The sequence below is a fragment of the Amborella trichopoda genome, chromosome 11 (genome assembly GCF_054954075.1).
Source record: "Amborella trichopoda isolate Santa Cruz 75 chromosome 11, AtrichopodaSantaCruz75HAP2 v2.0, whole genome shotgun sequence".
In the NCBI taxonomy this organism is placed as follows: domain Eukaryota; kingdom Viridiplantae; phylum Streptophyta; class Magnoliopsida; order Amborellales; family Amborellaceae; genus Amborella; species Amborella trichopoda.
Window position 1 is genome coordinate 44,649,707 of NC_142346.1, and position 142,833 is coordinate 44,792,539.

At 35.5% G+C, this 142,833-nt stretch overlaps 6 protein-coding genes, 1 long non-coding RNA gene and 3 other non-coding genes across 27 annotated transcripts; 6 read left to right on the forward strand and 4 right to left on the reverse strand.

Annotated features, from left to right (window-relative positions):
- Nucleotides 1-3,690: 3,690 nt before the first annotated feature.
- MLH1 (MUTL-homolog 1) lies at nucleotides 3,691-38,809 on the forward strand. Of its 4 annotated transcripts, none has more exons than XR_016043640.1 (16): nucleotides 3,691-3,965; nucleotides 9,487-9,659; nucleotides 9,760-9,832; nucleotides 10,035-10,169; nucleotides 10,278-10,488; nucleotides 14,041-14,189; nucleotides 14,394-14,492; nucleotides 21,592-21,658; nucleotides 21,763-21,898; nucleotides 24,759-24,853; nucleotides 24,959-25,067; nucleotides 28,583-28,739; nucleotides 32,805-32,987; nucleotides 35,036-35,210; nucleotides 38,012-38,157; nucleotides 38,626-38,809. XR_016043640.1 is itself a non-coding variant. In XM_088850852.1 (16 exons), the coding sequence occupies exons 7-16, from the start codon at nucleotides 14,430-14,432 to the stop codon at nucleotides 38,668-38,670; spliced, it is 1,155 nt and encodes a 384-aa protein (XP_088706978.1). In that variant the 5' UTR covers nucleotides 3,691-3,965; nucleotides 9,487-9,659; nucleotides 9,760-9,832; nucleotides 10,035-10,169; nucleotides 10,278-10,488; nucleotides 14,041-14,255; nucleotides 14,394-14,429; the 3' UTR covers nucleotides 38,671-38,809. The 4 variants fall into 4 exon arrangements, 3 of the variants coding, with proteins under 3 accessions (XP_088706978.1, XP_011628642.2, XP_088706977.1); XM_088850852.1 differs by having other exon boundaries at nucleotides 14,041-14,255; nucleotides 32,826-32,987; XM_011630340.3 differs by having other exon boundaries at nucleotides 32,826-32,987.
- A 9,359-nt stretch (nucleotides 38,810-48,168) lies between these two features.
- Nucleotides 48,169-72,938, forward strand: LOC18448392 (uncharacterized). 3 transcript variants are annotated; one of them, XR_016043641.1, is made up of 14 exons: nucleotides 48,169-48,401; nucleotides 49,373-49,531; nucleotides 56,314-56,486; nucleotides 66,909-67,333; nucleotides 67,629-67,719; nucleotides 67,826-67,903; nucleotides 68,057-68,494; nucleotides 68,589-68,672; nucleotides 69,025-69,356; nucleotides 70,761-71,242; nucleotides 71,423-71,526; nucleotides 71,626-71,787; nucleotides 71,929-72,017; nucleotides 72,537-72,938. XR_016043641.1 is itself a non-coding variant. In XM_011630290.3 (14 exons), exons 2-14 carry the CDS (start codon nucleotides 49,419-49,421, stop codon nucleotides 72,685-72,687), a joined length of 2,730 nt encoding a protein of 909 aa, XP_011628592.1. In that variant the 5' UTR covers nucleotides 48,169-48,401; nucleotides 49,373-49,418; the 3' UTR covers nucleotides 72,688-72,938. The 3 variants fall into 3 exon arrangements, 2 of the variants coding, with proteins under 2 accessions (XP_011628592.1, XP_088706979.1); XM_011630290.3 differs by having other exon boundaries at nucleotides 71,415-71,526; XM_088850853.1 differs by lacking the exon at nucleotides 56,314-56,486 and having other exon boundaries at nucleotides 48,195-48,401; nucleotides 71,415-71,526.
- Nucleotides 72,939-76,517: 3,579 nt separating this feature from the next.
- Nucleotides 76,518-76,589, forward strand: TRNAP-CGG (transfer RNA proline (anticodon CGG)). The gene has a single exon. It is a non-coding gene; the product is annotated as a tRNA-Pro (tRNA).
- Nucleotides 76,590-79,487: 2,898 nt separating this feature from the next.
- Nucleotides 79,488-82,965, forward strand: LOC18448395 (clavaminate synthase-like protein At3g21360). Its single transcript, XM_011630341.3, has 3 exons — nucleotides 79,488-80,032; nucleotides 80,147-80,400; nucleotides 82,507-82,965. The coding sequence occupies exons 1-3, from the start codon at nucleotides 80,000-80,002 to the stop codon at nucleotides 82,841-82,843; spliced, it is 624 nt and encodes a 207-aa protein (XP_011628643.1). The 5' UTR covers nucleotides 79,488-79,999; the 3' UTR covers nucleotides 82,844-82,965.
- LOC148779944 (uncharacterized) lies at nucleotides 79,535-81,331 on the reverse strand. Of its 2 annotated transcripts, none has more exons than XR_016043643.1 (2): nucleotides 81,043-81,331; nucleotides 79,535-79,994 (listed from the first exon to the last, which is right to left on the reverse strand). It is a non-coding gene; the product is annotated as an uncharacterized LOC148779944 (long non-coding RNA). The 2 variants fall into 2 exon arrangements; XR_016043642.1 differs by having other exon boundaries at nucleotides 80,993-81,170.
- A 2,723-nt stretch (nucleotides 82,966-85,688) lies between the features above and the next one.
- On the reverse strand, nucleotides 85,689-85,760 carry TRNAP-AGG (transfer RNA proline (anticodon AGG)). Its single transcript has one exon. It is a non-coding gene; the product is annotated as a tRNA-Pro (tRNA).
- Nucleotides 85,761-88,323: 2,563 nt separating this feature from the next.
- Nucleotides 88,324-94,868, forward strand: LOC18448397 (proline-rich family protein). Of its 4 annotated transcripts, none has more exons than XM_088850856.1 (4): nucleotides 88,324-88,603; nucleotides 92,838-93,230; nucleotides 93,767-93,901; nucleotides 94,302-94,868. In XM_088850856.1, exons 3-4 carry the CDS (start codon nucleotides 93,782-93,784, stop codon nucleotides 94,665-94,667), a joined length of 486 nt encoding a protein of 161 aa, XP_088706982.1. In that variant the 5' UTR covers nucleotides 88,324-88,603; nucleotides 92,838-93,230; nucleotides 93,767-93,781; the 3' UTR covers nucleotides 94,668-94,868. The 4 variants fall into 4 exon arrangements, with proteins under 4 accessions (XP_088706982.1, XP_006858521.1, XP_088706981.1 ...); XM_088850857.1 differs by lacking the exon at nucleotides 88,324-88,603 and adding an exon at nucleotides 89,426-89,488; XM_006858459.4 differs by lacking the exon at nucleotides 92,838-93,230.
- A 12,477-nt stretch (nucleotides 94,869-107,345) lies between these two features.
- On the reverse strand, nucleotides 107,346-120,326 carry SR45 (arginine/serine-rich 45). Of its 6 annotated transcripts, none has more exons than XM_011630292.3 (12): nucleotides 119,864-120,326; nucleotides 118,875-118,940; nucleotides 113,162-113,250; nucleotides 112,641-112,687; nucleotides 112,463-112,543; nucleotides 112,212-112,377; nucleotides 110,745-110,994; nucleotides 109,944-110,012; nucleotides 109,197-109,313; nucleotides 107,919-107,988; nucleotides 107,757-107,794; nucleotides 107,346-107,662 (listed from the first exon to the last, which is right to left on the reverse strand). In XM_011630292.3, the coding sequence occupies exons 1-12, from the start codon at nucleotides 120,058-120,060 to the stop codon at nucleotides 107,596-107,598; spliced, it is 1,257 nt and encodes a 418-aa protein (XP_011628594.1). In that variant the 5' UTR covers nucleotides 120,061-120,326; the 3' UTR covers nucleotides 107,346-107,595. The 6 variants fall into 6 exon arrangements, with proteins under 6 accessions (XP_011628594.1, XP_011628593.1, XP_088706988.1 ...); XM_011630291.3 differs by having other exon boundaries at nucleotides 107,919-107,991; XM_088850862.1 differs by lacking the exon at nucleotides 119,864-120,326 and adding an exon at nucleotides 119,176-119,314.
- Nucleotides 120,327-125,353: 5,027 nt separating this feature from the next.
- RPC14 (RNApolymerase 14 kDa subunit) lies at nucleotides 125,354-134,766 on the forward strand. 4 transcript variants are annotated; one of them, XM_006858462.4, is made up of 4 exons: nucleotides 125,354-125,735; nucleotides 131,819-131,936; nucleotides 133,993-134,069; nucleotides 134,341-134,766. In XM_006858462.4, the coding sequence occupies exons 2-4, from the start codon at nucleotides 131,836-131,838 to the stop codon at nucleotides 134,535-134,537; spliced, it is 375 nt and encodes a 124-aa protein (XP_006858524.2). In that variant the 5' UTR covers nucleotides 125,354-125,735; nucleotides 131,819-131,835; the 3' UTR covers nucleotides 134,538-134,766. The 4 variants fall into 4 exon arrangements, with proteins under 4 accessions (XP_006858524.2, XP_011628596.1, XP_020531802.1 ...); XM_011630294.3 differs by having other exon boundaries at nucleotides 131,823-131,936; XM_020676143.2 differs by having other exon boundaries at nucleotides 125,505-125,735; nucleotides 131,823-132,138.
- Nucleotides 134,767-137,970: 3,204 nt separating this feature from the next.
- Nucleotides 137,971-138,052, reverse strand: TRNAS-CGA (transfer RNA serine (anticodon CGA)). The gene has a single exon. It is a non-coding gene; the product is annotated as a tRNA-Ser (tRNA).
- Nucleotides 138,053-142,833: the final 4,781 nt, after the last annotated feature.

Here is a 142,833-nt window from a genome sequence, read left to right on the forward strand (position 1 = left end):
ACCACCATTCGATGGCGCGGGATCAACGGTCTAGCTTCAATCTCGAATCGGGAAAGCAAATTTCGGTCAAGCGACACCAATGGAACATGAACCCCTTTGATCACAAACTCAAACCCTAGGTGAATTCTTTTAGCAACCTAGTATGAGAGAGATAGATTACCTTTTTTGTAAACCCCAAAACTCTTAGCCATAAACATATTTGAGAGATAGAAGAGAGAATAACTCCATAACCGAAACCTTTAGGTTCTTTTACAAAGTGGGAGAGAGAAAGATCAAATATGAGAGAGAAACTTTATTAATAGAGAAAAATAGAAAGATAATGTGTAGAGATTTTTGGTAGAGACAATCTCTTTTTATAGATTTTGAATAAGATTAGGGTTTCTTAGGGTTTTCTTTGGCTTACATCTTATTGTGAGATTGAACATAGACTGTCAATCATGGGTGACTTGTAGAGTGAGAGATCTGAGCCATCTATTCTTTAGATGAGCCACCAACATTATAGAAGGTGCATGAACCATTATTCTCTTTTTCTAAACCATTTTTCCATAAATAGAAATTAAATAAATTAAATCGAATCAAAATATTGTGCATATCATAAAATAGCACATGTCTACTCAATCTTTTCACAAAATATTTCAAAGATATATTAAGTTAATATCTTCCAACCATATGGCCACATGCCATATCACCAAAAAATAGGAAAGAGAATAAGGGTGGGGCGTGCCACCCAAGGGAGGCACTCATAGACCCCACTTTCTAAAAATATGGTGGGCCCATATGCACAATGGGCCCCCATGATATTTTTATATCTTTAAAATTGATAAAAAGATTTTAGAATATTATTTGAATATTTAAACAATTCTAAAATCAATATCTTTAATTTTATAAATCAAAAAATTATAAATAAAATTTTCAGGGGTTCATAAAAAATCAAATAATAATCTTAAAATAATTTTCATCATAAAAAACATAATTAAATTAATTTGATGGGAAAATGATCCATATGGTTTAGGAATCAACAATCATGGGGCACTCCACCTTCAACTGTGGACTACATACTACACTTGCTTTATCACACCGACCTAGTGTTTCCTATGACCCACAGACCAAATAGGGGCTCATGAACGGGTCACCAAAGTCCGTTTCAATGAGCCAAGGGATCGCAATCCCAGTTTGTGGATTTCAAGTCCTCCCCTAGAGACAAGTCAAGATCACCAATACATTATGCGACCACAGTTCTATGCGCATAGGGGTATCTCTCGCACATGCATACGCTTCACCCTAAAAGGTGGATTTCTGGCTTTCCCGAATGATCTATCGATATGCATGACGTGTGATGGTACATGAATGAGGTTTTGGCCCCTGTCTCTATAGAATATCATCACACACAAGGGTCACACAGTCGCTCGGCTCACTCATCCGGGTATATTCTCCGACCTCATAAAGGGCTAACCCATTAGAATTCTTATCGGTTTGTTCTTTATGTCCAAGTAACATGGGTTTTTCTAGCACAGTCCCATATTTGCAAACGTCATTTGCTTAGTATGGCTCACGAGGGACCACATTCCTACTGAGTTCATGTTCCACTTTATCATTTCATTTTACAAGCACTCATGAGGCCTTTAAAGGCCACATGAACCCAACATTAGTTATACAGATAAGGTTGACATTGTTGTTCAGTCATTAGCATTGGCAACGCTCTCTCTCTCTCTCTCTCTAGCCATCCACTCTTGCCTCAATGGCAGTCTTAGACCCATGATGTTTATCATGGTTAACCCACATGTGTGATGGCCATAGAGGGTCTTGGTGTTGGGTTTTAGTCATCACGGTTCTACAAGAACAATGATGCTAGGTTACCATCATAGTTCTGTCTCGTGATGGCTTTGCTAGTATTTAATTCCACCAACCATCATGATACTATTACAGCTATGGTGTACTATTTCATAATTGAGATTATAAAAAGGCCATGATAGTTTAAGCATCATGGTTCTGAACCGTGATGATTTCTAAACCATACAATCCCTCCCCGCCCCTTTCCTCCTTCCTGCCCTTTTCTCCTTCCCAAACCTTCCCATCCTTCACTCTATCTCTACCTTCCCATCCCATCCCTCACTCTATCTCTCTCTCCAACAGCAGTAACCCCACCTCTCTCTACCGTAGCCTTTTTTTTCTCTCTCTAATCTATCATCTATTGCTATCATCTCCTTTCATCTCTTAATCTCTTTACAGGTTTTCTGAGATTTATTTTCCAACTCCTAATTGTGAAATATACACACCAACACTATTTTACAGGTATGTTCTCAAAACTTGAAGCTCTTATATATATTCCTATTCATGTACAATGACAACATTTTGCAAGAAATATTGTGTATTTCTTTTAATAGTAGTTGATGGGGCAATTGGATTGTTTTGGTATAAAATATTGCACAAATAAGTGTTAGCTCTGTATTAGTATTATGGTATCTGTATTGGAATTTTAATGTCCCTCATAATGCTTCCTCATTATAATGTATAGATTTCCACAAACATTTATACCTGCATTGTTATCAACTAATAAGTTATTGATCTCAAATATTTTCATTTCACATATGCTTCCATTGGGGAAATTGGATATCTCAAAATCGATTGGGTTTGTACACACCAATAATGGTCGATGACAAAGTGAAAATCAATTTATACTTCGATAGTTCTGTCAAGAGAAGTTTTAATCATGGACGGGGTGTTTTTATGATGGTGGGTACCTAAAGGTTACATTTGTAAAAGTGGATATTTTAACATTAAGTATTCACCAATTTTTTTCCATGAGAGCATAAAGCAGAGTAAATACAAACAAGAAAAATTTATCAGCAAAACAAAGAGGGTAGTGCTTGTGCTCTCAATTCTGAACTTTGACTTAGGGCAGTCTATATACTAGCGTAATTTTTTGGCTAGAGTTTATATGCAAGCATGCATATAAACTCCTTTCAAAATAAGGACACAATTTCTATGCGGCTAGCCCGCATATTATAAAAATACAGGCTTGACAATAAATAAATTTTTTAGATATAATTTGAGCCAAATTTTTAGAGAATATATAATATTTAACATGGAGATCATGAATATGGAATTTATTTTTTAAAAAAACTAAAAAAATAATATATTAAAAAAATATTTAAACCGTTTGTTACACTTATTTTTAAATATATCACCTATTTCCATCCATCTTTAAAATAGATGCTTTAACTTCTGGACACCATATTGGGATTATATGCCGTGGGATCAATGTCTTTTGCACAAGAAGTGCACAAACACTTTGTTCCATTCGATTCAAAATCGAATGGCTGAGTATTACATTATGGACAAACAGTGCGAGGAAACTTTTGTTGGGATGCACGGATCGTTCCCGCGCATCTGTCTTCCGGCTCATCTCCCTCTCAATCTTTCTCTCTCTCTGTCTTCCCTCTCATCTCTCTCTCAATCTTTCTCTCTCTTCCCCGTATCTCTCTCTCTCTGTCTTCCCGCTCATCTCACTCTCTCAATCTTTCTCTCTCTTCCCGCGCATCTCTCTCTCTAAAAAATTTCGCACTCGTCTTTACTTTTGCAAATATCTCATCACTATGCATTTTCGAGTTTGAGCTTCGCTCTCTGTACCTCTGAAAACAACCGAGCGTCCAAGTGTTGTCTCTCTCTCTCGAACAATGGAAATGGAAGCCGGAGAAACCCTAACAATGGGAATGGAAGCGGAGGACCTTTCTCTCTCATCAGAGAAGCCCCCTGCAATGGCAATGGAACCCCCAAAAATCCATCGCCTCGAGCCCTCTGTTGTGAATAGAATAGCGGCCGGTGAAGTAATCCAGAGGCCTACTTCTTCTGTAAAAGAGCTTGTGGAGAATAGTCTCGATGCTGGTTCCACTTCGATCAGTGTCGTAGTAAAGGATGGAGGCCTCAAGCTTATCCAGGTCTCCGATAACGGCCATGGAATTAGAGTAAGCCCTAAATACCTGAAACTGTGCTGAGATTTTCGAGTCTTGTGGTTTAAATATCACGGAGAATTGGATATATTAGTGGAAAACTGTGTGATTCTGCATGGAATTAGAGTAAACCCTAAATCACTGAAACCGTGCTGAGATTTTTGTGTGTGGTTTAAATATAACGGAGAAATGGATATCTTACCGGAAAACTGTGGGATTCTGTTGTGATTCTATTGATAATGTGTAGAAAATAACAAAAATGCAATTGAATGGCAAGTATTTTGTAAATTTGGCATTGGTCGTTGTCTTCTTCTTTTAACTTTTACCATGCAAATACAAATACTGCTGAAAATGTAACCTTGTAGTGTCCGTGTTTGTGGAGTCTTACAGGCAAATTGAGAAAATTGCCATGGCTTTGTTGATAAAACGAGGAAACTTATAATAACTGATCGAAATTGTAAATGCTTGATAATTTTGGTCAGGAGGTATTTGGCTTGTAAGTTTTGACATTTATTATGCACTGTAAAGATTGCTGACAATTAACGAAACAGTGTTGCTATTTGGGAAGCTTGCTTGGAACTGCAAGAATCTGTTTTGTTTCTCATGATACTCTACCGTTAAGTTTATTGAAATTTAGCAAAACATGTAAATGTTGTTGTAAAGTGGCATCTGGTTTTAGTGATTTACTATTAATCTGAAAATTTAACTAAGAAGGTTACTTTTTGTGATTTTGCTGGAAAACTGTGAGATTTGATATGGTTCTGATCATAATTGTCAGAAGCTCAGCCTCAGAGAAACTGTAAATATTTGTGAAATCTTGCAATGTAGTATTTCAACACTTAATCGTTCTTTAATACAGGCTAAAAATATAGGCTTTGCTGAATTATAACTGTAGGCAATAAGATTTGTGGAGTTCTTGGGAAGACATGTGAAATTTGGTGGTTTTGATGGTTAAAGTTGAGGTTTCTGCAGCAAGAAAATACTTTAAATATTTGTGAATAGGAAATTATCAAAAATATACTTTTTAGGTTATTGGAAAAAAACCCAAATTTTTTGTAAAACCTCATTCATACTCATTTTCATTACTGTTTGCAATTTTGTGACAAAAATACCATTCATGGCAATATTAGGTCTATGATGTACCAAATGAACTGAAACCATCACGGTAGTGCTTGGGCCGTGCTAGATTATCACGGTTGTGCCAGTACCATGATGCTTGCACTTAAGAATCGCGGTTGAGTTAGAACCGTGAAGCATGACAAGCATCATGGTTGTGCTAGTACCGTTGTGCTCTCTATGTGAACCACGGTTCTCTTAGAACTGTTAAGATCTTGATGATATGAAAATGCCCCCACATAAGAGGCATCACAGTTGAGCTAGAACTGTGGTGCCTTAAATGGTTCACTTAGAACCATGAAGATCCCCTAAGAGGAATCACAGTTATTGTTAGTATCGTGATGCTTTCTAAGTTGTCCATCTTCACTTAAGAATCATGGTTCACTCAGAACCATGAAGGGTATTTTAGTCACAAAATCCCAAACATTGAAGAAAAGGGGTATGAGTGAGGTTTTGAAAGATCAGGGTTTTTTTTTTCTAAAAACCCAAGAAAAAGGGATATGTTGGATGATTTCCCTTGTGAATAAAGCAATTACTTTTTCTAATGATTACCATAAAGAAGAAATAGCAATTGGGTTTTTGTATGGTATCCTTGGGGATTAGGTTTAGAATAGACCTAAAAAATTCTTAATCACTCATTATTTGCTGGAAATTTGAATAAATTTTGGAAGGATTGTCCCAAGAGCATTAACTTTTGCACGATTTCCTGGAAAACATTGTGAATTTATCATGAAATTCTTTGATAATTTCCCTTGTGAATAAAGCAATTACTTTTTCTAATGATTTCCATAAAGGAGAAATAGCAATTGGGTTTTTGTATGGTATCCTTGGGGCTTGGGCTTAGAATAGACCTAAAAAATTCTTAATCATCTCATTATTTGCTGAAAATTCGAATAAATTTTGGAAGGATTGTCCCAAGTGCATTAACTTTTACCCGATTTCCTGGAAAACATTGTGAATTTATCCTGAAATTGTTCAATCTCATTGAGAAAAATTATGAGGATTGGGGAAATTGAGCTTTCTCATAATTGGCTCAGCGTTTGAATAAAAATCTTCATTCATGCTTGGTTCACCCTCCTCCTATTTAATTTGAAAAAAGGATTTATATTTTTTTGGAATATTTCCACAAAAGGATTTATCTATGTGGAATTTTCTGGGATAGTATATGTCAGTGTTTTAAAAAGCGCTAGGCGGCACCCATGCGGCCATGGGGGTCCAGGCTGCCTAGCGCCTAGGCGGCCGCCTAGGCGAGCTCCCAGAACCTGGGCGGCTTAGTTGAAAAAAAAATAAAATTGATGACTGATAATGATTAATTCATAAGAATTTTGATAATCCATAAGATCATAATCCATAAGAATTTTGATAATTCATAAGACCATAATCCTAGTTAAAAAAAGAAAAAAGTCGAGAAGAGAATTTTGATAATCCATAAGACCATAATCCATATTTTCATACAATGCTAAAACAGTAAAACCATACAAGCATACACAGATAGTTTGATACACTGTAGACTGTGCACACAAAAATTAGACAGTAGAGTTAGAAACTAGAGACTGGAAAGTAGAAACAAAAAATAAGCAAAAACAATATACAGAAATTCAGAAAATATACAGTCTAGGATACAATTGTCAACATTCAACACAACAGTCAACAGTCAACACCAAGAGTCTTCAGTCATTATCATGAGAAGGAATAGGGTAGGCCCATCATATGTATCAGATTCGAGGCCATCATCATCAGAGTCATCTCTCTCTTCAATATAACGTTTGTCCTCCTTTGTTTTTTTCTGAATCTGCCTCTCCCTCCTCTTCTTCTACCTCCATCTTGCTAGTATGTGCAGATGAGGCCCTAGGAGTCTTGGCCGCTCTACACTTTTCTATCATTTTGTGCTTCTCTAAACTCAAATATTGTATAATTTCCTCTCTGGTAGTCTCAGAAACATTTTTGCACTGGGCAACATCCCCCTTAATACTGATAAGGTGTTTTTTAAGCCGGTAAATGCTCCCATTAGTATCTTTTCCACAATAATTACATTTAATATGATTTTTGTCATTCGGATTCGGGTTATAACCATACTTCCAACCCGGATCACCACTTATAGAAGAACCTGAAAAAGATATTTCCATAGAATAAGGCTCATTTTCATCATTTTCTGGTTCTTTTAAATTCAGAAGTTGTCTAATCTCATCCCGAATAACTTCAGGAACCTTTTTACACGAAGCAACATTTCCTTTAATACCAGCAAGGCGTTTCTTGAATCAATAAATACCCCCATTGGTATCTTTTTCACCAAAATTACACCTTATATAATTTTTATCGTTTGGTTTTGTGTTATAACCCTACTTCCAACCCGGATCACTTATTTTAGAAGTAGTAGAAATAGATCTATTCAAATGACAAGGATTTTGTTCTTGTTTTTGTTTTACAGAACTCATATATTGCTTAATCTACTCTTTGATAGCTTCAGGAACATTTTTACTAGGGGCAACATCCCTCTTAATACCGGCAAAATGTTTTTTAAACTGGTTTATGCCTCCTTTTGTATCTTTTTCACTTTTTTCATTTGGATTCGGGTTATATCCATATTTTCAACACGGATCTCCACTTCGACTAGATCCTGAAGAGGACATTTAAAAAAAAAACACAAAATCTAAAAAATAAAGTTTTACACTTACTTTGATTGGTCAAACTTTCTGGTATTCAAATAATAAAAAAAACCCTCTAATAGGATTATAAAACTCCAAAACTAATTCAAATCTACCTGGGTGGTACTTGGATCCGTTTTCCATAACTTTGAGAAACACTTCGATTCAATGAAAGTCACAAAATTTAGATTTCTTGAGGTTTATTTTTCTCTAAAATGGGTTATTGTGGGTTTAGGTTTCAAATGAACCTAAAACCCATCCTTAAAACCCTTTTATGTTTAAAAAAAATCAATACAACGACAAAAAAAAAATTTCCGCCCCTAGGTGGCTGTCCAAGGACTGCCGTCCAGTTTGGCCGTCTAGTCCTTCTGAACCGCCTAGGCCTGGGCGATGTGCCTAGGCCTTCTGGACCGCCTAGGCCTGGGCGATGTGCCTAGGCCTTCTGGACCGCCTAGGCGTTGGGCGGTTCACTTTTTTGAACAATGGTATATGTGCGATTCTGATGAGATATGGACCCAAAGGCTATGAAGATTGAAACAATTTTGTGTCGCTCGCAGGCTTGCAAGCTTCCTAATGATGAACTGTAGCACTAAAGATATTCCTGAAAAGTCATTCTGAAGGAATAATGATTTGCAAAAGTTTCTGGAAAATAGTGGGATAGCAAAATCTCTTGATTATAATGGAGTTTATGAGTAAATATAAGGAATTTGTGCATGACTTGTTCCAAATGACCATTTTTGTGCTGCAATTTCACTTCAACCAGATTTTGAAAGACCCCTTTGTGCTGGAAATGCGCTCTAACATGCCAGAAATTGCTGAAACTATTCCATTATTTTTTGCATTTTTGGTTTTCCTTGAAGCATCATTATCATCATCATCCCAACTATTTGGGGTCGGCTACATGAATCTTGTTCCTCCATTTTGCTATATCAAGGGTCATGTCTTTAGTAAGACCATAAGTCACCATATCTCTTCTCACTACTTCCATCTTTTTCTCTTTTAGAGTCTTCGACTCTAAACCAATTCGCCTGTTATAACCGGTGTTGTATTAGGTCTACGCTCCATATGACCAGCCCACCTAAGTCTACGTTTCTTTATCTTATTGCCTATTGGAGCCACCTCTAAGTTCCTTTGTATGTATTCATTTTGAATCCTACCTTTCTGTTCTTTCCTTGAAGTATAAGTTTGTAAAATATTAGAAACCAAGTTCGCCAGTTCTTTAGTGGTGAGGAACATATAAAAGTAGGAGGTCTCCATAGAGTTTGCTAGAAGTAGGCAGGTACACTTTTCTATAATTACCTTGAAACATGGCAAAGAAGATATATCTTTTTAGGGATCTAAAGGATCACAATTCACTGGTTATGATGCTGAGGATTACATCCAGTTACTGGATCCCTTTCTAACCAAAGGTTTGGGATCTTTAGGAGGCGGTGTCATTGTAGTTTTTGTGTGACATCTTTATTTTTGAGTGCCCCTTCCAGTTATTCACTTTTTTAGTTTTCAGGAAGCTTTGTTACCACCCATAATGATTAAAAAGTTGATATGTCTGCTCACTGTTTCCCTTACTTGGTTGGTGTTGTGTTTTTTCATTTATATGATTTTCGTTTTCCCTTTTTCAAGGTACATGTGTCTTGTAATTTAACCTTTTAATTATTATGTTTATCTTTCTTTCCTTGATATAACTTCCTCTAAACATCATAATTGTAACTTTTGTAACTCTCACCAAACGGCAATGAAATTTGGCTTTTCTTATATACTCTATGTTACTATTACAGTTTGAAGATCTGCCAATACTTTGTGAACGGCATACCACATCAAAACTATCGGCTTATGAAGATCTCCAAAGTATAAAATCTATGGGTTTCAGAGGAGAGGCATTGGCCAGCATGACCTTTGTTGGCCATGTTACTGTAACCACAATTACTGAAGGCCAGATGCATGGGTACAGGTGCAATTTCTTTCTTTCATGAATATGTGTCTGTTGGTTAGATGATAGTGTTTGTGATCCTCGTTGGGATTGATATTTTCTTAATTCGTCTTTTATTCAGGGTATCATATCGAGATGGAGTGATGGAACATGAACCTCGGCCATGTGCAGCAGTGAAAGGAACACAGATAATGGTAGTGATGAATTCCACTATGTTTTTGGATAGTCTTTTACGATACACATGAATTTTGTTTCTACTGCTCTGCCTCGTACCAGTAAATATTTCTTATATTCAATCCATTTGTGGCCCTTCCACTGTATTTCTTGGATGGTGTTTACATGGACTGTATCTTTTTTCTTTCATTCCAATGCAGCTCACAATTTTCTCATTTCCAGGTTGAAAACTTATTCTATAATATGACTGCTCGAAGGAAAACTCTGCAGAGTTCTAATGATGATTATACAAAGATAGTAGATTTGATTAGTCGTTTTGCAATTCATAATGTGGATGTGAGCTTCTCTTGCAGAAAGGTTGGCCTCAATCACTGATGCTACAGTTATATCTTGTTTTAGGATTTTGTATTTCCCATTAGTCAAAAAATAAGCATGAATGACTCTCAGTTCTTGTAATTGAGACAGCATGGTATGAACAGAGCAGATGTTCATACTTCAGGCTCATGTTCAAGGCTAGATGCCATCAGATCAGTCTATGGACTTGCAGTTGCTCGTGATCTAATGGAAATCACTGCTTCTGATGATGATCCTTCTAGGTCTATATTTAATATGAATGGCTTTATCTCCAATGCCAACTACATTGCAAAGAAGACAACCATGGTTCTATACATAAATGGTATGTTGTGTCTTGATAGTCTTGCTATTATTGTTAACACGAAAGGTCATTATCTTTTGCTTTCGTCATTTTTTTGTGCTAGGGAAAGTAAACCATAATGGACTACGACATACAGTAATCCAAAGGGAGTGCACTATCCATTACTGATGGCGGACAAGGAGTATGAATTGTATTGGGGTCCACTACGACATTCACCCTTGTGCATTTAATCTCCACCATTTGTCATCTAGAATGTTGGTGGATGACCCTATGGAGTACCATCAACATGGTGTGCTAGCCCTTTGTGTTATGGTCAATATGGGTTGCAGAATGGAATTAATTAAGCTTTGTTGTGAATCGTAATGCCAATACATGATATAATTTCTACTGTCCCAACTTTAGTAGTCTTGTATTTGATTAAGCTAAAATATTATGAGCTCTAGTGGCAGCATATTGTTAACTGTTCATTCACTCCTCCAGTGAAAACCCTATGTAGGAGTATTGTGAGACCCCAAACTTTAGGGATGTTATATAAGTAAAAAAGAAAATTTGCAAGCACTCCATGTGTGCTTGGAAAAACACACGTCCTATGATTAAATAGAGAACATCCAATATTGAACAGTCAAATCTAAGCATTTAGGAACTAAAAACTCCCCTTTTTTAATACTCATTGAGTGATTCTATGGTGGATATCAATATTTTAGATAAAAAAGCGTAGGACTTTTGCCCGAGGGAGTAAGTGCGTGGTGTGCTCCCATGGAGGTACACTCTTGCTGGAGTACACTATATGTACTCTTTAACTAATATGAATATAATAGTGTTGATTGGATTTAACCTCCTGAAGTTTGATTTGTTTGCATTTATTCTAGTTTTTATTTTCAAGCATTATCCTTTTTATTCTACATGAGAACCTGGATCTGTATTGATGTAATTTCATGTCATTTTTAGCTATGCTCTCATTTAATGGGCTTAATTAACTCAGGATTGATAATGTATGGACCAATGATGCTAAATGGTTACAAATTTGTCTTGTTCATTGCATACTTGGGACACATCTTGGTTGAATGCATGACATTGTCTTCATCTCTTGATGATGCTATCTCCTTCTATTCATAACATATACTCCACCCTAATCTGGTGCTGTTATAGAGAGAATACGCCAAAGTGGTCTTCTCTTCATGGACCTTCTCTCATTACTGTTTGTATAAACAACCTTTGTGCAAAACTGCAACCCTACTGAACCAACATAGAAAGCTTCAAATAGGATAGACTGATCACATTACTAATGAGACACTTCTGAGGCTAGCGAAGCAAAAGAAATGAGAATAGTCGTACTGTATCCTTGAAAAGTAGTTCTAATACAAATAGAATTAAGGTATAACTGAAGTAGTAAAATATAATATGTGTTTTTAGACCGGGAGCTGTGTATGGAATTAGTGCTGGTTGGCTAGGTGAGTGTGATTGGTCGATAACAAATAGCCTGAAAAAATTCTAAAAAATCCTAGGAAAATTAAGAAAAATGTAAAATTTGAGAAAAATAAAAAAAGAACAGAAAAATTGTACGTACATACTAGGAAAATTTAGGAAGCTTATAGATACTGAGGGTTTAAACTACGAGAGTTTCAGGAACACATTCAATCGTCCAAATTGGAGTATATAACACTAATGATATTCATAGGAGCAATCCAAGTTACACAGATACATGCAGGACCCCATCTACTGTCAATATGAATGACTAGAAGGTTCATATGCATCTTGGTCACAGTCATGCAGACTATCTCGATAATAATTCTGGAAGGACTCCAATGCTCAGAACCCCAAGGCTTGTCTAACCCTTGTGCTTCTGCTCACCTTGCCGCTTGTGCTCCCTCTGTCACCATCTTATGGTTTAGTGGTCTTATCATCATCATCTCCTCGTCCATCTTCCCAATACTTCTCATCTTGTGCAGCTCCTCTAACTTGTGCCTCTTCACTTTGACCTTTGTATTGGATGGGCCTTGACTCTACTACCAACCTCTCATTGAGAAGTGGTGCCTCCACTTCCACCAACAACTCCTCAGCTGGATCTTCTACATTGATTTGAACTCTGTGGATTTAGCTTTCTTCCAAGTCTGAAAAATTTGTTTGATTTCTCGCAAAATCTGGGTAAAGAATTGTGATAGAGGGCTCAAATGCAGCCCTGGGGTTGTATTTCGGGGCTTAATACCCCTTGTTGGCTAAGAAATGCTAAGTTGTTGTTTGTCTAACCAAAAGGAAAGAAGAATCAACCGAACCCAACGACTCTTTGTTGACTCAGCTATGACCGTGGGCTCGCCCGAGTCTGGCCAGGAAGCAGCCGGGTTCTTACAGGGACCCACTCGTTTCTGAACTAGAGGGCTAGTCCCCTAGTTCGGAACCATCTCAACCTAGCAAGCTGCCAAGGTCCTAGCGATTGGGTTGAGTGGGAACCTGAATCTCTTAGTACAATAATGCCCTCTGCCTTAACATGGTCAGGTTTTTAGTCATGTAGTGTCGGGTGGAGCATGGCATTTCTCCACAATTTGGAGGTTGTGATGCAGGGGATACAAGTTCCTAGGAAGATGGTAGGACTGCATCATCATGTAGCTGGATGCCTTATTTGTGTGTCTTGCTTGCCAAAGGGAGGTTTAGTTCTTCTATCAGATAGTCGACCATAATAATCTATAGTGAGGTAACTTATAGAGTGAATCCCCAAAAGTGAGTTGTGTATCAGCTTCAATGGCCGTTTCTCTTTAAATTAATTTGTTTATGATACATTGACCCTACTTGCCTTATTTCTGTTACATACAATGATTTGGGTTCTTTTCACTTCATGATCATTCTAGGGTTTTCAATTGCTTCTAACTGTCTGTAGGTTTATCTTCCTTAGATTGCGGAACTTTTTTTTATTAATTATCATTGTTTGTTGCTTGGTTGCATTTTTACATGCTGATATAAACATGGGTAATCATTTTTTTCCACGTTTTTACAAACCAGAATAGTCTCAGTTATCTTATATCTACAATATTTGTACTTTTATATTTTGAATTTATGATGTTTCTTCTGACAAGGAACATCTTTGTTAAAATTTCATCTGGTGAACCCATCTTTCATTTCTTGTTAATATTTGCAAGTCTGGTTGCTCACTTGATGCAATAATATAATATGGTTGAGTATGCATAGAAAAAAGGGTGCTCAATTGTTTATTTATGGAACTTCTATTGGAATTGTCGTGCTACATGGAGTATTACTTATTGCTCATGGATTCTCATATTTAAGAAACAAAATTAATGCACTGGGTTTGAAAAGTGTTTTTGCAAATTTTTTATTCTTGAATATTAGCATTTGACATTGTGTATTTTCTGCAAATTTTGTTATTCTTGTGATTGAAAAATCTTACTTCATTTTCTTTCTTGTTTTTGCTCTCTATTAAGCATCACTACTATCATTTGTCATATTATGTATTTTCTACTTATCACTGCTGCTAGGGGCAAGGATATATTGTGATGTTTTGATTCATACTCAGTGTTTATTTCGCTTTTCATTTGTTGCCTCTAATTGTTCTTTTCACCACAGATAGATTAGTTGAATGCACAGCTTTAAAGCGAGCTATTGAAATCATCTATGCTGCAACCTTGCCCAAAGCATCAAAACCGTTCATCTATATGTCAATCATATTGCCATCTGAGCACGTGGATGTGAATGTACATCCTACCAAACGGGAGGTATGATGGTTGCCGGCAAAATGGATATAATCTAAGAACATTCAATTCCTTGAGTAGGACTGTAAGGTTAGAAAGCACTATTAGGACGTTCTTTTCCGTTCGTAAATATGAAGTTTTTATTCGTAATCATTTTCTGAGGATCTCTGTAGTTCCCTACCCTAAAGAAAATATCAAGCTTGAACCTCATGAATATTGTGTATGTAGGTGAGCCTTTTGAATCAAGAAAATATCGTTGAAAGCATGCAAGGGGCAATCGAATCAAAGCTGATGAGCTCTAACACAACAAGGATGTTTCAAACACAGGTATGTTTTATAGAAAGTAGAAAGTTGGCTTGATCTATTTGTAGATTAAATATTCTACAACATACATATTTTTAGTTGGTCTTTTCTGTGTTCTGCAAGTCTTGTTGTAGGTCCATGCTCTGTTGTTCTTTTATTTTCATAGATCAAGCAAGCACTTTCTCACCTCTAGTGGTTGAATCTGTTGATCTTCACCATTGTAACTTTTTTTTGCGTTTTTGTCTATAGTTCTTTAGAGGGCTTCTGAATTGTCGTAACAGATGAGGCATCTCTCTGAGCTTTATGAAGTTGTCAATGTCATTGCAATTCTTTGAAACCATTAAACCATTTGTGTTTCTCAGCTCTCCATGTGAATGGAGCCCATTGAGGTGCTTTTCCGGACAACAAATGCCATGATGTCAAAACTTATTCCAGCTAGCATGGACTTCTTTTCCCTTTATGCCTTTCTTGAAAAGCACCATTGTGTATCAAGGAGGCATTTGAATTCTTAAATTTTATTTCATGATGAAAGATAATATAGATTTTAAAGGCATAACCTCATGATGAGGCAAAACCCTCACGGCTCAGAAGGTCATATAGCTATGTCATTTAGACCCATATGCAGCTTCCTAGATACGTAACAGTTCACCTAGTTTACAAATTAAGAAATGCTCTCTATGGACTCAAAAGATGCTCCTGGGGCTGGGCCTGACGGATTTCATGCCACTTCTAAGCAATGTATTGATGACCCATTTGCTCATCATCAGGTTGATCATACATAATTTTGTATTCAACCAACTTTATTATGACTAATGACTTCTTAATCATATCACATATTTCGGATACTTCCCATTGGGAATGGAATTAAGAAAAGCTTAATGGCAAAAAAATGACTTGCAGGAAACAAAATTTTCACCACAATATTTTCTTGGTCCTATGAGTCTGAGCTTAAGGGGCACTGACAAGAAGAAATTTGGGTGCCTGGTGATGTTTGATGAGGCATTTTCTTTGATTTGGCCAGTGTTCAAAATGGAGTTCATTATCTGTCTATTTCCTTTTACTATAAACCCAGAGAGCATGACGTAGCTGAATGACTTCTTTATTTCTATAGTTACTTCTTCTCTTTCTGGCATCTGAAGATGAGTAGGTTGTTTACCATTCTTGTAGGTTGTATACCATTCTAGTATTTGTGTATTGTCGAGTTGCATCCTCAATACTCATATTTGTGAATGGATCTAAATTTGTATAATGGCATCTTAGCTTACGTCCTCTTTTTATTTAATGGAGTAGCTAAGAAACACAGTTTTGTAGGAGGACTGTAAACGGATTATGGGCTGGGCACATGCTACCAGAAAGATTCTTATAGTCATATTTTTGTTGATCTTCCATTCAAGGTCTCATATGGAGATGTTCTATTTAAAAATGGTATCATTGATTAGACGAATGGCGACAATCAACAGATAGGCAAAACTCTCTGGTGATAATCAGTGGTCATTGACGTGGAAACTTCTTAATCATGTCTAGCTTTTCTTTTAGCTACACTGTTTTGTTGGTGCTGTATAAGCACATACATTCTGCAGCACAATTCGTCACTCATTTAATTTAGAGGCAAATTAAATGCTCAGATGATGGTGTAGGTGAAGGGTACTGCTGTCCATTTAATACAAGCTCTCTCTCTCTCTCTGCACAAATTCACACACATATATAGGTATTAACGTATATGCACACATGCTCAAGCACGCACTTTGTAACCAATTATGCTCCCAAGCATAAGGTCATAAAAATAACAAGAATCGGAAAGGAAGATGGCACGACAAGGGTTCACCCCCTCAAACTCGATTTTTTAATGGATTGTGGATCCAAAAAGCAAAAAAAAACTCAAAAGCACCTGAAATTAATCTCCACCACATCAAAATGAATTAGGGCTATCAAAAAGATCCAACTATGATCAATCTACTATCCATTGAAATTGACAATCCATATCAAATTTTGAGTTAACAGTAAAGATGGCACAATTTTTAGGAAATTGATCTTGGAGGCTAAGAGAATGATTTGGAGCTTTTTGGGTCCTAACCCGTTAAATAGCATGGCTATATGAGGTGCATCCTGATGGTTCTGGGTGAGGCCATACCTAACCATTTTCCAGAACATTATTAATAGATTTCGTGAATTAAATTATAGATGAGTGCTCTTTATTCAGTTCTCCCCCATGAGAAACAGTTTATATGCAAGCATTGAGAAGGACATTTCGTATTTTATCATCTGTAGTAGAATGGCCATTAGTCAAATGGATATGTGTTACCAGATGTTGGTACAGAGTTAGAGGGGACTGCAGTGACTTAGTCCTGCAGTTAGGAGGTCTAGAAGCCCCTAAAAGTGACTTAGTCCTTTTCTACTTGGAAGCAATCAAGGCCAAGCCAATCAAAGAAGAGAAGAGGATAAAAAGTAAAAATAAGTTATTAGAGAGTAGTAAGAGAGGGCAAGAGGAGAAAAAAGGAAGAGGAGAGAGGGAGGGAAAGTGGCGTGAGGAAGAGATAGAGAGAGAAGAGAGACAGTGGCATGATGGTCTAGAATGACCATCACACACCTTTTATATTAATAAAGTATACCAAATTACAATATTGCCCATGAAGAATGAAATCAGACATTTAAGTCCTAAACAATAATAAAAAACATTTATGCCCTTATCATCATCATTGCCGTTTCCCAATTAATTGGGGTCGGCTACATGAATTCTAGTATGCCATTCTGCTCTATTTAAGGCCATACCCTCTATGAGGCTATAAGTCCTCATATCTTTTCGGACTACTTCCAACCATGTCCTTTTGGGCCTCCCCTTTGCCCTTTTCAATCATTCCACTTTAACTAACTCGCACCTCGTAACAGGTGTTGTACTGGGTCAACATCAGGCATTTATACCCTCATATATAATTATAATTAATTTTTTCCAACACTCCCCTTCAAATTGGTTCATAGATATGAATCATGCCTAGGTTGCTTGTGATATCTTGTTCTCTATCCTGTCCAACAGCTTTAGGGAAAAAATCTGCAAGTTGATCTTTAGACTTCATATGAGGAGTATGAATGATCTTGTCAACAACTTTCTCTAATGAAGTGACAAGCTACTACAATGTGTTTGGTTTTTTCATAAAATATAGGATTCCCAGAGATATGAATGACAATTTCATTGTCACAGTACAAAGTCATGAGAAGCTTAACTTTAAACCCCCAAATGAGAGAGAACATTTTTAACCCGCATTACTTCACCTAGACGATGAGTCATATGTTCAGATTCAACACTTGATCTTGCCACCACATTTTGTTTCTTGCTTTTCCAAGAGACCAGATTTCCTAAAATAAAGGTACAATAGCTAGTTGGATCGCCTATTAATTGGCATCCAGCCCAATGAGCATCAGTGTAAATAACAACATTACAATGCGCTTGATTGGAGAAAAGTGTCCCCCTCTCCGGAGCAGGCTTGAGTATCTCAGTCGATACATTGTATCAAGATGTGGGTTACGTGGTATATGCATAAATTGGCTGACCACACTGACTGCATAAGAGATGTCTGGTTGTGTGATCGTGACGTATATGAGCTTGCCCACTATTCATTGATACTGGTTGGGATTTTCAAGTAACACTCCGCTTTCTCTATGAAGTTTTAGATTGACTTACGTAGGAGTATCAGCTGGTCTAGCTCCTAACATTGCAGTTTGCTGTAACAAGTCTAGGACATATTTTCTTTGGGAGATGCCTATCCCTTTCTTTGATCTTGCCAAGTCAATGCCTAAAAAATACTTGTGGCCCTAAATCTTTGATAGCGAACACCTTGCTTAGATATGATTTAAGATCCTCAATCTCCTTCACATTGTTCTCTATCACAACAATATTATCGACATACATTATAAGGGTTGTAATCCCAACACTATTCTTCTTTACAAAGAGCTTTTGTTCTGTCTAACTTCTTCTAAATTTCAGCAACACATTACTGAATTTTTCAAACCATGCTCTAAGTGACTGTTTAAATCTACAAGTCTCCTTTAATTTTCACACCTTTTTTGTCTCCCCTTGATCTAAAATAATCAATAAACTTGGAGCTTTGGCCATATAGATTTCTTATTGGATGTCTCCTTGCAAGAAAGCATTCTTTACATCTAGCTGGTGGAGAGGCCAAGATTTATTAGCAAGTAGAGAAAGAGTGATTCTCACAGTGTTCAACTTGGCCATTGGAGCAAACATTTCTTGGTAGTTTATGCCAGGAGTTTGAGTGAAACCCTTTGCAACCAGTCTAGCCTTATACCTTTCAATTGCCATCGGCCTTGTACTTCACAGTGTATATGCACCAACATCCTATGACCTTCTTCCCTTTAGGATGGTTGGTGATGTCATATGCATATTTGCTCAAGCGCTCGCATCTCATCACTCATATCAGCTTTCGATTGAGGTTGTGAAATGGCCTTTGCAACATAGGAAGGTGTTTGAATAGAAGAAGACATGGATTTATAGGATATAAAGTTCCCTATAGGATGTTGAGCACAATAATGCTTACCCTTGCGTACGACAATGGGTTAGTCCACATTAGGACTCTCAGAGAATTCCTGATTCTGGGTTAGCATTCGGGGTATAATCGTGGTGACCTTTGGGTTGTACCATCTTCTTTCTCCTGATATATGTCTTCAACTCCTTCTCATGGTGTACAACATTCTTTTTAGATACACTATTCTCTTCAAATAAAAGTGGTGTGGGAATAGGAAAGGGAACCACATATGTGCTCTCTTCACTAAAATGTATCTTGTTCTTTCCTCTCCCTAAAGAGAGCATTCTGACCAGTAGATGAGAAGTACATAACATATTCAAAGAAAGTAACATTTATGGAGGCATAACTGACCTTGTTAATAACATCATAACACTTGAATCCTTTTTATGATATGGATATCCAAGGAAAACATATTTGACAGCTTTGGCATCAAGGTTGTCCCTCTGTGGACCAAGTATATGGACAAAACATATTCAACCAAGTGGTAAAGTCTTACCACTCAGAGCATTTTGCCTAAGTGATTCATATTCTCCATTAACTCCTCTCGGAAGATAAAAAATATTTCTTTGCTTTTTTGCACAAGATGAGCACTATATAGGCTGATATAGGCTCAGTTTTCCGAAAAAACACGAAGACAAGCATAATAACTTCCACTGACAAGTCCCTTTGTTTGAAACTATTGATTTGTTACTCCAGCTTATATATCTTTGCAAAATTTTTCTTTTGGGAATAAGCCTTAGAAACTACATCAGATATTTCCTTAAAGGCATTGTAAGTCATAAAAGTTCGACTCAAATTAGGTTGTATGGAAGACAATGACCAATTCATAATTACCATATCATCGACTTCCCCGGTCTGCATATTTAGGATCCCTGAGATCTGGTTTTTCTACTTGACCTTCAATCTATCCCAACTTTTTTCTTCTATTAAGAAATAATCTAACTCACCTGGCCCACTCCAAATAATTTGTGCCATCAAATTTAATTTTGGTAATTTGGAATCCAGATTGCTCCATATTTAATGTTTGCTAAGACATCTTCTACTGTGGTTGATATTTGGTTACTTCCTCAGAACTAATCAGTTTTCTATCAAACACATGATCTACATCAAGAAATCACCAAAAGAAATCTCCTTCATCAACCCAATTATAGCTGGAAAAAACTAGGGTTTTGGGACACGATGATTTCATCTAACCATACAAATGCCATCAGCCATAAATCATATCTCCACACACCCTTTGTTTGATGCTTTTGTTTTTTCTTCGATGCTTTGATACCAAGTTAGAAGTAAACAAGGGCAAATCAATCAAAAAAGAGAAGAAGAGAAAAGTAAAATGAAGTTATCAGAGAGTAGTAAGAGAGGGAAAGAGCTGAAAGAAGGAAAAGGAGAGAGAGAGAGAGAGAGAGAGAGAGAGTGTCGTGATGATCTAGAATGAGCATCACGCACCTCCTTTTATATTAATAAAGTATATCGAATTTCAATAATGCCCATGAAGAATGAAATAGGGCATATACATCCTAAACAACAATAAAAGATATTTATACCCTCATATATACCAATAATTATTTATTTCCAACGTTTCATAGTTGATATTAAAGACGGTTCTCAGCCAATGAAATATGACCTCATTTAGAGCGTAAGCTGCTTGATCTATTTCTAATGCCATCGTGTTCTTCCTCTTACACTTTTATGATTTGCATATCCTTCAACATGTGAAATATACTTCATTTGTAGTTTTCATTATGTATATTATCTCAAGAAGTGTAATTTCTTGTTTGGAAGAGAGCTTATTGTGACATTTTGAAGCATGGAGAGGCCAAATTTTTTTTTTTGAATAAATGGAGAGGCAAAATTTTACTAAGGGAATAATATCAGGAAAGCATGCATCTAAGAATGGAAATGTAAGAAAAATGGGAATGACAATTATGTAATGCCTTCAAAGATTTTTTAACTTTGGAAACATGTCTACGGTGAAAATGAACCTTGCAATGACCAGTTGTGTTACCCAAGATTTCTATGGGAGCATTGGACAAATTTACAAGTTTATGCAAGACCTTAGAAAATCCTTTAATGTGATTGCAAACCTAGGTGGAAACTCTCGCTTCAATAGAGATGTAGAAATATATAACGCAAATAGCATTACCTCTTTCCTTTTGGCTGGAAGTAAGTCTGATATTTTATTTATTTCTTATTTTGTGCCAATCAACTTGATATTTGTGGCATGGATACGTTGTTAATTCTTGTTTTGAGATATGTTCCTTGAATTTCCAAGTTCAGCCTCCTTTGGCACCCATGTAGAGGTTGTGGAGAAGGTACCTTGTGGTGTTAAATTGTTTCACATTCTCTTAAGTTTTCCAATGAGGAACATATGCACAATGATAAAATATGCAACGAAAAGAATAAGAAGTCACAAAGAAAGCCCATGATATACTTACAGTTTCTGTTGTGTCCTAAAGGTACAAAAGACGAGAAAGACCTTCTATATGGATTGGCATATTGTTAAGCCTTCTGGTTGATAGATATATTGCCTTTTATAATTAGTCTCATGCCTCCAATCTGATATGTCACATCCCTGTGCATGACAGACTGTATGCCCCAGTGCATCTGGTGCCCTTGTTGCACACAAAGATGCGCAATTGAGTCAATCATCTGGTACAAATTTCTTTACTTAATATTTGTTCTCCACTTTGAAAGATTTTTGAGGTCAGTATATCACTGCCTGGTTCTAATATTATTTCATTGTTTCACTGCTGCAGGGTCAAAAACTCAGAAAGTTCCTGTCCATAAAATGGTGAGGACTGATTCTCTTGATCCAGTTGGAAGACTACATACGTACTTGCAAGTTAAGCCTCTTGGATCGCAAGAAAATAAAACTGACTTGGCCTCTGTAAGGTGGGTTACTGTGGTGCTGGTTGGCTTTTTCCCTGAATGGTAATTTTAGTTTTCTGGGAAATTGCAACGGATATTATTGTGCCCTTTCTCTGTTTGGAAGAACCCCCATTACATTTTACAAGAACCTCTATAATGTTGTCTTTTCTAGCGTGGACCATTTTATAATTGTTATTATTGAGTATATGTTATCATACCATCTCATATACTGCGATATGAAGAATAATTTTTTTCCGCTTTTAATAAGCAAAGAATGGCAGAGCAATTATACTTAATGTGTCACACACATTTGCTTAAGTTATATTTGCTTCGATAGATCACATGCCACTAGCTGAACATTAGTAGTTGTGCATAGTGACTCAAAAATAATTATTTTATGGATATATCTGTATGTTGAACATTGTTTGACCTGTGATTCACATTAATGCTTTTGGAAGTTCTTAAAATATTTATTTTGGGTTTATTATTTCGGTTCATTTTCAGAAAATAGATTCATCAGAATTTTTTCCTTGTAGCTGACATGATCTCGATTTGAACCTTGTGGTATTTGTACTTGTTATTTGAAATATTTTTCCTTGTTATTTGAGCTATGGTGATAAGTTCAGTGACTTCTGGATGGAATTTAGTATTTCTGAGAGAGCATTTGAATTGTATCCTTTGCTATGGTCCTGCTGAGAGAAGGAACTTGAGTGGTTCCACTGGAATAAGGTTTGTAGACCTTTGGTCTTTAGGGGTCTTTAGTACTCTTAGAGATACAAATTGTTTGATGCTTTCTGCATGGCTTTGGCAATTGAGTGACAGTGAAGAAGGTTTATAGATTGGAAAAATGAATGAGCATGTAATCACAAGAGGGTAGTTAGAAATTAGAAGAGAACTGGGAATTGCTGGGAGGCCTCCATGGGTTTTAGGGGATCTAGGAAATGGCAAAAAATGGAGATTCTGGAAAGTTAAATGCTGTGTGATCACATATTGAGCTGCTCTTTATTATTGTTGTTGCTGTTGTTTAAGAGGGACATTCATGCGTGCAAATTCAACAAGTTTAGTAGTTATGGAATATTACTGGGGAATGATATGTCAAAGGGGTGGGTGGGAAAGATAGAATTGTTACAGATTATGAGTTCTCTTGTATGTTTGCAGTCAGATTTACAGCATCTAGTTGTTCTACTTATAACCATAACAAGAAACGTGGCCCTCCCAAGTTGATTGCTTCTCATTGTCATGCTTTTCTAAATAATATTCTAAAAGGTGATCATCTGCAGCATCATGGTTTTCAGATCCCAAACTATTTTGGATGTAGTTGGAAGAGATGATAGATCGTCTTCTTTGATTGTGTAGGAAGTGCTCAAATTTCTTTAGTACCAGCTATGAAAAATTGTGTCCTTTTCTTTATCTTGAGATTAAAATACATGATTTGGGATTCATCCTTTTCGAAGCGACTCCATAATTCCTTCCATTCTTTCAGAGGGTTGCTGACTTGCTTCTCTATCATTCGTGGGAGCATTCCTATGATACAAATCTTTTAAGTATTGTACTTTCAATGTATGTTCGAGGTTACTCGCTTCTGCTCATGTGATGGATATGATTCATTTGAGAACACAAAAGAATGGTGTTTACACTAGCATATTATCTCTCAACTTCACATAGAAATCAGCATATGCTGAGTTCACTCTTTTAAGTAGGTAAACAAGGAGTTGGTTGGCTTATAAATTCTTTAGTTGCTATTTCATCCCTCAATTGTTTTGCATGGTTAGATGCCTTTTCAGGAGCTTTTTACCGAATGCCCCTATCACTGTGCTTTTTAAGTGGCTTTCGAGTAAGACTTTAAAAGCCAAAAAATGTGGGGTTCCATTGTCATGCTTGACAATCCCACACACAATCCCACACCAGGCTTCTCTTATAAGGTTCTCTATACAATACACAGGTGAGCTATCCACCATCCCCTCTCAAGCTGAATGTTGGAGTTGTGAACAGTTGTATGTCATGGTGAACATTTATGTGGTTCCATGGTTCATCCCTGCCTTTGTCTTCAGAAGGAGCAGTGGATGGCCTTCCAACGTATTGTATAGCCTGCATATCATGATCATGATATCGGATATACTTTCCCTGTGTGTTATATCCTCAAATATGAATGGCCAGGTGCATAGAATTAGCCATTAGTGGAAAGTTAGGTATTAAACATCATGTGTTAATATGCTGAGGTCAATGGAACTCCCAATGCTCCAGAAGTCTTTGGTTTCATTCCATTTTCTTACTTTATTTTGCTTATCTCTGTCTTCTAGGTTACTGTCATAAACAAACTAATACCCCTTCTGAAACAGTAGACACAAGACAACCAATCGTCTCGGTTGGTGGGGTGCGTGGATGATGAAACTAGATACCACAAGTGCTCTACTCCTACTGATTTGTGGGATTATGTGATAGATGACAAAAAATTTTAAAGTATTGCGATAACAACTGTAACAAAGTGACAGAAAAAAAAAAAAAAGTTTACAAAAGCTGCTCATAGCAACAACTGCTGTAACAATAGTAATGATGACGATGATGACAGTGATGATGATGATGATAACAATAATGATGATGACGATGATGCTGATGATACTAATAATAATAATAATAATAGGTGATTGTGTTCCTCTTCTCATTTCAAGGCTACCTTTAGAATTATGTTACTTAGCCATTCTTGTTTCAATGTTCTATTCAGGCTTACCTAGCTTCTGCTTATTTTAGGTTGGTATGGTTATTGAGAATGCTAATTTACTTTTTACATTTGCTTTCCTCAATTTGTAATCATGGGATATAAAGATTATTTATACTTCTCTGACAAATGTTTACCTGTTAATAACCTTTGGACCTTCATCTGCAGATCTGCTATCCGTCAACGACGTAATCCAAAGGAAAGTTCAGATTTGACAAGTATCCAGGAGCTGCTTGAAGAGATTGATGCTAACACTCATGCAGGTATTTTAGAGGTCCTATTTATGTCATTTTAGTGGTATGGTCATTTTTTGTTAAAGTGTGCAAACTACTTTACAATTTCTTGTTTATCGAGGTGGTCTTTTGTAGGTCTCCTTGAAATTGTAAAACAATGTACATATATTGGAATGGCTGACAATGTCTTGGCTTTGCTTCAACACAATACACGTCTTTACCTTGTGAATGTCGTGAAGCTGAGGTATGATCACTGTTTATATCTATTTGTTACATTTTTTGCATTTGTTACTATAAATTATAATGAACCATTATAGTTGATCATCTTTTGTGTGATTGATTGGTTTGTGCTCTAATGTTTTCTCACAGCGATAAGAGTTATGGATGTGACTAGATGATAATGTGTAGCTTTAGCTTTTACTTTTACAAATTTATGGTACATGCTCCTATAGACCTCTAAGCATATGAATAAGCCAATCTGAACAAAAATTTTGACTACACAAACTGAAGGAAATGCCTGCACAGAAATTCTGGTGGACAAAAATTTTAAGTCGTCCTCAGCTCCTCTCTAATTAAAGCTACTGGCACCTACTCAAGCTAGTTGGTCGGCTCTATCCATAGATCCCCTCCTAAATATGTTCAAAGCAAACTTTGATGGTTTCTGTCTTCTCTCTCTGAAATTTCTTTAAATATTTCATCAAGTCTCTGAGGATAGCTTTCCCCTGCTAAGACCAAGAAATTGTTTGTGCAGAGCCTCATTTTTTCATCCTGCTAAGACTATTTAACAATGCTTTTGCAATTTTTTCAGATGCACCTATGTTACTAATAGGTCCTAAGAAGGAAAGGAGCTCTTCATGACTAGCATTTCTGAATAGACCATATATATACCTGCTGGGCCATTGTTGCCCCTAGACATCCCATTGAACTTGAGTTTATGGTTCCAATGAGGGGTTGGTGCCAACTGTTCAAGTGCTGGTCTCTCTTACTCCAAGCAACAGGTTCCACTGGTGGTATAATTCGGTATTTGGGTGGTTCCAGATCTCTCTTTTTTCTGCAGCCTACAAAGTCGTGAGAACCATAGTTGCTTTTTTCTGCAGCCTACAAAGTCGTGAGAACCATAGTTGCTTTGAGCAGGAGTAGGGGCGGGGCGGGGCGGGGTGGGGTGGGGCGGGGCCGGGCGGGGGAGGGGGAGGGGGAGGGGGAGGGGGAGGGGCCGGGGCCGGGGCCGGGGGCGATTGATTGACAAATGCAAGAAGCTCCCTTGGTCGAGAAAGCATTCCATACAAATTTTTAATTAATAAATTATTTTTTAAAATAGAAATTTTATGAAAAGCTAAAACATTCAATTATCCGACAAATAATAATAAAAATGGGCACAAAAAAGTAAAAAGTAGTTATTTGTTAATTATAATTTTGTAGTTTATGTAAAATACAAAAAAAAAGAAAATTATGATGAGGCATGTAGGGATAACTGACAACAATACAAGGGAGCTATCTTTTTTGTTAATAAAAATCACCTTCATTTATAATTTCACACGTTACAACATCCAAAAGAATAGTAAGCTGCTTTTTTTGCTGTTTTACACTTAACAACATCAAAAAGCTTGAGAAATAGAGAGTATGGTAGCTAGCAATGAAGATCCAAATGAATCATCTTCATGGCCTCTTTTTGCCCTTTGAGTGGCTAGGAGCGATCCCTAGAAGGTGGGATCTCGATACCATGGAGATTGTTATCCAGAAATGTTGGAGCAGGATCGACACCTAAGTTGATAGATCCTAGTAACTATGGTGAGAACTCTTATTTGTTGCCAATGGTCAAATCTTTTAGTGAAAAGCCCTTGAAAGTTTGTGTGTTCTGTCCCAACCATATTGACCACAGAACTTCCAAAATGCATAATCTCCAAATTAGCGTACCAGAATTGGGGATGGCTGATGAAAGTCATTACCAAAATTCGTCGTCTGCTGCTGCTGGTGTGACCAGGAAAACCTGAAGAGGTTGATAAAAGTATCTCAGATCAACCAACTAAACTTACAGTGGAGGAGGAGATAGGAGGTTGCAAAATATGCACATGTTTTGCAATGGAATATCCCTGTTATAAATGTGATTTACAGTGAGCTTTGTCAATTATGGAAAGCCATCCAAGCTTGGTTTTTTGGAATTGGGGGAGTTACCATACTAATCTGGCTTAGCTGTATCAGAATAGTGTGGATTCGGTCAGTGACTGCTTGGTCCTGCAAATTATCTTGTTTGAACGTCTTTGTGGGATGTAGGTCTTTTCTGAGTCTCCTAAGTATTATTAGGTCTTGAATCTTCTCTATGAGGTGCTTCTAAAAGTTGGTTTCCACATTGACCTGCAATAATGGGCCTCATGCCCATTTTAGAAACGGACAATCAAGTAACATTCATGCATTTCTTTCTGTAACAGTCATGCATTTTTTGCTGTAACATTCATATTGGTTCAAGGGAAATTTCTGCTCTCAGGCCATGGGCTGGCGGGGTGAGCACCTCAATTGAGGCGTGAGGCACCCATCTAGGCCCTGGCCACCTTGGGGAGCTCCTCATCCTAGGCAGGGCACCTAAGCCCTTTCCCCCCTTGAGAAAAAGGCTAAATGTTGGTCCTATTGCATTTTCAAAATTTGCTGCCCCTCACATGACAATCTGCATCACTTGAATTCATGTTTATTGCCAAAAAAAAACAAAATCCTAACCATATGCACATGTAACCATGCCCAAAAGCAAAACTAGTTATTTAGCATCATGGTTGTGACTATGTTTTAATATGCTTGTAGCTAACTATTGTCACAAACATATGCTTTAGATATATTGACTGGGTAAAACGGAATCCGATTATGAAATTCACTATTAAAAATTTTAACCTCAAATCGCCACTAGAGGTCCTGAATTGCTGGAGTCCTTTTAACTTTGTTGTTTGAACTTGAAGTTATTACATTTGGATAATACTTAAATGTTCTAAGACAATTTAAGAAATGGGTTTGTTCTCTTCTTATGATATAGGTATGCCCATTATAAACCCCTAATCAAAACGAGGATGAATTTTCTAGCTGTTGAAAAATGAGAGGCTTTAAAGAAAATAATAATGAAATAAAACATTTGGATAACGAAGTTGCTGCACACTTAGGAGAAATGAGCTTTTGGAAGCTACAATTGCTACATTCGTAGATAGACATAGATGTGCAACAATTCTTTGTGAGAGGAGCATTGGTTTGCAACATGAAACTCTATATTAAATCTCCTATTTACAGAACATAACTATAGTGAGACACTAGATCACAAAATACATTATGTGTGTTTGATTCCTCAGCAGGTTTTTCCTTATAGTTAGTACTTCTACCATGGGTAGTTGTTCCAGGCTCCATGTTTTCTTGTGAATTTTTTTTTTCCTTTTTATTTCAGGATTTAATCTGTTGCTTTAGTTGTTTCCATCCATTTCATTAAAATTGAAAGTATTTGTGTTTAAGAGTATTAACAGTTCGTGTTATTAGTTATATGCTCATTTCTTCTTCTGGTTAACTGATCTTGATTTAAGTACTGAACTGTCCTGTTTGTGTGATGCAACAAGCATTGGCGACTTTCTAACATTCTTTAATGCATATTTGCAGCTTTATTACTCTTGTTGTTTCCATTGCTGTGACTAAGCTCATTGGTCCCATGGCCTCAGCTATGTTTTGGGGACCTTGGTCTTGTGCCTTGTATTAATGATCCCCTTACATTTTTCTTAAATTTTTTTTTTATTGCAGCAAAGAACTCATGTATCAGCATGCTCTACGACGGTTTTCTCATTTCAATGCCATACAACTTAGCAATCCTGCCCCTCTATATGAATTACTTATGATGGCACTTGAAGAAGATGAACTGGCATGTGAGGGTGATGGCCCCAAAGAGGAAATTGCACGAGTAAATTTACCTTCAAAAACTGGATTTGTTTCTTAATTTAAAATGTTGCTTTCGTTTCCTTTATTAGTACGTGTTTTTTTGTTCTTAGTTCCTATTTATGGTTGTTATTGTTTTGGCATTAAGTTGAATATGTGTTGAACCTTTTCATTATCCTATGCCAATAGATGCGCACATGTATTGTAGGGTTGGACCTGAATTATTTGCAATTACATCTACTATTTTTTTTGATAAATGCAATTACATCTACTTGTATTGCAAAATGAGTTTCATATGAATTGTTGTCCCCTAGGCTGTTTATTCTCTTCATTTTGTTTTATTCGTAGACAAGCATTATCTTAACTTGGTCATTGTGGGTTCTCCAAAGATTTCTATCGGCCTAGTTAAAAATAAGCTCTGAACAGCCAAATCTTATGGTTTTCCTGTCTTTTTGTTGGAATATGATCCATGTCCAATAGAATGAAGGACAATGTTTTCACAAGATATCCATCTGCCTAGTTAAAAATAAGTTTCTGTTGCACAACTCTTATGGCCTTCTTCTCTTTGTGTTGGAATTGATCCCTTTCCAATAGAATGAATGACTGTTCTTTCCTTTCTATTTCTTTTTCTGTGACATTTTCTTTGTAGACGTGGGGACGACACCATCTTATTCCTAATGGAAACGTGCATGATTTCTTTGGTAAGGTTCTGATGTTATGCTTTGTCCATAACGACTTATTTGGTGGACATCCAAACCGCATACTTTGTCAATCACACCCATTCCTCACATGCTCTATTTGCTCCTAATTGAAGACCAAAGCTCAAAAAAATAAAAAAATAAAAAAGAGAAGAAAATAAATCTTGATCCCACCACTTATTGAAACCAAATCCTTGAAAATTGTTTATTTGCATTAAAAATTTTGTATTTGTGGGGCATGCTTCAAGCTTTTGATGGTCACAAGATGATTTTTTTTTCTTTTTTTTTTCTTTGAAAGCATGATCATATGCTATTCCTTCCTCATCCTCTATTCTTATTTGGTCGTAAGCCTATGTTGTTGGCCGTTAAAATTCTAAAGCAAATGCGATCTTACATGTTAGTTGACAGGGTTTGCACCCCAAACGTAATGGAACTTTCCCTTAAGTGTCATCTCTGTTCCATATTAAGTTCATATTTAATTTGGTTTCCTTCATTGCTAAAGTATTGTACAATAATCATCAAGTTCCGGGTGATTCAAAATTTTAATTTTATTTTTTATTTCATGGATGGTTGTATATATTTTTATTTCATGGATGGTTATATATTTTATTTTTTTTATTTGGGTTAATTTTGGTTAACCTCCAACACTTAGTTTCTATTTTTTATTTTTTATTTTTACTATTCACTAGTTACTATTCATGGGTATTGTTCATGGGTTACTATCCACATAGATATTTATGAAATTTGTTATATTTTTAGGGGTATTTTAGAGTATTAAATTGTTTACTTGGATCTTAAATTAATTTTAGGATTTCATAGGCTTATAAAAGGTGAGACATCACATTATGAGATGCTTATGTTTGGTATGAATTTTTTATTTTATGAAGGAAGAAAATTCTTCTTCTCTTGACTTGATTTACAACCATGCTTTTTCTCCATTATTGCTATTTTTTCTTGTTTGAGGTTTGGAGAAAAGGTGGATTTAATTTCTCACTTTTCCTTCCTTCATCAAGTGTTATCAAAGCTCGGTTCAAAGACAGTTTGCGATGGCTGGTCATGGAGGTCTTAGCCTTAGGGATTCCAATTTGATTCAATTGTGCAAGGAAATCATAAACTTGATGGAGAGGGTTACATAATTGTTTAACAAGAGAGACCGACAACATCATGCCCTGAACAAAGAGGAATCTACAGGGATAGATCCAAATAGTGAGTGTCTTTATGGAGATTGGCGCGAATCAATGTCTAAGTTTGAGTAGGAATGGACTAATGACGTGTCAACTTACATTGATGGGTTTGATGCGCGATGGCATTGACCAGGGCATAATTTTGAAGGAGAACTAAGGTCCAATCTTCAATTGGATTCAATATTCTTTGAATCAGTAGATGATCCAATCTTTGATATTGCTCTTATCTTTGATAGTGATTGAAGGAGAAGAGCAAGGTTCCAATCTTCAATTGGATTTAATATTCTTTGCATCAGTAGATTGTCCTATCTTTGATAGTGCTCCTATCTTGGATAGTGATTCTATTCTTTTAGAAAGAACTAGGTGATCCTATCTTTGATGGTGATCTTATTTTTAATGAACCATTTGATGAAAGTGTAGAACTTAGAGTTCCTATCTATGACGAAGAACAAGTTGTAGACGACGGTGATTGTCGTCACAATGATGGTAACGACAGCAATAGTGGTGGTGGTGAAGAGGTAAAAAAGAGGAGGCAATTGAAGGTAACGACTGTAAAGAGCTCTTTTCTCTCACCAATGGTGGGGCTGACTGTTCTTGTTTCCATTTAAAGGATTCATCCCACAAAGGCAAGCTACTATAGCCAGGTGCACCAAATCCTCAACAACTTGTTTGAGGATATTTTGACCAGGCCTATAACATGTTGGTCCCAGGATCATGCTCCAATATCAATGTGGAATATTCAGATTGAGAGAGACCTTGTGCTTGGAGGAGGATTCACATTAATGCAATTTCAAAACTTGAGGGCTAGTTCTCTCCAACTAGGGGAAAATGATGGAGAACATGAGCTGCGTGTTTATTTTTTTTATTAGGTTTAATTATTTAGGAATTATAGTGTGAGGCCTCCAACACTTCATTTCTATCTTTTTATTTCCTTTTTTTTTTTTTACTATTTGCTAGTTACTTTCATGTTTCCTGTTCACATATACTATTCTAGGGTAATGTTCATGGGTTATTGTTCACATGGGTATTTCTGAAGTTTTTTTAATATTGTTAGGCATATTTTAGACGCTTAAATTGTTTACTTGGATCTTAAGTTAATCTTAGGGTTTCATAGGCTTATAAAAGGTTGAACCTCACAGTATGGGATGCTGATGTTATTTTAATGAATTTTATTTTATGAAAGAAGAAAGTTCTTCTCTTAGCTTCTTTTACAATCATGCTTTTTATCCATTATTGTTGATTTTTACTTGTCTGAAGTTCGGGAAAAAATGTGGATTTATTCCCACCTTTCCTCCATGCATCATAGATCAAGCCAAATTGGAGTTGATTTGAGTAATATTTGCCATAAATATTGCTTATTGGCAAGCTAACTTTGGGTTAGGTCCCATCGAGTCGTTGATGAGGAGCCATTGCACAAATGATCACCTAGGTTGAAAACTAGTAAGGAATCTATTTTGCACATCGAAATATATGAATTCAGATTGATGTCTTTTTTCAGTAAAAGGTCAAAAGTATTTGTGTGTTGATAACTGCTGAAGAGAAACTTGTCAGTATACTTATAAAGATCCCTCTAGAAAGTGGAACAACTGCATGACTGACCAGCACTCGATGCTCTAAAGGAGAATTTTAGATTGAGGTGAAGTCCTGGAGATGTATATATAACTGGGGGTGTCTTAGATATACGAGGGAGGAATTGAGGATAATTTTCTTGGGTTCCAATATTTCTTCCCGAAGTACAGAAAGGGAGGGAGGGAGGGAGGGAGATTTTGGAAGGAAGGCAGGAGGGTTTTCCAGGGTGGGAGGTTTTTGGAAGGAGGAACGGAGGTTCTGAAATGATAATTGCCTTAGGTTCCAAACTTTCATTACTAGGTGCAGAAAGGGAGGGACGGAGAGAGGGAGGGAGCGGGTCTCTTAAATGATAATCGTTTAGGTTCCAATCTCTCTTTCCTAAATATAAAAAAGGTACCACCATGAAAATGGGAAAATAATTGTTTTGGGTTGTTGGGGGCCGGGGAAGCCATATTGGATTTCTTATTGCTATTCTATTATCTGCAAGTACTATGTTGATATTTTTTGTGTAACAGAAGTTCATTAGAACCTTTGGATGCATCCATTTGTTTTGAGCTTTTTATTGAAGAGAATTATTGTTGTGTGCTTCAACTTTTAATTCATTGTAAAGGCCAACTTTTAGCGTATTTGTTTCCTCAGTTGTAGCGATCTTGTGATCAGACATATGTAGAATTGCTCAAAGAAAACGCTGAGTTGCTTCAAGATTATTTCTGTATTCAAATTGATCAAGAAGGAAATCTGCAAAAGCTCCCCGTTGTACTTGACCAGCACTCACCTGATATGGATCATCTTCCACAATTTGTGTGCAGCCTGAGTAATGATGTAAGGTTCCTGTTTTTGTAGCCTAGTTAATTTTTTATGGTGAAATTCTATGCATTTGTATTCTCCACTTTCTATTTTTGTGATCTTAGTTTTATTGGTTTTTGTTATAGTGCATTTAATATTTCGCAAGCCAACGCATGTTTTAGATTTGCTTGTGTTTTGCTTGCACTTAATTTAGCCTCAAGCACATATTCTTAGTTTTGCTGCACAAAATAATATTCTGTTGACAGTGTTCTTTATTGTTTACTTTCTATAGCTTGATGATTTTTATGGTACCGTGAGAAAACACATTATATATGTAACATACTGGACTTGAGAAAAATATACAGTAAATTCTAATGACTACGGAGAAAGCATAGTTCTTGAGTCATCATTTCAGCAGATGGTGTTGGCAATAGGATAGACTCATTATCCAGACAGTTCTTACTCCTGGGTCTTGTTATCTCTACATCTCCATCTCCATCGCCATCATCATCATTTGTGCTGATTAGTGCTCAAAAGAATGATTATTGTCTATGATGTGATCTATTCATTGGTAAATAGAAAATAAATATGGAAAGTAATTGGTGATTTGGAGGCCCAACCAAAAATGTTTGGCGCTGTTTCATTTCTCCATATTTTGGGTGGTTGAATACGCAAAAATGTGTGGCGCTGTTTCATTTCTCCATATTTTGGGTGGTTGAATACACAAAAATGTGCAAATCCATCAGATCATGATCCTAAGAAAATAAATATATTTGGAGCCCTAAAGTGCTCGTTCTGGAATGCAATCTCAACATGTGATCTGGACCGTCCATTGCAATGGACCTTGGATCTGTTAGGTTTTCACTATTTAGAAGCTCCTAATCCAAATTTCTAGAATCTTGCGGTGGCTTTCTTGGTGTTTTTATGAGATGGGATACTCATGCTAACTCTACCCAATAAATATAGGTATGGGACTTGTACTAAACTAGATACCTTTTTACAAAGGAAGAAGTTTATATAAGGTGTTAACCTTGTACTGTAGAAGTAAGGTGCACTTAAAAACCCATTGACAAAGGTTGTTTCATCACTTAAAAATTCTCCAATTGATCATCTTGACCTCAATATCTATGGATATGAAAGAAAAAATGAATTTCAAATCCTAAAAATAGTGCATCTTGTAACATATTATCTAGACCATCCATTTTCAAGATTTACGAATGCTCATAGATCTGCTAGATTTGCACCACTTTCAGAGCTTTCAATTTTATTATAAGATGAAAAATAGACTTTTAGGCTATGTGATAGAGTTTTGCCATCGACAATACATCTTTTAATGAGATTTTGAGGTGCACCTTATCATGATTGTTTAAGGGTTTGAGGTTGACACCTTATACAAACCTCACCTTTTTATAAATGGGAATGTATACAATGAGATCATTTACTTTTGATACAAGGAGGTCACAATCATCATTAATCGTTAGATTGAAATCAGGTGGTTGAAGATGTGTCTTTGTTTGGGCACAGTCCAAAATAAAATTTCTTGAATATTGTGAGACTTTCATCTTTTAGATTTCACATCCTATGATTAAAAGTGATTGTGACCTCTTTGTACCAAAAATCAATTATCTTATAATATACAATCCCTTTATAGATATAGGAAAAATTATTAGTTAATTATTTGCATGTCTAAACAAGGCAGCTTACCTGTTAATGGTTCAAAAGCTATTGGTTATCCATCTGTTTCATTAATGTATAAATTTCTTCTGATGATCAATTTGCAATATTTCAATTTATTTTGATGTGATTAGTTTTCATTTTGGATTACAATTAATCAAGGTGAGAACTTAAACCTTGTCTTAAATGCATATGAACTTCTAAACAAATTTTTTGATGATTCTTGATATATATTTGGACGTTATCTTCCCGTGCTGTTCTTGTAAAATATATGTCTAAAACACCAAATTAGCATTGATCTTCTTGGGTTTTGAATGCCTCAGCCATGATGTTATGGCCTTTTTTTGTGTAGTTCAGAAAACTTCTATTCAATCCATAACCCTGGGATTTTGACGCCATCATGTTCTTAGGTTAATTGGGACACCGAAAAGGAATGCTTTCAAACTATTGCTGCTGTTCTTGGGAACTTCTATGCGATGCATTTGCCTCTGTTGCCCAACCCGTCAGGAGATGGCCTCCAATTCTATGAGCAGCAAACTCAGTCCAAGACTATTCGGGGTAAAGGAAGTGAAGTCTTAACTACAGGTTTGGTGGTTCAATTTCCATTGTGGTCTACATGACTTTTGAAATGTCTTTAGTACATTATCTTGATTTCTTTTCGACAAATTTCGAATCATTGAAACAACTTATTCAATTGTTAGAGTGGTGTTTGTTCAGTTGTTTATAATTATGCATGAAGTGTGTTTTTTTATTTTAGTTTGATGTTGTCACCACTATTGGTTTCAATGTATGTTCAAGTACGCAGCTTGGGGAACCGAACGAGGTCCATCCCGGGTCCACATCGGCGGGTCAGCCAAGCTGACTCAGCCAATTTATATTAAACCAGAAAAGGAAAAACAAAAGGAGACAAATAGCCAAACAATATGAAAAATACATAAAATAAAGAATTCAAAATAACTTTACCAGAGGCACAAATCAAAATCGAAATAAAAAAATTGAAAAGAAAATGACAGAAATGCTGAAAATTAACCAATAATTAGTTTCCGAGATTTCTCATTTTGATTAAAAAAAGCAATGTTCAGAAATTTCTAGATCAATGAACACTTTGGACAAATATGAATGAGTTTGGTGAGAAATAGGAGGTTTTTTATTTTGGATTTAAAAATCCCCAAAAATCGGAGCCTCGATTTCTGTTCTTTTGGTTTTCCATCTAACAAATTAATGTGGGATTTCGATACAGGACCTAAACACGATTAATCTAGAACAAGTTTCAAGTTCTTTTGTTAAGAATCGAGAAAAAAACTGGAAGAATGCCGGATTTGAAATTTCGGGGCGAAGAAACACTAGTTTTCTATGATGAATGCTTGTTAAAATCTCAAATGAGCCAGTTTTGGAACAAAAGTAGGGTGTTAAAAAATTTTCTTTGGAGGTTAAATATCATTGGATCGATAATTGATAATTCTTTTAGTTTTTTAGCATATACATATACAGGTTGAAAATTATCCCCATAGCCTATCGGGCCCAAGTCGACTCGGTTGGTTCCGAGTCGACTCAGTAGTGTTCTGAACCTTGGTTTCACGCATTTGTTCTTTTTTTTCCCTGATGAATGATACTAGATCCATTCAAAGGGATTTTGTTGACGGATCTGAAAACTGTTAATAGCTATACAACAAGTCATGATGCTGATTCTTCGTCATCTTTTCTTTTAACAATATAGCAAACCCCCCATGCAGGGAATTGGAAACATTAAAAAAGGATCCTGTGAACTTGATCTGACCTAGGATAATAAGCTCATGGACTTGGTCTTACTTCACCGTCGATAAATAAAATAAGACTTCTATCTCCAAGCTTAGCTCTGACATGACTTGCTCCTTGTTTAGTGTGAAGCAGTGTCAAACCAAAATACCCAACAAGCATCAGCTCTTCCTGAAAGGTTACAATTGCACACAAGTCACTAGTGCTGCCTTTGGCATCCCCCTTCTTGTAGTTAAGGTAATGACTTTGAACATGGCCAGCTCTTATAGTGTGATGGGCCTTGTATCCTGAAGCTAGCCAAAAGACTGAATGGGTTGTGGAGACATCAATTAAGTGGTTTGTTCATTGCGCTGTTCAAATAGGCTTCTTTGCTCCTTTGAGCTTCTTTTCATGAAATTCTATTAATCTGTGTTTTAGATTGAGATTGAAATAGATGTCGCAGGATGAATGCCTCGCTATGCGAGGGCTTACTATACTATTATGGTATAGGTATAGCTTCAGCTTGCTATAGCTGACTTTTGAAGTGGTATAGGCTTTGCTCAAGAGTCAATTTTTCTTTGACCCTATTTCAGCATCCTGTCAGAGGAAGCATCACTTTGAGTTCAATATAATTCAATTGACTGAGTTGAAGCACCACCTTACCAAAAACAGTTGTTTCAAAAGGCACCAGCAGTGTACCTAGTAGTATAGGTAAAGTTCGGAGTTTAAGTTGCCATTTATTCTCCGGATCCTCCTCCAAGAATGAAGTTAATCAAGCATACTCTGTCAGATGCGATATGTCACTTCCCTTGATCTACGAATTCATCCCAAGGAACTGCCGAAGCATGTGACTTTTCATTCATTGCAAAGGGAATAGTTGATCAAATCCACGTTTCTAAATGGATTGGTTTGAGAATCAATGAATTGATCCTCGTAGGATCTTATCCCTGTTAGACCGAACCCTAAAATATGAAAAGTTGAGATAAATTCCTTATGATGAAATAGATCTATGGTGAACCATCACAGTAGATTTTCATTCATTGTCCGCTCTCCGGAATATGAAATCTCACTGCACTAAAGAAAGTGTTGGATGACTGGGACTTGATACATTTGGGTCGGTCACAATGGTTAATTAGGTGTAGATATGGAAAGATAGGCTCGAACTAGAATCGATCATACAACAAATTAGCATGGTGTAAATGGCAAGGAATGGAAGAACTTTACATTCTCTGCCTCTTTCTTCTTAATGAAATGGTGGGCAACAAGTGATTACATAATCACATAACTGTCCATTCACAGCGGCGACTCGAAATATGCTGCATCTGCTCATGGCTGATATGTATGGTTGTAGTAATCTTGAGGTTTTTCCATCATGAACAACTATCATTTTCTTTACAATTTGAATGATTTTGGAGAAACTCCTCTCTCCCTCTCTCTCACTCTCTCTCTCTCTCACACACACACAAAGAAAATAGTGGAATGCAGGGATTTAGAGTGGAATCTATGGGTTGAGACAGCTTATGATGTATTCCTGCATGGATATAATATGATATTGGAAAGAACATTTTCCTTTACCAAGTCCCTGTAACCGATGCCATTGAAAAACACAAGTAGAAGAGAAAATGTCAGAACTGACCCTGCTTTATTTGTAGATGAACCTAATGAGCGGGACTTAATCAGTGAAGCTGAAACTGCATGGGCACAAAGAGAATGGGCCATTCAGCATGTTTTATTCCCATCCATGCGACTGTTTCTGAAGCCTCCAAATCGAATGGCTACTGATGGGACATTTGTACAGGTTTGTTCATTCAATAATTGGTCTTTTTTGGGACGGGGGATGTGTGTGTGTGTGAGAGAGAGAGAGAGAGAGAAACCTTAAGATCTTTCTTTAAGTAATGAGTTGAGGTTACGAGTGTTGACCACCCACTTACAAAATATCGTTGCCTTTTAAGCAGACTTGCTTATTAGTATTGATAATTTTGGCCTGTTGTGTTTATGTTTTGGACTAATGGTGAGATTTTTGTGAACATGCTTAGTTCCTGACCCCACCCACAAACAAAAAAAACCTTTAAATCACTTGTTCATATGCTCAGTACCTTGTTTCAAGTAGCCCACTTGACGGTTCAGGGCATAAGTTATGCTTGTTAGAATTCAAAATGAAAAATCATCAGCGTATTGGGGTTCATTATTATGTGTTTTGTATGTTCTATTTTTGAGTTTGTGGCATTTGTTTCTGTAGGCTTATGCCCGACATTGGCTGTTGCAGGTTGCTTCGCTTGAGAAATTGTATAAGATTTTTGAGAGATGCTGAGGACATTCACTGATCATTCCTCAAATTCAAGTCCAATTTCTTCTTGTCTTACTAAAAGAATTTTGCAGTTGTATATTAGCCTTTCGGATACTTGTAAATTTTCAGGGAAAGGAAAGATTAAAATTGAGTTTTTTGTTCATTGTGTGAAATATAGAAAAGAGAGATCTAGGTAGATTGTTCCATTCCATAATCCCAACTAGCTGAACTTGTCGAATAGAGCTTTTTGGATTCTGTGCGCCGCTCCGCTCCTCCCCTACATCTCTCTCTTTTCAAGAGCTTTTTAGTTGAGAAAACCAGATTCACAGCTTTACTCTCTCTCTCTCTCTCTCTCCTTGCTTTCCCTTTTTTTTGCACTTACTCTCTCTCTCTCTCAGATGCTGATGACTTTCAGATTTTGCTTTGGAATAACTCTCCCCTCTTTTTACTATAAAGTCATCCCTTATGCTTTACTTTTTCTCTGCCCTTCTCTCTTGAGAACTTCATATAAATACTCCAATTGACCATGAACAAAGAAGACCATCCCTTTTTATGCCGTGTAGCCTCCTCTCCCAACCCTACCCATGGCAAAAAATTTTGAGTGAAAGTTGCAAAAATCAGGCTCCAATTCCACCTTAAAAAAAATGAAATGCAGATCTTATTCATATATTTTGGGACACCGTTATTTCTCGGGTCTTCTTTGTTTGGTATTAAAACTCGGGCAAAGGTTTAGTATTTAGGGGCCACTTGCAAAGAAACAACTAGAGTTAAAAGTGCTTGTTAAAACAGACATGGATGGTGAACGTAGAGCTATGGATGAGGGCCAAAGGAAGGTGCCCCACTGACAAATGGAGAGAGAGAGAGAGAGAGAGAGAGAGAGAGAGACAGATCGCCCAATGAAGAGTGAGATTAGATAGGAGTAGGGAGAGGGAAATGGGGTTGGGTTATTGTGGTAAGGGAAGGGGATGCCTTAACATCGAGATATCTTTTAAAGTGCTGGTCCTTTCAGTCAAATCAACTACTTTTATTTCATCTCTTTGATTTGACCGAGGGCCGGTTTTCATCCCCTATCGTATACATACCGTATACAAATCACCAGGTAATCCCCTCAAACCGAAAAAAATATTGAGAGGGAAAAGACTAATGGAATTTATTTGGAATGGGTAAATATGACCTTGACTAAGTAACTTTTGTTATCAAAGTGGTGTGGTGAAAATATTTCACATGTTGAAGAATCAATGGGATAAAACAAAACATGGGCGCAACATAGAGTCTAAAATGCCATTTAAGTGAATATTTTAGTGATGCTTTAAGATGACATTTGTCCTTATTGACTTGATGTAATAAAGGTTAGGGCAGGCAATGGCTAGGTGGCCTGGTCTGGTCCTTTTAGTGTGGTCCTAAAAGATTAGGGTATGGGCTACAAAATGTGGCCAAGGGTCGGACTAGGTTTGGGCCACGACAAGACTAACCTGATTGGACTTTTTTTTTTCTTTCCTTTCAGGGCATTTATTTGGCCCAAGTGGAGGAACATGATTCATGTAATTAGTCCAAATAACTGAGATGAGACTTGGATGATGATAACAACAATGATGATTGTATTTAGGCGGCTTGGCACTTATAAGTTTAGGGCTTTGGGCCAATCCGTGCTCGGTACAGCCCTAACTCTTGCCAACTCTTGTTCATGCGAAATTATCTTTAAGTTTCAATGAAGAACACATACATTATACTGCCGCATGAGCATAGTTTACTTCTACTGCCTCAGTATGACCTATTGTGGAGGGTTTGTAAGCTCTGAAATTTTGGTAACCCCCTTAAAATCACTAGATTATTATTGTCATTTTTTTTTTTTTTTAAATTTGAGTTTTCTAACACTTAGATCTCACCTTTAGAAATTAGATTGTTTCTATTCAATCGTGAGACATTATTTTTTTCAAGTGCTTAGAGGGTACAAGTAAGAAATTTTTTTATCAAGTTTAATCTATATATTAAAGAGGGTATATCCACATATTTTGCTGTCCTAAAACTAATCCTAGGTAGGTTTTACCTACCATGGATAGCATACCCTGCCATGGGAGTAGAATATCTTTAGGGTACAATGAAATAGCAGTGCAAAATTGATATGCTCGTGGTTGAAAGGGTGTTTGTTTGTTTAAGGCTGGCCCTAAACAATTAAAGTAAGGTGCACCTTCAAATAGCACCGAATCATGTTATTTCAGTATTATAAATCTTTGTGATAGCCTGAAAAATTACTCTCATCTCTAACTATAAATTTTAAAGATTAAACAATAGTGTAGACCAAACAGATCTATGAATACTTTAAAATCTTGAAAATTGACGGTCTAAATTGTACATTACAATATCCACTATTTTCCAAATTATAAATATACTTTTTCTCATGTCCATACATCTTGAGGTTGAGATATTTTATTGAGAGATTTTTTACACCTCTAGTGAACTTTTGAAGTACGCCTTAATTTGATTATTTAGGGTCTCACCCTAATGTAAACCTCGTTGTAAATACTTACCGAGGGACAAAAAAACAGCCCTGGAGGACCATACGGCGACCCGTGGACCTCCTACTGCTCGTGACTGTACACCACACATTTGTACGTTAGTCACGTGTGCTTTAAAAAATAAAATTTGGTATAGAGGGTTATGTGGTTTGGAGCTTTGGTAGTGGCCTAGGTTTAAAAAAGAAGGCGAACGGTTGACTCGGGTAGCCCATCCGGAAAACCCTTTGGTTGGCCGATTCCAATTTGAATTGCCCTTTTTTTTAAACCCCTGTATCGACTAGTATCGACGTGTGAGCATCAAACATCCACCTTTAAGATGGACCTCTAAAAAATGTGACCCAGCTTAACCCCATAAGTAGTTGATGCAAATGAATATATATATATATATATATATATATATATATATATATATATATATATATATATATATATGGAAAAGTCTTTCTAACAGGCGAAAATAAATAGTGATTTCGTCTATTTTTATCACCGTCCAAGTTTCATCGTGTGGCCACGATTGTCTGGTAGTGTTTTATTTTTCATTTTTTTTTCTATAAATCGGAATGACCTGAAAGTTGGAGGGTATGTACATCTTACTAAGGCACATCTAATAAAAATATAAAAAAAATTATCTGTGAAAAAAATTTGATCAAAATACCCCCAAAAGGTTTTGGGGGGTATTTTGATTAATTTTTCATGTAAAATAATTTTTTTATATTTTTCGAAGATTCTTCTATTTTTTATGCATATACGCTCTAAATTTCAGGTCATTTCGATTTGTAAAAAAAAAATGAAAAATGAAACACTATTGGACAATCGTGACCACGCGATGAACTTTGGACAGTGATGGGGGTAAGCGAAATCACTGTTCATTTTCGCCTATAGGCTTTGCATGGTGTTTTCCTATATATATATATATATATATATATATAAAGTTTATATAGAGCCGAGGCTCTAAACGATCAAATTTGAGCCTACTTCAAAAATTTCATTAGAAGACGTTGTTTTGATGCTCAAATATCTTCAAATTCATCATCTCGACATCAAGATGCATAGACATAAGAAAAAAATGGATTTCAAGTTTTGAAAATAGCACATTTTGTAATGTATTTTTGGACCGTCAATTTTTCAAGTTTTCATAGATATGTCGATCTATATGAAAATTTAAACTTTATAAATAAATATGAAAATATATTTTAAGGCTATCACAATATCTCGATACTATTTGAAGGTAGGCTCTAATTTGATTGTTTAAAGCCTAGGCTCTATACAAACCGAACCCATATATATATATATATATATATATATTAGTTTTAGATTTTAATTATTTTTTTTTTGTCTCCATTTTCATGATCTCATTGTCTAGGTTTCCTATGATTCCATCGCTAAATTTTTGACCTAAAATTTATTTTTAAGATGGATTTTTTTAGGGCGGACTTACATGAATAGATGAGTCAATAAACTCATCAAATAAAACTAGACCCCAAGTAAAAAGGACTTCTTTGTGTATGCTAATGGGTATAGGAACATTATAGGGATAATTACAAATAGCCTCAAAGGCTAGATTTTTTATGCAAGTTATCCCCAGCCAAACTTTTTTTCTCGAAATACATTTTTCTAGTAAATACCCCCAAGTAAAAAAAAAGTATCATTTTTTGAAGAAAATACTATTTTTTTGTACATAAAAATTTACTTTTGGCTGGACATTCAAGTGAACTTACATGGGCTGCCGGACCGCTCTCTGACATTGTCGGATTGCACTTTGGGCATGTTGCCTGACCGCATGGGCCTATTGTCGGACTATTCTTTGACAGCGCCGAACCACCCCCACTCGCTCTTGAACCCTAATAACTGGTTTGCATGTGATCCCTCCCTCTCTAAGCCCGCCCCTCTCTCTCTTGAGCCCAAATAACTGGTTTGCTTCTCTCTCTCTTTAACCATATATTTTGGTGTAGATAAGCCTACCTCTTTAATCTCTTCAATGGTTAAAAAATTTCAACTGCAATTATCAAACCTTCTAGTTTACTGATTAAACTTCTTCCTTATACCATAAAGATTTTGAATTTGGTATCATAAATTTATTGCTTATTTGAAATTATATAGAGACATTTGAAAGACTTCTATAAAAAATATATAAAAATAAGGCTTATCACAATAAAAATATGTTAAGACTTGGGATTCCATGTAAGTGCCAAAGGATGCAAAATAAGTAGGAAATGGTGTGATAATTACTTTAGAATGGTACAAATTATTATTATTATTATTTTTTTGGAATGGTGATGATGTTATTATTAGAAATTTTTTTGGAATGGTGATGATGTTATTATTAGAAATTTTTTTGGAATGGTGATGATATTATTATTAGAAAATGTTTTTGGAATGGTGTGATGATAACTTTAATTCCGCATTTCAATGGAATTTTGTGACGAAAATAAAGAAATGATAATTTATAGGCAAGTGTTTGTAAAATGTTGGTAATGCGTTTCCCATACTTTTTCTAAACATAGCCAAACAGTAGCAATGTATTTCCCAGGTTGCATTTAAATACTATCAATTACGCCAAGAATATATTTCACAAACAATATATTTCCAGGTATCCAAACGGCCCTTAGTGTTAAGATATTCTAATTAGGGTGTGGTTTGTATAGAGCCTTGGCTCTAAAACATCAAAGTAAAGTGCGCCTTTAAATAGTGTAAAAAAAATGTTATTTCAATACTGGATATCTTTGTGATGACTTGAAACTTTATTTTCATCTGTAATTATAAAATTTAAAGCTTCAAAAAGAGTGAGGAATGAGCAAATCTATGAACACTTACAAATCTTGAAAATTGACGGTCTGAAAATGCATAACAAGATGCACTATTTCTAAAGCTTGAAATTCATTTTTCTTATGTCCATACATCTTGAGGTCGAGATGATCAAATTGAGAATTTTTGGGTTTCAAAATAACTTATTTTAGTGAATTTTTGAGGTGCACCCTAAATTGATTGATTAGAGCCTCGGCTTTATATAAACCTTTTCCTCGTGATTAATCGCTGAAAATCAACTTATGGGGAAGCAATTGGTGTGTTTTGTTTGGTATTTAAAATGGTTGCTAGCAAAATTAGTGGGCAAAAATATGTTACAAAGATGGATATGTGTGTTGGGAAATGATTACAGAAAAATGTCAACTTTAAAATTGTCTTTCAAAGTTGAGAATTTTGTTTTATTAAAAAAAGGTTGCATTTGCGAAATTTATGCTAATATCTCTTATATGGTACGCTCTTTTCTTTTCTTTTTTTTCAAAATATTGTTAATTTTATTTCTAAAAATACCCTTTATTCATAACTCCATATTCCGAACCCCACCTTGCTAAAAAAAACCGATGTCACGGGTTCAGTACTTCACTTTCCAACCAGCTTTTTAACTGAATAACTAGTTCCGAATTTCAAGATTCAGGCCGTTTATTTCACTACTCTATAATTAGAAGATTCGGATCTTAAAGGTCCAAACCGACGATTTGAAAAGAAAACAAAGTTCCCCGTTTAGAATTTGAATTTTTGAAATTAAAACAAGTAAAAAATAATGAAATAAAAATTGAGTAAAAAATATGTAAAATGAGGGATACCATACCATAAAGCAAAAAGGATATTAGTATAAATTTCCTTGAAATAATAAATTCCTAACAGCTTTTCAAATAATACATTCCTCGCATGATAATGCATTCCTAATATGGCATCACGGGCCTATTAGGTTGATAAAGACCCCATGGTTTTGGGACCTATTTTGGACCTGTGATTCTTCACGAACTTAATAGGTTTGTAATGGATCTTTACGGACTCCTTCTTGGGGTCCTTAGGACTATCGCAGACCTATTAAGTCTGTGATGGTCCATTACGGATCATCACGAACCTAGTATGTCTGTGAAAAGGGTATTTTGGTTTAAAAAGAATAAAATGTGAAAATATATATATATATATATATATGCATGTAAAATTAAAGAAATATGAGTATTTTTTAGTTATCGTAAAATTAGAAATAATTTTGATAAAAAAAGAGGTAGAATAATCGGTGGCATTATCTAATTTTTTATAAATAAGAAAAGTAACAATAAGATTATTTATTTTTTATGGGATTACTACCAACTATGGATGTGAAATTGGGTGGTCCAAATTGTCCCACTGATGGGGCTTATAGTTTAAAAGAAGTTTTTTCGAACTTTACAACTATGCTTAACTATTGAATTTCCATTCGAAGCGAGTGATTGTAATCTCTTTGTAAAGATACATAATCATATACCATACAATCCCTTGTTACAAAATTTCAATGTTGAGGTGTCTAGAATGTTAAATACATCTTCAGTTGTGTTCCTAATATTTTGACATTACCAATAAAATTCCTAATTGTACTGTTCATGTGTTTGAAAAAGTAATTTCTCGAGATTGAATTGAGACCATCCAATTTTTAGACAGTAAGGTCTATTAGAAAACTCAAATTTCAATTTTTTATTTAGAATAATCATCTAATAATTCTTAAGTGATTCCCAAAGTTTCAGATTAAAAGAATCCTTTGAAGTAGATCTTATGACCGAGGTAGTAGAAATAAACTATGCTTCCCTCAAGAGCATAATGTATATGCTAGAAAATAAATAAATAAAGTAACCCCACGGGTCCATGTTTCATGTGAAAAATAATATCAAATGCCCCAATCATAAATTGTAAAGCCAAGAGTATAATGTCCATTTACTCCCTCGGGTAAAACCCTATCTAGAATTAATTTTAAGACCTAAAATTTTGGGAGTGTAACCTCTTCAACCCATAGATTAACTTCAATAAAAATTCCTAATTGTATCCTCTATGTAATTTAAAAAAATATTATCTCGAGGTTGAATAAAGACAATTCAATTTTTAGATAGTGAGATCAAAGTGTTAGAAAACTCAAATTTCAATTTTTTTTTTAGCATAGTCATCTATTAATTCTTAAGTAGTTTCCAAAATTTCAGATTGAAAAAATCCTCCCAAGTTGATATTTCAACCAGCGTCTAGAAATAAACTATGCCCCTGATTGAGCATAGTATATATGTTCCAAAAAAAAAAAAAAGGTAAACCTAGGCGTCCATGTTTCATGGGAAAAATTATAACAAGTTTCCCTATCATAAATTGTAAAGCCGAAAGATATTCTACTCTTGTGGAAGTAGAATGTCCATTTCTTCCTAGGGTAGAACCCCATCTGACCTCTTCGACCCCTAAATTAATTTCAATAAAAAAATTGTACCCTCCATACATTTGAAAAAAATATTGCCTCAAGATTGAATATAGACCATCCAATTTTTTGATAGTGGGGTCTAAAGTGTTAGAAAACTGAATTTTTAGAATAATCATCTAATAATTCTTAAGTGATTCTCAAAATTTTAGATCAAGAGAATCCTCCTAAGTTGGTCTTCTGACCGAGGGAGTAGAAATAAACCATATGCTCCACTAAAAAAATGAAAAGATAAAAAAAAACACAATGTTCATGTTTCACGGGTAAAATAATAACAAGTGCCCCAATTATAAATTGTAAAGCCAAAAGAGGTGGGAGTATGGGCCATATCTCCACTGTCCAGAACTACCGGAAAAAAAAAAAAAGGCAAGGGTAGCATACGTCTATTTACCCCTCAGTTAAAACACCCCATCTTGAAGTAATTTTAGGATCCTAAATTTTGGGGTGTAACCTCTTCAACATATAGATTAATCCAGATAAAAATTCTTAATTTCTGAAAAAAATATTCTCAAATTGACTAAGGACCATTTAATTTTTAGATTGCAAGATCCAAGTGTTATAAAACTCAAATTTTAAATTTCTTTTAGAATAATCATTTAGCAATTCTTAAGTGATTTCCAAAATTTCTAATCGGAAAAATCCTCGCAAGTTGGTCTCTTGACTGGGGTTTATAAATAAACTATGCTCCTGATTGAGCATAGTACATGTGTACCGAAAAAAAAAAAGAAGGAAAAATTATAGACCCAGGTGTCCACGTTTCACGGGAAAAACCATGACAAGTTTCCCTATCATAAATTGTTAAGCCAAAAGATATGCTACTCCCAGGTGAGTAGAATGACTATTTATTACCTGGGGTATGATTTCATTTAAAATTAATTTTAGGACCTTAAATATTAGGGATGTATCCTCTTCAACCCATAGATTAACTTTAATAAAGAAAAAATTCCTAAGTATATCCTTTATGCACATTAAAAATAATGTCTTGAAATTGAATAGAGACCGTTCAATTTTTAGGTTGTGAGATTTAAGTATTAGAAAACTCATCTTTTATTTTTTTTAGAATAATCGTCTAGCAATTCTTAAGTGGTTTACAAAATTTAGGATTGAAGAAATCTCCCAAGTAAGCATTCTAAAGGAGTAAATTAAAACTATGCGCCCAAGATAGCATAGTATATGCCTTCAAAAAGAAAAAGAAAACAAAAGAGGGAGTAAATTTTCCATGAAAAATAATAAGTGCCTCTATCATAAATTGTAGGAAAAATTATAGATACCTTGCCCTCTTTAATACTTTTGATACCTCACTATTAACCATGACATTATTTTTTTATATTTATTTTAAATAAAAAAAATTAATTTTTTAAAACCATAATACCCTTTTATTTTAACCTATATTTCCAAACTATGATGTCCAACATGTGTTGTGCCTTGTGTCGATTTGGTGTAAAAATGTGTCGGACACCCAATATGTATCTGTCCTAGCCAAAATATGTGACAAACTGGCACAAGTTGAACATAAAGCCGGTCCGACATAAAAATGTGTTAGTCCAGATTTATACTAGTTATGTTACACATTTTGTAGCCGACGAGCTTAGAGAGAGGAAGTGGGAAACCCGAAAAAAAAAAAAACAATAATAGTAATAATAATAAATAAAAAAGAGCGTATATTGGTTAAAAAAAAAAAAAAAGAAGAAGTGAATTTTTGTAGTTGGGGGTTGTTGGAAAAACAGAGTAAAGCGAATATTGTGGTACAAAAGGTATATTTTACGGAGGGGGAGGGGAGCACAAATTTGAAGCGGAGGGCAATCTCGTTATTCATAGGAGTATTAGGAGTCATTTCGTCCATTTTGTTCTGTTACCGACCGAACAACCGGGAAAGCTTCTGAAGGACATTGCAAACGCAGGGAGCCAAGAGAACCAAGTACCAAGAAAAGTTCTCTGTTTTCTCTCTCTAAATTCACATAGGCGGGCTTCTCATTTCCTGCCTTGTTTCAAATTTCCAGGTATTATTCTCCACTTTCTCTCTCTTCAAATCTTCTTCTGAGACTCAGAATCAGTAGAGCTTTAATTTGAATATCCTATTGGATGAAATGGTTGTATATTCACGGAGACTTGGGTTATTTGCAATTGGGTCTTTCATACATTTTTGTTTCAGTTTTTGCAGATTTTAGTGGCGGTATGTGTGTTGTTTCCAAGCGTATTGGGCTTTTATTACTGTACTTATTTGTTGAATTGAATAGAGGCGGGAACTCCCTAGCTGTTTGTCTCTCTCTCGCTCTTAATCTCTTTAACTCCCCCCCTCTCTCTCTCTCTCTTCTTATTTCTTTCTCTTTATTCGGTTGAGTATGGGTTAAGTGGTAGGTTTTGTGAATTTTTTTTGTTCATATTGCTAAAAAATTTTAATGCCTTCCTGTAATATGACCTCTATTGTCTGAGACTTTTTCGTGTTGAGTTCCGTGGTTGATTGGAACTGCAATTCTCTGTCTCTCTCTCTGTCTCTCTCTCTCTCTTTCTCTCTCTGTTCACACACACACATAGACACGCTCAGACACCGCATGCACACAAGCATGAACAGACACACACATTTCACTACCTTCCCTTTCTCTCTCTGCCCTAATATTTTTTTTTCTTTTCTTCTTTGGACAATTAGCCTTAATGGGCAGGACAAATATTAGCCCACACTCCTGTACTCTGTGTCCTTATCTTTTTCCTTTCTTCCGTATTTGGTCCCTTGCTTCAATACTTTGCTTTTGCTGCTTTTTGCTAGGGTTGTAAGAGGCTTCATGTTTCTTTACCAAATTCTCCCTGTCTTATTTCCTCTATTGGAGTTGTGGTTGGCGTTTTGTATTGAACTTCAAATTCTCATAGAACACAACTGATGTCAATGGATGAACCTTGGATTTTTGTATCATTTTTTCCTGATATTTGTGCATGTTATGATTTCTTATTAGAGCTAGGTCTCTTTGAAATGTAGGTTATTTTGGCTTGAATTGTGTGGTTGAGGCGATTCAATAGTTTCCATGCCTCTGTTTAAGAGAAAGCCGTTCTCCTTGATGGAGCCACCTCAAGATTTGGAGCCCCATGAGCTTGTATTTCAAATTCGTTTCACCAAGGAACTATTCAGATTTTACGAGTATCCTTTTGTCTCTTGGAATGTTTTTTAAGAGGCTATCCTTTTGAATTCATTCGATAGTGTGAAAGGGGACTACTTGATATCATAATTACGGCTTGAGTGCTCGTGCAATATGTGTGGTACATGCACATGCCACATATACGTACAAACACACACTGACAAACGTACATGCTCATGTACACATGCACAATATCGGACACTCACATTTGCGTACACATATTTATGATGAACTTATACTACTGCTACTATTTGTACATACATATATGTTTATGCATATATATTAACATGTGTATTTATTTTCATATGCATTAAATTTTGTAGGTATGTTTGCATGCGGACACCTAAATTGAGCATGCAAATATGCATAACTATATATGCATGTGTATGCATGCGAGTATGTTGATATACACATGCAAGTTCATAGGAATGAGTGTGTGTGTGTGTGCAAGCGCGCATGCGTGTGTGTGTTTGCACGTGTGTGCGTGTGTCCGTGACTGGCCCTAGGTGTGACATTGTCTGAAGTCTGGATATTTCATTGGACTTGCATTAAGTTTTTGCATAATCATCAAAGATTTGGCATGCATGCCCAAAATTTCACGTGTCTAGAATTTTGACGAGCATGTGTAGATTATTTTACTTTTAGCTTTGCTCATTAAACATTGATTTGGTATTTATATGCAGTTATGCACATACATAAATTTAAATTATTGACATGGAGGCTTGTTAACATAACTGTAATGTACAAAATTATCATATTTGACGTGGCACTTTTGAGGTGTCCTGTAGGACAATGACATGCGGTTTGTGTCCTTGTAACATGGCCTAAGTAATCTTTACAGGTGTAGATTTTGCTTTTCAATGAATTCAGCATTGAGCTACACTAATCTTCGGTGTCTTTCTTATTTCAGTACACCAAAGAATTATGGTAGCAGTACAGGGGCTTGTTATGAAATGAAGATCTGTTATATCCATTCTTGTTGTAATTATGATGATTTGTTCTTTTTCTTTGAGTATGATCCATGGGTGAGTGTGATTATAGGGTTTAATGGAAGACTTATCCTACGATGGCCCGTCCTAATATTGCTAAATGGTTCAATTATGTTTTGGGGGCACGGTAGTTGATCAGTGCCCACCCCCTATATTTATGTTAAGATATATTTAGAAAAATTCATAGACAAAAAATGAAACTAGGAAAAAAACATAATTATGGTATGGGTATGGGAAGAGAAGTACTTTGTAGGTTGCCCCAGCAGTTAGTTGAGAAATGTTCATCCACATACCTTGGTTGTGGATGTATCACTAGGCCATAATGGTAGCATTTTTTTCTTTGGGGGTTGCATTGCTCTTTGTTAACAAACTTTCGGATTTTACGATAAATCTTTTCATAGGCGGCCTAAGGTAGTAAGCAATTAATTTGATGAACTTCAAGGGGATTTTGGAAGGCAAGTCCTAGGGGGGAATAGGTTTCATTTTCTATGGGATTAGTAGGTTGTTGACCCTCGGAAAGAATTTTCGTTGGTGGTAGAAGTTGATTAAATTGAATTGTTTGGCCTTCAAAAGGTTTATGCTCTATTGCAAGTTTGTAACTAACAAGGACTTGTATGAGTCCATGTTTTTTTTTCTGTCATACAAATTCTTTTTTCTTCTCCTTTTAAAGAAAAAGGACTTAAATGACAAACATGTTTTAGGGTGTCCATATGTAAGTCTATAAAATGGTGTTGCTGAGATGAGGATGAATGTTTATATCTAAGATGAGGATGTTGAGATGGATGACTTACATGCGAGAAAAGATAGAATTCCAAATGAATACATCTGAGGGAACTTAGGGGTAGCTACAATAGGCGATAAGATGAAAAACAAGTAGGCTTAGGTGGTTTGGCCATGAGCAGCATCCACTAAAAACAATAGCAGTTAGGATAGGTGATATAGTTCAAGTGAGAGGCTCTAAAAGGACAAGGGGAGTGTTAAAAAATACTTGAATGAAAGTAGTGAGAAGAGATATAGTGACTTGTGGTCTAATTAAGGATATGGGCCCTTGTTAGAGCAAAATGGTCGGACAAGATTCATGTAGCCGACCCCATATAGTTGGCATAAGGCTTGGATGATGATGATGACAATGACAAAGATATGTTTATTTAAATTTTTATTTGTTTTATCATTGTTTAGCAACTATTCAAATTTGATGTATAAAAATTGTAAGTACTCAAAGGTATCTTAGCATTCTAGGATTTGTCTTATTTAATGCCATTTTCTTGGGTCGCCATGTTAGAGTTTGATAACTGTGTGCTTGTCCTTTTATGGTGCCTTGCTTCCACTTCTTAGCTCCATTTCGTGCCCACATGCTACCTTAATTCAACTATAGGCTTGTGTGGGTTGTGTTGAGAGACACTAGAAAATAATGTGGGAATTGGAGTGTCCTATTGTTTTATGCTTTTTGAAAATCTGTGCATCATAAGCTGTGATAACATGCAGATTGGCTTTCCAACTTGTCGGTTTTGGAGGGAGTAATTATTTCTAGGATATTTGCCTTTTATCATTCATTTGTGAGGTTAACATTATCATCTTTAGTTTTTTGCATAAAGAGATGGAAGAGGAAGAATGAAATAAAAGGTGTCCAAGAACTAAGTAGTCAATGAAATTTGAAGAATTTATTTTCAAAAATTTATAAATGATGACCATTATAGGAGTACAATGTCAGAAGGAACCTTGGACAAAAATGAGGTTGGTAGATACATTCGTAGGATTAAGATATGTAAAGTGAAATAAGCTTTAAGAAGATAAAGATAGGACAGACTTTATGAGCAAATGGTATCCCAATGGAGGTTTAGAAGTGCCTGGGAGAGGCATATCCTGGTTGATCAAGTCGTTCAATAAGATTTGGAGAACAAAGAAAATGCCAGACGAATGAAAAAAACAAAATTGTGGTACCTACTTATAAGAACAAAAGAGATATACAAAATTGTGCGAACTATAGAGAGATCAAACTTATGAGCCACACTAGGAAGCTTTGAGAGAGTGATTGAGTAATGGCTGCAACATGAAACAAGTGTATCGGAAAATCAGTTTGGTTTTGTACTAGGGAGGTCAACCATTGAGGCTATTTTCCTACATAGTCAATTGATTGAGAAGTTTAGGAGGAGAAAAGACCTCCACATGGTCCTTACTGATTTAGAAAAGCATATGATAGGGTTTGTAGATAATTAATTTTGTAGATGCTGGTAAAAAAGGGAGTCTCTAGAGGATAAATTGACATAGTTAGAGACATGTATAAGGGAAACTAAGTAGTATGAGGACAACTAGTGGAGAGACAAGTGAGTTTTTAGTGACAGTAGACATAGATCAAGGGTCAACGTTGAGCCTTTATCTCTTTGTTTTGGTTATGAACGAGTCAACTAGGCATCTACAGGGTGAGGTACCATAGTGTACGTTATTTACGAATCATAACTTTTATTGATGAGACTGGAGATGGTGACAAGGCAAAGTTAGAACTTTAGAAGAATTCTCTGGAATTTAAAGGTTTTAAAAATAGTCAAACTAAGACAAATTATATGGAATGCAAATTCAGTGATAATAGCAATAGAAACGAGGAATTAGTTAACATTGATGGTCAAGAAGTACTTAAGATATATTATTATCGATAGCTTGGGTTGATGATCCATGAGAATGGAGAGATTGAGGAAGATGTCACACATAGATTTAGAGCTGGGTGGACGAAGTGGAGACGTTCTTCTGGAGTTTTATGTAATTGTCTCATACCAATGAAACTACGAGGGAAGTTCTATAGGATGACTGTAAGACTAACCATGCTTTATGGGACGGATTGTTGGGCGGTCAAGAAACAAAATATTCATAGAATGAGTATAACTGAGATGATGATGCTGAGATGGATGAGTGGCAAGACAAGAAAAAATAAAACTTGAAATGAATATAACTTAGGGGTGGCTCCAATAAGTGATAAAATTAGGGAAAGTAAACTTAGGTGGTTTGGCCATGTGCAACATTGATTTAAAACAACAGCCATTAGGAGGGATGCTTTATTCAGCTGGAAGGATCTGAAAGGGTAAAGGGAAGGAACAAAATGACATGGATGGAAGTAGTGAGAAGAGATATGCTGGCTTGTGGCATGATTGCGAGTATGACCCTTGATAGTGCAGAATGATGGACCATTATTCGTGTAGCCGACCCCAAATAGTTGGAAAAAGGCTCTGATGATGATGGTGATAATGATAATGATGGCATTCTCTTTAGTTTATGAGTATGTATATTGGCTAGTGTGCTTTTTGCATGGTGAAGAGGAAGAGGTGGCGGATATAGCTAGGTCATATGCTGATTATTATTAGGCCTTAATTTCTTTTCCTTTTGCTACAAGCTTTGTCAAGGTTCGGCTGTATTGAAGGCGGGGAAATTCTATGGTCTTTCAGAATTAGGGATAATGTTATATATAACATTAACCTCAATGTTATGTAGAACTCACTGAAGTCAGTTTAATTAGCGTATATTATATGAGTTTTGGAAAATTTCATGTATGTAATTAGTATATTGTAGGAGTTGTGGCCTTATTTGCTCTAAACAACCCATGTTTTTTAATGGGTGAGGATCCTAAAAGCTCCAAAAGTCAATATTGTACTTCTACTCCTCAAGATAACATTGTGGCAAAAATGGATTTTGATCCCCAAAAATTGCTCCATCTCCATTGCCATCTCAAAATCGGATCTGAACCGTCTATTTTGATGGATGGAAAATAAATCAAATTTGGATCTCCAAATCCATTTTTTATGATAAAGAATGATTTGGTGTGCTTTACATTCTCAATGGTTGAAAGAAGAAAAAAGAGTTTGAGGTGGGGCGCTGCACAGATCTATAATGCAGCAGCTGCTACATCATAGATAGACCCTTTTGTAAAAGAATTAAGTTCATGCAACTTAATCCAGCACAAGCAGAAATCTCAAACTAAATTGCCACAAAATAGACTCATGCATATGTCATGAAACGTTTTTTTTTGGGAGAAATAGTCCTGTATCTCGTTCTTAGCCCAATTTTGTGGTAATTTGGGGGAGTTAATGTTTGGGTACGTCAACTTTTATAAAGTTTCAAAAAAAACACTCAGTCGAGTTGGTCATATTGGAGATTTGCAATATGAAATTAATCTTTTCTTCTTTCAGTGAACTTGAAAGTTGGAATGGTCGAAGTCCAGATCTGGAAGAGACATATGTAAAGAGCTTTTTATTTATTTGAAACCCGCTTCACCCCTTGTTTATGCTAGCCCTTTTTTGCTTTTAGAAATACTTTTTCATTAATGAGAGAGGTATGCATTATGTGGAGCTCAAAATAAGGTCATAAACATGGACTTATGCATGGTAGAAAGGTGGAGAGCTGAAAGGAGAGATGGTCGAAGAGGTGATCAGGTTATGGATGGAGTGGAAAAGTGAGCCTCAATGGCTATTTCTCTGTTATAAATAAACTGATCAAAAAAATTCTGTGTAATGTCCATGCACATAAGACCATGGTTTGTTACAAGACTGAAGCATGGCATTCATTGTTTTGGTGTTGTTGATAGCCTCTATTGGAGAGGCATTTAAAATAAGTTTCTAATTCATTTGAAACTGTTTCATCCCCTTGTTGGTGCTATCTATTTCAGACCCAAACTAATTTCATTTTTATTGGTCTTAAGTTGCAAACTGGTTTAATACAATAGCTGGTGTTTCTTTATATCCATGACCTGTGAGATCCCTGACCTGTGATAACCCAGCATTTCCAAAACTTCAAGGGAACAACATATTCAATGTTTTGGTCTACGCTCTTCAGTCACACGAAAGATCCTATATTTTACAACTGTGAAAGAATGAGTGTAACTGATTTTTCTTTATATCCCTGACGTGTGAGATCCCTGACCTGTGAGAACCCAGCATTTCCAAGACTTCAAGGGAACATCATATTCAATGTTTTGGTCTACACTCTTCAGTCACATGAAAGATCCTATATTTTACCACTGTGAAAGAATGAGTGTAACTTTTCTTTAACTTCTTAAGTTTGGTGCATAAATACAACCTTTTTTGAATAAAAAATTTCCATGGATAAATATTATTTTAATCAAACTGATAATCACGTATTGTACGAAGAAAAGGGCAAACATTCACACTCGCATATATAATAAATGCTATATGTTTGGCCCACCTGATCATTTTGTTGAGTCTGCAACTCAACCCAGCCAGGTGACCGAGCAAGTTCAAGTCCAAGCCTGGATTTTCAAGTTAATTGTGTTTGAAATATAGCGGACACACAATTTTTGTCTACATATTAGATACACATAGATACATGCATACATACATACATACATACATACATACATATATACATACACACATATACACATACATTCATAACTACATGCATATGTAAATATGCATGTATTTGTATTTGTGTATGTATGTACGCATAAAGATATATCTATGTATTTAGGTAGAAAATTCTCACACACATGCACATTTATGTATCCAGGGCACAGTCATATGTGCATCTTCACTGTCTATATTATGTGGGTGCATGTGAGCATGTAAGTGCTTGAATATGTGCACAAAATTCTCTCTTCCTCTCTCTATTAACTAATTACATATACATATATATGAATTCATGCATATGTTTGATTTTACAAAGTCATATACGCATATTTTAGTCATACTAATGTTTATTCACTAGGATGTACACATACTTCCTTATAGAGATGCATGAATGCACATGGATGTGTGGTTACATGCCCTGTGTTTTACCTTAATTGAGGTTAGGAACTATTTGAGGCGGATAAATCTCTATCGCCAAAGAGTTTGGACATGTAAAGTTACTGGAAAGACAAAACTTACATATGAAGAGGCTTTGATCTCGGAGCAAAATGCAACCAAGAAGGTCCAACAGTTCCACAAAGAACTTATGGAGCCAGTACTACTTATGGTCCAATTTAGTAAGAATCCATGGTTATGAATTGCATATGTGATCTGTTTGAAATATATATATATATATATAGATAATAACTGGTTTACATCTCGAAAGTTTTCTTCTACTAAAAGTTGATTTCTGTGGCTACAAGAAATTAACTTGTCCTAAGTGGCATCTGTTTTCAATTGTTATATTTAATCCATGATATTTATAGCATGGCACTAACTGAATTTTTTCGTGATACTGATAATCGTATAGAACATATCTTGGACAGCATAAATATTTAGACTAAGTTGGATGGGACTACGGGGTCTGGTGTTAGTGCAGTACACTGGGCTACTGGCTAGAAGAAGCAGCAGAACTGAAAAAGATTGAAAGTGTATTTCTTTTGGAAGTAAAAAGTTGTTAAATATACGAGTATGCACATGAGGAATCCATCCTAAATTGTATGGTACTGCTGGCATTATGTTATGTTTATAGAGAGATTCTCAATAGAATAATTCTAGGCTACATTACAAGGAAATAGAGAATAATCTGTTCCAACTCGGATTCGAATATTCTGAATAACCGACCTCGATTTTGCCACATTTAGTGCAATATGTCCATTTGAGTCCTTGCAATCTATAGCTGTCAATATTTATATATTAAATTAATTTGTGACTTTAGAATACAAAGGTTGACTTCAAAAAATAAATAGTGTGGGTCCAAATCAAATGAACACATGAACAAATATAACACGTGTGACAACACATGTCCTATAATGCCCATACGTGTGTCTAATAAAACCTTACATGTGTCTTGTTTGTCTATGTGGACTCGTATGTCCATGTAGCAAAGACACTGTGCAAATCCATAAAATGAGAATTTCTTGACACTCGTGCAGACACGAATTTCCCATGTCTATATTCATGCTGACACATGTCTAAATTCTTTGGTATGTTGTGTTCTCCAAAAACACATGACATACAAGTCGTTGTTACATTGTTTCTTGGTTATATCGTGATGAGAAAATATGTGGTGCTCTCTAGCCTGCCTAGGTAATACTCCTTTCTCACTAACCTCACCTTTTATTTTAGATTTTGTCATCTTCTAAATGTACTTCCATTGTTACTTTTCCATCGGGCAAGGAAACGGATGCTTACATGTTCTTTAAAAGCGCACCTGTATTTTTTAGCATAGGCTTGTGCTAGCATGATTAACTAGAGGCCTTCTTAGATGAGGACAATGTTCATACTCAGCTAAATAGAGGTTATGGGGACAATTTTCTGGTTCATCTGAATTGAGGATATGCAAACTTACGGGTGGGGTGTGAAATGGATTGGTCTATGGGGTATTAAACTGTAGAAGATCTGTGCATACCAATACAAATAAACGAAGCAAAAGTAGGCTTTGATTTTGATTGTAGATGTTGCCGATCCAGTTGTTACATTTGGTACGCAGCAAAAAATAAAGGTTCTGTTTCTTTTCCTTTTTTTTCTTTTTTTTCTTTTTTTTCCAATATTGGCTAGAGAGAAAGGTCATAAGGATGTTACTTTTTCAATTTTTACTGAAGTTGAAAATGGCATGTGTGTGTGGCAAAGATACCAATCATAAGTATTGGAAAACACAATTTAGAAAGTTAGAATGTAAAAATGTCTTTCTTGGTGTAGAGATGAAAATGAAATAAAAGCAAAACAGAGAATGGAGAGCTTGGCATGGTTAACGCTTAAAAATTTCTACATTTTATTTTGATCTAAGTTCGTTATATATACACTTTATTTTGATCTAGCAGTGTTGTACGTGTATCTGACAAGTTCTTATTGCATCTAAGACGTTCTTCTTTTGTTCTTGATGTTCAAATAAAAGAAAGAAGTTTCTGCAATGCTTTTTTGTGAATAAATGTCTTCATCAAAACTTCAAAGTTGATTGAGTTGTCTCTTGGCATGAGTTAACCTCTGATGAGGTGGAATCGTTCTGTTTTGGTTGTTTTTGGAGATTGGGTAAACCAATATCATAGGTTGAACCAAAGGTCCCTCATTATGGACTTACCTCAAACCATATCCTAATTCTTCTTGAAATTCTTGTTGTTTAGAATGAACCATTCCATCCTGATTGAGAACCTGTGGTCGGAGCACGAAGATTTTAGTACATGAACTGCAAAATGGTGGAACTAGCATTAGCATGTGATGCAGTCGAGATTATCGCGCTTGACTATCTGGAGCGATTGGATTGCGATCACAAGAAGACTAAATAAAAGATGATTTAATTTTTTAAATGAGTCTTTATTTTTATTTTATTTTTGAAGGGATAAGTCTTTATTTTGGTGGGACTTTCTACTTCTCGTTTTGAATGCGCCATTTTTATTAGTAGATAAGTTTTGGAGTTTTCTTTAGAGGTTTTGTCTTATGTGATAAGGACAAGGCTATCTCTTAAGGAAAGGATAGTGTTTATTAGAAGGGAAAGGAATGCGTTGAATTAATTGATAAGGTGGTGTTCTATGAGGAGATAATGCCTACCTTAATGGCAAGGGTGGGGCGTGCTTTCTATAAGAACAAAGGTTCGTGCTTTGTAAAGGACAATTGGTTTTGACATGAATAATATAAGCTTTTGCTTTAGAAAGAGTAGGGAGAGAGAGAAGGAGGCCTTGTGGGTTTTTTATTTACCTCTTATGCTTGTGGGTCGTGCTGGAATATTCGGATCTGCACGTGTTGTTCTTTCTTCTTGTGATTCCCTTCTCGTTTTTATTTCTATCTCTAAAACTCGGTTAATTTTTGCTGGTGTTGTTTGCCGGTAAATTTATATTGCATCAGGTGTTATCAGAGAGTAGTCGATTCTCGTGGATCGTAGTGTTTATCGTTAGGCATCATGGCTCGTGGACAAGGTCTATGGCCCAGCATCGGGACTCAACCCATCCAGCCAGAACGAAACCTCTGAGCTCTTCGTGAGATAGATATCAATTGTTTGAGAAGGCAAGTAGAAGAGCCGACCCTGTGCTTAGCGCAAAAACTAGCTTCGACACACTATGATGATGGTAGTGAGTCGGATTCTATTTTCGATAACTCATTCCATGCTAACGCTCTATGTCGGGAGCCTCATGGTCAGGGGAATGATGTATTTCCTTATTGTCAGGAGATTGATCTACATAAGTTTGATGAAGAACCCGTTGAAGATGAAGAATAAGTAGGCTTGGATCTTCAATCGAAATCATCATTGTTTGATGTCATAGGTTATCCCGTCTTTGATGAAGGTCCTGTTTTTTATGAAGAGCAAGAGCAAGATGAAAGTGATCTCATCTTTGATGAAGTTCCTGCGTTTGATGAACCTATATTTGATGATGAGCCAGATGAAAGTGATCTCATCTTTGATGAAAATCTTATATTTGACAAAGAGGAAGAGGAAGCACTCAAAGGAGCATCGATGAGCGTAGTTAAATCAGTTACGAAAGTTGTCAACTCCAAGATACTCGCTTAGTATGTTTTAGGGCTGAGCATAAATAATTCCTATGGATATATGATGACACATTCCTCGAGGTTTTATTGATTTCAGTGCATGTTTTGATCAGCGCAGTAACCCACAGGTCATAGGATCGTGTTTCCAAAATTTAGGTTGAAGAAGGTTGCCGCGCTAATACAAAGTTGATCTTAGCACATTTTAAAACTCGAGGTCGAGTTTTTTCCAACTAGGGGAGAATGACGCAGATCAAAATCTGGTGGCTACAAATTTTAATTCTATTTTTATTAATTTTATTTTTATAGTTTGGTTAGAATTTTTATTTTTATTTATTAGGGTTAATTATTAAAAATAGGATTTTTGGGGTTAGTTTTGATAAGCCTAATTTCTATGAGTCCATTTTTTATGGTGATCGTCTTTAGTGATTAGTGATGGAGTCCGTTGAATAAGTTTTGTTTTCAGTATGCAAAGGTTTATCTTATTGGGTTTTGTGTTGGAGTTATGTTGGTACAAAAAAAATAGGACTTTGGATTTACGTGGATACAAATTTAGACATTTGGGGAAGTTTATATCTTGTATTAGTTTGGGGTACAAGGTGCTTATCTTTAGTTTTTAAGAAATATATTTTGTTTCCTATTTTAAAGGGAGTGTTATCTTTTTGGGTTGGGTTGAAAGATAATGAATCACGTAGGTGTAAAGGCTGAAGTAGGGAGTTGTAATTATCTTTTAGGAAGTTGGATGGGAGAATATAGATAGAATCTAGAGATAGATTTATTTTGGTTAATTATCATATTTTGTGTTTAAGGAGATATTTTAGGAACCTCTAGAATGATATCCATAAATTGAAGGAGGCTCATCCCCTATCATAGGGACGTGAGATAATGGAAACTTTATAGCAAGGTAGATATCTTTTTAGTTATGGAAAGGAAAATTCCACCTTCTTTGTAACGTGGCGTGGGTAAAAGTTGGGTCATCGTATTTTGTTTGTTATCTCTTTTTAGTAGTTATCTTTACGGTTGTGAATGTAAACTTCTATAAAAGGAGCACGTGAATTGTAATTGGTAGATTTGAATTTTATGGAATAAAGAAAGTATTTCTTGTAAAGAGAAATGCCCCTTTGTGGGTGTTGTTTCTTCTCTTGTGTTTATAGGCTCGCACCGGAATACTCTTATCCACACATTTTGTTCTTTCTTCTTATGGTTTCCTTCACGATTTTTATTTCTCTCTTAAACGCGGTTATCTTTGCCAGTGTTGTTTACCGATGAATTTTATACCTCTAAAGGAAAACTCCAAAACTTATATATTAATAAAAATGGCACATTCAAAACGAGAGGTAGAAAATCCTACCAAAATAAAGACTTATCCCTTCTAAATAAAATAAAAATAAGGACTCATTTAAAAAAGAGTAATGATCCTATGAGACCCTCCCACACCCATGTGTGTAGGACCCCAAAGGATCACCCATGAAATTTGGCACAGATCTCTAGAAAGTTATCACATGGGTGTGGGACTTGACTTTTCTAGAGATCTGTGCTAAATTTGATAGTGATCTTTTGGGGTCCTACACACATGGGTGTGGGAGGGTCTCATAGGATCATTACTCTTTAAAAAATTAAATTATCTTTTGTTTGGTCTTCTTGCGATCGAGATCCGATCGCTCTAGATAGTTGAGCACGATAATCTCGACTGCATCATCCTTCCCTGGTTGGAGAGAACTCTTCCTCGAGTTAAGCTCTTCGTCACTAGAAGTATCTTCGGCATAAGGAATTAAGTGCTTGATATTGAAAACATCAGAAGTCCGCTTTTGGCTTGGTAGCTTTAACTTGTATGCATTGTCATTGATCTGTGTTAGAATTTCGCATGGCCCGATCTTTCGATTACTGAGCTTGTTATACTCCCCAGCAAAATATTTGTTCTTGGTCAAAATAGCCCACACAATCTCCAACTTCGAAGACTTGATTGTGACGATGCTTATCTGCAGCAACCTTATATTTTGCATTACTGGCTTCCATCTGCTCTTAACCTTCTCATGAATGTCTTTGATTTGGTCAGCTAAATCTTCTGCCTTGCCACAAAATTTCCCTGCATGAGGTATAGGAGTCAAATATAGCACACTGCTTAGATTATATCCATAGACAACTTCAAATGGGCTCTTCTGAGTAGTTCGATTCTGGGACCTGTTGAAAGCAAATTCAGCTTGAGGTAAAGCCAAATCCCTCTGCTTCGGCTTGTTTCTTGCCGAACTGCACAATCCCAAGCTCTTATTCTGTTTGACCATCAGTCTGTGGATGATATGCGTTGCTAAAACATAACTCAATTCCCATCAACTTCCATAGAGATCTCTAGAAATGACTCGTGAATTTTGTATCTCTGTCTGAAGTGATTGACTTTGGAATGCCATGCAATGGAACAATCTCTTTGAAATAAATTTTTGCAATATTAGAAGCATCCATAGTTATCCTGTAGTGAATAAAGTGTGTCATTTTAGAGAATCTGTCGACCACCACAAACACTGAATCCACGCCTCTCTGTGTTCTTGGTAACCCCAACACAAAATCGATACTGATATCCTCCCAAGGTGCAGATGGCACTGGTAATGGAGTATAAAGTCCTGTATTCTCCGCATTTCCTTTGGAGACTTGCCAAATGTAGCATCTATCTACAAATCTATCAATGTCATGCAACATCTTGGGCCAAAAATAATTTTGACACCAAGGCCATGGTTTTGTCACGACCTAAAGTGCCCTTCATTATGTAACTCCCTAAGGATCTTATCCTGTAGTGAGCAATCTGGTGTACATAGTCTCAAGCCTCTGAAGAGAAAACCATCATGCACAAAATAATCATCACGCTTTTCTGTTAAAACTTCAGTAAAAATTGCTCCAAATTTAGAATCATCTTGGTACAACTCCTTGAGAGTATCAAACCCCACTACATTCACCTTCATAGTGTTAAGTAGCGTGGCTCTCTTGCTGAAAGCATCAGCTACCCTGTTATGAACACCTACTTTATGCTTCAAGGTAAAAGTAAACTCCTGCAAGTAAGACACCCATTTAGCATGCCTTCTATTGAGTTTGTGCTGGCCATTGATGTATTTAAGAGCGTCGTGGTCCGAGTAAAGAATAAACTCACTCTGCTCCAAATAATGTCTCAAAGTCCTCAGTGTTTGTACAATTCCTCATGGCCATTGATGTATTTTAAATGAGTCTTTATTTTATTTTATTTTAGAAGGGATAAGTCTTTATTTTGGTAGGACTTTCTACCTCTCGTTTTGTATGCGCCATTTTTATTAATAGATAAGTTTTGGAGTTTTCCTTTAGAGGGTATGTCTTATGTGATAAGGACAAGACTATCTACTAAGGAAAGGATAGTGTTTATTAGAAGGGCAAGGAGTGCGTTGAATTAATTGATAAGGCAGTGTTCTATGAGGAGATAACGCCTACCTTAATGGCAAGGGTGGGGCGTGCTTTCTATAAGAACAAAGGTTTGTGCTTTGTAAAGGACAATTGGTTTTGACGTGAATAACAAAAGCTTTTGCTTTAGAGAGCGTAGAGAGAGAGAGAAAAGTGGCCCTTGTGGTTTGTTTTTATTTACCGCTTATGCTTGTGGGCCGTGCCGGAATACTTCGATCTCCACGTTTTGTTCTTTCTTCTAGTGATTCCCTTCTCGTTTTTATTTTTCTCTCAAAAATGCGGTTAATTTTTGCCGGTGTTGTTTGCCGGTAATTTTTTATTGCGTCAGCATGTGAGGATGGGTAGGTTTTACAAGGGAAACCAAGGACTGGACCATGCTCACCTTTAAAAAACTAAGCCTTAGAAACGAAGATATTTGGATAAAATATTAGATTTAGACTTTAGGAAAGAGGATGTAAAATTTTCTATGGACAGAAAGGTAGACATGTCTGCCTAAAAAGATAAAGAGGATTTGTAAATACGAGCAATGATCAAGTGGCTGTAGAAATCAGGACTTAATGGCTAAAAATAGGCAAAAAAATACTACTTCCGCTCACAAGGTTGCTAATTTTGGGAGAGAAAATTCAATTGGACTCAATTACGTGACAAGGACAAGAGGAAAACATTGGGGTTGCAGAGAAAATAATTAGATGTTTTAGAGAACCATTGTTTTAAAATGTGGGACGTGGACCCGATACAGTCAGCGGGTGATGTGGCGATGCAGCTCGATGTAGTCCTGGTGCGGGTGAATCATCATAGATGCGGTTATTAAATTTAAAAAAATTCTAAAAAATATCGTAATGCATAACAAAACATAGATGTGATTTGTGTTATTGTACGTATTTTAATTTATTCATTAGCTCTAATATATTAGCTGTCTGAGACTTTGAATCCCCTACTTGCCTGATAAAGAGTAATAGAGTTGTTGCTAATCTTTTATACCATTAACATCTAGCATGTAAAACAAAGCAATCTATTCCGTCTCAATTAACATGTCCAAAATTCCAAACTCACATAAACATCGAAAATTTAAATTTCAAACTCGAAAGATCCATACAACCACGGACAGTTTCTGAAGACGTAAAAAAACGAAAGATAATCAACTCTCAAGTTTCAATCTCAACTGTCAATCAGATAAGGAACTTCTGTTAAAGGTGGGTAGAACCTAGATGTGGGACTTATTGCCCATGAGTTTCTCAAGTCAAGGCTTATGAAGTGGAGATTTAGTATTGTTGCTGTTGAGGTAGAGATGGAGAGAGCCTATGGTCGTATTGATTGGAACACTTGGAATATACCATAGGACATATGGGACTGAAGAACCTATAGAGAAGGTGGATAATAAAATGTGCATTCCTAATTATTATAAATGACTAATCTAACCTGTTCTTTTGAAGTTTGTGGGGCCTTAGGAAGGATTGCTGTGTCCTCTTTCCTGTTCATATTTGTCTCAGATGCCCTCAACCATTTTTTTTTCTCAATGGGAATGTTTGGTCTGACCTTTTGGTAGTGGTTGTGCACCATTTTTTGCAAATTGCATAATACTCCACTAGGTCACAACCCTTCCATTTTACAACTTAAAAGATGAATCTTAGATACTATGAGCCCATGTCTAGATTAAGAGTTAACATCAGTAAACGTGGTAAAAAGGCCAGTGGTTGTGCCCCATGTTGTGCAAATTGCATAATACTCCACTAGGTCACAACCCTTCCATCTTACAACTTAAAAGATGAATCTTAGATACTATGAGACCGTGTCTAGATTAAGAGTTAACATCAGTAAACGTGGTATGTAACAAATATGATATGAGGGACCCAAGCTAAAGGAGCTGAGTGATAGGTTTGAGTGTAAGGTTGAAGCTTTACCCAACAAGTATCTTGGACCACCGATGTGTGTGGTATTCCTCAGAAATGATTGTGGGGATTAGTGGCTGGAAGATGTTAATGCAGATAGCACCATGGAGGAGCTAACACATATCTCTTTGAAGGTTCATCTTGTCAGCATATAGCAGCTTCCCGGTCTCTGATTTATGCCCTTACTTCAAAGCCTTAGTCGGGGTGGCAGCTAAACTTGAGACTTCAAAGTGATTTCCTATTAAGACGCAGTTGTGAGTTTCATAAGTATCATGATTGAAGGAAAATCACTTCTCAGCTTTTTCTTACGTATGTATCTCTATAGCTTGATATATTGAGAATTCCAACCTGATGTTCTCACTACCTTCCCTCCCAAAGAAAAAGTAGAAATATCTAGACTGGATTAATTGGGCTTCATATCTTCTAGGATCTTTTTGATCCATCACCTGTTGAAAGTGAAACCATAAGGAATGCAGTTCCATTCTCAGAATATGTATACCTGACAGAATCATGCTCTTGTTGCTGGGGGCGATCATTTATGGGGAGCCTAGGATTGAGGGGCACAGGCTGCAAAATCATTCGAAAAGGAAAATGTGTAAAAAATAAAAGGTCTGGCGTATTGTCTGGTTCTCTCTCTCCCTCTCACTCTCGTAATTTCTTAGACATTACCTTTTGGGCAGTTCAATTTAGCATGTGTTTATGCAAGATCGATTGGGTCTATTCTTTCATTATGCAAAAGGCTTTGAGGCTTTTCTGAAACGTCAGTTTTAACCAATCGAATAAACGAAGAAAACATCTGCATATTAGCAGCTTAACCGTAGCAATACATCAACTAGAAGTAACTGTATGTTGTATTTGGTCTATTTATATTTCCTTACCTACTTATAGGTAGGCATGGACTTCTTAGAAAAGGTGGTGAGAAAAGGTGGTGAGAGATCAGGCTGTTTATCTCATTTCCTTATCGTCTATCTAATACTCACTGTCATATAAGAATGTTGAAGATGATTATCAGGGAACTCCTCTATCGAGATTTGGGATAATATATGGTTCTTTGCTTTACAATTATTATTGGAGAACTGCGAATAGCATTTAGCAGTTTTCTACCCATTTGGTGTTTTTCATTATTTCGATATTAATTTTAGCTCTGCATGTCCTACCAAAGTACAGGTAATCTGTGGGAGATGAGGTGCCTCACTTCTTAATATATCTGAAACCTGCTTGTGGAGTAGTATTAGAATTATATAATATTGTATTCCTTCTTATTTTTGGTCTAAGAAGGGTGCAGACCTTAAACTTTCCCTTAATCCGTTCCCAAGCTCGGGTAAAGGAGGTGGATTGTGTTTGGTAGGCAGTCAACGTGAAACTTTACCAAAATTTCCATGAATCCTAAATCTTTAGGATTCTTGTGGCTGACCCCAAATAGTTGGGAAAATGCTCTGATGATGATGAGTTTTCAATTTTCATGTACATGTGCTGTAAATTCCTATGTTGGACTGTTTCATACTTGAAAATAAAATCCATTGTTATTACTGTCAATGTTCCACATTATATAATATAATGAATTGTGTGTTGAACCATAAGTTCCACTTTTACTCCTCTTAGTCTCATCTCCTTATATTGCTCTTTTTTCTGCCTTTCGCTCTTTAGCCTTTGTCGACCTTCCATGAAATACGATCTCTAACACTACATTTACCCCTTTTTTAATGTAATTTTCAGGCACACTTGGGCTCAATGACCTTGTGAAGACAATATCAAAGAGATTGCAGGAGCCACTAGTAGAAGGCCAGGAGTTGAATGGGAAAAAAGGAGAAGCTATACATCCATGCAGGATATTGAAGGTTTTTGAAAAGGCTGAGAATGGTTCAACCAGAAAATCCTATGAAGTTGGGTGGCTTGATAAAGATAACAAAGTAACTGATAGATCTGTAGAGGATGCAGAGAGTCTAATATGGAAGAAGCAGCCGGTTAGTAGAGATTTAATTAAAGCTTTTATTAGAGAGTCAACTTCTCGAAGTGCTCCATGGATGGTCCATGAAACATTGGCCATGGAATATGGAATACCAACCAAGCCCCCCGAGGAGTTAATTGGCAAACGAAGCTTGCAGAATGAGCATCAGAATTGCATTAAGAAAGAAAAAACTGTGAGCCATTGACTTTTATTCCTATTATTTGCATATATGTTCGAATGTGTGGCGTTTTCTAGAATCAAGGATAGCTCCTGCATATGCATGTCTACGGGTCTTTGTTATTGAAACTATGCAGGAACTAAATATTGTAATATTCTGGGACCGAAAATGTTACAGTTTCCAGCATTTCATTTTCTTGATGACTTTTGCTTATATTTCAAGACTTCTGCTAGATAACTCAAGTGGGAAAATGATAATTTGGTCACGATATTCCATCTAATGTATGGTTTCTCATGTTTATCATATTCAGGATGTTAGAGATGGAAGCCTTGGTAAGAAAAAGAGGTTAAAAGAGGAACCTGAGAGCTCTAAAGTCTTGCAAGAGATAAAAGCAAAAACAGGTGATTGAAATGATTGTTTCTCAAACTTGAATCGGCCTTAGTTTGCTGGAACGTTTAGGTAATATATAAGTGAAAATGAAGGCTGACATGGTATTTGACTTTGCAGCACAAAAATTTAATGTGGAGAGAGAAAGAACAGTAAAAGTAAAAAACAGCATACAAGAAGGAAAAGATGGAAAAGCAGGTAGTTTAATTTGATTGTCACCGCATATATAATTGTTGGCCTTTTTTTTTTTTTGAAAGACATCATTATTGGTAAAACTCACTCTTGAATCTTCCACTGCTCTCCACTATCTTTGTTGATGATCAGTGATCTAAAAGTCTCACTTGTTCCTAGATTTTGCGGAGGAGAAGAAACCCAGAGTGTATAAGAGAAAAAGGATAAATGAAAAGAGCGAGAGCCTTGAAGGACTGCAAAACTCAAAAAATGAAGAAACCAAACCTGGCAAGGAAGAGAAAGAAAGGATGAAAGAAGAAAATGAGAATATTGAGGGATTGCAAAAGGTGAAGAATGAAAAGAAGAAACCCAAAGTGGAAAAGAAAAAAGGGAAAAAAGATGATGGTGATAATCCTGAAGGATCGCAGAAGATAAAGAACGAAGAGAAAAAACTAAAAGGGGAAAATAAAAAACGGATAAAAGAAGAAAGCGAGAATGCTGAAGGCTTCCAGATTTCAATGAAGAAGGATGAAAAGAAACCCAAAGTGAAGAAGAACAGGATAAGAAAAGAAAATCAGATTCCAGAAGGATCCAAGGAGAAAAAGAAATTAAAAACTGGTGATTTGAACATTCAAATGATTATCTTTGTATTGATAAATGTTGTTCATTTTTACACATTTGACTTAGGCATACATGGTCTTTGAATCTGCAGAAGAAAAGAAAACAAATGTAGAAGTAAAGATGAGCGAAGAGAATGAGTACTCTAATGGATTGCCAAAGCAAGCGAAATTCATAGGTAGGTTCAAGTGATTGTACCATTTCTTTATCATGAAATGATAGTAGTGTTGCTAGTAATTGTTGGTCATTATCTTGCTTGAATTAATCCCAAAATTTCTTGGGGCATTTTTTTCATTTATTATTTCAAATATTTGATTTTGGTGAGAAAATATAGTTGACTTGTGGTCTGACTGAGGTTATGGCCCTCGATAGAATATAATGGAGGAACAAGATAAATGTAGCTGGCCCTAAATAGTTGAGATAAGGCTCGGATAATGATGATGATGGGTTCAAATATTTGATTCCAATGCCTTCTCCATTCTCTCTCGCTCTTATGTTTTTCTTCTCATACGTGGTCCTTACATTTGCAGAACGTAAAGCCATTAAATACCCTATTGAGGACCTCTTAGTGCAACCTGATGAAGATGGTCCAGTTTTTATTGATCAACCCACTCCAACAAGGGATTTTGCGGTGCCTATGCATTGTGTAGGAGACCTTCTAACGGTTTGGGACTTCTGTTCATCATTTAACAGAAGTCTGCGTTTGTGGCCTTTCACTCTTGAAGACTTTGAAAATGCGATCATGCATCAGGAAAGCAATCCCAGCATTATCGTAGAAGCTCACTCTTCAATTCTTCATTTACTTATTGAAGAGAAAAGAGAGTACTACTCTATGGTACAGAAAAGAAGGCGGAAAGCAAAGGTAAATTCTGGATTTCTCTTTAGGAAAAGCATATGAAATACAATGGAATCCATAGTCCATTGGAGTCATCACCATCCAATGAAATGAGGAGTGTTGATAGGGAGAATAGGACCTACCTGTAATGGCCATGACCTCATTGGTGTGTCCCATTCTCTGTCTATGACCATCCAGTTTATTGGGCAGTGATTATACCAAATGACTGTTGATTTTATTTTCATAGTCTATTTTGAGATGGTTTTCTTCCCAATCTAACTCCCACTTCCCATTCCCAACATCTGAATTGTCCTATATTTTTAAAATTTTCTAATTATTGAACAAAAGGCGTGTAATGAACAAATATACCTACCAATAAAATAAAAAAAATGGTTATCGATCATTGCTGGATGAGGGTAATTCCGTATTCAATTTAGTTCGGGATCTATCTGGAATATTCTTAGAATAACTTTGACTTTTTTCTTATTTTGTTAAACTGAGACTTCGAAGTAGTTTAAATATGAAATATTGTATCTTTCAAGAAAAAAGATATGGGCACATTTATTCCACCTTTTGAGACAAAGATTCCAAATAAACTGAACAATATAGTTTTAGAAATATTCTAGTATTTTCAGACAACTTCGAAATTGATGCTTTCTTCTTCAATGAAAAGGAAAAAGGCATTCTTATTAGATGTGTAATTTAATCTCTAGAACGGTAAATCGTTTCCTGAATAACTTATGATTTGAAAGGAAGCTAAACACTACTAACTGTTTAGAGACAAGAAACATTATGGCATTAAAGAATAAATAAACGAAACAAATGAAAAGATAACTTGATCGTATTATGTTGGGACAGGATTCAACAGGTAGAATCTAAAAAACTTGTCGGTTTAGGACGAAATAAGAAAGGAAAAGCTTATCTAAGGGTGAGGCCCTAAACAATCAAGTTGAGGCGCACCTCAAAAATTCTCCAGAAGAGGTTATTTCGATGCCCAAAAGTCCTCAAATTGATCATCTCAACCTCAAGAAGTATGAATGTGAAAAAAAATGGATTTCAAGTCTTGGAAAAAATATATTTTGTAATGTATTGTCCGGAGCGTCAATTTTCAAGATCATCAAGTGTTCATAGATCTGCTTTATTAGCAGATGTACATTATTTTTTAAGCTTTAAATTTTATAATTAGAGATGAATATAAATTTTCAGACCATCACAAAGATTTCCAGCACTGAGATAACATCTTTCGACACTATTTCAAGTTGCATCTTTCTTTGATTGTTTTGGCCCTCTGCCTTTTACAAACCACACTCAATAAGAAATCCTTTGTTAATTAATATTTCTTGCTCAATTACTAATTGTTGCCTTCTTTGGGTGTGTGGTTGTATACAGAGGCTTATTTACTCTTTCCTTCTGTTTGATTTTGCTACTTAGATGACATCTATGAACTGGAGTGAATACTTATACGACTTTTTAGAGATGGAAAATGGACCAAAGTTTACTCAGCAGGCAGAGACTATAAAAAGGGGGCACTATTGTGCTCTGAGTGTTCATGATAAGTTGCAAATTCTTCATGAATTGGTCGACCATGCTCTTACAACTGATGCCATTAGAAGCCAGTTGGATAAATACATTGAGCAACAGCAGAGCCTTGCAGCTTCTCAAAGAGAGGAGTTCAAAAAGAGGAGGGAAGTGATTCAGGAACTACAAAAACAGCTAAAGGCAGGATCTGAGACGAAGGAAGGACTGAGAAATGATGATTGTAATGGAAAGATAGACAAATTGAACAAACAAAATGGAGAGAGAGAAATACCAAATGGTTTTGAGCTTAAACATGCTAATGGGCACATTAGAAATGGTTTAGAAGGAAATGAAAGGGGTATTTCAGCAAGCAACGATCAAGATTTGCAAGGCGGGTATGCATTTGGGCAATGTCCTTTTTGATATTCCATTAAGATGGTTCAGTTCTGAGTTGTTATGTACGGGCTTTCTTTTAAGTTTATATTGGCTGAGTGATGAATTTTTCTCTTGGAACTTGGAGACTTTAGAATTAATCTGTGCCACTTTTGGTTTCTTGTCCTTGGGTAGACCTGCAGATGATGAGAAAAGAGATTCAACCCAGATGGAAGAGCAGCAGGTGCAAAATAAAGAGAAGGTCAAGGCCAAGAAAAAAGAAGAGCAGAAACTTATAGAACAAACAGTAAGTTGAAGCTTATTTACCTCTTTCTTTATCTCCCTTCCTCCCTCCTCTCTCTCTCTCACACACACTTGCGCACACTCATTGTTTATGAATTGACAGAAGGCACACTTTGAGAGGGAGAAAGAGAAGCGATTTATACGAACCAATCCTTTAGGAAAGGACAGAAACTACAATAGGTACTGGTTTTTCCGACGTGAAGGAAAAATTTTCGTCGAAAGTTCAGATTTCAACCAATGGGGCTACTACACTTCCAAAGAAGAGGTGATACATGTTTTCCTTGTCCTTCAACACATGTACAGCTTACTTCATTGCTCCACCTCTCTCTCTCCCTCTCACTCTTTCCCTGTCTGTCTCTTTCTGACACTACTCACTGACTCATCAATCCTTTTTTATATCGACCAGCTTGACAGATTGATGGGATCACTTAATCCCAAGGGGGAGAGGGAGAGGGCTCTTCAAAGGCAGCTGCAGAAACGTTATTGGAGAATATGGTTGTTCTTTCTTCATTATTATTCTTATGGTTCCTAAGCAGTCACTTATCCCATCCTCGGCTAATTAATGCTCTGGAGGTTTTCAGAATTTAATTTATTTATTTATTTAGGAAAAGGAAATCTTTAAAGAAGAATTATAAAAAGGAATAGTTAATGGAGGATCTCACCTAAGGAATTTAAACTGAAAAATGGAAAGAGAAATTTACTTCTCCCAATTTATATGCTTATTACCTTTCATATTCTATAACTCGACTTATTGTTACAGATATTTAAGTTTTACGTTTCTTGTAAGTGTGTGTTTTTGTTGAGCATAGCTTTCTCTCACAAAGTAACTATTGAAGAATAAAAAATATAGAAGAAAAACCTTGTCACATAAAGGAAAAAACAATTTTGAGAATAAATTCTCAATCTTTCATTGAAGAAAGGAGGCTTAGGTCACTTCTATTGAAGTATATTGGGGTGTCTGCATTGCTTCCTTTACTATGAATTTCTTATGTATCTCTCTTCCATGCTTTATAGTGCTGCATTGGCAAAGAGATCAAGGGAAATTGCTTATAGGATTGCTCGAGAGGAGGCCACATTGCGCCGTTCTATACGTGTACGAACCCAACCAAAGGATCGCCAAGGATTGTCTTTCCTCCGGTATGTAAACAAATGGAGGGATGATTAATTGGAGGAGACTGGATTTTTGAGCTCTCTTCCTTTTTGTCCACCTACTTCTCTTGTTTCATTTATTGATGCATAAACACATTACATGCAATTTTGGTTTAGACCTACCCTCAAACTGATCGAGGTGCTCCTTTGTATAGAGAAATGAACCCTCTAACCTTCCTTTCTTCATCTGTTGCCTGCAAAAGTGGGAAAAAATGTACGAATTTTGGAGTGTAAAGAGGTGATAATGTACATCACTTTTTGTAGCTCTACTCTTATCTTTAGAAGCCTATGTATTAACTTTTCCATTTCTATTCACTCCTCGACAATCCAGTTGTATCAACTTTCCCATCTCTTTTCTCTCAAAGCATGCAACTTGGCTGAAGTGAAACAAGGTTTGGATGCATTTTAAGAGATTACAGAAGTAGGTGTCTTTACGGTTATATAACAGTAACATCTGATCTGTTATAACAGATAAAGGAAATGAATTAGAAAAGGAAAAATCATGTGGCGGGCATTATTTAGAATAACAGATATAACCAGGTTATGACATAAAACATAAAAAATAAAACAAAAGGTCATGACAGATATAGTGAGCTTTATATACTAATAATCAAATAAATATTTAATGTATTTTTTATAAAAAAAAGTATAGAAAGCGACTATTTGTTTTTAGGAAAAGTATACAATGAGACTATTTATTTTTGGTACAAGGTGGTTACAATTAATCTTGATTATTGGGTGACTGCATTTATAACATTGACCAAAATCAAAGTTCAATAAAAAAATTTTCGAACTTTGTAACATGCTCAAACTATTAGATTTCACATCTGACGGTTGCAAATAATTGTGACCTTTTTGTACTAAAGATAAATGGTCTCAATGTATACAATCCCTTATTTTTAATACAAGGATTTCATCCATTAGATTTAAAATTAGGTAATTGTGAGTGTATTATTTGACCAACCTCAAACATCAAAGAGATTTTCTTGAACTTCATAACAAATCCCAAGTTAACCAATTTGATATCCAATGGTCTTATAGTATATAATCCCTTTTTATAAATAGCAGTATGGTATATATAACAGAATTGGTGCACACAAATAACCACAAGATGATTTTTCTCCAAAAATTGGAAGAATGAACACCGTTCTTTTAATAATGAACATCATTCTTTTAATGTTCTATGGCGTAGGCATTGTTACTAGTCTAATGTCATATGTTGTATTTTACTGACAGACTGAAATGCCTTCCACTAGACGTACATCACTTTTTAGATTGCTGATGCTCTATGAGCATATTGATAATTTCCTGAAATGACAAAAAATCCTTTATTTTTTGCCAAAAGTGTTTGTGTTTCATAGATAAAAACCCTATCTGGGAGTTTAGGACCCTAAAATTTGGGATGTAAACTCTTCAACCCAGTGACCGACCTCAAACAGAAAATTAAACAAAAAAACTTATACAGTCTATATGTGCCTGTAAAAAAATAATTTTCAGTTGAAAAGAGACTGCCCAATCTTTTGAAGTTTAGATATGAATGTTTAGAAATTCAGAGTCCCCCTTTTTTCAAATACTTATGCTTGTATACTTAATCTCTAAACTTTACATTAGAAAATACACTTTAAGCGGATTTTTTACCTTATAAAGTGTATAGCATGTCCCCAGTAAGCATGTCCTTCCTCAAATGACTCGTCTTTCACCATTTTTTATCTTATTTATATAAGGATGCGATTTATATGAGCTGTTAACCTTAAACAATCAAAGTAAGATGCAATTTTAAACCTGGTCAGAAGATGCATTGTTTGGTTTTGGAGATTCTTACAATGGCCTGGAACTATGTTTTCAATTTATTCTCAGTCCTAATTATGAAATTTAAAGTTCTAAAATAGATGCATATAAAGCATATCTATAAAACTTGAAATTCTTAAAACTAGATGGTCCAGATAATACGTTACACGATGATTATTTTTGGGATTTGAAATTGTTTTCGTTTTCTTTTTGTATCCATACTTCTTGCAGTCAAGATGATCAATATGAGGGTTATGTAGCACTGAAATAACTTCTTTTTTTGTTGTATTTTCAGCTACGCTTTACGTTCATTTCTTATGCGCTGCTTAATTTATGTAATCATTAGTCTAAGCTAATTTAAATTAATTATTCAATCTACTGGTATGTGGGGCATTTGGTCTAGTGGTATGATTCTTGATTTGGGTGCAAGACGTCTCGAGCTCGATTCTCGAAATGGCCCCCCTTGTTTTTACTTTTCATGGTTTTAAAGACCATTTTTTATGAATCACATCACATGCCTCTTGCTTTTATTTTCCATGAAAACCAAACTTCAATATTGTTGATGGTTTTATGATTTTAAAGACCATTTTTTATGAATGTCACATGCCTCTTGCTTTTACTTTCCATGAAAACCAAGCTTCAGTATTATTAGTTGATGGCCCCCACCCCCCTCTCTTATCTCTCTCTCATGTATGCTTGTGGGATGTGCTATTTAAATTCAGTTTAATAATACCAGCATGACTCATTTCACATGCCATGCCACATTTATGTACTCAATGTTATTCAAATTGGCCATCACCTCCAAAACTTCATATAGCAAATTCTTGGCTACATTTTTACTTAAATAATATCATTTCCCCAAAATTTGACTAGGGGTGGCAATCGGGTCAGGTCAACCCAACAACCCGGTGGGTCGACCCAATCCGAGTCTGTGTCCAAGACCCTAGACTCGAGTTTGGATCTGTGTTGGGTCCCGTCCGGGTCGACCCGACCTGAACATATATATATATATGTGTGTGTGAAAAAAAAATTTGAATATTTTTTCAAAATATTTTTGTTAGGTTCTACACCTAGAACTGAGTTGGATTAGGTCTGGGTCCATGTTTTGAACCTAATAGGTTAGGTCCAAATCCAAAACCTTGGACGCGAGTTAGGGTTAGGTCCAGGTCAACCCCGACCTGACCAGACCAATTGCCACCCTAATTTCACATCATCATCATCATATTTTAGAATTGGATTTGACTAAAAAGGAATTCATTTCAGTTAAAATGTAGCTAAGCTTTGCACTTCGAAATTGAAATCCCAATATTAGATCACATTGACCCAAGAAAAGGTAATGTGAAAAATAGAAATGTTAAACTGATTCCAAACTTCGCCTGCATTCAACCCGTGGCTATTCAACAAATGGGTCTAGATGCTAGTGACTAGCCATGTTTCATTTTTGGCCTAAAACTGTGGTAAATTATGACTTTTTACTTGGTAAGGCCAGGTATAGGCAGGACCAAGGTTCAATTACTGGGCTCGGGCTTGGGACTCAGGTAACACCAGAGCCGAACGGATTCACCTGGAAAGGGCTAAAATAAAATTAAGAAATTTGTTAAAAATAAAAACAATAAAAAAAAATTAAACTAAATTATAAACAATATCAGAAGTTAAATACAATGAGAAAAATATAAAAGTTGGAGTTTGGAAAAAAAAATTGATTTATAGGTAGAAACAATTAAAAATACAAAAAAGCATAGAAAATACAGCACAAGGAGAACTTACAAATCATCATAAAAAATATCACAATTATATTATAAAAAAGTTAAGCATTCATCGTAAAAATATATACTTTTCCTGATTATTTCATAAATTGAGTCTGTACCTTGAACTCGTCTCGACAAGTTGTCGAGTCCAAGAAACTCTGCCAAGTCAGAATCAACTCAGAGAAGGACTTACACCATGGCCATATGATTACGAATTACACTCAGCCAGATGAGCACGTCAAATATTAGGTCTTATGGGTTAGTACATTTATAAGGTTTAAATTAGATTTAAGTTTTGGCAATCACAAATGGGCATTTGGTCTAGTGGTATGATTCTCGCTTCGGGTGCGAGAGGTCTCGAGTTCGATTCTCGAAATGCCCCCCCAGTTTGCTGCATGTTAAAGTTTTTTTTTGTATAATAAATTTAATTAAAGTATTCTATTAATGCGAGCTATGCTGAATATTACCCCCCATTTGCATGTTAATGGTATTTTTTGTATAATAAATTTAATTAAGTATTCTATTAATGCGAGCTATGCTGAATATTACCCCCCATTTGCATGTTAATGGTATTTTTTGTATAATAAATTTAATTAAGTATTCTATTAATGCGAGCTATGCTGAATATTATATTATTAAAATAAATAAAATTATTCTATGAATGCATATGGAAAAAGTTTGAGGTTCTAAACCATTAAATTAGGAGGCACTTCAAATATTTCATTAAAAGAACTGCTCAAATTCATCATCTCGACCTAAAGATGCATGGACATGAAAAAACATGGATTTTAAGTTTTGAAAATAGTCTTATAATGCATTTTTGGACCGTCAAATTTGAAGATTTTCAAGTTTTCATAGATTTGCTCGATCTACATTATTTTTGAAGCTTTAAGTTTTATAATTGGATATAAACATTTATTTTATCACAAATGTTTCCAGTATTGAAACCACATTTCTCGACACTATTGAAGATGTGTTTTACTTAGGTTGTTTAGAGCCTTGGCTATATGTAAACCACACCTTTTACATATTAGCATCGAGTTAGAAAAAAATAATAATATTAATGTTCAGACCCATTTCTTTTTTTTTCCGTGAATTTATAAAGAACTCTGGTCGATATAATTGGGAAATATAAACCTTTTGAACCCAAATGCTTCCCTTTAAGTCCTTTGTAGGAAAATTAAAGCAATATTGCTATATAATGGAAAATTTCAAAATAAATGGTTTTCCAAATTTTTTTCTCAAGAAATCTTTTTTTACTTTGTGGGGGTAAAGAAGAATTCCGTACTAAGAAGCATGTTCAATATATTTAGGAAAATACTTTTCGACGATTTCAAAGGAAGGGACTTTAAAAATTGAGTGAACCAAACATCTCATTAAAATGTTCAAAAACTTTGTATTGGAGATCTTTTGATCATGATCAGCCGTCCATCTGAATTGGGAGCTGTTATTGATGAGATGTCATCATCGTTGTCATTATCATCATCATCGTTAAAGCCTTTTCTCAATTTACGATGAGATGTATTGTGTATATTTTGGAGAGTAGTGAGGATACTTGTACATCCCAAAGTAAGTTTAGGGGGGAACATTTTACATTTTAATCTTGTATATTTCTTTTGTCTATGTTTCAAATGTTAATACAACGGATGTAATTCCCCCTCAAAACCCTTGCCGACTAGGGGTGGCAATGGAACCGGAGCCAACCCAGGACCTGATGGCTAGACCCGACCCATGTCCTGGTATGGGTTAAAAAATTTGACCCAATGGGTCGAGTCCGGGTCCAAATCTTGGACCCAAATACCATTTGGGTCCGGGTCCTACATTAGAATTTTTGGGCCGGGGCCAATCGGGACCCACCCCGACCAGCTGCCACACTTATCGCCGACTTAGCAGAAAAAACAAACTGGGCATAGTTTGATTCTACTTAGAATTTCTTTGGCATGACTTGGCTTGGCTTGGGCTCTATTAAATAGCATTCAAATAATGGAGGATAATCTTTAGGTTAATAAAACATACATTTCATGGGCATTATTTTAATCTTGAAAATATCTTATGGATTAAAAATTAGATATCTTATAGAAACTCCTTTGATTTGGATTCTATCTTCACAACAAGTACAAAACAATATAAAGAAACGACTTGCATAGGGTTTCTCTTTCATTTATTCAAGACCATGAAGATGTAAACATTCAATAATGGAAAGTAATCACTTAACAGTAAATAATAATATTATTATATATTGAGGCCATGTTTGGACAAATGAATTGTTTTGTCTCCATTAGTAGTACTGATTCCACTTGTTCATGACCATCAAAGAGCACCTATTTTCATTGCATATGAAGAGAGAGCTTCAATAATATTACAAGCTTCAGTTATATTACTAAGACATCCAAATGGAGCTTAAAGTTTTAACACCCACGACCACACCCATCCCATACATTTCAGGATCATCTTGTACAGTTGCGTATCTCTCTTTAAACTGGTTGTAATCTAAGGTTGCTTACTAGGTCACTATAAATGAGAAAAGGCTTTCGGTTTGGGTGGTCAGAGTAGCAGATCCGCAACATGATGCGAGAGGCTCCATACCAACTAAGGCGTCTAAATTACCTGGTCCGGATCCTAAACCCAAAATTCGGATCATATTCGGATCCAAGTATGGATCTAAGAGTTGGATTCGAAATTCGGATCTATATCCAAAATCTAGATCCGAATAGTAATTTGGGTCAGATCCAGGTATAAGTGGATCCGATATAAATGTATGTTATAATTTATACATTTATTAATTTATAAATATAATATGTATAATTATTTCAACTTTTATAATTATATTTTAAATTTATGATATGCAAAATTGGAACAGATCCGGATCTGAATTCGGATCTGGATCCTATATATAGTTTATGATCGGATCCATATCTAAATATTCTGAATCTAATAAATACTCTTTGGATCCAGATCTGGATCTGGGTGGATCTAAACCTGATCCGAAAAATTCTAAGCCCTAATACAAACTCAAGTCAAAAATAAAATAAGGGAGTGGATTGATGTTTAAATTGGACTTGCTTATTTTTGCAGTTGTGTTATTTTATTATTATTGTCTTTTTGGAATGCTGAAGTCTTGAATTATTGTCGTTGTTTTCCTGTCATTGTCTCCTTTGTTGTTACTTGATATTTTCCTTATCATCAATAATAGCCCATCATCACAATATTTCAACGAGGCCCTCTTCGGATTCATCACTCCCCTCTGTTTATATAGAGAAGCCATAATCTTTGCACACATGAGCTTTTGTAGTAAAAAAAAGGGGCTTTGAGGAAGGGAGAATCAAAGGTGACAGGTACTTTGAGGAGCTTTTGTTTATATAGAGAAGCCATAATCTTTGCACACATGAGCTTTTGTAGTAAAAAAATGGGCTTTGAGAAAGGGAGAATCAAAGGTAACAGGTACTTTGAGGAGCTTTTGTAGTCAAAAAATGGGCTTTGAGGAAGGGAGAATCAAAGGTGACAGGTACTTTGAGGAGATAGTGTTCCCTAAGACTCTCCTCCCCTCTCATATGTCTGAAAGGGGCAACACACATTTGGCTGATGCTGTCAAGGAGAACCGTGAGTGGCTAGATGAGCAATTGAGTCGTCATGGTGCCATACTCTTTCAGGGGTTTGACGTGTGCTCCGCAGAGGACTTCTCTAGTGTGGTCGAGGCATTCGGGTGGGAAGAAATGAGTTACGAATTTCGGCGGCGCCGTGCGTTCGAAGATTGCGTCTCGCGTCTACACCGCCAATGAGTCTCCGCCTGAAATGTTCATTGGCTTCCATCATGAGATGGCCTATGTGAGCTCCCTCTCTCTGTCTTTCTCTCATACACATATATTTACAACAGTATAGATAAACTTATTTTGAAAAATGAGCATAATGTCCCTAACTTTTGCCTGACTGATATTGTAGAGAAAAGAATTTGCTTCTAAGGTCTTATTCTTCTGTTTGGAGCCACCACCAGAAGGTGGTGAGACCTCCATAGTTCTTAGCCATGTAATTGTCAAGAAAATGGAGGAAGCCATGCCTGAATTTGTTGCAAAATTGATGAAATTTGGAGTTGTTATTCAACAAATAACCCCCAAGGAGAGCACTTCTGAGAAAGCCCCCAGGAAGACATGGCAACAACTACTACAGACTAAGGACAAGGCTGAAGCAATAAAACTGTGAGGCATTTAAACTCTTTAAACTCTCTTTCCCTTTCAAAACAACTTAAAGTTAAAATAGCTTAATGGAAAATGCAATGGGATCCTTCAAATTTGATACAAGGATATGTAATAGGACAAGTAGGGATATGCCATTAATGTTTTTAGGATCATATACTAGATGGCTACTTATATGGATTAATGCAATTCAGATTTGGATCAATCTCCCACTCTAAATCTTACTTGAAAATATTATCAAACACTTCAAATACTTATAATCCAGTCATAACAACCATATGCATATATCTAAGACTACGAATCAATGTCCAATCTATCATCATTTGTTTCATGTTTAGCCTAATCATAAATGATACCAAAACAAAGAAATGTGGTGCATGAAACAAACTCATCAGTATACATAAACATATGCTTGTAAAGAATAGGTAAATCCACACTTTTACAATATCAATAGCTTGTTAATATCTTGCTAGAAATTCTGGATCATAAATATATTAATAGCAATATGAAAAGAGAAAGAAATAGAGAGATCATGGGAAAAAGATAAATTCACAATAGATGATTAAGATGTCTTTTTACAAGGCAATGGATGCACCTTTGAGCTCAATAACCTTTAAATATTGGGTGAGAGAAAGAGAGAATTACGATGTTGAAAGAGAACGAGAGGTGCACCACACTACACTACCCAAACGCTATCTCAATGGCTATTTTGCTTCAACGGTTCAAAAAAAATTGAATGAGTTTTCTAAAACTTGGACTAAAAAGGGAAATGTAAAAAATGGGACGTTGCTGTCGTTTGCAAGATGGTAATAAAGAATAATTTTGTTTTTTACAAAAGTGTCCAATAAGGCATGGAGAAAACCCCCATGCCCAAAGATTTGCACTTAAAAGTCAGAAACTTTTCTCAGACTTTGTGTCAAAAAATGACACACCTGTATCTACCCGATTTCACATTTGAACATTTGAAAGCTAGGTATGATTGTGACTTTTTTTTTTTTTTTTTTTTTTTTTTTTTAGGAAAAGCACCCTTCCATTTGGATTTGGGCCTATCCAAAGGCTAAGACTTGAGTTTTGCTTTTTACTTCTTATTTACATTAGAATAATGGCCTAGATGCATTTTTATAAAGATCAAAATACCCCATAAATATTTAGGGATATTTTGGTTAACTTTTTAAATTTGAATCATTTCTTTTCACTATTTTATTACGCACTCTGTAAAGATGCTTTTAGGCCAAAATACCCCTAAAACATTTAGCAGTATTTTTGTCAAATCTTTAGATATGTATTACTTAGTCTTTATTTTCATTATGTGTTTTATCCATGTGTTTTGGAGCAATATTTTAGTCCAAAAAAAATCTCTCTATCCCTGTGTATTGGAGCTTGTTTTATACAGTTATAAGCCCATTGCCTTATAATAGTCATTCGTGGGAACTAGTGTTTGGGTTATTAGACAAGAGAAAGCTTTTTATGTTCCCCTACAACATAGAAGTTCTATGTTCTCCCTACCATCCAGCCGTCACATTTTTTATCAAGAGAGCCATTCACTGTTTGATTTTAGATCCGACGTCTCAAAATATTTTATTTTTAATTTTTTTAATGCAATTTTTTTAATATGAAATTTGGTACGTGTCATCTTCTCATTGGGACGCACGTATAAAAAATATCAACAATAATTTTTCGATAAAAATAATGACCAAAATACCTCTTGAATCTTTCAGGGGTATTTTGGTCATTTTATTTTATTGAAAATATTTTTTTTATATTTTTTCGTTAGTGCGAGTTTAATATAGGAATAGATGTCCAAAATTTAGTGTCAAAACAGTTTATGGAAAAAAAATTAAAAATAAAACAGTATAAAGATGTGACATTGTGATTAGGACAATCTTAACCCTCCATTAAAAAATAGACGGTTGGATAAAAGGGAGCATAGAACTTCTATATTATTGGGGGAACATAAAAAGCTTTTCCATTAGAGAATACTTTTTCTTCTTTGCAAAGTACATATTTTGAACATAAACTTTAATCCACTAAGACCTATAAACTTGAGATCCAAACTTACTCTCAGACTCCCCAAATGTGAACTTTTTTATTTATTTTTATGTGACATAGAGCTCAGCTGAAGACTGGTTGCAACTCACTAAATTTCTTAGAGGATGGAGCTGCTGAATTCATTTTTGGGCCCTTGAATCCAATAAGAAAAATTAAAGGGAGGAGGGTTTGGTTCAACACAATTGTAGGGTACAGTGGCACACTTGATGACATGAGTGTGAGCTTTGGAGATGGGAGTCCTTGCCCTCCTGATGCCCTCACAACCTACCAAAAAATCCTTGATGACAACCATGTCAATAGCAGTTGGCAAAAGGGTGACATCCTACTTGTGGACAACCTTTGTGTTCAACATGCTGGGAGGCCTCCTCGAGTCATTTTAGTTTCATTATGCAAGTGAATTACTCCGTGTTCAACATGCTAGGAGGCCTCCTCGAGTCATTTTAGCTTCGTTATGCTAGTGAATTATCCTCTCTCTCTCTCTCTCTCTCTTCTAAACATTGCAAATGGCTTTAGGCTCTCTCTCTCTTGGTTTCAAGCAATGGTTCACAGCCTTGAATGAAATATAGGAGAAAATCACATATAAAAAATAAAAAAAAGTATATAATGAGACCATTTTTGCAAGATGGTCACAATTAATGTTGACCATTTCACATCAAATGATTTATAAATAATTGTGATATTTTTGTATCAAAGGTAAATAGTCTTATTGTATACAATCCCATCAGATATTCATCAACCAAGGTGTAGCTATATTGGATTTAGTGTTATCCAAAATCACCCATGAAAGAAAATCCTATTATGTGGGATTGAGATTTATATTGATAAGTTTTTTAATAAAAATATAAATCTAAAAAGATTAGAACTCTTCGATATTTTTTTATCATGTGGGATTGTTATTAACAAATTAGATATTATTTCTTGGGATAAGGTCTTATTATATTAATATGGTCTTCAAAGTCCAAATTTAATGGGATAAAGTAAGAAGTCTTAAAAATTATAAAAAAGAAGAGCCCCGTAGCAGCCACTTTTTCTATTTAAAGTGACTATTGGAGAGAGAGATAAAGGGGGGGCAAGGCCACTTGTGCATGAGTTACGAGGTTTTTTTTTCAGAGATGAGAGATTTCTATAAAGAGAAACATTGCGATGGTGTCTCGATAGAACCACAGGTTTGTTTATTGTATGGAAGCATTATCCATGAAGATTTTAGATGGTTTACCCTTTTAGTTAGAAAGAAAGTCTGTTTTTAATTGTTCTTGCGTCTCTATTTAGTGTTATTATATTTTTATCTGGTGTTGTCGGTGAATGAAGTGAGACTGGTTTAAAAAAATTTGGTCAACTTGGTTTTTGTTAACGTTTAGAAAGGTAACTCTATATTCTAAAATGTTTTATGTAACTTTTATTATTTTAGTGGATTTCAGTTTGTCATTAATCTGGATGTAGATTTTCTTGGGCGAACACTTAAGTCTTTGTGTTATTGTGATATGTCTTTTATGTTTTATTTCTTGTATTTTATTTGTCAAATATTAACCCATCGAATTTAAAGGTTCGGTGCTGGGCTTGAATTTTGGATTCTTTGGGCCATAGAATCCACCGCTCCTCGGCTGAGCCCTTATGATTTCTGGACCAAACAGTTCAATTAGCAAAGCCTTCGTCTGATTCATCAAACATTGATGGAAAAGCTTTTGTCCAAATAAATTTGTTTTGACCAACAATCGCTTGTCATATGACATGTCTCGTTGCTCTCCTTAGTGGAGAGCATTATAATTAAGAGAAAAACCCTACTTTTTTGGTTGAGAGATGAAAGTTTGGGGGCTTAAAAGTAGGAGCAGCAATGGATCCGCACCTGACCCGATCGGACCCAAGACCCGATCCGGATCTAAAAATTGGAACCGGCGAGTCGAGTCCGGTCTAAATTTTGACCCGAAAACTATTTAGGTTTGGGTTTGAATTCAGGCCGACCTGGACGCAACCCAACTTGTTCCCACCCCTACTTTGCCAAATCCAGACTCGACCTAAACGGACCCCACCATCACCCTAGTTAAAAGAGACTTTGGGTATTGCATCATAGAGGGAGAGAGGGTGAATTTCGGTTGTTTTGTCTTGAGGTGCAAGAGAGAGGGATGAGCAACATGCTGTAATTTAACTTTTCAAAGTTTGTTCTATAAGTTAACAAGAGGAAAGATAAATGGGATTGTATACAATGAGACTGATTTATCTTTGATACAAGGAGGTTACAATTACTTATAACTATTCAATGTGAAATCTGATAGCTTGGGTGTGTCTCGCTCAAAGTTCAATAACTTTTTTTTTAGTTTGAGCTTGGTCATTAGTATAAGTGCAGCCGTCTAATGATCAAGATTAATTTGTAACCACTTTATGCCAAAGATAAATGACCTCATCGTATATTTTTCCAAGATAAACGGACCTTTTTTAAAAGAAACGGTAAAAAGACTCCAATACACAACAATAATGGACATTCCCCTTAAATTTAAGATATGAATTTTGAATAACTCATCTCTGATGGATATTTCAATAAATTATCAACAAAAATTATATACGCAGGCTCCTAAGACAAACCTTATTCAAGATTACTCTAGGGCAATCCACGGGTATCTTGAGGACTTTTTTTGAAGCGCAAAAACTTCGTATTGAAGAGTATTCATAGGGCTATTCGAAGGTGTCTTATGAAATTTTTTGAAGAGCAAAAGCTTCTAATGAGCGAAGGTGATAGGGAAAAAACTAGGAAAAATTATTAAAATCCCTTAATTCAACTTTCTAGTCGACCTCTTCTAATACTTTTGATATCTCTCTATAAACCCCAATATTGTTTTCTTTCGCTACAACCCCAAGTCAAAAACATAATTTTGTTGGAACAAAATACCCCCCTTTGACCCATTTACGTCACCTTTTTTGCCTTTTTGGGTGTTGGACAGAAAAACGAGTTCGGTACGGCATAAAACACTACCGAGCCAATTTTAGATCGGCACTATGAAAATGTGGTATAAGGCGGAGAAAGAGGTATTTTTATTATAAATTTGTTGACTTTTTGACTTGAAAGAAATCGTGAAAAATAAAAAAATTGTTGGGGTTTGAAACGTAGAATCAAGGAAGTTTCGATGATTTTCCCAAAAACATATTGAAAAGTACAGTGAAGAATACTCAGGATCAGGACAATGATTTTCCCAAAAACATATTGAAAAGTACTTTATGACAACTTAGGACCAGGACAAATATAAAAAAAAGGGGCATTCCGAGAATTGAACTCGGGACCTCTCGCACCCTAAGCGAGAATCATACCACTAGACCAAATGCCCTTTTGATAGAAAGCTTTTTCTTCCAAAATTCTATACAATAAAAAATTGATACCTGCTCTCCTTGCAGGCGCAAACTAATCTGTATTTCACCAGTATAAAACTTAGATGGAAAAAGCTTAAGCAAGCTGGCCATGTTGCCCAATTATTTCACCAATTATTGCATGTTAAGAGCTTGTTTAGATAATAATTAATTTTATCGGAAGTGAATTAGTTTATTTGAAATTAATATATTGTACATAATATTATTTCGTTAGTTTTGTTTTGGTAAATCAAAGCATCACATGCTGTAGGGCACAAAACTTTTTTTTTTTTTGGTATTTAGCTGCATAATCAAAATTATTTTGTTAGTTATTTTATTCATATTGTATTATCATCATTATCATAGCATTTTTCTAATTAATTGAAATCGGCTACACGAATCATAGTCCGTTATTCTGCTCTATTAAATATCATACATTCAGTGAGATCATAAGTCCTCATATCTTTTCGGACTGCTTCCAACCACGTCCATTTGATTAGTATTGTATAATCAAAATTATTTTCACTATTTCAACTCATGATAATATGTGTATTTTGATGGCCTTTTAAAAATTACATAAAAAAAACGTAAAATAATAAATTGTTCATCTCTCAGGGGTATGTTGATAAAAAAAAATTTATTTTAATGTATGGGAAGCAATTTGCCGAGGTTTCCAAGCATGAGAGAAAACTGACAATTGGCCCTGACTAGCTAGAGTCGACTAAATATTACCTTTTTCTTTTTGCTCATGGTAGAGGTATTAAAAGCAAATGGAGAAATATAAAATGCAACATTTATCTCAGGAAGGTCGGTCACTTTAAGTCATTTGATGTTGAATTGGGCAGCTCGGGTTGTGCTATTAATTGAGTTCAAAGTTCAAAAAAAAAAATTTAAAAAAAAGAAAGAACTTTGTCGCATCCTAAACTATCATATCTTACGACCTGTAGTGATTGTGGCCCCTTTATACCAACTTGAAAAACCTTTGTATAGTTTGTTATTTCCCATGCTACAGCACGACATCCATAATTTTATTTTCTCCAAGGCTCCAAGTTAACATTAAAAAAACAAAAATTACAAAACTAGAATCTATTTATAAGATTTTTTAAACTTAACAAAAAAAATGATTTTTTTGCAAGATATTCCATTATGTGCCTTAAAACTTTTTAAATTAAAACCTCCCATTTTGAGGCCTGCCTAGTGCCCCAGTTTTAGTAATGTATGCGCTTCAGGGCCTCTGGCTTGGTAAAAGGGTTGGCAATCAACTTAGGTGAACCCGGGTGGAGCCGACTCGAGTTTGGGTCTAAGACTATCAAGTCCAATTGGATCCATATCAGGCCAAGCTATTCGACCTGAAATTTGTATATATAACTAGTATTTGGGTATGGTTTGTATAAGGTGGCAACTTTAAACAATCAAATTAATGTGTATTTACAAAAAAAAAAATTTAATATAATTTTGGTGTAAACATTTCTTGATATGGCTTGATTATATATTTTTATATGTAATTATAAATTTATAAACTTAAAAATGGCTCAAAACAAGTAGATCTATAAACACATGAAAATAGATGGTCCAGATAATGTGTTGCAAGATCTATTATTTTTTGGACTCAATATCTTTTTCTTTTCATATTCATTCATCTCAACACAGAGATGATCAATTAGAGGATTTTCCAACGTCAAAACAACCTTTTATGATGGATTTATGATATACACTTTAATTCTACATTTTAAAGTTGCAACCTTATATAAACTATTTTTTCTAATATTTGTATATATTTGACTGAAAACCATTTATATATTAAAAAATTTTAAGTTGAAATGTTTCTTATTCAGACCTGGACCCTTGTATTCGGCCCTGATCCGATCACAGTCGGATCTGGGTTCAACTAGTTCAACCCGGACCCAACCTGACCGATATGCACCCTATCCTAATAAGGGTAATTTCGTCCGTTTCTCAAACTTTTGGGCCTTCTAGACATTATCTCATAGTAAAGGACAACACACGTAAATAAGGGTGCGGTTTGTATAGAGCCTAGGTTCTAAACAATCAAATTAGAGCGTACCTTCAAATAGTATCGAGACATATAATTTCAATATTGATAATTTTTGTGATAGCTTTAAAATATATTTTCATCTTCTTTTATAAAGTTTAAAGCTTCAAAAATAGTGTAGATCGACGGATCTATGAAAATCTTGAAAATTGACGGTCCAAAAATATGTTATAAAATATACTATTTTCAAAACTTGAAATCTATTTTTTTCTTATGTCAATACATTTTGATGTCAAGATGATCAATTTGAGGATATTTAAGCATAAAAAAAAAAAGCCTCTTCTAATGAAATTTTTGTGGTAGATTCCAATTTGATTGTTTAGAGCCTCGGTTCTATATAAACTTTTCCCATAAACGGTAAATAAACCCTCGATAGTTTAGTAATTTTTATTCAAAACAAAAAATAAAAGAAATAATACACGTGGAGGAATTTGAAGTCAATCAAATCCAAAGCCAGGCATCAGCCACAACAAGCTGCTAACTCCCCTAAATAAAGTAAAAATACAAAATAATTATTTTTTTTATTCATAGGGATTTTTTGGAACTTCTTTTTCAAAAACCCATCTTTTGCCCTTTTTTTTTTCTTGTTCCACTGGTTTGATGGCTGCTTCTGCACAATCTCTTTTTTCTGCAAATTTTCATGTTTTTTCCAACAATGGAATTATTCAAAAATTTCAAAAAGTAAGGAAAAATGGTGGCAATTTCGTTGTGAAGGTTTCTTCTGATTCAGCAGATGACTGCAATGTGGAAGAATGTGCACCAGATAAAGAGGTAAGTTGGTATTGTTAACTCTCTGCTTTCTCTTTGAGTTTTGAATTTAATTTGGGTTTTTAAATTTTTTGATGAATTTATCAGGTCTGGTCTTTCCTTTCTTTTGAATTTGCAGTTAGCTGATAGTTTTACTTTCTTCAATGAAGAATTACTGGAGGCTTTTTGGGTTTTTATAGAGCTTAAATACATGGTTTTTCTTCTTTTATTTATTTGAATTTATTATTTGTTATTATCATTGATATACTTTTTGAGTTTTTGAAGAACTCTCATTGCATATTGCATATATCTCAATTATCAAATTACTATTACTATTATTGCAAAGTTTAAGGCTCTTTCCTATTCTTCCTCTTTTTCTTTTATATGCTTCTTTTGCAGATAAATCCAAATACTGTTTTTTTCCCTGTATTCCTCAAGAATATTTAACTGGATATTAATTACATTTATTTATTAAAGTGAAGAATCTATTTATTTTTTTTAAATATATTTTTCTTTTTGTTTGGGGGAAATGTTAAACCTTTTTTGGTGGGCAGCAGTTATCAAGGAACAGGATTTGCCATGAATTAGGATTTTTATGATTACTTTAAGTAGTAAGAAATGAAAATTAGGTTTATTGGGACTGATATTATAGCTCATTTTATTGAAAACTTATATATTGTCTTAATTCTGAATTAAAACGAATATTTTTTGGTTCTTATTCAGTGTTCTAGGGGCTGGATTTATTTAATTCATCTCTTTTAATTTAAACGAGTTGTACCATTTGAAATTATGAATCAAAGAGAATCATATAGGTCTCTAATTGCTTGTTTATGCTTCTTAGGAAGTTAAGTTATTTAAGCTGTGAATGCAAACCGCTTCATACTCTGCCTAGTACTTTATCGCATGTAGGTTAGTGTACTTTCTTCACCATGTAGATTGCTGTTAAGTATTTGTGGCCCCTATCTTTTCAATGTAGAGTTACTTTAGCTTTGTTCTTTATGCACACTAATACATAATTTCTTTCTGATGTGTCTAATGGGTTTACCATTTTATGTTTTTGTAAATATTGGTTTTCTCGGTAGGTAATTTGCATTCTTTTAACAGTAATCCTTCATGGAGTGTTTATTTTATCCTTGTTTTACTCCACTAGTTTGGTGCCTGTATTGGATAAACAATGCTTTGGATAGTGAAAAAGAGAAGTTTTGGAGTCTCATGCAATAGGAAATACTAATGCGGTACCCTCAACAAACTACCCCTTTAAAAGGAAAACAGAGGAAGAAAACCGGTTAACAGCATAAAATAAATAGCGCAGGTTTCCAACTTTAAAAATAGAAAGAAACTCAAAAGAGAATATAGAACCCCAACAAACCCTTGTTTGGACCAAGGGCCTTCAAGTATTCTAGCCTACTGTAGTGTCCGAAACGTGTTTGTCTTCAATTGTTTCTGTGTGAGAAGGATGTTTTTGTCGTTCATTCCCTTGGCGATACGAGTGCTTTCTTCTTCTATTTCATTTACATCCTTCGAAGCCATATTCATTTCCTCGATAGCTTAAACAATTTTCTCCCATTGTCACGATGCAAGTGCAACTTTGTCAGATATGGTTGGGCAATGCCTGTTCAAACTTTATTTACTTCAACAAGTACTATACCTCCCTAGTAGTATATGGCTTATAAATAATGTTAAAGGATATAAATAAATGTGCCTTTTCTTCTCTAATGATCTCCTTGTTGCATGGAACGAAGAGTGGACAATTCTAAGTAAAAAAATTTGTAGTTGAGGATCTGGTGGTGACAAATGCCACCAATTGTGCCATGTAGTTACTGGAAAGACTTACAAGCAGCAAACTGATTTTTATTGGAGAAAATCCATAGGTTAAGATGTTCTGGTTCTTAACAGTAAACTTCCAAAAGTATTTATCATTAACCTCAATCAGTCTCATAGAGTTTTTGTTGCTCCCATTAGGCGCATTGAAGAATAATTTAACAGATACATTTTACATAAACATGCCTCAATATTAATTATGAGCTGCAAGGTATACAGAAATCTTATAGGACTAAAATTCATAACCCTGAATTCCCCTGCCCCCTCCCAAAATTAATTTTTTTTATGTCTGAAGAAACTTTGCCCACAAGATTAACCTGTTATACCTGGTTATCGTAAGGGACACTTTGTTGATCACTGAACAATATTGGAAGGGAAAGTATACCATACGCCACTGGTGTATGGTATATGTTACACCTTGTGCTTATCCTTTGCACGTCCTTGATGACAGATGGTGGAGAGTAACTGTTTTCCTAATGGCAAATATTCACCTAGATACAGTTACTATCCAGGCACAGTCATCCTGAATGGACACTGGATGTCGTGTGCTGCACCAGACACCCTAAACCCCTGATTTATATATATATATATATATATATATATATATATATATATATATATATATATATATATATATATATTCTATAACGTTAGGGAATAAACATTGCACTAAAAAGGGCATTCACTAAAAATAATGGAAATCTCTTCAAATATATTAGTTTTTTCTTATGAAAGTGGATTTCATGCATCTTAATTGAATTTTATTGTCTAAATGTCAAGCCTTAAGAATGATGTTATCTACTTTGTGATCAATCAAAAGATCACTATGTACTTTTGTATTCATTTGATAACCAGAACAGCTCTTTTAAAATATTTTGCAGAAACTTTAGCAATGAATGATGAAATGGGTAACCAGCAACCATATATAAAACATATGGATATTGTACAACTTGTTGGAATGTATTTATGCTTGGGATAACGAGACAAATAATAGTGAGGGACTATAGGATAGTCACGAGTAACCAATTTGAGGAACCATCTACAAACATATGGACATTGCACAACTTGTTGGAATGTATTTATGCTTGGGATAACGAGATAAACAATTGCATCTTCATAACTAAGACACCTGCTCTACTGATCCGTTCACCGTTGTTATAATCGGTTGCTCCTGTTGTTACAGAAGTATGGGAAAAGGTTCTGCTAAATAGTGATTTCAGTTAAGTAGTTATAGAATCAAAATTATCCTTTATCACCCTGTTGAAATTTAAATTTAGGTTCTGCTAAATAGTGATTTCAGTGAAGTAGTTATAGAATCAAAATTATCCTATATCACCCTGTTGAAATTTAAATTTATCCATATACTTGATTTTTGGTTGAACTTCAAACCTACAAAACAAAAAACTAAATTTATCCATATGCTTGATTTTTGGTTGAACTTCAAACCTACACAACAAAAAACTTCAGACCTACTAAACAAAAGAATAGGACAACTTCGTAGAGGAAAGAAGAAGTGGTAATTTTTGGAAACCATAAAAAACTTATTGCCTTAGAGACATCCACACAATGCATTCTATTATGTAATGAATGGATGTATGTGATAATATGCTAGTTCTTTTAGTTGTTTTAAAGAGTGTGCGTGTATGTGTGTGTTCTTTTATTTGTTCTAAAGAGTGTGTGTATGTGTGTAGATAGATAGATAGATAGATAGCTTGTTTGATTGATTGATAGGCAATGATTTTGCTATATATAAATGAATATGGGTATTCTATGCAGATATATATTTTGTTGGTGTATCCTAAAATCCAAATGCTTTCTGTGAGACATTTAAATCGCTCATATATGCTCATGATCTTTTGCTTGATGAGTATGCACTGACCCCCAAGCGTCACCCATCTAGGTATTGTGCCCAATCTGTATTGACTTTGGGATTCAATGATTTCCAATGCAATCAACTTTCTCTGAACCACAGGGTTATGTATCCATATATGGCTGACACAAGTGGAATCGGTTTCTGGTTGGGTGTATGTGTGGGCCTCTGAGGAGGAGGTTCTGAGCATCTGATTCTTGCATCTTGCCACTCTCACCACCTCTATTGAGGTTGCATTTAGAGTTATCATGCATGGGAGATTGGATCAGGATTTCTCACTTTAGAAGGAATCTATGTGAAGATGATAATTGTGATAGAGTTAGGCTGTTTATTACAGTGCCTTTGAAAAAAATTTATCATGGGGCAGAGGTTCTAAAAAGTGGTTGTGAAAATAGGATAGGACCATGAGGATCTCAGTTCCTGTTAAATCCTAATTGTTTTATTTGAGTACCCAATCTCAATCCCCAGTCCTTGATTTTGGATGATTAGCCACCTTCATTGAGTTCGTAATATCAAACATCTACGGGGGCATATGTGGCAGGCTCATTAGATTTGTTTCTTGTGCAGGGAGTACAAGGGGACATGGACTACATCCTTCTACATTGTCCCTATTGATTCAAGATCCAGGGGTTCTTCCTAATGTTGTTTGAGATTTCCAGGATCATTCCTGAATCTGTGGATCTCATTTGTCATTTGTCTTGCATATAGCTTGCTGGGGAGAGAGATCGCCTTCCTATGCAATTTGTATCATGGCTATCTTTTAAGGTTTTTTGAAGGACATGAATAGTAGGGATAGCTAAGGGCGCTTATACATGGAGTTATTGAGACTTGGGAATGCAAGGTTTCCATTAGCGCCGGACAGTTCATTGGTTTCACCACATAACATGACATGTACCTCCACTTGTAGGACCAGACTTTTATGATTACCTTTCCCTATTTTGGGTATCCAAGGTTCAAAGAGTAAGTAAGATACAACCATGAAGCAGCATGATATTCATCATTCCCTTGAGAATGAGTCATTTCCTGCCACATTTATAATGCCTCTTTCAAATTATCTTCTCTTCATCTTCAATATTGCTATTTCTTGAAATACCTATATTTGATGAGAGCTTTCTATGAATGCTTTAATCTCGGTGATTTTGTTTTTTTTTTTTTTGGTGTGATTTATAGTAAATTTAATATCTCTTTATTAAAAATGTTAGGGAAATTGAATCACATTGAAATTTGGAATTTTTGGCATTGCCATGAAGCATTTCTATGCTATTTACAACTGCAATTACTGATTTGGTTTCACAATACAGTCACTAAGACATTATCTTTTGAAATTTTTGTGTTCTATATAGTACTGGGTATTTAGGGATCTTATGTATTTCATTTACACCATATTTTAAATTTTGATTTATGGATTTAGAAAGAATTTTACGTGTTTTAATTGTTATTTCCTTCCTAAATTTGGGGGTTGAATGGCGCTGTTTTCTCCTCTACTGGTGACATAGGTGGGGAAGGTAAGCATGGAATGGCTAGCCGTGGAGAAAACAAGAGTGGTTGGAACATATCCTCCAAAAAAAAAAGGTTGGACTGGTTATGTTGAGAAGGATACTGCTGGCCAAAAAAACATCTACTCTGTTGAGGTTTGCTATCCCACATGGTTAGACTTCTGTTTTTATCTCTTAATCTGTGGAGATAATCAAGGCAATCAGGGTAACATTTGAAGTAATTTAAGAGTATACCCTCCTTTGTCAATTTTCATGGTAATAAGAAAGTACCTTGGACATCTTTCTCTCTCTCACACACACAAAATAAGCTAGAACATCTCTTGGACCTCTCTCTCTCGCATGCACATGCAATTGACCTCTCTCTCTCTCACATGCACATGCAATCTTATACACAGCCTAATACTAATAATACTGGCTCTTTCTCTTGTATATAGCCTAATACTCAAAATGTTCACTTGAGCATCTCTCTCTGAAACTTGTACACAACATATTCCGTCACTGCTGGAAGAAATGACCCTGCTTTTTTTTTTTGCAGCCAACAGTTTACATAGCAGAGAGTGCAATCAGTTCTGGAAGTGCTGGGACCTCTTCAGAGGGTGCTGACAACACAGTGAGAATTGCTGCTGGCTTGGGCCTACTCTCGCTAGCCGCTGCTTCCTCCATACTCCTTCAAGTTGGAAAGACCACTCCACCTCAAATTCAGACCTTAGAATATTCTGGCCCTTCTCTCAGTTACTATATCAACAAATTCAAGCCACCTGAAGTTGTTCAGGCATCAGTTCCCTCCGAAACTCCAACAATCACATTGCCAGAATCCTTGCCGGAAGCCTCACCGGAAACAATACAGGCTCAAGTGGTTCCAAGCACAGGGATGAAAACACCAAGTTCAATTGTCAACTGATTGAGCTTCACTGGATTATAGAACCAGTATTTACACGGCCATGTTTTTGCTTCATTCTCTTATGTAATCATCTATTTATAGAGTAGTTTCAAAGTTTTTGTTGCGTTAAGATTTGCATCAGTCAAACCCATGTTTTGCTTGATACTACTCGTTCTCTATTTGTTTATTTATAGAGTAATCTACAGGTTTTTATTGTGTTAACATATGGATATGGTCATAGATCAACTTGTTGTCTCAGCATGAAAGGCATCCTTGTGAAGCATTGATTTGGGTGTTGTTGCTTACTAAAATTGCCAAGAGCAAGGAATGAGAGACAAATTGAAGCATTCATTCCACTTGGTTCACATTTAAGTTTGAATATTTAAGGAAACCACATAGATAGAGCTGAAGCGAGATTGAATTCGAGTCTGAATCAAACAATTAAGGAAATTTAACAGTTAAACAGATAATGAAGGTCGAGAAAGCCTTCCTTTCTTCATGCTACGTGAGTTTATATAATGGGATAGGAAGCCTTTTGGTCATTTAAAAATGAAGCAAAACACCTCTATTGACCTCTCTCTCCCTCAGCTGATGAGTACATATCCCCATGTGTACAACACTAGTGTATATGTAACCATGAGTGTACATGGAGTATGATCCGGAATTCTCTACAAATTTGATGTTTGAAGCATAGTTAGTGGGGGTGGGAATGGCTCCGGTTCTGAGAGCGGGAGCATCGGATCGACAGCTGCCCAAAGTTTCGGAGCTCGGGGAGCGAGTTTCAGTGAGGGTAAAAGTAGCAGATCAAGATCCTGTATGAACAAGGAGTGTATTCCCAATCCATCAGTATCTAGATCTTTATTTAACGGGTACGCGTTCCATGTCATTTGGGATTGTGTTCCCATATTCATTAGAATCGTGCTCCCAATGACAATAGGATCGCGCCCTCATCTAAGAACGACCACTTTCTTATTTGGAAAAGATCGAGTTCCATTCAAGGAAGGATCGTGTTCCGTACATGATTAATTGCGCTGTTGTCGAAGAACTCCACTGGTATGAAAATTTCGCTTAAAATAATTATTTTATTTTAAAAATTAATTTTTTTAAAAAAGTTTCTTTTAGGAGGTTCCGGCAACATAGGGATGGAATTCTAGGAAGGTAGGGATCAATTCATAAAATTCTACGGGGTTCTAATTTATTCAAGAACGAGATCTATAATTTTAAGAAGTGCGACAGTAGAATCAAGATCCTTTGTGTATGGGATTGAGAATCCTATAAATACGAGATAGCTCCTGAAAATTTTAAAACGAGTTCAGGTCGAAATTTTGATCATGACTCGGTGGAACTAGGTTCTGGAGTGGGAGCGCCATCCTAATGGGGCGCTCCCGATAACTATGGTTTGAAGTTCGACAACAGAGAGAGAGAGATCACAAGTTCCCCAATGAAAGTCTGTCAAAGATAGAGGTGTGTCTCATATTACTTCTAGAGAGAGAAAGAGATTATAAGATTACTTCCCGAGGTGTTTAATGGAAGAGAGAGAGTAGAGGAGATTTTTTTAATGTTTTATGGAGGGAAAAAAAGTTTACATAAGGTCTCAACCTTGTATTGTGGAAGAAAGGCGTGCATCACAAATCCATTGGAAAATGTTGTTTCAATGTTGAAGAGCCATCGATATCGATTTCCAAAAATATAGATATTTAAAAAAAATAGATTTTAAGTTTTAAAAATAATGCAAGAGATTGGATAGCTTGGAGGTAAATCATGAAGTTCAAGAATTTTTGTTTTTTAAATTTTGTGTCTATTCAATAACATTTTTATAACCATCCATTTTGAAATTTAAGAGACAAAAATGTTTATGACCTCTATGTACAAAGAATAAATGGTCATTTAGTAGACAGTCCCTCCTTAAAGAAGGTTTTTTTATGGCGGAGCATATAATTTTTTGGCTTTAGTCGGTCTGAATAGATTCTATTGATTTTTTTGTACTATCCATTTTTAAGATTTTTAAATGTTTATAGATATGCTTGATTTAATACCATTTTTGGAGTTCTAAGTTTAACTATTCTATAAATTTTCTACACCAAAATTGTGCAAACAAAGTTTGGAGGTACGTCTTACTTTCATTATTCAACGTTGACACCATATACAAACCGCACTAGAGACTATGGCTATGGATCTCTGCTATACATGAATTGTCATGTTTCTCGAAGGAATAAACTATGCTCCACATGACTATAGCTAGTGTATAGTCGCATCGCCATCTAACCATTGGAGCGCCAATAAGTGAGAGAGAACTGGGACCCATAAGAACTCCGCATGACCCAATTGGTAAGCCCCACTCTCTCCATCTCAGGATTGGATGGTGATTATACTTAAAGACCATACATTTCTATTTTGTGGTAGTCTTTCAATATACCTCTTATAAAACTAATCTTGGCCGTCCAATGGTAAGGACAATAGTGATGGCTGGTTTATGAACCATATACTCTAGAATTACTGTGTATGCTCAAGGTAAATTTTACTTTTTATTTTCCATTTCCTATTATTCCCCCCAATAGCCATTGGTGACTGGTACTTCATAAAACTCGCATTTAATTTCCATTTCACTCAATTTATGTTTTTAAGAAAATTATAAATACCCCTTAGAGCCAACTTTGTAGGCAATGCCCAGCCCCAATAAACTCTTCAAACTATACCGCTAACCCTTATACTATTTTTTTGCACTCAAACCCAAGTAGAAAGGTACTTTTATAGGACAAAAATACCCAGCTATAACCCATGTTTCTCTCACCCCTCCCTAATTTTTTTAAATGGAATTAGTCTGGCATATAGTATGGCGGACTGGCTTCTGGACTCTATTGAATCCAATTTTGTGTTGAATTGACTTTTAATCGCTACTAAAATTAGTTTCATTTTTTAAACATTAAAGCTGGACTGACTTCTGATTACTATTGAAGCCGGTCTGACACACACCGTGGCAAACTTGCTTTCTTAAAAATTGAAGCATTCTGGTCGCTATTAAAGCTGATCCAACACACATTGTATTGGATCAGCTTCATTTAAAAAAAATGAAGTCCTCTAGTCCCGATTGAAGCTAGTCCGACAGGCTTGATATCTTTTCTCAAGAGAAATGCATGTCATAGGAAGTATTTTCATCCTACAATAAACTAACTCTTTACTTTGGGGATAGCTTCAAAATAAATATTATCGATATTAGTACTTTGATATTAAAAAATATATTTGGGTGTGCATGTTAGAAAGTTGGTTGAGGGGTATTAACTTTCCCGCATTTTTTATCTGGTCTTGGTAAATGATTTAATTAGTAGATAACAAAACGATAAAAAATAAAATAAAAATAAAGAATCAATTGTACTATACTAATAACTAATAATTTACGGTAGGTAATTTACACTACAGGCGTACCAATATTAATTTCACAAAAACAACTAAATCTTATTCAACTATATCTTCCAACCTTCTCGTACTAATTCCAGGCAAAAAGAGTAAAGACCATTCTCAATCAAAAAGAGTAAATATCATCCTCTTCACTCACTTCTTCTAGCCTTATCTTATCTTTTACCTAGTGATGTACGCTTCCACTTTTATCAAATTATTTTTACTATTCACAATATTCCATCTTTACTCTATATTTGTAAATTTCATAATGTTATTCACTAGCAATCTACAGTGTTATTCCACGAATAGTCTAAAACGACTATCATCTTTTTCATCTATATTGTCCAACATTCTCATATTTTCCTTAAAATTTAATTCTTTCTTCCTTTTTTTCTAAAATATTAATATATTCTATCTTCTCCTCAATATATTCTATCTTTTTCTCAACATTGGAAGATCACAAAATATCAATATATTTTATCTCCCTTTCAATATTGTCATATTGGCGAACGTGATAATGTCTCTAATTTCAAAAAGAGATATTACAATAAAATCATCCTCTTCACTATTGCTAATTTCAAAAAGAGATATACAATAAAATCATCCTCTTCACTATACACTACATGTTCCAACTTTGTCAGATTCTTCTTGATTGGATTCTTTCTCCTTCATCTCCCAAAATATCCATATATTCTATTTAACAAACATAATATCTTGTAAATCCCGCCAAGGCACTAAGACTGATTAGTAGCGGCATTAGACATTGGACAAATTGGCATCGCATATTTGATCGTCAGATAGATCTGAGGCCACATCCAATCACTTCAATGCATCATATAAAATAGATGCAAAAAATATTATTTTGATTTGCCAAATTATCCAAAAAAAATTCAATTTCAATACAATCGAAGTTGAATACAAAAGATAGTCAATAAAACCATACCTGCAGAAACATCAAAAAAAAATCAACAAAGTAGTATTTCTAATAAGAGAATAAGAGATATAAAAAGAAATAAGTTTTATGAAACAAAAGAAAAACTTGTCAACTAACGACAAAGAAATAAGTTTAAGACATCAAGTAATGTTGGAGAAGTAGAGATTTAGAGGTGTGTTCTCAAACATGGCAAGAGGAGTAGAAAGGAGAGTCGAACTTGCTTGAGTAGATCACAATTTTTAAATAGATTACAATTTTACAATTTCAGCAGAGGAACAAACTTTACAGGTTTACCAGATTTTTCCGCCTAAAATTAGAACTAAATAAAACCTATAAAAGATCTAAATTACTAAAATAAAAGCTCAAGAACGAATGGAAAGTATAAAACATTAAAAATATTATAGTTCAAAAAAATCCCAAATCTGTGCAAAAAAAAAAAAAAATTAAAGCTAAACACGCTTTAGACTTCTCAAAAGGAACTCGATAAATAATTAATTGAATTTTTTTCTCTCGAATATTAACAAACAATAATTGACCGATTGTTTAGCAATAGACTCTATAACATGACAAAATTGGGTTCACCCGGCCAGGTCCGGGTCGGCCCAGCGGGTTTTGCAAATACTGATCAGAGCAAAAAAAAAAACAACACTGGAGAAAACTGATATTCAAATTACAAAAGAGCAAGGTGCAAGAATGTAACGGAATATATGAAAATAAATCAAAGAAAAGTGAGTAAATATGTGAAAGAAACTAACACCCATCCAATAAACCAGAAAAAAGAACTGGGATTCAAAAATGAGAATGCCACTTTAACCCGTACAACCAAAATGAAAATAAATAAATAAATAAAAGTTGAAAACAAAGTGTAATACCATGCTTTGTATATACGAAAGTGGACTGATCTTTTATGCAGTAAATAAAAAAACAGAAAATCAAAAATTTAGACAAAATCTAAAAGGAAGTTGACTCTCTTTCTCTCAATTTACATTCTATAGATTTATCTGAACTAGCGGGATCATGCACATCATTAATTTGGTTGTCAAATAAAAAATTATAATATTAATTAATATGGTATAAAATAAAAAAAATTACTTAGAATCAATATACCTCTTTAGTCTCTTCCAATACCATAACAAATTTGTCACTTAACGTAATAACTAACTTTTTTAAATTATTAAACAAATTTATCTTCAATTTTTAATTTTTAAATTTTAGGATCACAAATTTGTTGGAAGTTATAAAGAGAAATACTTGAAGAGCTCAAAGCCAAAATAAAAATAAAAATAAAAACTTATCACAACAAAAGTATGTTACTCCAATGCCTGTCATATTAAAAGCATGTGATCCAAATCAAGAGTCCAATGCACACAAAAGATTTGGCAAGTTCATATGCCCTATATACTTAAATTTAAACTATATGTTGGTGGATTTGCTGTTTGCATCACATTCTACTAAAGAAAAAAATTGTAGGTGTAGAAAATAAAAAATAATGGTCAAAATTAACAATCCTCAACATTATTTTGAGGGTGGACTATCCACCCCACCTATTCAGGTTTTGAAACATTTGCTACTGAATTCTCTCCAAATTTAATTTTATCTCTGAATTCTAATACTCTAAATCACATTATCCCAGTTTACTATATGACACACTGAACTATAGTCAACCCCAAACAATAGTCCAACCTTAAATATTCCAATAATATGCCAAAGATCTACAATATCCCAATTTAAGAAGTCAAACATATTTAGAAATCCCAAATCGTTAGTTTAGGAAACCAAATCACCCAAAATAGGCAAGTTCCTGTATAAATTAGAGAGTGAATATTACATGATTTGTCACACCAATATTTTTTTTAATCAAAATTGGCAAAAAAAATGACATTAGATCTCAAATCCCAAAAAAATCTCTATAAGCTGGTACTGCACATTGGTGCCGAGTTTCCTTCTTTCCTTTCTGCTTTATTTTCTTTATTTTGTCTTGCTTTATTACTTTCTTTGATTTTATCATTACTTAAGTCTTTCATTTTAGTAGTTATGTTATTCATGTTTTCTTTTATTTTTATTTCTTTCGGATTTCACATGACGTAAGTCAGCTTGGCGGTAAATTTGCAAAAAAATAGATCTTTAAAACTAATTTCTCTATAGATCTAAATTCGACGGAACCTACCTCTCTTGACTGTTTAAGTATTACTTTTAAATACGAGCTAAGGTAGATCAGACTTTGATTAGTCTTGTTAGTTTTAGAATTGCGAGTAAATGCAGATATATCTTGTAACTTGTGCAGTCTACAACTATGTTTTGCATAATATTAAACTTTTGCACTATATTACATCACCCATTTGCATGTAAAAGTATTGCCTATTGTTTTCCCTTAAGAATTAACTATATACTTGATCCATAAAAATAAAATAAATAAATAAATAAATCTATTTAGCAGTATATTATGTATTTAAATTTTAATATCTACATTTAAATGAGTATTTTAAAATGAAAGAAATTGAAATTTAAGTTTTTATTAGGAGGGATCATATATCCAAGGGAAGATACCATGTTATATTATGACTATTATTTCCATCAATTACATCATTGGTTACCTAATTGATAAGCTCATTTTCCTTCTCTCTATTTTTTTTTATTTTGGCAGCTTTGCCTTTTATCTATTCTTTTATTCATGTTTAATTTCATCCATCTTTTAAATATTAAATATTATATAATGGGAAAAGTTTATGTAAGGTCGCAACCTTAAAATGTAGAAGCACATATGCACCTCAAAAATCTATCGAATATGTTGTTTTAATGTTGAAAAAACACTCTAATTGATCACCTCGACATCGAGATGTATGAATATGAAAAAAAAAGTTTTTGAGTACCGGAAATAGTGCATCTTACAACACATTATCTAGACCGTCCATTTTCAAGATTTTCATATATTTATAGATCTACTTAATTTTAACTATTTTTGAAATTTAAATTTTTTTTAATTAGGTATGAAAATAGATTTTAAGATAATAATAATAATTTTTTACAATAAAATTAAAATTTTAAGGTGCGCCTTAATTAGATTGTTTAAAGTTGCAACCTTATAAAAACCGCACCCTTATATAATATACAAAGCTATCTCCATGGTTTTTGTGCTCACCCCTTTGGTATTGCAATTAATAAAGCCAAAAACTGTCCTCCTCCTATGGAAGGATACCATCCATTTCCTCCTCAAGGCAAAATATATGCCATTGATACTTTTTGGATCGCAAATTTTGGGATGATTTTACAATCCATAAAATAATAGTGGCAAAACAAAAATCCAAAATAAACTCTCGGGTATTTAAAAAAAAAATTATGTCTCAAGATTCAATAGATACCGTCCAATTTTAAATGGCTAGATCTAAGTGTCATAGAACTTAAAATTCACTTTTTAAAAAAATAATCATCTAGTAATTATTATATGTTTCCCAAAATTAAATACTAAGAAAATTCTCCTAAATAGGTGTTTGAGCAAGGGGGGAGATGCACAGTGTGCTCCCATGGGAGCATAGTTTATGCACTCATTAATGAAACAAATTTCCCACCCAAACCCCTTTGGTTCAATTTTAGAGAGCAATTTATTATCCTGTTTGGACAGAGAAACAAGTAAATGGTAGAGGGAGAAGAAGCCCCTGTAGGAATGTGCCATACATTTGCTCCCTCGAGCAAAAGGCTTGCTTAAGAGGATTTTTCTTATCTGTAATTTTGGGAACCACCTAAAAACCACTAGATGATTGTTTTCGACAAAAAAAATTTGGACTTTGATGCATCTAGCAGTTAGATGTCATCCTCCAAAAATTGTACAGTCTATATTCAATCTTTTTGTTTTTTTTTTTTACCACAAGTTTATATTCAATTTTGAGACATTATCTTGTTCAAGCATGTAGAAAGTGCGAATTGGAATTTTTTTTCATGAAGTTTTAGTCTATGGGGTTGAAGATGTTAGATCTCCAAATTATTGTGTAGTCCTAAAAACACTCATAAGTTGGGTTTTAACCGAGTAATCAAAAGTAAGTATGCTCCTTTAGAGCATAAAATCTTTTGGTCTCTAACAACAGGTAGTTGGAGATTGATTGTTAAAAAAAATGAAAATTGAAAACAAGTATTCACGTGTTATTTCTATTATTATGATCCGATAGTCAGGGCAGTAAAAAAGTGATCTTGGGACAAGGCATGGATGATGATGATTTATGGTATTCACACTTGATGCTTGTTGGTTTTTATTGAAAGTAATTTAACGGAGTTTGGTTTATGATACTCTAAGAGTAGGGTTAGGAATGGGTCGAGTCGGATCTGGGTCAACCAGGTTTAGGTTAAACTTGGACTCTACCCGAGTCAGGTGCAGGTCCATGGAGCCAGACCCGACTAAGTCTGGTTGGGTGGATTCCATGTATAGAAATAAAAAAATAAAAATAATGTTATAAATTTTACAACACATGTTACTTTATACAAATGTAAATACAAGGCCAAGTCAAGTCGGGTTTAGGGTTGGCCCCGAAGTGGATGGTTATATCTTGATAGGGTCCAAGTTGGATCCAGGTTTAAACCTGTCCCAACCAGGGTCAGAGTCCAAGTTTAACCTAAACCTGTTTGGATGATATTACGAAGGAAAATTTTTCAAAATACCATCAAGAAATGCACTATTTTTAATATTTTGCCCATTTTCAATTATTCCAAAATTTTAGACCATGTGATTTTTCTAGGGGTATTTTAAAATTAAATAAAAAATATGAGTAAAGTGTTAAATTGTTCCTGTAAGAAACTTTGCAATTTCCCCATTATCAATGACATTTTATTCAAGAAGTTTACGTTGATTGATATTCAACTCCTAGGGGAGTATATGGTCCATGTGCTCCCTGGGGAAAAACTTAAGCTACCTAATGAACCTAGTGACCTCCCAAAAAGAGACAAAAAAAAAATACAATCAACTCACACACTTCGAACCAGGAAAACCAGGAAAATAACACCCGAAGATTGAACAAGGATCATCGAATTTTGAAGAGTTGAAGAACTTCACATGCAAAGTTCTTTTAAATAAGGGAAAAGTTTATATAGAGCCGAGGCTCTAAACAATCAAATTAGAGCCTACTTCAAAATTTTACTAGAAGAGCTTTTTTTGTTCTTCAAATCGATCATCTCGACATCAAGATGCATGGATAGAAAAAATTAGATTTGAAGTTTTGAAAATAGTGCATCTTGTAGCGTACTTTTTTACTGTCAATTTTCAAGTTTTCATAGATCTGCTTGATCTACACTATTTTTTAAGCTTTAAATCTTATAATTAGAGATAAAAATAAATTTTAATGCTATCACAAAGATTTTTAATATTGAAACGACATTATCGACACTATTTAAAGGTGGGCTCTACTTTGATTTTTAGATCCTCGGCTCCATGCAAATCTCACCTTTAAATAATGAAAAACTTTATATAGGATTAAGGCCCTGAACAATCAAATTAAGTTGCATCTCAAATTTTCATTACAAGAGGTCATTTCAATGTTGAAAAACCTCCTCAATATGTATAGACGTGAAAGAAAAAATAGATTTTAAGTCCAAGAAATAGTGCATCTTGTAATGCATTATCAAGACTGTCACTTCCCAATATTTTCGATGTTTATTGATCTGCTCAATCTACCTATCTTTGAAGCTTTAAATTTTATAATCAGAAATGAAAATAAATTTCTAGACAATTGTAAGATATTCGCTACTGAAAGTTCATCTTTCGACACTATTTGGAGGTACTCCTTACTTTGATTGTTAGGGCCTTAACCTTATATAAATCACTCCCTTAAAATAATATGGTGATTCTTAGGTGAAGCTTAAAATTACACACCAAAACTCTCTTTCAAACAACTCTTTTGCCAGAGGAAGCAAGTGTCCACCATTCTCCCATGAACACGCTATAAGCATTAAAAAGACATTGGTGACATGCATTCTTGCTCCTAAGATGAAATTTAGTGCTTCTTTTTATAGAATGCATTTTTTTATTGAACTAATTTATATTCAGGGGTCACCCACAGAATATACTTCTTTCCCATTGTTCATAGTCAAGCAGAAGTGGAGCTGTATGAAGGGGTCGCTCCCCACATCGGGTTCTCTAATTTGATTATAAACTTGCCCGGATGTTGCAAAAAAATTAATGGAAAATTTATCCAAATATGCCTAAAATTTGAATATGTATCATTACTAAACATCTTTTTTTGTTTTGGTGAATCAATGAGGAGAAGGCCCCTACCATTCATAAGAATTGAACCTAGGACCTAACATTGCAAATCGTCAAGAGCTAACTAATTAAACCCCAGCTCTTTTCCTAAAAAAAAAGCTCTATTAATATTTTTTTGGGAAAGGTTTCTATTCTGCCCCTACAGCATAGAAGACCTATGCTTCCTCTACCATTCCACAATCCAATTTTGATCAAATGAGTCACTCACCGTTTGATCACAGATCCAGTATTTATTTTTAATTTTTTAATACAAATTATTTGGGTATGAAATTTGGTGTGTTTCATCATCTCATTGGAACACACCTATAAAAAAAATATATTAAAAATAATTTTTCGATAAAATATAATGATCAAAAGACCTCTTGAAGCTTTGAAGAGTATTTTGGTCATTTATTTTATTGAGAATATTTGTTTTATATTTTTTAAAAGCACAGGTTTAATGGAAGATTGGTAGCTCAAAATTTGATGTCAAAATATTTTACATAAAAAATTAAAAATAAAATAATGTAAAGGCAGAACATTGTGATTGGAGCAATCTTAACACTCCATTCAAAAAGGAGGATTGGAAAAAGGGGAAAGGTTTTATATTGTATGGGAAGCGTAACTTGCCTTTTTTTTTACTTGATGAGTTAGTGGGGAGAGCCGTTACTCTTTGTAGGTGGTATTGAGCCTAAGACATATCGTTGCAAATTGTCAAGTAGTAGGCACTTTTTTCTATGCATTATTCGGTTACAAGTATGTCATTTGCAACCCTAGAATATGCACTATTACCATGCATCAAGTTGTTATATTGTGATATAACCGACATGCACTAATTCACATTCCACAATATAAGGATGGAGCATGATACAATTTGCCTTCGGCGAGGTCACGATTAACGGTGGCAATGTACCATGTGGCCTAAGCCGGCCCAAAAACACTTGGGCGGGCCTGAGGGCGAGGCCATTACAGCCCGCGGGGTGGGGCAAGACCTGGCCCAGCCCAACCCCTTCTCCACGGTAACTTTCTATGGCTTTTTATTCCACTGCCCTTAGCCTTGCCCAGCTCTTTTTTGGCCCAGTCCGAACCCATTTTACTTCTTGTAGCCTATTAAGAAGGGCATCTAGTCATCTAGGGATCTTGGCCCATTTTACTTCTTGTAGCCTATTAAGAAGGGTATCTAGGGATCTTGGCGTGATCGTACTATGAAGTTAATACATTTCCATACATTTCCACCTGTATAACGAAACGGAACGGACACGTGCATGTTCATACATTGGCATATGAAGTTAATACATTTCCACCTGTATAACGAAACCGACACATGTTCATATATTGGCATAGTTGTACATCTACTGTATGCCAAAAACAATCAATCTTTTTCATTTTAACCACTATGCAAAAGAACCTTGAGCAAAGAAACTAAGAGCCATTATTTGTTCAAAGGCCAAACCAATGTTCTAAAACTCGAATTGGTGGAGTGGATCATCCAAATTATTCGTGCCAGATCGTTAGATCGGAAAGATGCAGATTGGTCTAAATTGACAATCCAATAAATATTTAGGACTAAAATGAAAAATTAAAATTAAAATTTGAGGTTTGAAGTGAATATTGTGTGTTTCGAGTGGGTGTTTGGGGGAGGTAGGGAAGCATTGGTTCAATTCAATCCCAACCAATCCCCGGTCTAGAACGGTGATTCAAATCCGAATCACAAGGTTTTCAAATGGGCAAAACAAACCAAAAAAAATAGACAAACTTCTCCAACACCAGAATATTTGAGACCAATACCCGCAATTCCCGCTGTTTTTTTTTTCCTCCTTTTTGGCAGGGGAATATTATGAAAAACCATCAAATGAGTCAACAAATACAAGCACTTCTCAAGGCTATCAGACTTGTCTCCTCTCTTCAAAGAGGAGAAATGTAGTTGGATATTATCCAGAAAGATCTACCTCTTACAGAATTGACAAAAAAAAGGGAGTATTGATTATCAAACCGTTTCATCCATCTAGAAAATAGAATGGAAACTTTCTTATGTATCAAAACATAAGTATTTCATTGGTCCATATGATTAAGCAGCAAACCAATCAAAGGTACCGAAAAAAAAAATGCTTCAAAATCCAGATTGCTACAAAAGCTGAAGCAAAAATAAGGCAAACATAACCATTTTTTTTAATCACTCAAATAGCATTTCTAATCTCCAAACTTAATATAGGAAACAGCAGATTCGTAATACATTCCTTGAGCCAAAACTTCTCCAATACCATGTACTCACATGTTGCACCACCCAATTACTCAAAATGCTGCTAAATTATAACCCAAGGGCAGCAAAATCTAGAGAAAGATAGAGAGAGAGAGAGAGAATACTTACCTTACCTGTTAAAACCTCCAGCTAACATTTAATTGGGTTTTGGTGAGGGAGAGCTACCGCTACTACTCTTGCTACTGCTTCGTCCTCTACCAGGCCTAGAGAGAGAGATTATGGCATCAATAACAAAGAAAATCAGGAAATCAGGACTGGAGAAGAGAAAATGAGATTGCCCCACTGCAAAACAGTCACCTTCTAGGACTGCGGCTTTTAGACAACCTCCTGTTTCCCTGTGGCATCATCATAAACATATGAAAACAAAGCTTGCACCTAATATTTAGCAAATTTATAACATTATGCAATATATTATGCCAAGAAAAACAAAAAACATGTAACACATGGAGTTAAACAAACCCTGCGGGGGCTTGGCGATCCAGATGAAGATGAGGTGGACCTTCCACGTCGTGGAGGTGCTGCCCTGCCCCTACTATTCATGCCAAAAAGCAAACAGAACAGAAATAAACATCAAACTCCATAAGCTGGATAACAGTTGTACGGTAGATAGAGATATTGACAGAAGAAATGCCTTTTTCTTTTTCTTTTTTTGATGATTGACAGAGATCATATTTTGTCTAACTGCTCCAATAAGTAGGGGTGTCAACTGTCAATAACACAAGCCAGGTCACAAGCCGATTCAGCCTGGCTTATAATGAGCCAAGCTTGAAGAATATTTTTGCAGCTTGACAAGCTTAGCCAAGCAAAGCTGCAGAACTCATTTATTAATCAAGCCAAGGTCGAGCTGAGGCAACTTCGTTGAATATATTAGAATTAGTATATATGGTATATTATATGGAATTAGTATATATAGCAATATAACATTTATGCATGACATTTGGAAAAGCACAGGTAGTGTAGATGCATGCTTATGTTGGGCATGATTATAGACGCTTGTTTTGGCTCAATTACCAGCTTGCTTATGGCATGATTTGGCTTCTCCATGGGCTTGCTTAAGTAAACAAACCAAACCAAGCCAAGCTCACGCTTCCCTCCCCTAAATCAAACCAAACTCAACTGGGTGGTACAAGCTCTAGCAAAGCTCAAGCCACGAGCAAGCCCATCCTCCAGTCATGCAAGCCAAGCTTGAACTTGACCAAGTTCAGCTGGGCCTGGCCTTTTGACACACCTACCCATATGAGACAGAGGGAGAAAGTTTATACGTGACAGAGAGAAAGTATATGTGGGGAACAGATTATATTACTGAATTGACCCTTCTGAGAGGACTGAAGGGCAAAGTGGACACAATATATGAAATACTGAGTTACTGCTGCCCCTTCCACATAGAGAGAGAGAGAAGTTCTAATGCCCAGCCATGGGTGGAGCGAGATAAAGTGGATGGATTATTCCCTTTTGTGCTCTCTCTCTCTCTCTCTCTCTCTCTCTCTCTCTCTCTCTCTCTCTCTCCATATACCTAGTCTGCAAATTAAGTAGTTTTTTTATCTGAACAAGAAGAATATGGAGTTTCTGAGAACAGTTGTAACGCCCAAGCGTAGGTGGAATGAAATGAAATCGATTGGCTATTCCCTTTCATGAGTGGTTTTATCTAATATATATGCAAATTAAGAACTTCATTATTTGGCTAAAAAGAATATGAAGTTTATGAGCGGCTACATGCTCAATTTTGCTCGTTCTTACCTGCGAGGAGAGATGGATCTTGAGCGAGAGCGACCTGGCCTGCGAATTGGAGAGCGACTGCGACGACGTCCTATGGGAGACCTCCTAATCGGACTACGCGCTCGTCTGGGAGGTGACCTGAAAAATTAAACAGCTTCTATGAGAAACATCACATGTACGAGAAATATTGCAAAAGTGTTTTTCTTATCAATGAAAAACTAATATTACAAAAACATAGTTTCAGAAAAGGTGACTGATACAATAATTACTCATGCACTCCAAATAAAATTTAAAAGGTCCTTTAGAAAGTAAAAAAGAAATGGACAATACAACTTGGAAAAGGTCACAAAAAATTTCACGAAGTACATAAGTGGATACCAACAAATCCCACTCCATACACCAGATAATGGTTATTAAAAATCCCTTAAGCTTTAGTCTAGAGGTAAACATCCGGCTTGCATGAAGAATTTGAACCTAGGAAGTTGTCCCCAAAACAAATCATACCTTCTTAACTAAAAGAAACACAATATACTTACAGAATGGAACATAATATACTTACAGAATGTGTGCGTTCAGGAAATTTCAAAGGACTACTACCTACTGTACCTGACTTAATAATATTCTATATCCCATACAGTGAGAAAGTAACAAAAAGGAATCCACAAAAAGATAGTCATAGCCCTCCAGCTACCGCCAAAACAAACAGCAACATGCGAAGGTCAATTACTACCAGCCAAAATTAACCAGAATTCCATTATTCCAGCTTACCGCCTTCTCAAAGGAATAGGAGAACGCTTGCGGCCAACTGGACTGCCTCTACCTCTTCGTGGAGAAACCCTGTCACGAACAAAACTGTTTATTCACATTGAAACAACCAATTCCTAAGAACATGAACGCTGATAAATGGTTGCAAAAGCTGACTATAAAAAGGGACAACAAGAAAACTATCCACCATTGGATCAATCACCATCCATGATATGTTGGATGGTCTCTCACACGAACGAGCACTATCTATTAGAACATGGCCCCAATTGAATGTGTTCATGGCCCCAATTGAATATTTTCCTAGCCCATTGGACTGGCACATTTCCTTGCATTAGGAGAAAACCTCCCATATAAGGAACTAAAGGAACCAGATGATCCAGACCATCAACATTTGATGAAATGGACAGAAGAACATAGAGAGAGACCCACCATTGAGGTATCATGACCAGTTCCTATGGCTCGTACTCTATTCATCAGCATCCATCATTTCATAGACTTTGATGACCCCAATGGACTTCAGTCCTCTATTGGCCGTCGAATTTAGTATGCTTCATTGACTTCAACAACAAGAATGGCCACCTAAATGAACCATTCTCCATTGGAATTATGAAAACCAGTCCATTGTGGCCACCACCTTCAATGGGAATGGTGGATGGGGATGGGAGAGTAGGGCACACCATTAGGATCATACCCATTTGTGGGTTTTACCATGAGATCACATTGGAGTAATCGACTGTATGCTCATGGGACTGCAGTATAGCATACTTCATCAAATAACATAGCCAATAAGAATGGACAACTGACCGAATAGGAGACCTGTGCCTTCGATGAGCAGGAGATGGGGAGCGCCGTCTAGCGGGAGAAGCAGGTCTTCTTCGAGGTGGAGAGTCACCACGACGGTAAATGGGAGACTCCACTCGGCGACGAGGAGGAGGAGAGTTGTTGCGTCGACGAGGGGGAGAATCAGCAGGCCTGTGCCGAGGGGATTCCCCCCTCCGCGGGCCAACAGGTGATCTCCTTCGAGGGGATGGTTGTGGTTTGCGACGTGGCGAAGCTGCAAAGCAGGAGAGCGAAATGCCACGTAAATCTTTGCAAGTGACAAGTCAACCAACTTGTTTTGTTTTTACTTTGATCTTCCATAAATTGACCAATTATATGGCATTTCTATGTTGAGTGTATTGGGACATGGAAAGTATGCAAACCTCTTGAAGACAGCCTTGAAACTCTAGAAAATGGAAAGGGAAGAAGGGTGAGGGAAAAGGGAAGAGGAAGAAAAAAGAGGGTGGGGGAGGGTATTCTTTGGGAAAGCGTGCCACTATACCGTGAGGTTAAATCATATTTTTTGTGAAGCAGAGAGAGAGAGAGAGCGAGAAAGGGAGTCAAATAGAGGACTAGAGAGTTTGGAAAGTGTGCAATACTTGTGTGGAATCAAAATATATTCTCAATCAAGCAAAACGGCAACTGAATGCAAGGTACAAATCAAAACTGCTATTTTGCCAAATGATGGAAGCAGAAATGTCGAATTGAACTGGATTTCAGACCAATCAATAAACAATCGTAAAAGGCAAACTAAATTTTCAACCTAACCTTCAATTCAAATATTGAGACATGTCTACTTCCACTATATACATTTCTTTTTATGGTTTGACTAATTGCACTAGGTGAACCAGTGCATCAAACCCTTGCAATCAAATTTACAATAAAAATATTTTGAAAGCAATAACTGTAAACTTAAGGAATAAATTTTATTCATCATAGTGTTCCCGGACTCAGCTTCGCCCTATGGGCAAGGCAAGTTTCACTGTACACCAAGAATATAGACCATATTATAGTATGCCTCTTTTGACTCAAAAAATTCAAATATTTTGTTGGGTTGTACGCATGGTTACCCTCACTACATTGGGAATTCCAGCCTTACATACACCACCTAATTTTTATTTTTTTATTATAGCTAAACCTTTCAAGGTTAAAAAAAAAAAAGAGCCAGGATGCCAAAAAGGGAACCCCTAAGGATCGATCCGAGATCCCTTCGCTGATGGAGCTACCAAAGGCCGCTCAGCTAACCGAAAAGCCATTTCATGCTTAGCGTCAAGAAAATGGGCAGTTATAATATATGTATCTGTTTTTATGGTCTTTATTTTTTTGTCTTTAAACCGGACTGGACTCGGGCGAGTTACTCAGGTGACCGAGTAACTTACCTCAGCCAAGGGCAAAGTTCCTTGGCCGAGCTGAGTCCAAAAACACTGTTGGTCATTGAAATGAATCACTTACTTTCCCTTGGACGCTGCACTGCATCCTTTTCAACTTCTGCACCAGTACTATCCCTTGGAGGAGGTTCTCTTTTCAGAGGACCTGCTCCTGCCTTGGGTGGTGGTGAGGCCTTCTGGCGTGGTGGTAGGGTGAACCGTGCCCGAACAACATTCCCATCAATCTGACTCTGAATTGGAAAGAGAAGGAATTCAGTATGCCAATAATTTCCATACTTCCATTAACCTCTTTCTAATAGTTAAACCTGAGATTACCCCATCCATGTAAAGAAGAGCTTTTTCAGCATCAGCTCTTGTCTTGAACTCAACATACCCATAGCCTCGTGGCAACTGGACCTGCAAGCACAAGACCACATTGTCACCTACACATTCTCATCTTAGAGCATTTTTTCTCATGAACACGTTGGAATGATATTACTATTCTTAAACTTACAGTTCGGTCCATTGTGAGTTCCACATTAACCACTTCACCAAAGTTACCTATGCAGTGTGGCAGAAATAAAGTTCAGTAGTTTAAAATTGCAAGAAACAACTTCAAAACTGACAAAACTCATAATGTTATATAATGATATGCAAACCTAGAAAATCGATATCTGGGAAGTGTTCCATAACTATCCACTAAGATTTTGAGACACAAAAACTCAAGAAAAATATATTAATTTACATAACTATAGCTTAGTTTGTTTTCATCTGCCTGATAAGAAGATTTTAAAATTGAGAAACATAGAATACAAAGCACATTTATCTTTGTGATTGACAGGATATAAAGCATCTTTCTACACATCAAGAGAGATATAAGGTGCTATAAAAAAGAGTTGGAGGAGAGATGTAGGATTAGGTGCTTCGGGATGGATTATTCATTCTACATAAAAAGCAAAAAAAATTTGAGAAAGATCAAAAAGAAAATATTAAACTCGCACACATCAAAAAAGTGAAAAAATCAGATAAGCTTACTGAATATTTCTTTCAAATGGGCTTCATTCACATTTCTAGTGAGTTGGTCAATGTGGAGGACCACTGACTCAGGGACTGGAGAGGCTTTCCTGTTCATATGTAAATATGTTAGGGATCCGGGAATATCAAATCTTAAAATAACATCTTTAGAACAACAATGACTGGGCCAATTAATTGCAATAGCATCAAAGACGCAGCAACCAGGATAATTAAATACTTTGTAGTTTAGCAAAGCAATATCTCCAAATACAAAGACTGGTATAATTATGGCAAAAAGAGTACTAATGATATTAGATAAATAAAGAAAAGGACGAATAAACTAATTAACAGTATTTTTTTGTTCCTTCATTTCTATGATTATGGGCTCTTTGTACTTTTATCGCTGATATGGAGCCAAAAGTAATATTGTCATACAACTTCAGAAAAGAACATTGGTTCTGCACACCATGTAGATACACCTCGTAGACTGCATGCTGAAGAGCTTCATATGACACAGGGGATTACAGATAGAAACAACCCATTCTCAGCCATGTTAAAAATCAAACTTCAACACAAGCCCAAGTATAGGGGTCTGTCAAATACACCAATAACATTGAACGTTTTTCGAGACAAACCAAACTCAACAAAGACTTCCCAAAGTTTGAAAAATTCAAACAAGTGTCCATAGGTTCAATGAAATAATTCCAAACAAGATTATGACCAATAAATAGCCTCTCAATTTGGAGCATTAACCTAGCCCACAAGGTAGCAGGATTGAATCTTACAGTTTCCTATCCAAAACTAAGGAATGACCTTCTATTTTATCCCTCCATGGCCCTTCTAGACTTCCTCCAGATTTGGCTTCTTGTTTATTTCATCTCACCCCATGCTCCTACCTCCTTTCCTGTCTAGTTTCTAGTACAGGTAACCTTCCTCGATCACTTTCAACTACCAAATCCTAGCACCCCAGGCCATCTCCCCAACAAAGTCCCCCTTAATCTCTCCCCCCACTTCCAGCAGGCATTTTGGGTCTGCTTCCATCCCCCCACTCCAAGGAATCAACCCTCAACAGCTCAGTTTCTGCACCAAGGATGCCAGGATAAAAGACTCTTCTAGTTCTGATAGAATCTCATTACTAGGTGGACTTTGACGAAAACAAAAAACTGGAAAGGGCCAAGGAGAACATCTGCACTTTTCATGGGTTTTAAATACGCTATAGATTTGCCAAGCAAATCTGCCAAGCCATTAGGAATAACGCTACAATGGCAGGTAAATGTCACAGAGAGATTAACACTCCCTTTAGTAAAGGCTATGAGAAGGTCACGGCTTCAAACCAGGCCTCTCAACATCTGCCCACGCTAAACAAACACTAATAGAAGCATTGTGCTATCCTTTGTGCAAAGCCATCTGCCTCAAGTTCTTGTTCACCAAATTGACGGCCCCCTCTCTCCCATGGCCTGTCAAGCTTGGCAGAGGCATCCATGTCAATGGGAGGCCCGTCTTGCCTAGAAGGCCTCAGGAGGCATCTGGTCCTAGCATCCTATCGTCATCTTCAGTCCACATAGGACACTATGCAATGACGAACTTTTTGCTCAGATGTTTTGATGGTTTAAGGTGGAAGTTTTCTGAATTGAATTAAATACCAGACCAGGAATCTTGGACTGGAGCCCAACATGGATGCATTTGTGTGCAATAAGAGCACCACATAAAATCCGTCTTATCCTAGCCACAGGCCCCTATGTGAAGGAGAAATAACACAGTTTAAAATATCTCTCAAGCACAAGGCCAGCACTTTGGATAAAATTCCATGGGAGCTGTTTAGCAGGCTTACGGGCCAAAAATCTTTGGGTTCTTCAGCCGCATCCATCTTAGGAACCAGATCAATGAAGCTGGAGTTCAGCCCTCTATCCACAATGGCCCCTGAAAAAAATCTGTGAGAAGTGCTAAGAAATCATGACAAGTGTGTCCCTGAATTTGGGGAAGAGGGCAACAAGAAACCACTATGTCCCAGCGCCTTCTCTTGACCAAGCTCCGCCACTCCTTCAGATTTCTCCTTCCAAGAAAGCTCTCTAACCGCTCTGCCTGATCTCTAGGTAAGGAGAAGAGTGGGAAACTGGATATACTTGGCCTAACATACCTTCTGCAAGTTGCTTGAAATGACATTTCCAATTTCTTGGGGGTCCTTATAGGTTCCATTTCCCACTTTGACCAGGCAGTTGTGTTCGCTTCCCTGCAACAGTTGGCAGTCCAATAAAGTAGGCATTGTCAATATATCCTTCTTTAATACGTTAGACCCTTGATCCCCTCATATTTGAGGGTGAACTGCTACTCTCTTGCCTCCTCCTTCCGAGCTCTCCGGAATCTCCTAGTAGGGATGCACAGGAATCATGAGAGCAAGTTTTGCACTTTGGCTTCTCAAGAAATGAGAACCTGAAGCCTCCAACCTCCCTCCTAATGGAAATTCAGTTACCCTGTTTCTTAAAAAGTTTACCTCTCCCTGTTTTTCTGCTTTTTGTATCCTTTCTCTATCTCTAACTCAGAGATCCTTTCGCTCTCTAACCATGCTCTTTTTCTCTAATCATGCCCTTCCTCTATGACTCCTCTTTCTTAATTTGACCTTTCTCTATCTAAATTCTTCCCACCAAATGTGCCCTTTCTCTAAGTCCTCTCTCTATCTGAGTCCTTACTCTCTCCAACCTCTCTCTCTCTAACTGTGCGATTTCGCACTATAACACCTCTCCCTAGCCGAGTTTTTTATCTCTCTAATCCTCTGTAACCATGCCTTTTCTGTATCTAACTCATTTTTCTCTCAATCCAATGCCCTTTTCTCTAAATCGTCTCTCTGATAGTGCTAAAAGTGCAGTTCCTCTCCCCAAGTCCATTTTTTCCAAGTCCATTCTCTCTCTAAATGTTCCCTTACTGTCTCTAAACATATTCTCTCTCTAAGCCTCTCTCTAACAGTGCCCTTTCTCTCTCTAGCTCCATTCTATGTACTATATCTCCTATTAACTCCTTTCTCTCTCTAATTGTGTCCTTTCTATCTCTCTAACTGTGCCCTTTTCTCTCTTTCTTCTATCACTCGAAGTAAAGCAGTGAAGCCTGATATATGTGAAGCTTTGTTAGATCTCTGTGAAGCCTAATCTCTGCACACTTCGAATCTCCACTTTTCAATTACCAAATGCCCCTAAATGAAAAAATAAAATCAATAACAGAGCGATGTTTGAGTTGAGTACTGCAATTTTATGAATATCTCCTTCCAGCATATCTCCAAAAGAATGAATCCAAATGCCAAGGACCTTGACAAAAGGGATGCCTTTCTACTATTTCTATAGTGTGGACGGATCCATATATCTTTTCAATTTACATCTTAGTTTGTCATTTTTGATAATGCAATGTACCTCACCGTTTGTCTATACCCAGGGCTACAACATGCTATATAATTAATTCCTTATCTTTTTTTTTATGATAATTTACAAAATCGCCAATCTTGTTATCTGCCAAAAGATAAAAGAAAATTCATTGATAAAAGAAAAAAAATCTGAATAGAAAGGGCTTGCAAATAAGTAGAAAAAATAAAGTGTCTGAAGCTCTCTACTTAAAACCTGAACAGCCATTGTGGACAAGCAACATTCTTATTTATTAGATAAGAGGAAAGGAATTTACTATGAATCAATCAATACACAAGAAATCGCTATTCTACTTCAAATGAAATGCAGAAGAATACAACAAGAGTTACCCTAGAATGTGGGAACCGCATATGTTTGGTTTGGTCGAAGATATGTAGGCTCAGGGTAGACAGGACTTTTTTTCCTTTTCTTAAAAACTTAATTAAACAAACAGGATATTAGTTGTTAGTCAATGAGGACCATTTACATAAATGACAAAGGGAATAATCGGAGTTTTTGCCAAGGGATTCTTGGATTATGTGCTTTTGGGGACATGAACCCTTTCATTGTGAATAATACAATTTCCAATTTATAAATTTCAACATGATGTACACAAAGAAAGATGAGATAATGGACTGCTAGAAATTAGCAATATGGCCTCCTAGACAATACATGGACGCTTCCAAAAATCACATGCAACAAGATTAACCTAATGCCACAATTCCTTCCCCATAAAGAGTTGCAATTTTTGGAGGCACTACCCATTGAAATCTTTTGAGAAGAGTGAAAGGAGACATGCGACAAAGTTTCATAAGTATGTGTAGAGAAGTAATTGGCAGAAGATGGATTAAGATGAACATTATTTCCCTAGTCCTAATTACACAGTAGTTCATTAGAGCCCAAAGAAAGAGGCAAGGAACCGCAGCAATCTGATATGCCCCTAGCGAAGTGGCATGAAACCAAATCTTGCAACCTAGGACCTGTAGAGAAGTGGGATTGCCTGAGAAGGAATTTGATACTGCAAATACACATCATGTGTGGTTAATAAAAGTTGTTAATACCACTAGGGAGAGGGCAAGAGTACTATACTTCAAAATCTTAAACTCATGGTCCCACTTGTCCCTATAGAGTAAGTAGGTATTTTCTTAATATTACAACATAGAAAAGCAGGGGGGACCCAGGTTTTGGAGGATTACAAATGGAACAGAGGGAAATTGGGAGATTGTTGGCTACGCTTAATAGATTGTATGTATCATGAAGGAAATTTGAGAAACTGTTAACTCTATGAAGACTTCATCCAATATGTTTGTAGGGCATCCAATAAAGGTACTAATGCATTAGCCTTGTCTAAGTTGAGCACATGTGATTTTCTATTGTGAATGTGGCCTTTGCAAATTCCAATAAAAAATGAATTGCCCTTGTTGAAGATGTAACCAAATTTTTCATCACAAGAAAGTTCTGAGCTACTTGGAACTAATTAGAAGAGGTACGAAATATGAAATCCAATATCAAAAGCAATCACAATCCGAATTACCAAGAGCAACGGCAAAGTAGGGAGTGGAGGAAAAGGAATGGCAGTTTTTATATAAAAGCAAGTAACCCAAAAGGTAACAATCTTAAGGAACACCATCTTTCCACATTTACAATATATTCTCACATCAAACATCTAGAAAAAGTACATAAAACAATGCTATAGGAAAGTCAGTAAAAATATGTTTTTTTTTTTGATGAACGTTAACATAAAGTCAATAAAAATATGTTCATAAAATCTATCAATGATATGCACGATAATACTGCAGATCCTGACACAGATCATGATGAATTACTCTTAGTAGAAGTGAAAAGGAGCCAAGTGTGTAAGACAAACAATGCAAATGAGCCTTGCATGTTGAATAAAATAATTACCTATACAATTACTAGAACACCTATCTTCATATAAGCTTCTTTTCCATGTACTTCCTTTCTTTTAGATAGTTTACTGCTGGTTCCAGATCAAGGGCCATGAGGTCATATAATCTAGTGCTTTCCATTTATTTTCTCCATAATCAGATTAATGGCAACTATGTAAAGGTCTCCATATATGTTCTGGAAATTTTATACCACCAGAAGCCTGTCTATAACGCGTGAAGAACCACCAATTCCATGATGCACTATTTGCTAAAGCATTTCATGTCATAAAAGTTATGTGGACAATATTGAAGCAAAATGGTGTATTTATCGCTAAGAAAGCAAACATGGGGCAAGCTTATAAATTAAGTTAAAGTTAAAAACCTGAAATTTTATTTCTCAAAATTAATAAGTCTCCATTACATTCAATTGACTAGCATGGAATTTCTTTACGAATTTACCTAGGGGGGGAAGCTCGTTTAGCTGGTGGAGGTGAGGAACGACTCCTACGAGCAGCTACAGCAGGACTGGCAAAGGAAAAAGGGAAAGAAACATAGAAATAACTCAGCATGTACTCCCATGATGCATGCTACAAAAGGAAACCAATATAATTTCATCTTAAAGATCGATAATGCAAGTCATCCACATTTCATGGAGTGCAAGTCATCGACGTCGCATGAAGCCACCAAACAATGTCTTTAATTGAAATCAAACAAGCTTCTAGTCCACACCTTCAATAAGGGAAAGATACAGAGATCTCACAGAGAGAGTATGGTAGGTAAATGGTACTCCAAACAAGCATCCTCCACCCACAATGATTGATGGCGGACATTGACCGCCTTTTGCAGCTCACTATGGTGAATCTTTACTGTCCATCCTCAGAACCGGCAATGGAAGAAGCCTTTCAGAATACCATATACCAAACTCCATTAAACTATGGTATACTTTCCCATTCATTAAGAAGATTATAAGCAAACCTCGCTTATTCAAATATATTAGTCTCAGTGCGATGAAATGGGTCATTGCTAACCTAAACAACTTTCAGTTCAAAGTAATCCTATAAAGTATGAAATTTTTAAGCAATTCCAAAATCATTTTCAGTTCCCAAACTATCCACTTATAAATCATAGAGACAAAGGATCTATAAGACCACCTGACCAACTAATCATATAAAATGTATGAATTTCTTGAGCAAGTTCAAAAGATAACTTCCATGAACATCAAATTGCAAGGAGAGAAAAAATGAATAATTCAAATAATACGGAATCATAGAAAGTTTTCTCCAAATATGACAAACTTCCACCTTCTGAGCAAAGTAATGTGCGCTAATCTAAACTAAAATAGAGCACAAAATAATTCCAATAAGAAAGATTTAGAAGTAAAAGTCAAGAAAAATAGTAAATAAACACAAGAAAAAAAAAAAAGGTGGCAAACTGACGAGGTAATGTACCTTCGTTTTGGGGGAGGCGGGCTTCGGCTCTTGGAACTGGCACTACCAGAAGGAGATGATGAACTAAATGACTTAGAGCGAGACCTAGAACGAGACCTAGAGCGAGAATCAGAGCCAGAAGACGAGCCAGAGAAAGAGGAAGAACCAGACATGGAAGCAGGAGGGCTAGCAGCACGAGCTCGGCTTGACTTGGCCATGGTGACAACGCAAAACCCTAAAATTCCACCTCAGTTAACACCAGAAAACGAGAAGATGCAGAAACCCAATAATGGAGGGCCTGAAGACAATCTGGACAGACAACCAGAATGCGAAAACCACAATAAGCTTGAGGTTGAGATTGAGTTTGAGAAACCAGAAAACCAGAGTGACGCAGGAAAGCTCACGAATGGGTCATGGCCGTTTAACAGGAGAAGGGGAACGAAAATAAACCCTAGAAAAACCACAAATGCGTCTTGCCCCGGTTAAAGGGGTTTCAAGTGTACCGTGGAGAAAACTATAAATGAAGAGGTTATTTTAGTCATATCATATTTTAGGGGTACTTTTGCCGCTAAAAATTCATTAGAAATGTTACGATGTTAAAAAACTGTCAATTCGATTATCTTGACTATAGACGTGAAAAAAAATCGGTTTGAAACCTTATAAATGGTGTGTCCTGTAATATATAGATTTTCAAGTCTAAGATATATATATAAGAAAAAATAGAAATCAAGTCTTATAAATAATATATTTTGTAATATATTATTTAGACTGCCAATTTTTAAGCATTCATAAACTTACTAAATCAATGCTATTTTTATTTTTATTTTTTATAATTAGAGATAAAGTAAGTTTTTAGGCTATGATAAAGATTTCTTATTTAAAACAACATGTTTCGACACTATTTAAAGGTGTACCTTATTTTGTTTGGTTAAGGCCTCACCATTATACAAATTATACCCTTGGAAAATTATAAGGACATTATCGTAAATATCTCTCTGATGTTTGAAATTATAAAATAATTACAATTTTCTAACTAGCATATACCTATTATTTCCCTAAATTGGTAATTCCTTAGATCTCTGTCCCTCGAAAGCACCATTTTCTGTTGATACTGTTAGGTTTGTAGCGGTGCAAGAACCACCACGAAAAGGAGGCAATATTTTTGCCAATCTTAAAAAGGAATAAAAGAAAGAAACTAAAAAGTAAAATAAATACATAAAGTGGTCCCAATTAATCTTGACTATTGGATGTGAAATTGGTGAAAGAAATACCTATGTAATTTTTTGTCAGGGAAATACAATTTTTTTAAAATAATAATAATAATAATAATTGTCCCTTATAATTATGGCAACAAGATCACTATCTTTTTACAAAAAAACAAATTCCAAAAATTAAATAACACATCAATAAAGAAAATCTCAACTACTTGATGCCAGTCATACAACCTAATACTGTGCTTGAGAATATAAAATAAAACAACAAACAATCAAAATAAAAAAATACCGGAGATTACCTCAATCGGGTTTTTTACACCCCACACCGAGTCACCACATCCAATGGCGCGGGATCAGCGGTCTAGCTTCAATCTTGAACCAATAAAGTTAATTTCGGCAGAACTAGGTAACTACCATTAAATCTTTACAAAACCCTAACTCAATTATTCCAACCTTTAAATTGGATCATGAGATATTAAATCATGAGAGATAGTAAAGAGATAAAATAAGAGAGTAGAAAGAAAGAGGGGCATGACCCATAGGAAAGAGAAAGAGTTTATGGGAGAGTGAGGTGCATTGAGATAGAGAGAGAGCACCCCTATTTATAGTGAACTTTAATTCTAGGGTTTCCCATAGTTTGTCTCTTTTTTTATATTGAATATGGACAGTTGATCAATGTGACTTATAGGGTGAGATATCCGAGCCATCCATTCCATATATGAGCTATCAACATTATGGAAGGTGCATCAACTATTATCCCCCTTTTCTTAAAACATTTTCCCATCAATATATTTAAATAAATCAAATCCATTAAATATAAGGTGTATACCATAAATTGCATATTTCATCTCATATTTTTCATAAGAATATTTCAATAATATCAAGTCAAGATATTCCTTCAATAATCAAGATAAGATATGGTCAATATTTTCTAATCAACATTTGACCACATGCGACAAGATGTAGTTACCATATTTAACAAACTTGAAGACAAAGCAACAAAATAAGGTATTAAAGGGTGGAACGTGCCACCCATGTATGGCATGTGGGGCCCTACATAATACCCACATGGTGGGCCCATGTGCACTATGGGCCCCATGTATATATATATTTTTATTAAATATTTTAAAATTTAAACAAAATGAATTTTAAAACATTTTAACTTTGTAAATCAATAACTTCATTTTTATAAGTCCGAAAATAAGAAATAAAATATCAAATGACTTATAAAAATTCAAATAATAAATCTAAAATAATTTAACAATAAAATCAACATAATTAAATTAATATGATGGGAAGTGGATCCATATGGTTCAGGAATTCAATTACGGGGTACTCCACCTTCAACTGTGGACTACATACCACACTTGCTTTATCGAACCGACCCAGTGTTTCCCATGACCCGCATTCTAAGCAGGGGCTCATTAACGAGTCATCAAAATCTGGTCGATGAGCCAAGGAGTCGCAATCCCTATATTTGGATTACAGGTCCTCTCATAGAAACAAGTCAAGCTCACCACGACCTGATGCGACCACAGCTCTATGGTGCATAGGGGTATCTCTCGCACATGCATATGCTTCATCCAAAAGTGGATATTTAGCTTTCCCGAATGATTTATCTATATGTATGCCGTGTAATGGAACATGGATGAGGTTTTGGCCTCCGTCTTTGTAGGCGTAGTCACACACGAGAGTTACATAGTCCCTCGGCTCACTCATCTAGGCATAAGTTCCGACCTCATCAAGGGCTAACCCAAAAACACTTATCAGTTTATTTTTTTTATACCTAGGTACTTTGGGTTTTCCAACCGACTGACCTAAATTGTCAAGCATAATTCGTTATCCGCAAATATCATTTTGTTAGTATGGTATTCGATGGACCACACTCCCACTGAATTTATGTTCCACTATAGTAAATGCTTTTCATTACATACTAATAAGGCATTTAAAGGCCACATAAACCCAACAATTGGGTGGTTGCATTATCCATTGACCAAGCTCAAAATTAAAAGTAACTTTTAAAACAAAAATTGTAATACATGAAAGCTATAAAATTTCACATAAGATGATTATAAGTAATTGTGACCCCATATACAATGGTCTTATTGTATACAATCCTAAACGTTGGTAATATTATTATTTTTTTTTCACTTTAGAGAATTTTATTTATATTATGTGGATTAAATTACAAATCAAGGCTCGAGGTAGAAGGTGGGCAGTTGGCTCTTTTTTCTTACTCTTTTTTTTTAGTTCTATTAGGCTTGGCTTGCCCCAAACGAGGCATTGCTCTTAGACCAAGGCATCGTTGGCCTCGTCCAGACTAGGATCAAGCCCACCTCATAGGGACTATGGTCTAGCTTGGACCAGCCTGGGCTAGCCTGAGTCATTGCAGAAGAAGAGTATAAACCCATGTTAAATAGATGAGAAGGACTGTATGGTGGGGCTAGACCACATAATTAACTTACTTCACTTTTTATGTTACGAGTACTTTAAGTTTTAATACGAATTAGTGAGTATCTTTCAAAAAGACATAAAATGGTGAAATCCTCCAAAGCAACAAAGCTATATACCAACAAATGTTAGTTAAATTTTATTGCTTTAATATTTAGAGAATGAATGAAATTTGCATAAATATTTTATATGTTTTTTAGATTTATAAATGTTTTCAAATTTTCATATTTGATGCTAAGATCTAGTTGTTTTGCAAAATAGATTTTATACTATTTTTTTTTCTGGAACACCTCTAGTTCAACACTAAGTGTCTCGGGCACATGAAATGTCGAATTGACTCATAGTAAAAGAGAGGACCCACACAAAATTATCCAACCGGCTTATGGCAAGAAAAAGAAAACCTAGGAGCTAAGTGCTAGACCAACTTCATGCATAATAGAGAACCCAAAAGCTAGTTCGCCTAGGGAGGGATACATACAAGTTAGAATTTCCGCATTGATACAAGTTAGAATTTCCGCATTGAAGTTAGTTTCTTTGAATCTAGGTTTCTTTAGTTCATTCTTTTCCACTCTATTGGGAATTTTTTGAAGGAAAAGCATATAATGAGACCATCTATATAAGGTGGTCACAATTAATTTTGACCATTAGTTACAAAATTAGATGACTGCATCTATTCAGTTGACCAAGCTCAAATTTCAAAATAATTTTTTTTTTTAACTCTGTGACACAACCAAGTTATTAAATTTTACATCCAATGGTTGTAGGTAATTGTGACCTCCTAGTATAAAAGGTAAACGGTCTCATTATATACAATCCATTTTCTTAATATAACAAATGTTATACATATATAAAAAAAATGATCGAATATTCTTTTTACTTTTTGAAAATTTTGAACTATACCTTTTTTTTTTTTTCAAATTTTACAATCATACCTAGTTTTCACTATTTTTTTAATACTCCGAATAACCTTTTGCGAACCTATTAAATCTGCTATAATCCTAAGTTGCTTCCAAAACTCAAATGGGTGCTTAGACACCGTTTAGGCCCTCATTTTTTTTTTTTGGATGAGTAAGTGGGGAGGGTGCCTACCTTTGGTAGGAATTGAGCCTCTTCATTTTTATTCGTTTAGGCCCTCATTTTTTTTTTTGGATGAGCAAGTGGGGAGGGTGCCTACCTTTGGTAGGAATTGAGCTTAAGACGTAGCGTTGCAAATCTTTAAGCACCAACCAATTAAGCTCGGGCTCTTTTTTTATAACTAAAGTAAGGCTCACCTTTAAATAGTGGCAAAACACGTTCTTTCTAATGGTATGAAGATTTATTTTTATATCTAATTATAAAATTTTAAAATTAAAAATAGTACAGATTGAAAGATCAATAAACACATGAAAATTAACGTTCTAGATAATACATTACAAGATACATTATTCTCAAGAACTTGAAATCCTTTTTTCTTATGTCCATACATCTCGAAGTAGATTTGATAAAATCGATGGTTTTTTCAACATCAAAACAACCTCTTCCATTGAATTTTTGTTTTGCGCTTTAATTTGATTATTTAGAGCCTCGCTCTTAATGTAAACTTTTTCCCATCATAAAAGCCTCTAGAGTGTCATTAACTTTATGTAGCTTTGATCGCGTTTCCCCTCCGCACTAATTTTCCCTAATTTGATTCAAGGGTAGAATGGAAACGTTAAAACCCCCGCCTTTCGCTCTTTGCTATTCCATTTTGGTTGGTTTCAAAATTGCCATACGAAACAGTTTTCATATGAAATATACAATTTATACACGTTTAGTTTGTGCGTAAGAAGGATAAAAACTTATCCTATAGAAACAGTTTTACCACTGCAAGGAGCAAATCATGTGAAAAGAAGTCCCTACCCCACAAGGTGGGAAAGTAAGTTCCCGGGGATTGATTACTCGCGAGGAACCAAAATAATATTTACGATTTTACCCGCAACTGCTGAAACCAAAAAACGAAATAGGACGAACCGAAAACCTTGGTCCCTCCATTTCACAAAACCCTAGCCCCTCTCAAAGCCTCCCTCGCCACTCTCTCTCAACCCTCTGCGTTCTCTCTAGACCCACAAGCTTTCATCTTCTTCAAGCGAGGATCTATTTGCAAGCTTTCATCTTCTTCACCGATGCAACTTTCCGAGAAAGCTTGATAACGCTCTCCTGGAGCCCTTCTTCACCGCAAACTGAGGAAAGCTCTAACCCTACGAACTGAGGTAATAAGTTTTGCTAACTGCACTAGAGCAAGTTAGAGAGAGATGTCATTAATGCTGTGAGTTGTTGAATGCTTTCAACCACCGGGAAAATGACTCCCATTTTAATCCCCACCCACATTCGCAATGCCCCTTAAGTTCCCCATCCAACCATTTCTCTCTCTCTAAAAACAAGCAATCTATCTCATTGTTATTTACCTGCAAATTCCTTGCATCTCAGTTTAATCTCTCTCATCTTTGTATACATAATTTTCAGAGCTTGTATGCTTTGTTTTATGCTCTCCTGGTTTCCGGTGAATTAGGGATTGGGATATGGGAAATAGGGCCTGGTGGTCCGGGTCCTTAACTCTAAGGGGTTTGGTTTGTGGCTTAGAGTTTAAGGTTTTAGAGGTTTATCTTTTTAGTGATTTCATTATGGTGTTTTTTTTTGTTTTTTTGCATTAACCTCTTGGTGATTTCAGAGCTGATTTTAGGGATTGCATGCTGATTTTTTAGATAAATCTATTTGAAGTGTATTGGATTTCTTGATGAACTAGGATTCAGTGGTTGTAAAGATTTTGTTTTTTTCTTCCCCCCCCCCCCCCCCCCCTCTTGAATTTTCAAGAAATAAGTTGATATTGCTGGAAAAAAAAATGTAAGAAAATATTAGAGTTCAAATTCATTGCTGCGATTTATATTTTTGGATATTCTGATGCTGTGATTTTTCCATTTTTATTGCTCTATTTTGGATGTAAATTTTGCCACCCATGTTTTCATTTATGCCACTAAATTTATGGATAGATAAATTGATAGATCGAGATACCTGGCTATTTGATTTTTCCCACAGTTTTGGGTAGTTGATTAGGATCAAAATAATGGTTATCGTTCTTTTCCTTCAACTTTTTTTGTTAATGAGATGTTTTATGTATATTTTTCTCTAGCAATAAAGAAACTTCATGACACGATTGGATGAATGGAGTTCCTTTATCTAGTGTGATTTACTAGTCTGCAATCAATGTTTTATGTGCTTTTCTGCATGAGAAGAATTTGGGCCACAATTGTATTCGGCTGATTGGGAATGTTGAATTTAGTTTTTGATGTTCAATTTCCTACCTTACTGCAATTAGTTTGTGGAATGCTGCTGTCATTTCATAAGACGTTGTTCGTGGTAACCTTTTGACATGGATATATATTTAATCTTTTATGGTGTACTGGTGTGGTTGCAATTTCCATTATTGGTTAAATGGATATAAGAACAAATTTAAATCTCGACTGTACATTATGTAAGAAATGAATTAGATGGGGTTGTAGCAAGAAAATCTTATTCAAAATATGCATTTTGTATATCAAATCTATGAAATACATAAAAAATGGTTAAACAGGTAGTTTCCAGCTTTCCCAATCCTAAACGGGTGAAATACTAGCACCACAACTTATCAAACGAGGTTCCCAGCTTTTAGGTTACTGATTTTGACTTTCCCTCCTAGATTTCAGGAAAGTTAGCAGCTGGGATTTTTCTAGGGAAACTGCAAAGGAAGTTATCTAATGCAACCTTTGTGATTTTTGAAGTTGATCATCATGGACCTATTAGGTATATATGCCTCATTATGGACTTCATAGAATGTTCAAAAAGATGGATTCGGGTCGGGCGGGCGCCCAGAGACAAGGTGCCCTCACCAAAATCAACCCCCCCCCCCTTCCCCCCAACAACCCCCAACATCGTTCAAGTGAGAAAAAAATTCAATTAATCACAAAAATAAATCAATCTTTTAACTACAAACATAGAAATATATCGTAAAGGAAAAAAAACGTAAAAGAAAACACACATGATTCATAACAACACATGATTCATAACATAATATGTTGTAGCAAAATAAAATCAAAACCCTCTTTCAAAGATAATAATAGTTTAAAAATATCAAAATCAAATCGATGTTGGTGCAAACCTCGTCTATTGGGTCACCAAAAGTTGTCAAAATCAACTACTATAAGCGCTTAAAATCTACCCACGAACTATTGCTTTCGTTTTGGAAAGAAATCGAAAGAATAAAAAATTTATCGATCTTTTGATAAATCACAAGAGTGGTTTTTGGGGGTTTTTCTGACGCTAAAGGCCACAAATTTTCTATTGGGGGTTTAGAATACCCCCTAAAACTCTTTTCTCCTCCTTTTAAGGGGGGAAAATTGCTTTTTTTACCCTCATCGAGGGTTGTTTTTCTGCCCGCCCAGAAGTTGTCATGGGGCGGTGCCTAAGCGGGCGCCTAGGTGGCGTTTTGACCGCTTAGGCGAGCGCCCAAAAGTAGGGCGCATAATGACCCCGCCCAGACTGTGTCTAGGTGCTTTTTTAATTGTTTCGCCTAGGCGGTTGGGCGGCCGAATTTTCGAACATTGTTCATAGCCATGTGATGGACTTTCATGGACATAATAGGTCTTTGAAGCCTTAGGCACCCATTTGGGTGCCTTGTTGAGTACCCAAATGAGTGTTTGGGACCGTCATGTACCTAATAGGTCTACGAAGGTTATTCTGGATATTAAAAATAAAATTATGAAAAAATAGGTGTGGCAGTAAATTCCAAAAAATATTGTTAATTTTTAAATAATTGGGGTATATTTTTATAACAGAAAGTAGTATATGAGCCGGGGGATGCATTTCTACATTTCCGTCCCCAAGGTATCAAACATCCGTCTAAGATGGATATAAAGTTGTGGTCCCTCCTAAAAGAATAAAATCTAACGGTTCAAAATATTTGTCCCCAAATTTATCTTTTTAGCTTTTAAATTTTTTCTACCGATTAATGATCTCCATGTTAGATACTATACATAACCAAAAAATTAGGTTTAAATTCCATCCAAAAAATATATCAAAAAGAGGGGCTGCACATATGAATCATAGGGACTCATAGAAACGTTATAATGTCCTTTCTAAAGAATTAAAAAAGGGTGTCGTTGCTTGCAACTTTAAACAATCAAAGTAAGGTGTGCCTACAAATTTTATCATTAGATGTAATATTTGGTGTAAAAAATTCTTGGGATGGTGACAATGGTTTAAAAATCTAGTTCATCTTTAATTATAAAATTTTAAACTCCAAAAATGGTTAAAATCAAATGGATCTATAAACACATGAAAATCTTGAAAATGGACGGTCCAAATAATGTGTTGCAAGATGTACTATTGTTAGGAGTATATATATATATATATATATATATATATATATATATATATATATATATATATATTATTTCCATGCAGCTTCGATGTCAAGATGACCAATTAGAGGGTTTACCAACATCAAAACAATATTTTTCGATGATTTTTTAAGTTTGTACCTAATTCTACCGTTTAAGGTTGCAACCTTATATAAACTTCTTCCATTAAAAGATATTCTACTGTTTTTTCTTTGTACATTTTCAGTTTTCCTTTTTTATTTCCCGTCGAATTAATCCATCCGGATTAGTTCACTGTAGGACGGTCTCGACTCGGTTTGTGGTTTTAAAGGGCGCCCTAAACTCCGAATTGTTAAACCCTTACTTCAGACCAGTTTTGCACAACTAATTCCATGAGCATGCTCAAATTTCAATTTCTCAGAGAAACCCTAATCTAATCCACGCTTGTCTGCGAGACTAGTTCGTCAAACCTTGATTTAATAAAGAATACCCTTATAAAATCCAAGCATGACACTATTGTTGTGTCAAAATTGGACTATAAATCAGAGGTCATTAGTTAAAAAAAAGAATGCCTTTGATTCCTCTTCAGACACTCCATTGAAGCTTCCCATCAGGCTAAACTGTTCATTCGACAACAGGTGAGCCTTTTTTTCACTTTCACCAAAGTTTCCCTTCCGCATAGCTCTCTCTCTGTGTTTCTCTCTCTAGTGGAGCTAGTGGACAAGGTTAAGTTCAAAAACGCAAAATCTTATCTTATAGATTTTGTTTCAACTTCTAATGATTTTCTCTCTTTTAATTGTCTTTGCTCTTTCCTAATATTTTTTTCTCTTTTAACTGTCGCTCGCTCTCAGTTTCTAGAGTACTTCCCTGACTATTTATGTATTGTAAGCTTAGGTCGCTAATCCAGGAAAATGTAGAGATTGGGTTAGATGTCGCACATAGAATTAGAGCTGGGTGGGCGAAGTGGAGATGTGCTACCGGAAGTTTATGCAATCGCCACATACCAATGAAGCTAACTGGCCATTCTATAGGGCAACTGTGAGACCAACTTTACTCTATGGGGCAGAATGTTGGGTGGTCAAAAAACAATATACCTATAGAATGAGTGTAGTGGAGATGAGGATGTTGAGATGGATGAGGGGAAGACAACAAGGGATTGAATCCAAAATGAATACATTTGGGAAAATTTAGGTGTGCACCAATAGGCGATAAGATGAAAGAGAGTAGACTTTGGTGGGATGGCCATGTGTGGCGCAGACCCAACACAACACCTGTTAGGAAATGCGAGGTAGTTCAAGTGGAAAGCTAAAGAAGGGCAATGGATAGGCTCAAAAGGACATGGTTGGAAGTAGTAAAAAAAGATATAGGGATTTATGGCCTCACTGAGGGTATGACCCTTAATAGAGCAGAATGGCGGAACATGATTCGTGTGACCGACCCCAATTAGTTGTTTAAAGGCATTCACAATGATAATGATGATGATCAAGCTTTGGATTGTTGTTAGATTTAGGATTTGAGGGCCTTATGTTCAATTATAGTTGCTTTATTCTACAGTAACCATGACACCTACTGCATCTTTGATGTACCATATATGCAGTGTATAGTAATTTCCTAGTCTTCGGATCCTTATTATTTGTATATGCATTTTCCTCAAATCAATAATTTCAGTTTCTTTTCCAAATTATCATCTGTTTCTTATTTGGAGTGCTCCATGCATAACTTAAATTTATGGAATTAGAAGTGTGCGCCATCCTATGAGTTGTTTGTGCTATAATCATCTATGGATGTGACATTTGTATGCAACAATTTGTAATTTGTACTACATTTTTAATTTGTGAATGTTGTTTCTCCACTATTATTTTGCAAATCACACCAACTCTTGTTAAAAATGTGAAAAGTAGATCTTTCTAATTTTTTTTTGCATTTTTCTCTATTTTTTCATGCTACAGGTTTAAATCTGAACATCTCTTGCATATTGCAATTTTCAAAATCATATCGGTGTGTTAGAATTTGTGTTAACTAGTTATACAATGAGTGCATTATGTATAAATTCGTGTTTTTTCTTCATCCACACTATAGATTTTAGTTTATGAACTTGCTTCCTTCCATGTTACATTTTTAAAAATTACAAGTATTGTAACAACATTTTTTAGCAACTGAGTGAAAAAAGATTGGGCATGGGTTGCATCAGGGCCATTCTTACCTTATCACTGTTATGACAAAAATAGAAGGGAAAGTGAACCAATGGACTATGAAATCACACCTTGATCAATAGGGCCATTACTATCGTTAGAATGATGAGCGGTAATGGAGAGAGTGGGGGTCTTGTCCACTCTCTCTCTCTCTCATTTCAAGGGACAGTGATGGCACAATATTCTGTGTGTGTGTGTGTGTTATTTCAAGGAACAGTGATGGCGCAATAAACACTCTCTCCCTTATTCTCTCTCTCTTTCTATCTCTCTCTCTTTGGGTGTGTGTGCACACGCGCACGTTCGTGTGTGTGTTTCTTCAAGGAACAGAGATGGTGCAATAAACTCTCTCTCCCTCTGTGTTATTTCAAGGGACAGTGGTGGTGCAATAAGCTCTGTGTGTGTGTTTCTTCAAGGAACAGAGATGGTGCAATAAACTCTCTCTCCCTCTGTGTTATTTCAAGGGACAGTGGTGGTGCAATAAGCTCTGTGTGTGTGTGTGTGTGTGTGTTATTTCAATGGACAGCAATCGCACAGTGAACTCTGGTTTTTACATAGTCCATTAGATTGTAGTATAGTTTCCCACAAATAGAACACTGAATTCTAGTCTTATGTAGTAGAATCTTTCTCTTGAAACAACATTTCTGCCATTGGTATTCAGATGGGTTAACCCATGATCTTCATTTGGGCTTTGTTGGTTTACCATTGTTTGAAATTAGCCTGATACTTTTTCCACTTCTATGTCTTTGCAAGCCAGAACAGTTGTCATAATGGAATCAGGGTCCCTTGAAAGCCCGAACTCTTCTACATTTTCACTGACCGATGAGGATCACACCCTTGGAAATGCAGTTAGATTTGTCTTAAATCAGGAGTGAGTACTCATAATTTTGTTTCTATGTACTTAGTTAATCCAATGGACTATGGAACCATACTGCAATGGCTCACCACCATCTGTTGAAAGGAATGGCGATGAAGGGAGTGGGTCCTGTTCCAGGATCGTATCCTGTTGTGGTGGTTCGCATCTTCTTTGCATCACTGTCTGTCACTTCAATGGATGGTGATGGCCCCAATGGGTATGGTTTTTCCATAGTTCATTTTGTTATAGTATGATATTGTTCTACTTATTGTTCTAACACAATTTTCATTTCTCATTGAATTGGTTGTTCTGTTTCATATTGTTAGCCTTTGCTGTGATCTACTTATTTGTTGTGAATTGTAGAAAATCATAGCTCTATATTTGGATCCATGTTTTGCTCAACCAATCTCAATCATTGGAAAAGCCATCTATTGTTTGTATCATCATCATCATCATCATCCTAGCCTCTTTCCAATTAATTAACGGCTACACGAATACTGATATGTCATTCTGCTCTATTAAAGGCCAGCCCTCAGTGAGGCCACAAGTCTCCATATCTTTCCTAATTACTTCCAACTTATGTCATTTTGGGTCTATCTCTTGCCCTTTTAAGTCCTTCCACTTGAACTAACTTGCACTTCCTAAGAACCGAAGAAGAATGGTCTATTTAAGATGCAACTCTATCTTTCTATATATATATATATATATATATATATATATATATATATCTATATGTATATGTATATATATATAGAAGATCTCCTAGTCATCCTTTTTAAGAGAAGATATCTCAAATGTCAAGATTAGTTGTTCTAATCTCTGTCGCTGTCTGTGTGTGTGTGTGGATGGATGGGTGTTGTTTGTGGAATTTATAAGAATCCATCACCGTCACTAATGCTTCACTTCCTTCTTGGGAGCGGAGTCTCCCCTTTGCCACTGATCTGCTGATCACCCGTCTTTGCACACATTCTTCACCGTCCCTGCCTAGAGTCTTTGATGACATAGATCGCAGCATCTATAGTAAGGAAACTACATCCTAACGAGTTCCAAGCACAGCCTATTCTTGTTCCAACCTAAGAAAAAGGGGCTGAGATTCATGTGCATCTTAGTTTGCCCGAAAGGAGAAGTCGGACAGGAGATATTAGACGCACACAGCTGACAAAAAACCACACGTTATGGAACTCTCAAGGAGCACCAGAACAATTCAAGGGAACACTTAAAGAACATGACGAATAATGCCTTTTCTAACCTAAATGATATGAGAGAGAGAGATGCGAATTAGATGTGAATTATACTTAAAGCCTCAGAAATGCAAGGGTCTTCTTTTACTCCATTTCTTCCCCTTGTATGATTTCTTTATTTTCTCTTTCATTTCTATTGTAATTTTGTGTGGCATTCTAATTTGGTGTTATTTTCGTCTTAAGAGAAGATATCTCAATTGTCAAGATCATTCATTCTGATCCATTTTGGTCTGTGTGTGTGTGTGCGTGCGTGTATGTGTGTGTGGGTGGATGTTTGTGGAGTTGATTAGAACCACCACCGTCACTAATGCTTCACTTTCTCCTTGGGAAAGGAGTCTCTCCATTGCCACTGATCTGCTGAACACCCCTCTCCGCTCACATTCTTCAACATCCCAGCCTAGAGTCCTTGATGACATAGATCACCCAATATATAGTAAGGAAACTACATCATAACGAGTTCCAAGCACAACCTATTCTTGTTCCAACCTAAGAAAAAGGGGTTGGGGTTCATGTGCATCTTAGTTTGCACAAAAGGAGAAGTCATACAGGAGATACTAGATGCACACTGTTGACAAAAAACCGTACTATATGGAACTCTCAAGGAGCACCAGAAAAATTCAAGGGAACACTGAAAGAACATGATGATGATAAGTGATGAGAGAGAGAGAGAGAGAGAGAGAGAGAGAGAGAGAGCTGTGAATTATGACTAAAGCCTCAGAAATACAAGGGTGTTCTTTTACTCGATTTCTTCCCCATGTAGGGTTTCTTTCTTTTCTCCTTTCATTTCTATTGCAATTTTGTGCTGCATTCTAATTTTGTGTTCTTTCCAGTCCAAGGACATCATTTTGTGGATACAGCATTCCCCATCCATCTGAAAATCGTGTGAATATACGAGTTCAAACAACTGGTATGGCTGTTTTCTCTCCCTCTGTTATTTTTTATTGGCAAATCAATTTTTGGTCATGTTGATCATTTAATTTTGCTTTTTCTTGCTTTCCAGTTGGTTTAATATTTTGGTTACTTGGTAATCTTTGGTTTCTTCCCATCTTTCCATATATTGTTCCGTGCTGCTATTTTTTTTATTGGTGATTGTTTCTATTGACACAGAAAAGAACAAATACACAAAAGGTTAATGTTGCTCTGGTTTTAAAGTTTCTCTCTCATGGACACTATGATAGGTGACCCTGCTAAAGATGTGTTCAAAGATGCTCTCCAGGATCTGATGTCCATGTGCCAACATGTGAGGGGCACATTTGATAAGGCAGTTATTGACTTCAAGAAGAAAGGCGCAAAAGGAGGCAGACAGAGAAATACGAAGGGGGGAGACAGAGAAAAAGTGGTGCGCAAAGCTGTTGGAGACATGAACATTGACTGAGAATTGATAGGACCAGTGTTCTAGAAACTGGATTAGCCTATTGAACCAGCTGCCGGCTATTTTTTGGCTTCCCCATGTTATACTGTGCTCTGCGGGAGTACACTGTATGCACGATTTTGTCCTTTCCCATGTTTTCGATAGCTATATGATCTTAACATGAAAAGTACTGCTTGGGAGCACACTGTAAATGCTCTTTGGTCTTTTCAGATGAAAAGTATTGTTTCTTCGATATTCTGTTTTGGGGTTTTGGGTTTCATTGATTCTGGTTATGGACATGGATATAGGTGTTATGTACACAAGCGTCAAAATGCTAACTTTAAAATTGGTTTTTTGGGCACAACGCGCTCCTATATCAAGGGTTGTGCAATTTAAGTGGAATTAGGTGTTTATACTAGCAATTTTTTTCAACAAAAAGTAGCCAAAATTTCGAAGTTATAATGTCAAGATTCTTCATCCTGTTACTGGAAATGGCTTTTAATTTGCAGCATTTAACGTTCTAAGTGGCTGTTCTTTTAAGATATCTACCGTTTATAAGGTAACATTTGATGCAAAGGCCAATGTTTTTTACCACATAACAGGTGTTAAATAATGGTGAAAAGCACGTATTTTTCAAGACCCAAAGGCAATTGATTTTTTGGGTTTGTTTTCTGGGTGAGTCATAGGGAGAGGGCCCTCACCCTCAGCAGGAATTGAGCCTAGTACGTAGCGATGCAAATCCTCATGCACTAACCAGTTAAGCCGATGCAAATCCTCATGCACTAACCAGTTAAGCCGATGCAAATCCTCATGCACTAACCAGTTAAGCCGAGGCTGTTTTCTTACCCTAGGCCATTTTTAACATGGGGAAGTGTATTTTCATAGATTTGTAGATATTGATTTCTTTACGCATGCCACTCTTTTCTTACCCTAGGCCATTTTTAACATGGGGAAGTGTATTTTCATAGATTTGTGGATATTGATTTTTTACGTATGCCATTATCAGTTCTCTCATTGATGTCAACGGTGGAGATTATCAAGTCTTCGACGGATTTTCAAGACTAGATTTACTCAATGGAGTTTATCCTTGACCTTTTTATTTTTAGCCAGAGAAGTGGTTTTTCCTTTTAATGGCTTTTCGGTAAAACAAGGTTAATGTGGTGTCTTGCTTAGAGAAACCTAAATGCTTGTAATTGTAACAGGAGTGATTAAGCAAATTTTATGAAATGGTTCAGTAAAATGAATGGGTTTCTTATTTTCATATTTGCAAATCTTTGGAGTTTATTCTTATGTAACGAAAAAAGATTATGAAAATTATAGATACGCCTTCAAATTGGACTTTCTAGGTTTTGCCCCCACTTTACAAATATTTTGATACCCCGCTGTTAATCCAAACATTGTTTATTTGCATCCATCTCCAAGCAAATGAGTAGATTTTTTTTTTTTAATCAAAATACTCTCATTTTAACTCACATTTTCCACTCTCTTTAAGCAAGAGTCTAGTACAACTTCAATAGAATCTGGTGCCGGATCCGCACAATTTCAATATGAGCCGGTCCGACGCATTTTGTGTCAAACTGGTAGAGTTTGATATTATAAGTTGATTAGACACATTTTGTGTGGACCGACATAAACCACTTTGGCACAAACCAGTCCGACATATTTTTTGGCCATATTGGCACATGTTATGCCTCGCTTTTTGGAAAAGTTCATTAAAACAGGGGGTATTTTGGTTTGAAAAAGTTAACATTTTTGTTTTCCTTTATTAAAAAATGGAAAAGAAGAAAAGAAGAAAAGAAGAAAAAGAATAGGAAAAAATAATTATTTTCAAAAGAAAAGAAAAGAAAAGAAGATGACCAAAATGTTAAGTGATAGGTGCATTTTGATAAATTTCCAAAAGCTAAATAGAAAGATGGCTAGAATGGATGTGTTCTTCACATAATTACAAATCTGTATTTTTTTGTTTTCATTTGTTAAAAAATGGAAAAATAGAAAAGAAGAGGAGAAAAAAATGATTATTTAAAAAAAATTAAGAAAATGAAATGTTAAATAGTTGATAGGTGCATTTTGATAAATTTCCGAAAGCTAAATAGAAAGATGGCTTGAATGGATGTGTTCTTCACATGATTGCAAATCTGTATTGGCAACAAAAAAGGTTAATTGACCCATCTTTTTAAAATAAAAGTGGTACCAGGATAGCCGCCATGTTTGTATTTCCAAAATTAAAGATTGCGAGTTTATTTGCAAAAAAATAAAAAATAACAAAATAAAACAAATATTGCAAACACTCTTGTAAATAAATTAGAATGGGTGAATTCTTTTCATATTTGCAATACTACAAATTACAAATAGTGATTCTTTATCTATTCTTTGTCCAATGTATTTATTTTTGTCCAATGTATTGCAAAAACTCTCTGATTGATCATCTCGACATTGAGATGTATGAATATGAAAAAAATAAAATAAAATAAAATAAAATTGAGTCCTAGAAATAATGCATTTTGCAACATATTATCTGGACCGTCCATTTTCAATATTTTTATATGTTTCTAGATCTACTAGAATTTAACCAGTTTTGAAGTTTGAAATTTATAATCAGATATGAAAATAGATTTTCAGATGATTCTAAAGCATTCTTATACCAAATTACATGCTATGATAAAATTAGGAGGTGCACCTTAAATGAATTATTTAAGGTTGCAACCTTATAGAAACCACACGATTTCGCCCAAAATTAATAAAATTAGGACGTGACCTTAAATGAATTGTTTAAGGTTGCAACCTTATAGAAACCACACGATTTCGCCCAAACTTGCATAAAAGCCAAATTAATAAAATTAGGAGGTGCACCTTAAATGAATTGTTTAAGGTTGCATCCTTATAGAAAAAACCACACGATTTCGCCCACAATTGCATAAAAGTCAAATTAATAAAATTAGGAGGTGCTCCTTAAATGAATTGTTTAAAGTTACAACATTATAGAAACCACACGATTTCGCCCAAAATTACACAAAAGCCAAATTAATAAAATTAAGAGGTGCACCATAAATGAATTTTTTAAGATTGCAAGCTTATAAAAACGACAGAATTTTGCCCAAAATGGCATAAAAGCCAAATTAATAAAGTAAGTTGCAACCTTATAAAAACCACACGATTTCGCCCACATTAAAGCCAATTTAATAAAGCATAAAAGCCAAATTAATAAAATTAGGAGGTGCACTTTAAATGAATGGTAAGGTTGCAACCTTATAAAAACCACACGATTTCGACCAAAATGGCATAAAAGCCAAATTAATAAATTAGGTGCACCTTAAACGAATTGTTTACGGTTGCAACTCTATAAAGAAACCACACGATTCCGCCCTAAAAAATGGATCCTATAAAAGAAACCACACGATTCCGCCCTAAAAAATGGATCCTATAAAAGAAACCACACGATTCCGCCCTAAAAATTGGACGTCGACAGCAGGATTCGAACCTGCGCAGGCACAGCCCAACAGATTTCGAGTCTGTCTCCTTAACCACTCGGACATATCGACTGTTTGAGTGATAAGCTTGACAGGAAAATTAATATATAACATAAAATAATAATAATCTTCACTCGACGAAAATAATAGTTATTTCAAGAGTGCCCACATCTTGAAATAATCCCCCCCAGTAGTTTGGTGTGGCACACATCCTGTATGCGTGGTATATAGATGGGGTGATCAAAAGACAATTAATTTTACGGGTGTGGTTTGTATGAGGCCGAGGCTCTAAACAATCAAAATAGAGTGCACCTTTAAATAGTGTTGGAATATGTTGTTTTAATATTAAAAATCTTTATGATGGCCTGCAATTTTATTTTTATCTATAATAATAAAAGTTAAAGTAAAAAAATTATGTAGATCGAGTAGATCTATTAACACTTGAAAATCTTAAAAATTGACGGTCTAGATAATGCATTGCAGATGCACTATTTTCAATACTTGAAAGCTTTTTTTCTCATGTCCATATATCTTGAAGTTGAGATGATCAAATTGAGGGTTTTTCAGCATCAAAATAACTTTTTCTTTAATAAAATTATAAGGTACGCTTTTACTTTGGTTGTTTAAAGTCTTGCACTTATATAAACTTTTTTTCTAATATTTATTAGAGTAATGATCCTATAGGACCCTCCCCCATCCGTGTATGTAGGACCCCAAATTATCACCATTAAAATTGACATGGATCTTTAGGAAAGTTATCATATAGGTGTGAGACTTGACTTTTCTATAGTTCCGTGCCAAATTTAATGGTGATCCTTTGGGGTCCTACACACATGGGTGGGAGAAGGTTTTATAGGATCATTTCTCTATTTATTATTAGCATGAAGTTTTTTTGGCTTTTATTATTGTTGTAATCAGAGAGCATGAATACTACGCTTCTGTGGGAGTAAAATTTATAAGTATTCTCCACGAGGATGATAATTCTTTTGACCTCATTGAATCGCCATATGAGTGTTTAGCAATAAAGAAAAAAATGAGTACCTAAATACCTAGATTCCACAATCAGTTTCCATCTAATTGTAATTTTGACCAAAGGAGTAAATGTATGTTTGGCTGTTTCCTTTTACGGGAGCATGTTATTAAACATAAAAAAAAGGAATGGTGCCTATAAAAGACATGTGAATGGTGCACAAAAAAATCCCAAAAATTTATATTTCTAATTTTAAAATTTTAACTTTCGTTTCATATCCATGATCATCTTGACCTGAATGACTAATTTATAAAATACTTAGATAAAAAATTCATCTTTAAAGTGGATTTTAGAGGGAGGCCGTATATGTACATATTGGTCGCTAACTCATAGAGACCGCGTCCTTTAAAAAAAAAAAAAATGGACCAAAGGAGAAGAGCATGTAAAACAGTAAAAGCAATATACTTTTCATACTAGTTGTCATACCATACTGCTGTTATAGCCCTTATAACAACCCCTATAAAGGGTGTGGTTACATTAGGCATCAATCTTAAACAATCAAATTAAATTGTAGCTCCAAACCTTTCCCATGGCTAGACGACTACAAATCAATTTTAGCCCAATCCTTTTCATGATTAGAATTTTTATGACGATTACAAATCAATTTTAGCCCCTAATTATATAATATAAAGCTCAAAAAATGGTGTAGATCAAGCGAATTTATAAACACATAAAATTCATGAAGATGGACAGTGCATATAATATGTTGAAAGATGCATAACTCATGTGATTTGGATTTTTTTTTTTTCCTTTTTTTTATATTCATACATCTTGAGGTCTAAGTAATCAACTAAATTTCTAACATCAAAGACAACCTTTTTCATAGGTTTTTAAAGTGTACCTTACTTTTATATATTAAGTCGATGTCTCTTATAAACTTTTTCCTAAGAATGGCTGCTTAGGGCTCCCAATGTATGGAGCAGCTTGGCCTGGCCCTTAAAAACCATAGCATGTGCATAAGATTTGGCCCAAAGGCTGAGCTAGGGCTATAACACATCGGCCCCCATGGTTATGGGGTCATGTCTAGTCTAGCTTGGCTTAGCCCAGCACAGGCTAGCCCATACAGGGACTAGCTTGGGCCACTATCCAAGGCCCCGAATGGTGCATGGCTCAGTGCCCCTTTAGCCCAATCGGGGTTCGGTTAAGGCTAGGCCCAGGCTAGGGCTATGACAAGCTCGGCTTGTGGCCGGTGTAGGCTGCAGTACCTCATAGCACCCTTGAATATATATTTGTAATTTAGGTCAATGCATTTCTTTCCAAATAAATATGTGATTCGTTTCATTGGAGGAAAACTGAGATCTACACCTGCTCCACCATAACTTTTTGATTCTCTTTAGGAACTGGACAAACCCTATTTAGTCAAATACATAATGACAAACTCCTACCTTCCTTCCATTACAGTATCTCCGAACAAGTCCGTGGATTACCAGCCTAAAAGCTATCTTATTGATGATAATAATAGTATTGAAGACAATGATGATGTCGATATCGATATTGATGATGAGCTTAATGGGAAGCTGCCGACTAATTAGTATAAGTTTACAATTACCGAAGTGGGAGGTATAATTGGTACATGATTTTACAATTAATAAATAAAAATCAAATGATCTCCCATCCCCATGTCCAAGTGGTTAAGGAGAAAGATTCGAAATCTGTTGGGCTTTGCCTGCGCAGGTTCGAATCCTGCTGTTGACGATTTCTAAGTAAATGCAAAGCGCTCCTTGGGAAGATCTCAAGCAATAGTTCCCAGTGGATATAATGTAACCCTAGCCCATAAATATCCCCATGGCTATAATGTAGAGCCAAAATATATATGCTCCTCTTATAGGAGCATACTATTAATTTGCTCCCTTGGGTAAATTTCAAGTTAGGAGTATTTTTCAGTAAATTTCAAGCTAGGTGTATTTTTTAGGACCTGCAACTACTTGAGAGTAGCGATCAACTTTGCAAGGCAAGATCTAAATATTTAAGACATTTTTTTTTTTTTTTAAAAAACAATCATCTAGTTATTTTTAGATGGATCTCAAAAATTTAAAAAATAAAATAAAAATCGAAAGTGTATTTTTTGTATGAGTTAATGTATAGCATGCTTCCCCGAGAGCATATGCTATATGCACTCAAATATAGAAGGTTTTCCCAGGTGCTAAGCATCGTAAATTTCATATTCACACGCTAATAAAACACCAAAATTGGTTGCCTTGAAAGTACATACTTAAATGGTATGTGGTTGGTGTCGTGGTGGTGCCCCAACTACGTCTAGGCTTTCACTCTCACCCAACACATTAAAAAACTATGAACGATTTCAAAAACCAAGTAAGGATCGTTTCTACTAAATTACTAAAAAAAATATCTTGTCCAATAGAAATCTCTCTTGGAATCTCTCTCCAATAGGGGTTTTTGAAAATCGGCCTCGGCAAGTTACTTTCCTAATTTACAAAGGGAAATTAATGTGAATATATACCCCCAAATATCCCTTATTTAGGATTGTTTTTTGTTCTTTTTGTTCTTTTTTTTTCTATTTTTGCTAGATTTCCCCAACAACTGCAAACCGCCAAGGTTCAGGATGAAGTTTGATAACTTCGAGTTGAGGTCTAAGTACAAGGCTTGAAGTTGTCCAAAACCCTAACTTTGATTCTCATATATGAGGGTTTTTTCGTTAATACAATTCAGATTTTGAAAGTTCAAATTGTCAAAATATCAAACTCAATTTCAAACCTTGATGGAAGTAAGCACAATAAAAAAATAATAATAATAATAGAAAAATGGATATGAATGTATAACGAACATTTGAAGGAGATTTTTTAAATATTAGTAATTCGGGATATTTGTGTAAATTTCTCTAAAGTATATATAATGTTGCTCATTTTAAGCCCTGCTTTCCCAATTAATGAACATAGGAAAAACAACTTACAGCCCGTTTGGTTCTTTGGATTTGGATTTTCTAGGACTCACTTTTCTTGAAAAAGCTAGGCCAATCATGTTTGGTTTGCTTAGAATTGACATTTTTGTTGGAATTGAGATTTTCATATGATTTCTAAATACTCATTTTAAATCTAAAATTTGAAAATCTCATTTCCATCAAAAATAGGTGGAATTGACATTTTATGGAATTGGCATTTCATGGAAATAACCATTTTGCCATTGAAAAACAGAAAAATATCAAAATTTTTGATAGTGAAAACAATACCAAATTTTAGATAAAGAAAACATATTTAAATTTTGGAGAGAGAAATTATATCAAAGTTAGAGAGAGAAAGTATACAATTTTTTAGAGAGAGAAAATATACATATTATTTTAGAGAGAGAATCTATTTCCAAATTTTAGGAAAAGAAACTATATCAAATGTAAAGTTTTACAGAGACCATATTAAAATTTTAGAGAGAAAAACTATCTCAAATCATAAGCTTTAGAGAGAGAAAGTATCTTAAAATTTTAAAGAGAGGAATTGCTTAAAACTTTTTAGTGAAAAATATCTCAAAACATTTAGAGAGAGAAACTATATAAAATTTTAAGTTTTAGAAAGAGAATATCTTAAAACTTTAGAGAGAGAAACTATATCAAATTTTAGATAAAGAAAGTACTTGAAATTTTTAGAGAGAGATCCTATTTTAAAAATTTTAGATAGAGAAACTATCTCATTTTAAGTTTTAGAGAGAGAAAGTATATCAAAATTCTAGAGAGACTACTTGGAAATTTTAGATAGAGCAACTATCTCAAATTTTAAAGTTTGGAGAGGGAAAATATCTTAAACTTTAGAAAGATAAACAATATCAAATTTTAGATAGAGAATGTACTTGAAATTTTTAGATGGAGAAACTATTT

What these genes read in the sequence shown, in the direction of transcription:
- MLH1 (XM_011630340.3), top strand. Translation starts at nt 3,708, where the DNA reads ATGGGAATGGAAGCGGAGGACCTTTCTCTCTCATCAGAGAAGCCCCCT. An exon ending in CAAGGATGTTTCAAACACAG is followed by an intron (nt 14,493 to 21,591) that starts GTATGTTTTATA and finishes TGTGCATGACAG; the next exon opens with ACTGTATGCCCCAGTGCATC. An exon ending in TGATGCTAACACTCATGCAG is followed by an intron (nt 24,854 to 24,958) that starts GTATTTTAGAGG and finishes GGTCTTTTGTAG; the next exon opens with GTCTCCTTGAAATTGTAAAA.
- LOC18448392 (XM_011630290.3), top strand. Translation starts at nt 49,419, where the DNA reads ATGCCTCTGTTTAAGAGAAAGCCGTTCTCCTTGATGGAGCCACCTCAA. An exon ending in AGAGATAAAAGCAAAAACAG is followed by an intron (nt 67,720 to 67,825) that starts GTGATTGAAATG and finishes TTGACTTTGCAG; the next exon opens with CACAAAAATTTAATGTGGAG. An exon ending in AAAGAAGGCGGAAAGCAAAG is followed by an intron (nt 69,357 to 70,760) that starts GTAAATTCTGGA and finishes TTTGCTACTTAG; the next exon opens with ATGACATCTATGAACTGGAG.
- LOC18448395 (XM_011630341.3), top strand. Translation starts at nt 80,000, where the DNA reads ATGTTCATTGGCTTCCATCATGAGATGGCCTAT. An exon ending in TCCATCATGAGATGGCCTAT is followed by an intron (nt 80,033 to 80,146) that starts GTGAGCTCCCTC and finishes CTGATATTGTAG; the next exon opens with AGAAAAGAATTTGCTTCTAA. An exon ending in AAGGCTGAAGCAATAAAACT is followed by an intron (nt 80,401 to 82,506) that starts GTGAGGCATTTA and finishes TATGTGACATAG; the next exon opens with AGCTCAGCTGAAGACTGGTT.
- LOC18448397 (XM_006858459.4), top strand. Translation starts at nt 88,433, where the DNA reads ATGGCTGCTTCTGCACAATCTCTTTTTTCTGCAAATTTTCATGTTTTT. An exon ending in AATGTGCACCAGATAAAGAG is followed by an intron (nt 88,604 to 93,766) that starts GTAAGTTGGTAT and finishes CTGGTGACATAG; the next exon opens with GTGGGGAAGGTAAGCATGGA. An exon ending in AAAACATCTACTCTGTTGAG is followed by an intron (nt 93,902 to 94,301) that starts GTTTGCTATCCC and finishes TTTTTTTTGCAG; the next exon opens with CCAACAGTTTACATAGCAGA.
- SR45 (XM_011630291.3), bottom strand. Translation starts at nt 120,060, where the DNA reads ATGGCCAAGTCAAGCCGAGCTCGTGCTGCTAGCCCTCCTGCTTCCATG. An exon ending in CCGCCTCCCCCAAAACGAAG is followed by an intron (nt 118,941 to 119,863) that starts GTACATTACCTC and finishes TTCCTTTGCCAG; the next exon opens with TCCTGCTGTAGCTGCTCGTA. An exon ending in CTCTTCTTTACATGGATGGG is followed by an intron (nt 112,378 to 112,462) that starts GTAATCTCAGGT and finishes TTTCCAATTCAG; the next exon opens with AGTCAGATTGATGGGAATGT.
- RPC14 (XM_020676143.2), top strand. Translation starts at nt 132,002, where the DNA reads ATGGCTCACCACCATCTGTTGAAAGGAATGGCGATGAAGGGAGTGGGT. An exon ending in GATGGTGATGGCCCCAATGG is followed by an intron (nt 132,139 to 133,992) that starts GTATGGTTTTTC and finishes TGTTCTTTCCAG; the next exon opens with TCCAAGGACATCATTTTGTG. An exon ending in TATACGAGTTCAAACAACTG is followed by an intron (nt 134,070 to 134,340) that starts GTATGGCTGTTT and finishes ACACTATGATAG; the next exon opens with GTGACCCTGCTAAAGATGTG.